At 43.3% G+C, this 144179-nt stretch overlaps 2 protein-coding genes and 4 long non-coding RNA genes across 12 annotated transcripts; 1 reads left to right on the top strand and 5 right to left on the bottom strand.

Annotated features, from left to right (window-relative positions):
- Window positions 1–25073: 25073 nt before the first annotated feature.
- On the bottom strand, window positions 25074–27916 carry LOC144293438 (uncharacterized). The gene is made up of 2 exons (XR_013360671.1): window positions 25561–27916; window positions 25074–25443 (listed from the first exon to the last, which is right to left on the bottom strand). It is a non-coding gene; the product is annotated as an uncharacterized LOC144293438 (long non-coding RNA).
- Window positions 27917–52606: 24690 nt separating this feature from the next.
- On the bottom strand, window positions 52607–58842 carry LOC144293437 (uncharacterized). Its single transcript, XR_013360669.1, has 3 exons — window positions 56963–58842; window positions 56133–56861; window positions 52607–53306 (listed from the first exon to the last, which is right to left on the bottom strand). It is a non-coding gene; the product is annotated as an uncharacterized LOC144293437 (long non-coding RNA).
- Window positions 58843–60231: 1389 nt separating this feature from the next.
- LOC144293436 (uncharacterized) lies at window positions 60232–62604 on the bottom strand. The gene is made up of 2 exons (XR_013360668.1): window positions 61398–62604; window positions 60232–61228 (listed from the first exon to the last, which is right to left on the bottom strand). It is a non-coding gene; the product is annotated as an uncharacterized LOC144293436 (long non-coding RNA).
- Window positions 62605–68500: 5896 nt separating this feature from the next.
- IFTAP (intraflagellar transport associated protein) lies at window positions 68501–132335 on the bottom strand. Of its 7 annotated transcripts, none has more exons than XM_077863644.1 (8): window positions 132176–132309; window positions 118373–118475; window positions 115358–115513; window positions 95068–95225; window positions 93581–93652; window positions 92135–92201; window positions 80486–80625; window positions 68501–70802 (listed from the first exon to the last, which is right to left on the bottom strand). In XM_077863644.1, exons 3-8 carry the CDS (start codon window positions 115488–115490, stop codon window positions 70638–70640), a joined length of 735 nt encoding a protein of 244 aa, XP_077719770.1. In that variant the 5' UTR covers window positions 115491–115513; window positions 118373–118475; window positions 132176–132309; the 3' UTR covers window positions 68501–70637. The 7 variants fall into 7 exon arrangements, with proteins under 7 accessions (XP_077719770.1, XP_077719772.1, XP_077719775.1 ...); XM_077863646.1 differs by lacking the exons at window positions 118373–118475; window positions 132176–132309 and adding exons at window positions 130812–130896; window positions 131601–131752; XM_077863649.1 differs by lacking the exon at window positions 118373–118475 and having other exon boundaries at window positions 68501–70828; window positions 132176–132335.
- LOC144292804 (uncharacterized) lies at window positions 100645–101406 on the bottom strand. The gene is made up of 2 exons (XR_013360172.1): window positions 101019–101406; window positions 100645–100759 (listed from the first exon to the last, which is right to left on the bottom strand). It is a non-coding gene; the product is annotated as an uncharacterized LOC144292804 (long non-coding RNA).
- On the top strand, window positions 132122–135662 carry RAG2 (recombination activating 2). The gene is made up of 2 exons (XM_077863642.1): window positions 132122–132345; window positions 132627–135662. Exon 2 carries the CDS (start codon window positions 132655–132657, stop codon window positions 134236–134238), a length of 1584 nt encoding a protein of 527 aa, XP_077719768.1. The 5' UTR covers window positions 132122–132345; window positions 132627–132654; the 3' UTR covers window positions 134239–135662.
- The last annotated feature ends 8517 nt before the right edge of the window (window positions 135663–144179 follow it).

Genomic DNA, 144179 nt, shown 5'->3' with positions numbered 1-144179 from the left:
CCCAGGACCCTGAGATCATGACCTGAGTCAAAGGCAGATGCTCAATCGCCTGGGCACCGATTATCCCATCTGCACCCCATTCTTAATGCAGAATGCTAAGATGAGATCATCTTTACAGGATCCAAGGATCAGGATGCCCCTGAAAACTTTCGGGGAATATTAGTGACTTACAGAATTTCCCTCATGTGGGTGAATAGAATAGATTCCTCCAAAAATTTAAGTAGTACTGTGTGATAGTGTTACATGCACGTTTGGTTGTTGTTTGGTTTTTGGTTGTTTTCTTTTTTCTTTTTCTTTTTTTTTTTTTTTCATTTTAATTGCCTCTACTTTCTAAGCTTTCCATACTATGTATTACTTTTGCAGAAACATTTTCTGAAGAGTAATTAGTGAAAAATGACCCACTCGGCAAAATAGAAATACCATGAGATAGTCCGCAAAAAAGAAGACTCTTCCAGTCCGGACATGTTCATTTGTGGTAGGTGAATAACAGCCCCCACCCCAGGATGCCCACATCCAAATCTCAGAAGGCATAAGCCTTACCTTATATTGTAAGAAGAATTTTGCAGAAGTATGGATCCTAAGAGGGGGAGATTTTCCGGGATCATCTGGAGGAGCACAAAATCATCACAAGAGTCCTTGGAAGAGTGGCACGGACAGGTCTGAGTGAGAGGAGGAGACAAAGTGATGCTAGAAGCAGACACTGCGGGGAGACGCTCTGGAGATGGAGAAAGGGGCCACAAGTCGAGGAACACAGGTGGCTCCTGAAAGCTGAAAGGGGCCTGGAAACATGTTCTCCTTCTCAGAACCTCCAGAGGGAACCCCCTCGAATTCAGCTTAGGGAGACAGATTGCAGACTTCTGACCTCCAGAACAGTAAGAGTGCAAACTGAATTTTAAAATAAATGTTTATTTTTCAAGAAATGCTACTTAAGCCACTAAATCAGCAAGCAAATTGTGATGGCAGCCATGGAAAATTAATATGTCACTCTAGACAAAAAGACTAACCAGAAAAAAAAGAAGGGGGAAGAACTATCGTTATTTTCCAAATTCAGGAAAGGAGAGAAGGCTGTGATCTTCACCTATATAAAGGATGAGAGGGAGGTGAAGGCCAATAATTTTCCTTCTCTCAGCAAAGTGATGTGGGGAGGAACTGGACCAAAATGAATCTGGAGAAATCCTGATTGGACGTAAAGAGGAACTTGCTACTAGTCACAGTTGGTAAGAACGAGAATCCATTTCCAAAGGCGAGTGTGCAAAAATTTAATAGGCTTCCTGAAGGAGAGCACTGGCAACAGTTAGGAATTGAATTAGATTTGCTGAAAGGTTAAATGGTGACCTCAAGCCCACGGTGCAGTTAGAAGAGGCTACAAGTGTGGGACTTCTGCTAGTAGGGCTGGGGCGCCGGGGATGCCGGTGGTTTGAGTAGATGTGTTTCTAGCACAGCTGTTAAACCCGGGGGCTTACGCAGAGCCAACCTGGCTGGGTTCTACGTGCGGTTAGAAGGGGAAGCATCAGCTATTAGAAAATGCACCACCTACCAGGACCAGGAGCAGCTAGGACGGTTGGCAGGGGCATCCATACCTTCTCCAGAGGCCTGAGTACACCTATGTGTCAAGACCAAGCAGTTCAGTGTGAGCCCATAAATGGTCTCCAGTAAGCCAAGCACATGGCTTCTGAGGCCAGGCGGTCCTGAATGTGAATCTCCATTCCGTCACCTACTCACTAACTGAGCGAGGTAACATCTCCGTGCTCCAGCTTCCTCCCCAGCAAATACTAAGTATTGATCCCATTAGGCTCCTGTGAGGATTAAATGAGCTACTCTAGGTAAAACAGAATGCCTAGAAGGCAGTAAGCCTTCATTAAAGAAATATATTATCTTTTTCAGCTAGGTGTCATCACATTGAGCTGTGACTTAGAGCAAGGTAATCAGACAAGAGTGTCAGGAATATGATACAAAAGGCCCAGAGCAGCAGAGGAGTCCGCAGAGCAAAGAGGGAACCTGGGGCCAGGAAAACAGGCAGGAGAGCAGCACCAAAAGGGCAGCATCAATCTTCAAAGCCTCGGAGTCCTGGGAGCACCAGCATTTGAAGCACTTTGCAGCATCACCTACAGCTGCCCTTGGCTTGGAAGAACAAGGCAGGGATTGAGAAGCAACTTGCTAAGGATAGGAAGTCAACCCCAGTGCCCAACCGAGGCTGTTCTGAGGGCCTCCTAGGCTTTCTTGTTCTGCTTTGATCTCTTTCCTGGGGATGGCAAGTGCCTGATTTTCATGCCATCATTTCCTCTCTTCCAACGCTCGTTCCTTCAACAAATATTTATGTGCTGTGTGCAGGGACCTAGCAGTCAATGCAACAGGCATAAACAAATCCCTGCCCTAATAGACTCGATAATCTAGCCTCATGGCAGACGTCACTCATCAGTGAGTGGCACGCTGTCCTTGTGAGCCCCAAAGCCCCTTCAAGTCCTTCTCGATGCAATCCAGCTCTCCAAAGAGTCACTGCCAATCAATTAGAGTTAGTACTTAAGATGAAGACTCACTGGCATTCCAGCTTTGAGCTTCTGTGATTGCTGAAGAGACACACTGATCCCTTCACGGCGGGATGTCATTGTGTCGCAGCCTGGTGCTAACAGGGAAATGAGACCCCAGTAACAACCACCACCAGCGAGGACACTGAGAATCGGATGAAATGACTAATTGGACTACTAGCACTAAAGTGGCCCTTAATATTTCACTGGTTATTACGCTGATCTAGGCTGAACTGATGAGGGCTTTATATATCATAATCCCAATTTCATTCATTATATTTACGATCTCTCATTTTACAGCTGCTCCAACCCCAGCCTTCATTCCACAGGATGTGACGGGAAATCATCCATGATACGGTGGAGTCGGTGGGGCCAGTTTCTAGGCTCAGCTCTTCCACTGATCCACTATGTGGCTGCTAGATACTTTCTATTCTGAAAAATGGGAATAATAAAATTCATACCATAATAACTTTGCACCTTTCTCACCTAGTTCTTTCAAAACTTCAATATGATAATATGCTACAAATCAAGACTTCTAAAGGCCCTGGTGACACTCGGGTGCTAGGAGGAGGCAGGGAGGTCACCTCCCACCTCCTCACTGAGCCAGAGGTACCAGGCCACTATTCAATGGTCACTGTCAAGGTGGATGCTGAGCATTCCTCTAAAGAGACCTCATCGTTCTCCTTGTCTTATGGCCTCAGAGAGAAAGGCCTGGGCCAAAGTGCATTTTAACATTCCTCTCAATCTATGAAGAGGTAGGTTCACTATTAAACCACAGAAAAGTAAAAGAGCAATGTGGTTCCTGGAAAGTGGATCACGGGAAGTAAATGTAGTAAATGTATGACCTCATGGTTCTATCTCCTTGTGAGACCAGCTCTCAAGCTGAACCCCCCTGACACCAAATAACATGCCCCAACCTCTGCATTAGGATGTAACTGTGTCTCAGAGAAGAGGGGTAAGGCGAGGAGTCTGGCCTGGGACCAGGGCGTCTTGACATTCACTCCAGGTCCAGACAAGCAGACCTGCCACTTGACTTTGCACCTCTGTCTTATCTTTTCCTTCTTAGGCTAAATAAGAAGTTGTTTCCCAGTTAAGCCAGAAGGCAAAATAGAATACTATAAAATACAGTGATCACTAGCCATGAGTGGCTATTTAAATTAAATTTTTTTTAGATTTTATTTATTTATTCATGAGAGACACACAGAGAGAGGCAGAGACACAGGCAGAGGGAGAAGCAGGCTCCATGCAGGGAGCCCAACGTGGGACTCGATCCCGGGTCTCCAGGATCACGCCCTGGGCCGAAGGCGGCACTAACTGCTGAGCCACCCAGGCTGCCCTATTTAAATTAATTTAAATTGAATAAAATTAGATATTTTCTCAGTTGTACAGCTCAGCAGCCATATGTGATTAATCACTGGCCAGCACGGTCTAGACCCCCAAGGAGTGGTGAATGTACCACGTATGTTTTTCAATTGTTTTACAATGAGCTATGTTTTTGTTAGAAAAAATTGGTGGAAAATAAGGAAGGCAATCCAGAGGCACAAAAAATATTATTTAAAGGGAAGTGAAATTTTAGGAGAAATTATCTACAAAGGAGAAAATTAGGAGAAAATTGTTAATACCCTTCATAAATTAACCTACAGTGCTGGACACGTAAGCATAACAATAGATAATTCAAGGTAAAGAAATTAAAATGACAACAAAATACTCAAACTGATCATCAGCATATCAATAATTTTTAAATGAAAATAAAAACAATGAGATAAATTACATGAAATGAGCAAGTTAAAGTAGTTTAACCAGGTGATGATATTTTTACATAGTAGTATATATTTATTTGGGATATGCACATAAAATGTGAGATAGATTTAAAAACTGACATTTTGGGGTCACCCGGGGGGCTCAGTGGTTGAGCATCTGCCTTCGGCTCAGGTTATGATCCCGAGGTCCTGGGATAGAGTCCTGCATCGGGCTCCCTGCAGGGAGCCTGCTTCTCCCTCTGCTTGTGTCTCTGCCTCCCTCTGTGCCTCTCCTGAATAGATAAATAAAATCTTAAAAAAAAAAAAAGAAAAGAAAAGAAAAGAAACTGACATTTTTTCCCAATAACAAAGGTTTAAAGTATTTTACAAATTTTCTTATCATGCTTTCAAATGATGACCATGCTTTATTTTCCGTTATCATCAATATTATTTCTGCATTAAACTTCTTCTCCGAAGCCAACAAAATCAAAAGGAACAAGTCTGCTAAGCTTCTTAAAGACCTTCTTAAAGCAGGACGCCGGGGTGGCTCAGTGGTGGAGCGCCTGCCTCCAGCCCGGGTCGTGATCCCAGGATCCTGGGATTAAGACTCTCATCGGGCTCCCCATGGGGAGCCTGCTACTGTCTCTGCCTCTCTCTCTCTGTCTCTCATGAATGAATAAATAGAATCTTAAAAAAAATAATAAGAGCTTCTTAAAGCTTCTTAAAAGGACGTGGGATAGTTAATACGTATGAGTTCTGCTGAGTTGGTTTTTTCTTTTACTCTGGACTTTTCCCAACCCATCCAAGTTGATGTACCCACTGGTCTATGAGGACACATTAATCACTACGTGACTCTGATTGTGAAAAATAGTACATTTTTTGACTCATGGAATTAATGAGCCCAAGCATGGATCCAGAGGCTCAAACTACATCACCAAGGCCTTTTCTTTCAAATCTTGCCTCTGTTTCCTGCCAGGAATGTTGGTATCATTTTCTCCAACAACAATCTTCTTATACACACTCAAGAGAATGATCGCCAAAGCCCCATTTCCCAGCATCCCTGTTCAGCAATCCCACCAGAAAGGGAGATTTTTCACTTCTACCTTCCACAGATTAATTCTAGGCATAAAGTCTGATTAGTCCTCGATCTCATGCCCGCACGCTAGGACCAGTTAGTTTCCAGGAAAAGGCTCTCCTGACACACAACACCAGGGGGCACCATTCACATTCAAGTCTAGGTCAGTGGTGGCATTTGGAGTTGCTATAGCTGTGCTACATGGTGACCCTATTCCCACCGATAGGATATTATGAACCGACAGGCCTGTTATCATATAGTACCCCTGTGTCCAGGAGGGTAGGGCATGTTTCCAGAAGAAAGCAAATGATGGGAGAATGTTCTGGAGAGCCAAAATAAACCCATAATCCACCTCAATATATCACCCAGGGTGAGAAGAAATGAAAATTCCAAACCAACCCTCCCTACCCCTTCTATGTATATGCGAGTAGGGTAGGGCAGGGGAGGTAAACACTGCACTCTTCCGCTCCTCGTAAGATATCAGTACGTGTCTGCAAGATATTGCAGTGAGGAGTCACCTCTCCTTTAAGGAAAGAACACACACACACACACACACACACACACACACACACACGAAAACCTTCTGCTGATTTGTGATACAAATGACAAAAGTCCAGCCCACCTCTTGAAATATGGCTAGTGTCTGCCTCAGAAGCCACTTTCAGTCCTGAGAACATTTTTTTAAAGAGCTGAAACTCTAGAAATAAAGCACAAAGACTGGCTCAAACGTTCACAACATTTCATCTTTTCCAATTCTCAACTCTGATGGGTTCCTGGGTTTCAGGAGACGCCCTCGAGAACCTGTGAATTGACCCATGCCAACCACTCCAGGGGCGGCTTTGGCAGGCCACGGGGGAGACAGCGGGGTGAGTACAGGTCGTGTGGGTAGGTGCACGGTGTTCCCTCTGACCCCCACAGTCAGCTCCTCCCACCACTCCCCGGGCTCCCCCACAGAGCTGCCAGGAGGAGGTCGGCATGCGGGGTGGGGACAGGCACCTGCATGCGCTTCCCACCATCTGCGGTCCAACCCTTTGCAATTAAATGGTGTCCTGTCTTTGTGCCTCTTTGCATGTTGTGTAAAGAAACACCTGAAGCACTTTTTTAAAAATACAGATTCCTGGAACTCCTCTCAGACTGTATCATGCAACTATCTAGGGCCTGAGGCCTGGGAATCTCCATTCATGCCTAATCCTCTAAGTTGATTTTGGCACCAAGGCTGAAAACCCACTGTGATCGCACCTTTGCTTGGCCCTTGTTTGAGACTCAGACATTATGAACAGAAAATAAAACCTCAGAGCTCCTCTAAACCAGGTGTTCCTCCAGGAACTCTTTGCTGACTTACATCACTATCTTCTGCTGGGGACCATTCGTGCTCGTAAAGCCTACTGCAGGCAAGAGGAACTGAGTAACTGAGTACCAGAGCTTTAGTTCATGTGGGCTGTGTCTACTGATGGGTAACATATTAGCACGAGAATGGAGATGCTTTAAAATACCTAATAAATTCTTTACATGCTAACATTAATATATGTTATTAAAAAAGCTCTAATTTGCAAAATTAGAAATAAGTGGTGAGAAGAGTGGCTCGGTTTGACATTGTTAGAAATCCCTTTAATGTGTGGTTTAATAGAAGACAACGCCTTCTTATTTTTGCTTTTACATTTAATCTGTTGCTGTATCACACCTCATGCTGCCTCTGGAACACTACGCTGGACACGCATGACAGAATGAGATCAGGAAAGCAAACAGTGATTTAGTATAATTAGGGAAATAAATCTGACGTTATGAAGACCCTTCTGAAAGGTCTCCAGGGTCCCCCGGGAGTCCCCAGATCACACTGTGAGTGCCCCTGTCCTAGTCCATCCCTCACACTACATCTCCCCTGCCTTCACACACATGCTCATTTTTCTAATTTCCGTGTTTGTGGATTTTGATGCCTTTTTCTTACAAATGTTTAACTAGTTTCCCTAAGTGTGTGTATGTGTGTGTGTGAAATCATTAGCTTTCAGAAACAGAAAGACACTCAAGCTACTCAAGCTAGGTCAAACCAAGGGAGGTTTATGGTGAAGACACAAAGCTCCATCTGGAAAGTTCAGTTAGGTCCCCACTGTGTTTCTTCCCAGACCTCACGGCTCTGCACATGGGCCCCCTCTCCGTATTGGTGTCCTCTGCAGGGCTCTTCTTCTCTCAGAGGAAGGCTTTGGGTTGCCATAGAGTTCCATGTCCAATAACTTACCTGAGAGTCTTGACTTTAAAATCCTAGATGAGAAAATCTGACTGACCCACTGTGAAGATGTTCCCAGGAGGAGGGGTGGAACATTTCTGATGTTACTTAATATCCACAGAGACAAAGCCCACATTGAGGACCACACAGGTAACCAAATATTGCAGCAATGGTTCTCGATTCTGGTTGTTCAAAGATGGTCTAATCAGAGAAGATCATAAACCAGGGTTACTGGTTTATGGCATTGGGCTGTCCTGCTCAGGTTTTGTGGTTCCACCTAGAACAGAACACGTGTGGCCGAGAGGTAATGGGCATTCCCAGCACAGACTGCCAGCACCGACCAGTAGAAACAGCATGTGAGCCAGGTATGTAATTTCGGGATTTTTAATCACCACATTTAAAAAGTAAAAATAAGCTCGTGAAATTAATTTCAACATATCTTAACCCAACGAACGTAGCCAAAACATCATTTCAACATTTCAAAAAGCAATCATGAGAAATTTTACATCCTCTTCTGCTGCAGTCTTCAAAATCAGTGTGTTTGAAAATACATCCTCAGTGGTACACGAAAATTTTCATCAGTAATACTTGGATCTGTAGTTAGAGCTCACAAAATTTATTTTTTTTTTATTTTATTTTTTTTAGAGCTCACAAAATTTATAACTGAAAACGCAACCCCGTGTACCCAAGTTGTTCCAAACGAACTTAAAACTTGCCTGGCAGCTGAATCAAATATGAGTTTTAAATGTTTAATTAACTGTAACATAATTAAATTAAATTAAATTAATAATTCAGTTTTTTCAGCTGCAATAGCCACATTTCAAGTGCTCGGTAGCCACACGCGAGCAGGGGCTACATTTCAGACACAGCAGGTGTCGGCTGAGAGCCAGAACCGGGTCTTGTCCATTGTTTTATGCCTCTCCAAGGCAGCCCATGGAGCCCATCTAGCAGGTATGCCCCACAAGCACTGGGGATGGAAACTGTCCAAGTTAGAAGCGCTCAAGTCTAATTGAGGAAGGACTCTGAAAAGCTGCATGTCAATGTTTTTCTTTAACAAATCACATCATTTTAAATTCATTAAAGAACCTTGTTAGTTAAAGGACTCCTACTGTGATTTAACTTATTTATCAAATAAATCACCTTTCAGTCATTTACGTAAAAAAAAAAAAATCTTATACCAGGTTTAAGGAAGGCACAGACATACAAAAAAACTAATTGACAGGTACTGGACAAGTGAGTCACCTGAGAGGCCCTAAATCACTTCCTCCACCCTCAGGAAGCTGAAGTGAGTTTTTACAAAGGTCCTGGACAGCCTGAAACAAAAAGCTGTGATTTCTGGTTCTGGTTGGCTGATACTGGCTCCACTGAAGTATGCTGGTCCTCTGGCTTGCTGTGAGTGGGGATGGAAATCATGAACAAAGGTTGGTAAGTGAGCTAAGAGCCTTAAGCTCTTTCCAACAGATGGCACTGTAATCAAAAGGACTGCTCCGTGAGGCCACAAACCAGGTTTCCACAAGGACTTCTGAGAGAGGATGCCTTTACATCTGCCCATTATATTCTAAAGCTGGCCTACAGGTACATAGGCCGTTTTGACCAGAGCAAACGATTTAAAGCCTCCCTTTGCTCAATCAAATAGACATATGAATGTTTGGTGAAAGCCAAACAAGCTGTTCCTTTGTTCCTTCCTTCATTCATTTACTCATCAAACCCTGGCTGAGTGCTATCAAATGTCAGGTGCAAAGCCAGGGGGCTAGGGACACAAGGAACTGGACTTCCCAGTTAGGAACGTCAGACGTACACATAAATAACCATGAAACAGTGAGATTTAGTACTTGGAGAGAGACAGTTCTGTCAGGAAGATGGAGAAGAGAACGGAAGGAGGTTTTTGCAGAGATGCCTTTGAGATAGGCAAAGACAGGCGGAGAGCCGTCCCCCGACCAAAGTGAAGAGAGGAGTAGGGAATGGACATCCCTGCAGTGGTTACAGGAGACGAAGTCTCCTAAGTGGTCTCCCTGCTTCCAGTTGGCCCCACCGCTGTCTGTCCACCAGCCACACAGCTACAGGCAGGATCCTTCTAAAGTGTCAATCAGATTCCATCATTCCCTGATCTCAAACTTCCAGTAGCTTCCTCACACATCTGGAATACAACCCAAAGTCCTTGCTATGGTCTAAGGACCTTACATGATGTGTCCTTGCTACGTTAGAGACCTCCTCTCTTCTTTCCATGTTCCCTGGGCTCACTATTTCCACCACACTGGCCTCCTTCTGGTCTTCAAAGATTCCAGGGAAGCTCCCATCACAGAGCCTTCACTAAGTGCTTTCTCTGGCAATCCTACAACAACAGAACTCCCCTATCACTCTGTCCCCTTGCCCTGCCTTATTTCTCAACCTGGCACTCAGGACTATGACATTAGATCACACATTTAGCTGACTTCACCCTGAGAACGTAAGCACCGTGATGGCAGGAACTTGATCTCTTTCGTTCACAGTTACATCCCCAGGGCCTAGAAGAGGCCCAGCACAAGGCAGGCTCCCTAAAGAATGGGTGACGGGCACTGAGGGGGGCACTTGACAGGATGAGCACTGGGTGTTATTCTGTATGTTGGCAAATTGAACACCAATAAGAAATAAATTTATTATAAAAAAATAAAATAAATAAATAAATAAATAAATAGTCGATCCCCTGAAGTGAAATGCTATATAAAATACATAGTGAACAAAAAAAAAAAAAAAAAGAATGTATAGAATGAATAGGTAATTGAGTGAGGTGAGGGAAAATATGCATATTTCAAGAGGTGTAAATATACAGCATGAATAGTAGATGGTGGGGCAAGTGGCGGGTAGGAGCAGCTAGAAAGGGACAAGTCCTCAGTGCCCGGGTCATGAAGGGCCCTGTAAGAGTTAGGGCTGTTTTCTGAAGACAACAGAGAGCCAGGAAAGCCTGGAAAGGAAGAGAACAACACAATCACATCTGCAGAGTTAAAAGATAAGTCAAGCTGCCATGTGGTGGGGAGGGACTGCAAGCAAAGAGGCATCTAGTTTGCTCATTTGTAAAACGGACATAACACCAACATCCCGGTCAGCGACCACAGTGATAACCGAGAGAGTTTATGCATGCCAAACACCAAGCACGGTACCCAACAAGCAGAAGCTATGGCTAAACGGTATCCGTTACCACCCATACCGGGGAAACTGGGAGGATGATGTCCACAGTTCCGCTCAGGTGGCTGACTGCTTGGAGCCTGGTACCTCTGGTCCTGATAGGATCTACAGAAGCAAAAACTCCTTTCTGGGAACAGAGAACACATCCTATTTTGGGCAAGTGCAGCTTGAAATAGCTGGGGGACACCCAGGTGAGATCCAGTAAGCAGTCTGATACAAAGGTCTCCAGCTCAAAAAAAAGGAAGTTGAAAACAAAGATAAAGATTCAGGGGAATCCTTTACCTTATAAGCAATCGCCCTGGTCACTTACGAGCAAACCCTCAATCCAAATACTCAAAGCAAACTCACCGGAGTTAAAAGCCCCAACAAGAAATCATCTCATTGAGTTGAAAAGCAAACTATTGTTATAGGAATTGACTTCAATTCTGAGCTTCTTAGTAACTCCTGCACATGTTCACATGGTCCTCCTCTGCACTTCCTCCAGGCACAGAGAAAAGAGTTTCACGCACCTCGGCTTTTTCACATCCCCTTCCAAGGCCTTCTCTGCTTTCCTATTTTCCAGGGTGCCCTTGTAAGACAGAGCTGAGTAAGCTCCAGGAGACGGAAATATTGCAGCGAACAGACCTCTTAGCTTTGAAGGAATTTTTTTTTCCTGAGCTGAGTGAATTTTTTAGACTCACAACGCTCCACTCCTACTCCTGCTTCAAGAGTTTGCAAACACATGCATGAAGGATGGTCTAAGGTGCTGGGGGACGTGAGTCTGTATGAGTTCCCTGGGGCTACAGTTTCAAGAAGACCAGGAAGCATTGAGATGGAGGTGGCTCAGGAGCTAGTGCAGAAAAGGAGGCCTGACTTTGTACTATCCAAAGGACAGTGGAACTAGGCTCATACATGCATCCACACATCGCTCAGTCACTCAACAAGCAGCTACTGAGTACCTACAGCATGTGCCTCCTGCAGAGGAAGCAACCGTAAACAAGACAGACCAATGGTCTCTCATGGAGCTTTGTGTCTTATTTCCTGTTTCCCAGACCCACGGGGACACCTAAAACACAGATATTTCTTGTATCTTCTTCAATTTCATTCATTTATTCATTCAACAGAGATTTGCTGAGGGGGCTGTGCTGGTCTCTAGGGTTATAATGTTGACTAGGATTGGGCAGTTATAGTTCAGCTTAAATGTCACCATGAGGTAAACACAGTGTGCAGGTACTGGTTGTAGGAAGGGCTCTGTGATAGAGTAAGTCTGTCCACAAACTTTTTGAGATTGCAAACCCCCTCAGTGAAAGAAAATGCCTATGTCCCCTCCCCTTGAATTTGGCTTGGTTTTGGGATTGTGTTGACCAAGAGAATACAACAGAAGTGATGCTTCACCTGAGCTTTAAAGAAGTGGCAGTCTCCTCTTGTAACACCTGCTCTAGGGGAAGCCAGCTGCCATGTGATGGGCCTGATTCTTCTCAGACCACCATGCTGTGAGGAAACCCAAGCTAGCCACGTGAAGATGCTGTGGGGAGAGAGAGGTCCTGGGAGCCCTGGTTCTTCAGCCATTCCAGCCAGGTGAAGACGTCACCTTGGGTATTTCATGTTGGATGCTACTTTGGTCTGAATGTTTGTCTTTCCTAAAATTCATAGCTTGAAATCCTAATGCCCAGTGTGATGGTTTTAGGAGATGGGCCTTTGAGAGGTGCTTAGGCTATAAGGGTGGAGCCCTTGTGCATGAAATTAGTGTGCTTATTAAAAAAAAAAAATTAAAAATAAATAAATAAATAAATACCTCGCAAAGTTCCCTAGCCCTTTCCACCAAGTCATGATACAGCAAGAAGGAATCAGCAACAGACCAGGAAGAAGACCTTCTCTGGATCATGCTGGCACCCTGATCTTGGACTTCCAGCCTCTGGAACTGTGAGAAATTAATTTGTTTATAAGCTGATCGGTCTGTGGTATTTTGCTACAGCATCCCAAATGGACAAGAACAGATGGAAAGGGCCTCTCTGAAGATGTGGCATTTAGTTTGAGACCCAAGGGACGAGAAAGTTTTGATATACAAGAACCAAGGGGAAGAGCATTCCTGGCAGTGAACAGAGATATTGGAGATCCAGAGTTGGGAAAGCTCTTGAGGTGTTCAAGGAGCTGAGATTCAACCTGTGAGGCAGAAGCATGGGGAGCAAGGTCAAGAGCTGAAGATTAGACCGGCAAAAGCACAGGGACAGATTGGAAAGGCGCTGTCAGCCATGGCACAGTATCTGAGTTGTGTTCTAGGGAGAAGGGGAACACCTTAAACAATGCTAACCGCAAGAGCAGCACAATCTGTATTAAATTTCTCAGAGGATCCCTGTTGCTGTTAGGCTAGCTCTGTGGGTACCAGCTCTGTGACTTTGATCACTGCTGTAGCTCAGCACTGAGAATAGTACCTGGCATATACAGGTGTTCAAAAAAACAAATGTTAAATGAATGCCTTAATAAGGACGGACTGGAGAGGATGAGAGTAAATGAAGGGAGACCAGTAGGGAAGCCATGCAATAATCCCAGTAAAAGACAGTGGGCTTGGCTAGAGGTGGAAAGAAAAGGGAAGTGTTGAGAAATAGTCAGAAGTAGGAGAGATAAAACTCAAGGTCAGGCTCTGAGATGTACGGGTTGTATGACTTTGAGCAAATCAAACACCCTGAGCAGCTAATTCTTCACCTATAAAAGCTTTTCAATAAAAAAAAAAAAATCTCTCTTTTGCACTGGTAGTGTAAGTATCTCATGAAAAAATATAAGGAAACACTTGGTGAAACTCTGTGTTGCAAACTCACATGTAGAGGCATGACTATCATTGTTCCATTCTTTCCCTAATGGCCTGAAGGATCCATCAGAAACAGTCACTGGTTTTCATCATCTCTCTCAGTGTTCTAGGGAAGTGAGTGTATGAGCCCCATCCCTCTGGTCTCTGAGGCTGGCACCAAAATTTCATGACCCATGCTCCCTCCCGAAGCTCCTCACCACGGTCATGAGAAGCCCCTTTCCATTTAGAGCAGCAGTTCTCAATTTGAACATACATCAGAAGCTCCTGGAAGGCTTGTTAAAATGCAGACTGTGGAGCCTCACCCCTAGAGCTTCTGATGCAGTCAACCTGGGAAAAGAACCAAGAACTGGCATTTCTAACAAGTGCCCAGGTGAGGCGGATGCTATTAATGTGTGGTCAACTTTGAGAACAGCCTTCGGTGAGCATACACTCGATTGCCTTTTCTGATTGGAGGGTCTCCTACACTTCTCAGGTGAGATTCCCAGGAAAATCTAAGAACCAAAAGAAAAATTTCATCCAGTTTCCTCCAGATTTCTTTTAAGATTTTATTGATCTATTTGAAAGAGAGAGAGAGAGAAAGCGAGAGAAAGCATAAGTGGGGGAAGGTAAAGAAACAGGCTCCCCACGGAGCAGGGAGCCCAACACAGGGCTCAAACCCAGGACCCTGGGATCATGACCTGAGCCGAAGGTAGATGCCCAACAGGCTAAGCCACCCGGGCACCTCTCCTCCATATTTCTTAATATGAGATCTAGTTGTTCTTGTTTTATTTTTATTTTTTGTTGTTGTTGTTCTTGTTGTTGTTCTTGTTTTAAACAACAGGTATGTTTTAAAAGCATGAAGCCAACATGCCTGGCTTCAAAACTGTGTTGCATGACCTTGGCCTAGTACCTACCTCCTAGGATCAATGTGGGGATTAAGAGTTAATGCATGCAAAGCACTGAGAGCCTCAGCTGGCCCCCAGGAAGGACTTGATAAATGCTAGCTGTTAGCATTATTATTCCAAAGTGTGACTCATGTAATTGGTTGTTTTATGGTTTTCACATAAAAACCAATAGAAAGTTCAGCTTCACCTCTGAAAAATGTATAGGACTGCACAGCAAGCATTTCAGAAACAGCCCTCACTCCCACCTTCATCTCGCTTTTTAACCTCTATGTTTCTTAGGACTCCATCCCCACGCTTCACTTTGTCTTAGTGAATTATTACATGATTCTCCATATACCACTTTTTTAAACAAGGTGAATCCTATGCATAAATAAATAGTTCTCCACTCATGTATGCAGCTTCTTCATGAATAATCGAGGTGTTTCGGGCTCCAGATCCCCACACCCCAAGCTCTCTGGGAATCTGGTCATTACTGCTTTACGTTTGCAAGCACCTTCAGCACCCAGGAATAAACCACATATGAGAAGGACACAGAGGAAGGGAGGTATGTACACTTATCCTCCCAACCCGCTTCTGTCCTTTGGATTCTCGGAACGATGGGGAGTGGGCTATCCAGCTTTCATTGTCTTGCTCTTATGAAGACGTGATTGACCTTCCATTGATGGGACACAGTCTTTCTGCTGTTCTTGTGTTGTTCTCTCATTCAGGAAGCAGCTGAGTGTCTAGTATGTGTCACACGTTGTGCAGGGCATTCGGCAGGTGAGGGTGCTTAGGACACTGTCTGTCCTCAGGAATTCAGAATGCGATGAGCAGACCCATAAACAGGAGGCTATCACCATACTGCAAGACACATGCTATGAATAAAGGTCAGTGCCCCTTAGTGAATACCGGCAACATGCCAGGCACTGTGGTGTGCGTTGAATGATCTCTTTTATCCTCGTGCTGACCCTCTGGAGCAAGCACTGCCGTTTCCCTTACTTTGGAGCCGAGGCCGTGGAAGCACAGCGAACTACAAGGTCACACCGTAAGAGGCGGAGGCAGACTTCAAAGTCAGGCGGTCTAACCTCGAGGTCTGCACCCAGAATCTCTCTATTATGCGGCCTTTCTGCAATGTAACATGAACAACAGTTTGGGGGATAAAGGTTTGAGGGATCTTTGGACTGAGTAATGCAAAGAAGTAGCTCAGGACAGAGAAATACAATTAGCTGAGAAGAGAGAGAGGGCAGGAACCCCGGCAAAGCAGGTCAGGCAGCTGAATCAGGAAGGTTCCTTGGCGTGGAGGCGTGGGTTGAGGAGAGGCTGAGTAAGCGGCCTGTGGCAATGACCCGGCGAGCCTCTGGAGGCTGGCCAGGGCAGCAGGCTGCAGCACCAGCCCCAGGAGACCAGGGGGCCCCACTCAGGCAGCCGTTTTATGCAAGGTTCAGAATCAGCGCTTCCAGGGAGTTCATCCACAGAGCAAGGGCTGTGAGACCTCAGTCCTAAAGAGGCACCCACCTCCAGGCCTGAAGACAGAGACTGGATTTTGCACACGGGCATTGTCTGAGACTTCGGTGTCTACTCTGTTCTACGCTGTAATGTTCGATCTGTGATATATATGATCTTCTGAGTCTAGATCAGGGTCCTGTTCCAGCTACCTATTACCTCGTGACATACCAGCCCAAAACGAAATAGTAAAATAGCCACCATTTTATGAAGCTCACAATTTTGCAGGTTAGGACCTTGTGCACACAGACCTGGAATCGCTTTGGGGTGGCCTGAATAACTGGAGACGGCCGGGACGACTTGCCTGGGGCCACATGTCTGAGGTCACGGTTCTGGATTCCAGTTGAATTCCTAGGTTCTTTTCCACACTGTACAAGCTGGGGTTAAAAACCCAAAGACAGCTTCTTCACTCAGCTATTGGCACTTGGCAGGATGGCTGAAGGGTCAGGGCTCACTGGGCAGCTCTCTCCCCAGGGCCTGTGTGGGCCTGGGCTTCTTCATTAAGGCCTGGGTGAGGCATCACGTCTACCGTATTGCATGGTCAACAGAGCCTCAGAACCAAGCCAGATTCAAGGGGAGGGGATAGACACTTCCTCTCAATGGGCAAGAGAGTACAAGGATTTGTGGACAAACTTACTCCATCACAGCATCTTTCTTACATTGTACTTGCCTCACCACAACATGCCAACTAAATTGAAACTGCCCAACCTTAGCATTACAACCCCAGGGGCCAGCACAACACCCTCACTGAAGTTCTCCTGAATGAATGAATGAAAATTAAGAAGGCTTGCTTTATATTGTAGATACCCCAAGGGTTCTGAGAAAAAAAAAAAAAAAAGACCAAGAAACATTATTTGAATGAAATCACTAACATTTTACCAAAGAAGGGGCCATAGAAATGTGTATTTATACTTCTACATGTATAATAGACACATTCTGTCCATATGAATACGGTGGTTTTGTAGCTGCCTGAGAAAACAAAAATAATTGTACTATAATAGAATAACTCATTGTTTATATAATGCTCACCATGTGCCCAACATTATCCTAAGCCCTTCACAAGAATTACCTCAGTACGGGAAGCAGAGCTCTGTTATGGGTTGAACTGTACTCCTTGCCCCCAAATTCACATGTTGAAGTCCTATTGAAGTCCTAATCCCAGAATGTGACCCTATCTGGAGATGGGTTCTTCAGAGAGGTAATGGAGTTAAGAGGAGGTCATCACGTGGGCCCTGATCCAATATGACCGGTGAAAAGGAAACTATGACATAGATGGATACAGAGGGAAGACCATGTGAAGACACAGGAAGAAGCCGCCCATCTACAAGCCACGGGAGAGACCTCAGAAGAAACCAACCCTGCCAACCCCTTGAGCTCAGACTTCTACCCTCCAGGTCTGTGAGAAAATAAATTTCCAGTGGTGAAACCACTCAGTCTGTGGCACTTCATTAAGGCAGCCCTACCAGACTAATCCAAGGTCCCAGAGGCAATGGGCAGTAATAGCACCCAGCAGGATGGGACCTTACTTCATTCTCTGCCAAATGCCTTGGGAATTAAGGGAGAGTTGTGGTTCTTGCCTAAAAGCAGAAGAGGAGACCATGGCCTGCATAAGGAGATATGGTAAAAAGAACCTCATCTAAGCTGTCAGAGCAGAAGGAAACAAGAAACCACCCCCAAAATGTCAGAAGGCACCAAGTCCTGTGAGGATTAGAAGACTGGAGGGCTTGATTAAATGTGGAACAGGGAGGTTTCTTCCAGTATAGTGGGGAATGCTGCCAGTAAGACTTGCTTCTATGAATGAAGTAAGTTCACGGTTCCACCTCGGCGTAGGAAGTGCCAGAAAGCCAACATTGCCTTGATACGGGCTCAGGGATTGACCTCCTCCCCCGCCACCATCTGCCCCACAACTGACCACAGTAGGCAAGTGGTTCCACTCCAAAGGGAAGACGGAGGGCAGCTGACCCTGGAAAAGGAATAGTGTATCAGTTTCCCGTGGCTGCTCTAAATTACAGCCAAACTGTGGAAGGAGCCTCAGTGTCCAACGAAAGATGAATGGATAAAGAAGATGTGGTTTATGTATACAATGGAATATTACTCAGCTATTAGAAATGACAAATACCCACCATTTGCTTCGACGTGGATGGAACTGGAGGGTATTATGCTGAGTGAAGTAAGTCAGTCGGAGAAGGACAAACATTATATGTTCTCATTATATATTATATATATATATATATATATATATATATATATATATCCCATATATTCATTTGGGGAATATAAATAATAGTGAAAGGGAATATAAGGGAAGGGAGAAGAAATGTGTGGGAAATATCAGAAAGGGAGACAGAACGTAAAGACTGCTAACTCTGGGAAACGAACTAGGGGTGGTAGAAGGGGAGGAGGGCGGGGGGTGGGAGTGAATGGGTGATGGGCACTGGGGGTTATTCTGTATGTTAGTAAATTGAACACCAATAAAAAATTAAAAAAAAACAAAAACAAAAACAAAAACAAAAAAAAAAATTACAGCAAATTTGGTGGCTGAAAAACAGAATTGTATTCTCTCACTGGACTGGAGGCCAGAAGCCCTCGGTATCCCTGGGCTGAAATCAAGGTGTAGGACCTCTAGAGCCTCTGGAGAATCCGTCCCTTGACTCCTCGGCTAATGGTGGCTGCCGGCATCCTTGGATTTATGGCTGCATCACTCCAATCTCCGCCGCTCGTTCATATCGCCTCCTCTCCTTCTGTCTCTGGGTCAAATCTCTCCCTGCCTCCCCCTTACCTGGACACTTACGATGGCGTTTAAGACCTACCCAATAATCCAGGATGACCTCCCCATCTCAAAGTCCTTAACCTTATCACATCAGCAAAGACCCTTTTTCCATTTGTAATGTATTCTACAAATATCAACAACGACATATTGCATAACACAATCCATTTGTAACCACAAGACAACATTTACAAGTTCCCGTGGGAACCTGGTATCTTTGGGGGCCGGTATGCAGCCTACCCCAGGCATCCTCCACTTTTATCTGGCAAACAGCACTCCACCAGCCCCAGAAAAGCCATCGTTGAGGCTGGCTGCGATGCCCTTCATGAGTTACCTGACATATGTTTCTCTGTCTGCATATATTCTTGGCTGAACACCAAAATGCTAATTTTCCTAAGGATAAGATTCTAAATATCTTTCACTCATGTTACCTCTACCACCTTCTAATTGTTTACCTCTGGCAGGTAGGCTCTAGGATGCAGTTCACTGTGTGTATACCAAGTACACTCAGGTTTGCAAGGAGTTGCAACTTCTAATAAAGGTTTGCAGAGTTGCAACTTCTTCTCCTGTTCGAATTCTCTCCAGGGTGCTCCTGAACTACACAGAAACCCTAAAGTGAGAGTGACCGTGAGTCTGGCACTCTGAGGCCTGAAGCCGCAGGATGGAGAGGGCACCGCAGGTGTGACTTTTAGGGCATCAAGATGTGTCAGAGTGTGCTATGTCCATCGTACCAAAGCTAGCAACTGTGTTCTCAAGTAGCTGCCTCCCCGCGGGGACCAGCATGAGAGCTGTTCAGAAGAGGAACTTGCAGGAGAGAGGAAGAAGCCATTCTCAGGACACCGTGCACAGACTTGGTGACAGATACAGGCAGAGGTAACTGGCAACCTCCTCTTTCTCACGCTGGCCTCCTCCAATGAGAGCAGCCCCCAGCCAACCTCCAGAGGCAGCAGCTCCCCCCAGATTTTTCTATAGCCCTTCTTTGCGAGTTGACTTCAGCAGCCAACACACACAGGCTGTGCGAGGTCCTGCAGGCTGTGACCTGCTCACCTGTCTCCATCATGTTCCGTGAGTGCCTCTCTGGTTCCCCGACACCCCCTCCCCACTTTCACTTCCTCACTCCTCCCACACTGCATCAGCTCCAACTGCTGCGGTCAACCCCTGGTTCCCACAACACTTTTGGTGGCCCAACTGATGCACGGGAGATGGCTTTTCCCAAGCACAACTCAGCTTCTAAGGTGACGAACCAAGCATTATTTCCCAAAGTTTAGTCCAAGACCCTCCTACATCAGGAATACTTGAAATTTTAAACATTTATTTACTTATTTTAGAGAGAAAGAGAGCATGGTGGGAATGGGGCAGAGAGAGACAGGGAGAGAGGCACTCAAGCAGACCCTGTGCTGAGCATGGAGCCAGACATGGGGCTCGATCTCACGACCCTGAGATCACGACCTGAGCCAAAACCAAGAGTTGGATGCTTAACTGACTGCGCCACCCAGGTGCCCCTACCTGAAGAGTTTTTTAAAAATACAAATTCTAGAAAGAAAGAAAGAAAGAAAGAAAGAAAGAAAGAAAGAAAGAAAGAAAGAAAGAAAGAAAGAAAGAAAGAAAGAATAAACAAACAAACAAGTTTTTGGGGTCCCTGGGTGGCTCAGTCAGCCTAACATCTGACTCTTGATTTCAGCTCAAGTCAAGATCTTAGGGTTGTGAAATTAAGCCCTGAGTCAGGCTGCAAGCTTAGGGTGAAGTCTGAGATTCTTTCTCTACCTCTAGCCTTCCCCCCTGTCTGTCTCTCTGTCTTTCTGTCTCTCTCTCTCTCCACCTCTCAAATAAATAAATCTTTATAAAAATACAAATTCCCCTTTAGACCTAAGATTCAAAATCTCAATAATGGGGCCCAGGATTCTGCATATGGACAAGTATACCAGGTGGCTCTTGGGCACCTACAAGTTAAAACAATTACATTATTGCTCAGATTAAAAACATTCGAGATCACTGAAAACAGTAGTTCAGTGTACATATACTAGCAGTATATGCAAAGAAACATTAATTTGTACTAAAATTTTAGATTGTCTTTTCACAACTTACAATATATTTCGCAAGGCATGTTATCGTCATTAATGAGAGGTCCCTGAATCTCCATCTTTTCATAGGGAGCTAAGGGATGGGTGTGGCCTGATGTGGTCCAGATAAGTGCAATAGTCTATCTCCTTATTCACTGAATTATCATTGGCCACTTGTCATGTGCTACAGCCTATACGAAGACCTGGAGATAATTAAGGGCATCTCTTGTCCTCGTACAGTGTATGCTCCAGTCTGGGAAATATAAATATGATAACATCTCACATGTATTGGGTGTGGACATTTACAGGCATGGTTTCACTAAGAACTCTTTATTTTTATTTTTTTAAGAACGCTTTAATAAGACAAATTCTTAGTAAAGTCATTCCCTAAGCAAAAAAAGTTGATGCTTACAAGCTGAAGCCCCAGTGTCAATAACCCAAGACTCCGCATCTCTGTGCCATCCTGCATCCTGCAGAATAATGTAAGCTGGTCACGATTTACAGGCACCTTGGGTGTGAGGGCTGAAGAGTAAATCAGAATGGCAGAAACCATAAAGTGAGTAAGAACAATTTAAACCATAAAGTGATTTTGGAACAATCTTGAAATCATCCATATCTCTTCCGCTGCTTGGGATTTGGTAGTCAGAAGACAGAATTATTTCAATGCCTTACAAATCTGCAGATAAACGCCTGGCTCCTTTTATTTTTGGCAGAGATAGCTCTGTTAAGACATCCTGACAACCCTCCATGATCCCCTATGGTATGTAAAAGTTAGACAATTTGGATATTTGGAAATCTGATGCAGGCCTTGACTGCAGAAGGCCTCAGGCAGTAGGAATCTGGAGGAACTGTTTGCCTGTTATCTAAGTTTTGATATCAAAAGTCTTCCCTCCTATTAGAGAAGAAAGATTTCTCCTGGGGACAACATCCTTCTGTGATTGCTGTAAGCCTGGATCCAAAGCTCGAGACATTACACGGCTCTTTCCCCTGGAGGCTCCTGACATTCTGATAATGAAGATTGCCAGTTATTATGAAATGACTTTTTCTTTGTATTTCTGAGGTGACTCTGGAAACTCCAGTTGGCCATGACTATGAGGAGACTCTTGAGATTATAGGAATAATCATGAGGCGTTAACTAAGGTTTCCAATTCTGGGATCCAGGATCCAGTCACAGCTGCTACACTCCCTTGGAGCCACCTAAAACTCTCATACTGCCAAATTCCCAGGAGTGTCCTCAGAACCATGACACACCCCCTGGGCCCTCCCTATAGGGCTGAGCTTCTCTTCTCCCCCATTACCAAACCAAGTACCTTTGGGACAAATTATTTGGTACAAAAGACCCAGATTCTGTTTCCCTGCTAAACACCTTCATGTAAGGTTGGCTACACCATCCTGATCTCCACCTGGTTCCATCCTCTGAGACTTGGATCTTATCCTTCCTTGTAGATCTCCAGTGCTGGTCTTGTTCATTCTTTTTTTTTTTTTTTTTTTAATTGATGGCATCCTGGAATATTTTTTATCTAGACTGGTCTTCCCAGTATCAAACACTGTCTGAAACATGCCAAAGATGTCTACAGCCTTCCACCCTGAGCATTATCCTCACTCAGTGTGACCATGGTGGAGAGTCTGTAAGACTCCAGCATGGCAGCAGGCACATAGTCCCAGAATCAGTCCTTTTTCTCTGGTGGGTTCCTAATAATTCAGCTTCTTCTTTCTTTCCCATTTCATTCTCATATGCCTTTGCTGGAAATATATTAGTCCCTATTTGGTGGATGTGTGACATTTTAACTAACAGAATTCAAAGTAGGGCCATTGCTGTGAATGGAATTGTGCCCATCCCCCAATAAAGTCCATATGCTAAACTCCAATGTGACTCTATTCAGAGATAAGGCTTTTAGGAGGTTAAAGTTTAAACTTCCTAAGGTTTAAGGTTAAAATTCCTAAGATTTAAGGTTAAAATTCCTAAGGTTAAATAAGGCCATACGGTGGGATCCTAGTCCAATAAGATTGGTGGCCTTATAACAAGAAGACGTGTCTCTCTCTGTCTCTCCACGCACAGGAAAGGCCATGCGAGTGCACAGAGAGAGGGCAGCCAACTGCAAGCCAGGAAGACAGCTCTCACCAGAACTCAACCATCCTGGCACCCTGATCTCAGACTTCCAGCCTGCAGAAGTATGCAAAGTAAATTTCTGTGGTTTAAGCCACCCAATCATGATATTTTGTTACGGTAGCCCAAGCCGACCAAAACAGTCTTATTCTAAATCATAATAAATTAGGCTAGCAAAATACACCATGATGGGTGCTATGATGTAAGTCTAATGCAAATTATGCAATGTTGGACTAACTGGGCCCTCAGGGTAGATAATCTTTCCAGAAGAAATGAGGTCTAAAGCTGAATCCTCAAGGATGAGAGGGGTAGGAAGTGTCCTCAAAGGAGAAACGGCCACGTGCAAAACTCAGAAGATGACAAAGGCCGTGGCTTCACTGGGCCCTGCAAATACTTCAATATGGCAGAGGAGTAGACTAGAAAGAATTGAGTGGCCCAAAGTGGGACTGACAATGTCATCAGGGAGAGGTTGAGAAGGCCTTCCGGGCCATGTAAAGAAATCTGAAATTTATTTTGAAAGCAAAGAGAAACTACCTGAGGATTTTTAAACAAAGGACTAACAAAAGGAAGCATATTTTAGAAAGATCATGGAAATAAGCAACATGTCCATGTCAGGGATCCCTTCAACAACAGCAACCATACTAATTCAACTAATATTTATTAAGGACTTATTAGAAGCCAGGAACTTTTCTAGATACCAGGGATACAGAAGTGAACAAAAGATACAAAAATAAAATAATTAAAAATAATTTAAAAAAAAAAACCCTGCTCTTATAGTACCTGTATCCTAGTGTGAAAATACAATCCACAAAAATGTGTCAGATGGCAACTGCAGTCCTGGATGAGTGTAGGTTTGCAAGTTATACGCAGAAAAACTTGCTAGTAAAATGACATTTGACCAATGACCTAAAAGAAGTGAGGAATAGACCGGTAGAATCTGAAGTCCGACCACCCCAGGAAAAAAAAGAACAGCAAGGGCAAAGGTCCTGAGGTAGGGACAGGCCTATCCCAGAAATAGGGGACAGTGCAGGGGGGGGAGGTGCAGAGCTGATGCCAGAGAGGCCTCTCCCGTGGCTTCTTGGGATATACCCAAAACCCTCAATTCTTGAGCGGCCAGAGAGCACTGCTATGGCCCAGGAAGAGGTGCACAGAATATAAACCCCGCCCCATCTCTCTGCCACACTTGGCACCACCTCAAAGAAGCTCTTCTTAGATCCAGAGTTTCTCTTGAACAGTTCTACTAGCTGCTGACCACCATCCCTCCACCAGTTTTCTCACAACAAACAGGTCAGTCTTCATCCCCGCTCCACTGACCAGAGGAATTCAAACCCAACCCAACGGGTCCAAAGGAGACTGGCACTAAACCATCGCTCCATTTCCCACGCTCCCCTTCCTGCCCCAGCCACAATTCCTCCCTCCTTCCCCACAGCCTGGAGCCCATCCATGTCTGGGAATACCAACAGGTACTCAGGACTAAGGGTGGAATCCTCTACACCAGTGGGTGTTCACACATCTCCCACCAGCTGGGCCAGGAGGTGAATTTTCTCTAAATCCTTAGTGACATAAGAAGGGGAAGAAGAAGAAGAAGAAGAAGAAGAAGAAGAAGAAGAAGAAGAAGAAGAAGAAGAAGGAGGAGGAGGAGGAGGAGGAGGAGAAGGAGGAGGAGGAGGAGGAGGAGGAGGAGGAGGAGGAGGAGAAGGAGAAGATGAAGGAGGAGGAGGAGGAGGAGGAGGAAGAGAGAAATAGAATGAGTTTTCGTGAAATTAAACGTATTGCATTGAAATGGAGTGTGGGGACCCATTTGGATCGGCTATTGCCACACACGCCAAGAATCTCAGCTGTGAAGGACTCTGCTAAGGAGGCCACTGTCTTTCTTCTCAAAACTCCAGCTCTCCACACTGGGCCTTAGGATGCTGGGCTGGACACCGCCAGTCGTGGCCGTGGGGCAGCTGGAAATGTAGTCCAGCTGTGTTGCAAGCACACCGATCCCTGCAGCAGTGGCCTTCCTGCACTCCCTGCACTCGGTGTGAAAACTTCCCGTGAATTAGGGTGATAGTAGGGAGGCCCGGGTGGCTCAGTGGTCGAGTGTCTGCCTTCAGCTCAGAGTGTGACCCCGGGGTACTGGGTTCGAGTTCTGCATCGGGCTCTTTGTGTGCAGCCTGCTTCTCCCTCTGCCTGTGTGTCTGCCTCTCTCTGTGTGTCTCTCATGAATAAATAAATAAAATCTTAAAAAAAAAAAAAAAAGAATTAGGGCCGTAGTAGATGATAGGTTTTCACATCGACAGAATAAAATGTTACTGGTCGCCCAAGCCCCAGTGCTCAGCAGGTCCGTGAAATCCTAAGGCTTGAGAACCACCGTGCGGTGATAACACCTGCTCTCAGATGCCTTCTCTGTGCTCACACAGAGGATCTGTTCTCCTAAGTTTCCAAGTTTTACTTTCCTTCCTCCCGAACACAGTGATGCATGAAACTTCTCTCCCACTACGGGATGGAACATCTTGCATCATATGTCTTCCCTGATTTCTAATATCAGGGTTATGACTGTTCCTTAGTGAACTAGTACTCAGAAGCTCACGATGAGTGTGGAAACTGAGACCGCGCAGGCCCAATTCGTTGAGCTCCCCAGAAGAAATTTTCTGTTTAAAAACAGATGAAGAAGAATACAGAGTTTAGAACAGGCTCCAAGTTGGTTTTGTACTCATTTCTACCTTTTGTTAAACTTGCTTTCCAACTGGTTAAGTTAGTGTACTTACACTTGGCTCGTTCATTAATCTTTGCAGACCATGGAATGTTTTGCATGAGTCTACCCATAATTCCTGTTGAATCCGTATCAGGTAAGACCACGGTAAAGATATGGGTCATCTGACCTTTACTAGGGGACACTGATTATGAGGCCCTCAGGATATCATCCTCTTGCCTGCAAAATGAAAACAAATTTCGTCTCCAACGCTATTTCAATTTTTTTTTTAAATAATTGAACCAGAAGTTTTCAGGGTAAACAGACAGAACCCTTAATTAATGCAGGAAGAATGTTTTAAACCCAAGCCAGGACTGTGGGAGGTAAAGAGGCAATTAATAGTCTGTCTCTCTTTCTTTCTGTCTCTCTCTCTCTCCCCTCGCCCTCTTTATATTCATAACAAAAACATTTAAAAGGAAAATCATTATGCCAGCAGGGTTTTTTAAAGACAACTACTGTTTTTTTTTTTCTTTTTCTGTAACTCTTGCACATCCAGGATGAGCTAGACTGTGACTGACTATTGCTGGAAAATCTGAAGTTCCAACCGCCTTGTGAACATCGAAACCAATGCATGCAAGACCTCCAGAACCCTACTCTTCTTCCATTTTCCCTCTCTTATTCAAGAACACATCAGCTGTGTTCTCCAAGTCACTGGAGCTAAAAATAAAAATAAAAATAAATTAGAATTGTTGGCAGCCTCTCGTGCACAATTTCAGTGCACATACCATTGCACACATGGCTTTGCACTGTGTGTATTTATTATGACCCTTGCCACTCCTCCCAGCTACTTAAGCACAGGTGCCCCCCCCCTACTTGTTTTTGGATCTCTAGTGCTTAGTGTGGTGCTCACACAGAGTAAGCACCAAGTAAGCGAATTGTAGTTCTTCCTCTTCCCTAGCCTCATCAAGCTCCCAGAGACGCGGACACGGCCTCCTCACTTGGTCACCAAGTCCTCCTCACTTTATCTCTGAAATGTCCCTTGCATCCATCTATCCTCCAGCTTCGGCACCCTGTCACCCTCCCCTGGACTATCCAAATTCTTCCATTGACTATTTTCTCTGACTCCAGGTTCACCCCCTTCTCCATCCACCTCCCATGAAAGTGCCAAGTTACCATTCTCAAACACAAGTCTAACCTAGTAATCCTTTTATCTAATGCCTTCAATTAGCACTTGGTATAGGGTCCAAACTTCTTAGCATAATTCTCAACACAGCGTCTCTGCCCAAGTTCATTTCCAGAGACTTGCCCCTGTGTGTCCTAAGCTCAAGCCGTTCCAAACAACTAACCATTTAATCAAGAAATACTCCTCCAGGGCTCTGTGTTTTGTTCTTTTTCCTTTTCCATTGAAATGCCTCATCTACCCTCCTCAGAAAGCTCTTACTCATCCATCAGCGCTTAGAGAGCCTTTTCTTCCACTAACCATTGTGCCTCTCTAAGGTAGGGACCATGTCTCATTTATTAGCATTCTCCTGGTGCCTAATAGTTTCTGACACCATTGCCATCAACAAATCTTTGTGATCCAACCAGTATCTAGGATTCTTTAGTATTCTGAAATCCTAATTGGTATCTTCACTTCTATAAAGACTGTATTCCCGCTCTTAAGGACAACTCCCCAAACGTGTTATTTTGGTACGAATTGGAAACCCTCCAGAACCTCTGCTAAAAGTCACAGGCATGATAGCATCCCTTTTTAAGTAGCTGAAGAAAGTGAATTTACTTACTCAAAAAAAAAAAATAGTTGGTGTGATAAATCTGAGACAAAGTTAGCACATAGTCCTTTTTTGCTGAAGACGATTATGATAATCTCATCTTGACTAAATTTTCAAATCACTTCTGTATACATTATCTTACATGATAACATATTGACATAGCTGGATAATAGTCAAACTCATTAGCAAGGAGTCATTTGGACTTTGGCATCCAAATGATAAAATCCAGACCCAGCACCTCCTCCTACTAAAAATATCTGGCCTTGGGAACATTATTTAATCTCCTTAAGCCTCCTTAAAGCCATGTCTCTTCACCAGCAAAAATAGAGATAATGACAGTAAGAATAATTATTGTTTCTTCAAGGAAGTTTTTTTTGTTGTTGTTTTTTGACAAAATTGCATTTATATAAAGTGTACAACTTGATGTTTTATTTTTTTTTGATGTTTTAATATACATATACACTGTGAAATAATCACCACAATCAAGCTAATTACCATGTCCATTACTTCACATGGTTACCGTGTGTGTGTGTGCGCGCGCGAGCGCTGAGAACACTTAAGGTCTAACTACTCAGCAAATTTCAAGTACACAACACAGTATTGTTGACTCTAGTCACCGTGCTACACATCACTTCTCCAGAATTTACTCATCTTGTATAACTGAAACTTACCCTTTGGCTGACATGTCCCCGTTTCTCCCTACCCCCAACCCCAGATAATCATCATTCTCTCTGCTCCTAGGAATTTGACCTTTTTTGGTCAAAGGATTGTTTTTTAATTTGTAACTTTTTAAAATTGAGGTATAGTTGACACACAATGTCATATTAGTTTCAGATTTTAGGGGCTTTTAGATTATACAGGTAAGTGCGCTCAGCCAGTGTTTGTCTTTCTGTGTCTGGCCTATCTCACTTTGCATAATGTCCCCCAGGTTCATCCCTGGTGTCACAAAAGGTGGCTTTCCTTCTCTTTTAAGGCTGAATAATATCCCATTGTATATGTACCACATTTTCTTTATCCATTCATCCATCAGTGGACGCTTAGATTGTTCCCATGCCTTTGCCACCATGAACAATGCTGCAGTGAATGTGAGATTGCAAGTATCTCTTCAAGATCCTGATTTTATTGCCTTTGGGTGTATACCTGGAAGTGGGATTGGATTGCTGGATCAGATGGCCGTTCTGTTTTAAATATTTTGAGGAACTTCCATTCTGTTTCCATCCTGGCTGTACCAATCTACGTTCCCACCAACAGTGTTTAAGGGGTTCCTTTGCTCCACAACTTCACCAACACTTACCTTTTGTCTTTTTGAGACATGTGAAGTGGTATCTCATGTTTCTTACATGCAAACTCTATTTTAAGTGATTTCCACATAATTCATTTCACCCAATAAGAAGTGAAGTAAATACCACGAACGGCCTCTAATTAGGAAACTGAGGCACAGCTAGTAAACGGTAAGGCCAGGATGGAGACCTCCACTCTTACCCACCATGGAAACTACCCAGACTTTGTGTGTGAAGTACTGAAAGAGGTCAAGCATATGCAGGCCTCCGTCCAAATCCTGGCACACAGTAAATCCTTAATAACCAATGGCTGTTTCTACTCCTATAACCATTAGCTAGGAGGACAACAGCAATCATTCAGTTGAACTATAATGTAATCTAATCACCTGCCTACACCAAGCACCAAAATAGAATTATCCACTTCTCCACAGCTTCAGTAGGAAAACAAAGTGGGGAGGGGAAGTAGCAACAAACTAAGAATATAGATATGAAGACCACTTACAAGTAAAAGGTACTCCAGAAATGAATGAATGGAGGTGCCGTGACAGAGGTAGGAATTTTTGGAAGGGTGTCACATCACTGGCACTTACTTGTCCTGTTCCAGGTATGGAGACTGCTTACTCTCCTCCTTAACTATCAGCTCAATCCTATGGAAAAGTGAAAAAGGCCCTAGATTGTGTTTTCCTGTGGACACAAATCATGTGATAATCTTGTCTGTGTCCTGAGGGAGCCAGCATGATACAGCCTTCCTCCCTCCAAGCTCCTGGGACCCCTCAACTGGGCTCCCTCTGCAAATTTCAACCACCTTCCGTGTGTTACTCTGACCTACTTTCTTCCCTCCAGGTCACATGAATTCACTTCCTTTCCTCATGGTTTCACTAAAAGCCAATTAACAACTGTCACTTAAAATAACAGATTAATTACTTTTAATTGAAAGAAAACATGTTGCTATAAGCATATTATATATGTCAATAGAAGATCCCCTTTCAGAAGGGAGAAGAAATGGGTAGGAAATATCAGAAAGGGAGACAGAACATGGAAGACTCCTAACTCTGGGAAACGAACTAGGGGTGGTGGAAGGGGAGGAGGGCGGGGGGTGGGGGTGAATGGGTGATGGGCACTGAGGGGGGCACTTGATGGGATGAGCACTGGGTGTTATTCTGTATGTTGGTAAATTGAACACCAATAAAAAATAAATTTATTCAAAAAAATAAATAAATAAAAATTTAAAAATTAAAAAAAAAAAAAGAAGATCCCCTTTCTGGAAAGCTCTATGGCATGCTGTCCAACAGAACTTTCCACAAGGATATTATCTTCACTGCCCAATATGACAGCCACTAGCCACATGTGCATGTTGGGCTTTTGAAACATGCCTACTGTAGCTAAAGAAAGAGTTTTTATTTCATTTACTTTTAGTAAATTTAAATAGTCAGGGGGCAGCCCGGGTGGCTCAGTGGTTTAGCGCCGCCTTCAGCCCAGGGCGTGATCCTGGAAACCCAGGATCGAGTCCCACTTCGGGCTTCCTGCATGGAGCCTGCTTCTCCCTCTGCCTGTGTCTCTGCCTCTCACTCTCTCTGTGTCTCTCATGAATAAATAAATAAAATAGTTTTAAAAATAAAAATGAATACATTTAAATAGTCATATTTAGGAAGTGACTACCATGCTGAACAGAGCAACTGCATAGACAATTATCCACTTCTACTAATCAGTGTGGCGTGGGCACCACTCAAAATTCAGCATCTGACCTCCTAAGACCAAAAAGTCACCTCGGCAGAGGCTGGTCCTCTGAAAGCATAATTGACATATAGAGCCATAGCCCAAAACCAAATATTTCTAGAATTTGCTTTCAGAAGAACTAGGAAGTCCCCACTCTCAAATTGGCCCTGTGCCACTTTATCACTCTTCAGTTCAAGCATGTAAAACAATTACTCTTCTTTCAGTTTTACAGAAAGATGAACATTTCAGTGTCAGGAAAAGTCCAGACTTGACTGCTGCAATCACAGCAAGTCCCGAAAGAAGAAATTAAAAATCAAGTATTGCTCAAGGAAAAGCAAAATAATTTGACTCTATTCTTTCTCCCTCACAGAAACATATCCCCAGCCATGCGTTGGCCCGGGAACTGGAGTGATTTGCTTGCCTATGAAGGTCAATTTGCTAAGGAAGAGAGGAGGGTGACAAGCGACACAAGGCATGTAAAAAGCAAATGCCAAGGCTCTGCGAAAAGGCAAGTGTGTGCAAAGGAATGTGGGCCTGGTATCTTGAGAACAATAGGAAGCCATGGGACTATCTGGAGCCGGGAGGAGACGGGATCCGTTCTGGGCTGTGGGTGGCTGATGCGAGACAGAGAGATCCAAGTGGGCCAAGGGGCTATGAGAGACCAGGGAGGAGGCCTTTGCCATTGTTATGGCCAGAAGGTGACAGAAATTGAAAAAAATAAACACATAGATAAGTAATAGAACTGAGGACTCTGGGCAGCAAAGCCAAAGAGAAGGGGACACAGTCAACAGCTCTTTGGGAGTAAAATCAGCAGGCCTTCGTAACGATTGGCAAGGGGTGAAAAGGAAGCAGGTAGTGAGCAAGAGGTTCCCGGTTTTCGGTTTTCACAGCTGGAAGGAGGGAGAGGCTATTCCCCGCAGGAGACAGCAGAAAGGACAGGATTTGAGGGAGCACAGACATTTCATTTGGGGCAGGATCTTTGACATAATTGGGATGGCGAGGGGACAGTTGGACGGGGGACTTGAGAGCTCAAAGGAGTGGTTTGGTCAATATCACGGATTCCACTTTTTTAAGAAGTAAGCTGGTCGTTTGCTGAAATGTCTCATTTTTCAGCCTATAAAAAACGATGCCCGGAAATCTCATGAGTAGACCAAGGAGGACTCTCAGCGCCACCTCCATAGAACTTCCGGCTGCCTACCCTTCCAGAAAAATCTATTCTGGACTCAAAATCTGCACTCAAAATCTATTCTGGAAATGCTGTGAACCCGGTCAAGTCCTCACACACTCTGCCAAATGACCGTTGGCATTTGTCCTGGGCGATGTACTGCAAAGTCCACAGGACTCAGGCACGAGCTGAATGCTCCACTGCCCAGCTCCACCTCGTTCTTAAGCGGGAATGATTAGTATTACTGGAATTTACAACTTTTTAAGAGATGCTGAAAATGTGAGGGTTTTGTTCTTTTAATTAAATCTCAACTTTTAAAAGTTTCACTCGTCTATATATAGTTTTTTTTAGAAGATCATCTGGGCAAAACAAAACCTGCCACAGTCTGCACTTGTCCCTTGGGCCACCAATCTGTGACTATCTCAGGGGTGGCACAGTTATAACATTCACATATTAATGCATTAATCGTTCCTAACTGATGGCCTTTTCTACGGAGTCTGAACGTACCCTCAGAATCCATCTCAACACAATCCTCCAAGGGAGATGATGTTCCAAAATATTCAGAGCTGCATGAGGTAAAACTTATCCGCCAGGTGCATTCGAGCCGTAACCAATGCTGCTGCACAGAAACGTGGAGACATCACAAAACGCCCCCCCCCCAAAGACCCTCTCCTCTCTTCCAGGGAAATTGCCCTGGGGCACGCACACACAAATGCCAGAATTCGTTTGGCGCCTGTTTCTATTAGCGCTTATCATGTTCCCTGGGCCTACAAACTCTGTGTTCCCATTTCTTTTGCAGCCTGTCTCTACTCATGACCTTTTCAACGCCACTGTAGCTCAGCTAAGTCAACATCTTTTTCTTTTTCTATTCACTCTTGGCCTTCGTCTCTCCTGGAAACTTTTTTTTTTTTTTTTTTTTTGAAATCTCTACAGCATTTCCCTAAATACCTCGCCCTAATTAAAAGCAAGACCTGGACACTTTTCTCCGCATAATTCTCTAATGTGATGATCATTGATGGAAGAGCCTTTTCATACACTGACCTGGGAACTCAAGTGCAGTGAGAAGAATCTGCAAGACCTTGTACTTCCTGCAAAGCAACTCGCTTTGTTTTCACCTGCATTCCAATAAATGGAAGCAAGGGGTCCCATTCATTCCAATTAGTTAAAAAAATAATCATTTTCTCATGTAAAATTAAAGCTTAGCAGGTACTTCTCTTTGGGAAGACATGAGGCCGAATACTTTTAATTTAAGCCAAACAGGAGCATTAAGGAGATGTATTTCTCTTGAGCTGTACTCCTTCAGGGTCCTCGAATGCCAGTTATTGGCTTACGTTTTAGCCTCCGTAAAAGATCTTTTTGCGGCTGTCTTTAAGGATCGCCATTAAGAAAAGCAGCAGCAGTTAGTGCATTATTGAGTTTTCTCTGTCAGGGGAAGAGGGAGCAGGAGTTATAGTCTCACACCTTGGATTGCGGTTGTTATTGGCGCACTGGGGCCTCCATGACAAACTACCAACAGGCTGAGTGGCTTAAACAACAGAAGTTTGTCTTCTCACGATTCTGGAGTCTAGAGGTTCAAGATCAAAATATCAGGAGATCTGGATTCTCCTCTGGGTCTTTCCCTTCGGCTTGTAGATGGTTGCCTTCCCCCTGTGTCTTCACATGGGCTCCCTCTGACTACGTCTGTGTCCCGATCCCATCCACTTACAAGGACACCAGACATAGGGGAGCACGGCCTACCCAAATGATGTCATTTTAACCTAATTATCTCTTTAAGGACCCTGTCTCCAAATACTGTCACAGTGTGCTACACTGGGAATCGTAACCTCAACATACGAATTTGGAGGGGGCCGGGGGACCCAATTCAACCCATAACCGTGATCCTGAGGATAATGTATATTCGAGCAGAGGGTGTTTAGCAGCCAAGTGATGGAAACTAATTCTTGTCTATAAATGCAAAGCAGCAGTAGCAGCAGCAAAAGAAAGAAAGGAAAAGCTCTAAGGCAGGAATGTACTCGTGACTCAACAAGGAACAGGAACCTAGAACTGAAAAACTCTCAGCTTCTCCCCTGTTACCCCCCCAGCTAATAGCTTCTTCTCTGTCCACAGACCTCCTTTTTCTTCTCATTTCCACAGGATAGAACATGGTCCGTAGGCTGCCGAGCCTACACAGGACAGGTCTTACCATGTATCCAGGTGGATTGGCCAGAAAAATACTCCAGCCCCGATTTCCAGGGGAGAGACTCTGAGTGTCCCCAGCTTGGGTCAGTGGTCTCCACGGTCCAATTACGACCCAGGGATGTGGTCACCTGTTTCAAACGTGGCTGTTCTGGGCTTGCCCCCTGTGAACTGGGGGGGATTTCTATAGCAAAGGGGGTGGGTGAGGATGAGGATGCACAATCATGGACCTGTGACTAGGGGAGATGCTCTAAGCCTTGCCACTGTGAGGGTAAGGCTGGTTTTCTGCATGTCCCACTCTTTTTTGTCAGATCCCACTGCCTATTGCTCCCCTGCTCACTAGCCCGAGCTAGATAGTTCTCCTCTTGGAGTGTAGACAATAGGTAACTATAGCAACTGGTTGTACAGGTAATTGCTATAAAATATTGCCCAGGGGTTAGAGAGCCACGGAGAAACTGATCCCTACATTCGACCAGGGCATTAGTTCACAGCCAAGGAGAGTTTCTTGTCTCCAGCACAATCAATGTTTTTTACCTTTCAAAAATAAAGAAAAGTGTGTGTGCCACACTTCTGCCTGAAAGCTCGGGCATTGAAGTAGACCCAGGAGATGCAACTTCAAACAAGACTCACCTTTTCATCTTCCAGGTCTGTGACTTGGTTAGGTCTCAGTTGCCTCTAATCTTCTTTGTTATCTTGGCTTCAGCTGCCCACCATTTCCAGGAACAGGCTGACGAGGAACGACCCAGGTTTAATAACACCTCCTGTAGATCTAAAAAGACAACATTCCTTCAAATGTGGTCGGTTCATCCCCAGAAGGACCAGCTAGCCTGTCAGGTGTCCCAGAACCTGGATGATCTCCCTCTCCGTGAACTGGCTCTCACCTGGAATTCACAGACACCTGGACAAAACCCTTCCCTCTCGTTCTCTCTTCTAAACTAGATGGAGAATTGAAACGACTCGCTTTGGAATTGTCGAGATAAAGAAACAGATGCAACCTAGGGTTGTAAGAGCTCAGCGCCTCTCTTACCAACAGTTTGGGAGACAGCTCATTGAGGAGCCCACGGAGCCTGGGGCAAGGCTGCTGAGGCTCAAAGCCCTGATCTACCACTTTCTAGCTCTATCTTAGACAAGTGATTAACCCCTCTGAGCTTCACTTTCTTCACGGTTGTTGTGATCCTTAAGTGAGCTACTGTACCTAAGGGGTCTAGAGTTGTGCAATTTATTGCTATTACTATTACTACTTTGTAATATAAAATCTGGCCTGAAGGACTAACTAAGGTTGGTCTCTGACAAAACATAAGGACATTCCTCTCCATTCCCCATTCAGGGCACTCTGCTCTCCTGCTTCCTTTTTTTTTAAAATTATTATTGTTATTATTATTATTATTATTATTATTATTATTATTATTGCATCTTCCCCAGCACCCAAGCATCTGGGAGCCTCCTGCAATACCTGCCCAGAACCTACTCCCAAGGTAGCAGCACTCTCTGAGAGTACTGTCTGAGAGGCAGTTGCATTTTCTCTGAGAAATTTACTTTCACTATCTTCTATTTCCTTGTTTTGGAGGAGTTTTTCCTACTTTTTCTCCCATAGCATGCATGCATCGATAGCCAATGGAGTTATGCCAGTTGTACTAAGGAGGAGTGAGATGCCAAATCTCTTCAAGCTGTCTCTGCCCTCCATACTCCCTGCAGCTGAGTTTGGACCCCCTCATCCCTCACTGGACCATGACATCAGCCTTCCTAATTGGTCACACTACCAATACTTTAGCCAAACCACTGCCCATAGTGTTAGAGATGAGTTGGACAGGTAGGTAGTCAGGGCCAGGGTCCCTAACAAGAAAATATGGAGTCAGGATGGCTAAAATAAAACAGCACTGACATCCTATTTGCAGCTTAGACAGGACCACACTAGCATTCTGCTTTGCAGCCTTTGCAGAAATGACTTCTGCAAAATGTCCTAAAATAAAACCATTAACCACAAAACGTTTGCCAAACCATCATGGGCAAGGGTCAGGCCAGATGTCAGCAAAAAAAGGCCATCAGCACACAGACATTAATCTAACAGGTAGACAGATACATGACCAAAGCCCTGATTGGCAGGACTTGGCACACCATGGTTGCTTAAAAAAGCTCCACAGAAGAGCTCATAAAAACCCCTAAACCTACAAACTCCAAGGGCAACAACCCTCTGGGGCCCTCTCCCTCTCAGGGAGCTTTCTCAATAAATTTTGCTTTGCTGCCTCTTACTCCTCAGCTGGCCTCCCTCTTCATTCTTTGAAGCCATATGACCAAGAAATCCTGCAACAATAGTGCTGACATAGACTCTATTAATCACAAAATAACTATTTTTCCAGATAAAAAAAAAAAAAAAACATTTAAAGATCCCTATTACCTAAGAAGTATATTCCAAAATTCTTGGCACGGCCCAGAAGCCCGCTTCTAGTCCCAACCTACATTTTCAGTCTAGACTCCTACCATTCCACTTCGCCATCACCCTACACTCTAGTCACAGAAAATCAAGAGTCATTGTCATTCTGTGTATTATCTTTCTTCCAGCAGGAATATCTCAGCCTTCTACTCCTCCACCTAGCTAGCTCTTACCCACTTTTCCAGCTGCTATTCAGCAGACATCTCCTTTCAAAATCTTTGGGTCTCTCCGAAAATAATCAATTACGCCCTCCTCTATTCACTTAATACAATATATGTGACAAAGTGCCCTAAATATTAGTTTTCTAGACTCTCTCCTACCTTTTTAAAAAAACATTCTTTTAGTTAAAGATATATCTGCCCTACGACCCAGCAATTGCAGTGCTGGGGATTTACCCCAAAGATTCAGATGCAGTGAAACGCCGGGACACCTGCACCCCGATGTTCATAGGAGCAATGACCACAATAGCCAAAATGTGGAAGGAGCCTCGGTGTCCATCAAAAGATGAATGGATAAAGCAGCTGTGGTCTATGTATACAATGGAATATTCCTCAGCCATTAGAAATGACAAATACCCACCATTTGTTTCGACGTGGATGGAACTGGGGGGTATTATGCTGAGTGAAGTAAGTCAATCGGAGAAAGACAAACATTATATGGTCTCATTCATTTGGGGAATATAAAAAATAGTAAAAGGGAATAAAGGGGAAAGGAGAAAAAATGAGTGAGAAATATCAGAAAGGGAGACAGAACATGAGAGACTCCTAACTCTGGGAAGCGAACAAGGGGTGGTAGAAAGGGAGGTGGGCGGGGGTCAGGGGGACTGGGTGATGGGCACTGAGGGGGGCACTTGATGGGATGAGCACTGAGTGTTATTCTATATGTTGGCAAATTGAACACCAATAAAAAATAAATTTACAAAAACACTCTTTTGAAATATGACTGACATACAAAAAGTATAAAGAATTCCTACAAGTCAATAGCAAAAAACAAAGAGCCCACCTAAAAAAATGGGCAAAGGACCTGAATGGACATGTCTTCAAAGAAGACATGAGAGTGGCCAACAGGTCTATGAAAAGATACTCAACATCACTAACCATCAGGAAAATGCAAGATCAAAACCACAGTGAGCTATCACCTCACACCATCAGGGGCTGCCTGTCCCCAAAAATGGACATATGGATAACAAGAGATAACAAGTGTTGGTGAGGATGTAGAGAAAAAGGAACCCAGGTGCTGTGCTGGTGGAAATGTAAATTGGTACAGCCATTACTGAAACATTATGGGGCTCCCTCCCTTTTACTGTAAGCTCTTTGAGATCAGGATTCATGTGTTATCAATCTTAGTACTTTCCTCAGCATCGAGCTCAGAGGAGGATGTGAGCTGTTAGAAAGAGGTGATGAATGAATGAATGAATGAATGAGGGAGGAGGAAGGTGCTATTCTTTACATCACTACAACCCTACCAACAGACTTCACTTTTGTATATGTTTCCCACCATTGGGATGGGTTATATGGATACGTCCATATTCCCTCATCCTTGGTACTCTAGGCCCAGTGATTACAGGATGGCTGAGTGAGAGCCTTCAAGTCTCTGACTAGGGACCAAGCCAACTGGCTCTACCCTTGAAGAGAATTCTAACCTTGGCCTCCTCATCAGCATCCCTCACTCCCCAGCAGAACCCAGGCCCTGGCGTGGAGTTAGCCTACAGCATAGTCTGGCAGTGGGGTTGAGAAATGTAAGGACAAATCTTCTCCAACTGGCAATAAAACTGAAAAAGCACGTGTGCTGCCTGTCAATGGTTGGAAGCCTCCCTTCCTCCACGCCTGCCTACCTTCCTGCCTTCCTTCCTTTCGTAGACAATAGCAAGTGTGCTGGTATAAGCTTGAACATAACAAGTCTGGTGGTTGATTAAACTCTTCATCTTTACTCCCTTGCTAATCAACTACAAAAGCCTTCCATACACACACACCAACCTCAGAAAGGTTTTATCACTTAATTACTATAAAACAACCCCACAGGTTAATGCACGCTTGATCTCAAAGGAGTGGCAGCAACCATTATGTTATTAATATCAATTGCACAGCTAGAAACACGTAGAGAGAATTCAGGCCCAGAAATACGGCACAAAGTCTGATTTAATGGGATGTGCTGCTTGACCCACGTCAGCACTCCCCAAGATTCAACCTACCATTTTGCTATAATCTGAAATTCTGGAACCAGAAATGTATTCCTTTGAGGTTTTTTTTTTTCCTGTTAAAATGTAAATACCATTTTCATTAGGTAGATTGCATTTCAAACCATGGTCAATCATTTACGCCTTAGATGAATCTAAATAAATTTAGCCAATTTTCTGCGGCACTGGTGTTCACGGAGGACTGAGAAAGAATCCCTGGAAGCAGTGACCTACATAGCTGGGTCATCTCAGGAGCCGTGCCGTCGTGTCAACACATCACATGTTGAAAACAAGGCTGAAGAGGAATGAGGGTCTGAGAGAGCAAGCCCTACTCGTTTCATGCACGTTCCTCCAAGATTGTATGTAGACAACTGTATGGAAATAGAGGTTGAGGGGTCTGACGATTATGTTATCCTACTCTGCAGGATTGAGTTCCTGAGATTTTTCTGCCTCTAATTTTGCATCACTAGCAACCAAAGAATGAGGCAGCATGAATTTCAGCTCAGTGTTTCACTGTATACGGTGTATACGTTTCTGACAAGCTCTGAGTCAATAATTTTTTGAAAGTCAAATCACAATATAAGTACTCCAGGAGAGAATTTGTAAGATCATCTGGAACAGTGAAAATGTCTTGACTGTTTTTGTATAAATGCCTGCTTTTTTTTTTTTTTTTTTTACATCAGGTTTGCTGGCTAAGAGGTACACTCGCGGTGGGCTCTGCATCTCCCTCTGGAAGGCAGACTATTTAGAGCCCTATGACAATTACTGATTTAATTTACAAAATTTGCCTGCTCAGGTGGCCAGCATCCTGCAGGAGAGTCTTGATGATCTCAACATGCCAGTGGTGGAATGCACAGGATAAATCCGGTCATCCCCAAACTGGTAAGAGATCTGCTCACCTGACCCACTGGTAGAGGAATGAGTAGTCAGACTCTTGGGAAACACAGAGGATGCCAGGAACTAGATAAGAGACTTCTTACAGCTACAGGCTCTTATCATAAGAACAACTGATAAAAAGGTATTGGAACAAAAGCCTCCATTTCATTGAAATAGTTAATGGAGATTCAAGAATCACGGTGTTTACCGTGGTGTTGCATCAGGTTAGACACTCAAGTTTCTTCCAGGGTCAACAGCATTCTGTCGTGAAGAGAAAAGCACGCCTTGTATCTCATCAACATGACTAGCTTTGCACAAGACGATCCTTAAGAACATTTTCAATAATAAAAATAATTGGCTGAAGGCAGTTCCTGGGGGCAAAGTAAAGGATGGCCCCAGAGAACTTGGAAACAAGAGTGCCTGCTGACAGACAAACCAAAGTGATCGCTGAATAGGAGGAAGCAAAAAGTCAACCAGGCTTCCTCAGAAACGTAATCAATGATGTTGGCACATTGGGACCTCCCCTCGACCCCAAATAAGTATCCCTCAAAAGGAATCTGAATCCTTTTGCTTTGCATCTTCACAAAGCTCGACACCCTGAACAGGAGCCACCCGGGCACACAACAGGAGTTTCCTCTTGTCAACACTCACATTGCCATTCGAGTTTATCCATTAATCTTATGTGAATGGACTCGTGAGTATTCGCTGCTTTAAATCTGATCAATTCTAAGTACACTGATAAAGCCCAGGTTCTGCAGTCTGTGGACATGTCCTATGACTCGATCCTTCCCTCTCCCACTGATCTTTATCCATTGTTTCGCTGTTGTTTAAAAGGAAATTAGCCTTTCCTTTGGTGGTAAGACTCAGATACGGTATCTGTGCAATACCAAAAGAGCTAGTTGATCCCTTTTAATTGTGCGATTAAAAACCCATTCGAAATGGTTATTTAGTGGCACAGGCAGAGATACAAGACTAGACTTTGTGATTTTCAATAACACAAAAGCTCAAACTTTTTTAGTGACACAGACTTTTTTTTTTTTTTTTTCCTTTAAGAATCTGAGAAAAGCTACACGGGCCCTCTCTCCACTGAAATGTCCAATCACAAGAGTTAGAATTTGGGCTGGTCCACCAATCCCATCTACAGACTGCTACTTATGAAGCTCAGTCTTGGGGCACCTGGGTGGCTCAGTGGTTGAGCGTCTGCCTTTTGCTCAGGGCGTGATCCCCGGGGTCCTGGGATCAAGTCCCATATCAGGCTCCCTAAGGGGAGCCTTCTTCTTCCTCTGCCTGTGTCTCTGCTTCTCTGTCTCTCATGAATAAATAAATAAATCTTTAAAAAAGAAGAAGAAGAAGCAGCAGCAGCAGCAGCTTGGTCATATGCAAATCCTTCATTTTGTAGATGGGGAAGCTGAGGCTCAGTAAAGGGAAATGACTAACTCAAGTATTACACGACTAGTTACAGGCAGAAAGAGAATGAGGTCTTTAACATCTTCAAATCAACATTCATAGGACCAATTATTTTTTTCACTTTCTAACAAGGCATGTTGACATCTAGTAGACACAGTCACGTGCAGAAAGTAATCAGCACATCCTGCTTGGGCACCAGCCCATCCTGGGGCCTGGAAAGGGACCTGGAAAGATCTCCTTACCCAGCCACCCCCCATTTTCTAAGCCATGGCATCTGTACTCATCCAATTCTTGAGCCTTCATTCATATATTTTTTTAAGATTTTATTTATTCTCTCCAACATTTGTGGTTTCCTGCCTTGTTAGTTTTCCCCATTCTCACTGGTGTGAGGTGGTATCTCATTGTGGTTTTGATTTGTATTTCCCTGATAGCAAGTGATGCAGAGCATTTTCTCATGTGCGTGTTGGCCATGTCTATGTCTTCCTCTGTGAGATTTCTGTCCATGTCTTTTGCCCATTTCATGATTGGATTGCTTGTTTCTTTGGTTTTGAGTGCTGGGGATTTACCCCAAAGATACAGATGCAATGAGACGCCGGGACACCTGCACCCCGATGTTTCTAGCAGCAATGTCCACAATAGCCAAACTATGGAAGGAGCCTCGGTGTCCATCGAAAGGTGAATGGATAAAGAAGATGTGGTCTATGTATACAATGGAATATTCCTCAGCCATTAGAAACGACAAATACCCACCATTTGCTTCGACGTAGATGGAACTGGAGGGTATTATGCTGAGTGAAATACGTCAATCGGAGAAGGACAAACATTATATGGTCTCATTCATTTGGGGAATATAAATAATAGTGAAAGGGAATAAAGGGGAACGGAGAAAAAATGAGTGGGAAATGTCAGGGAGGCAGACAGAATATGAGAGACTCCTGACTCTGGGAAATGAACTAGGGGTGGTGGAAGGGGAGGAGGGCGGGGTTTGGGGGTGACTGGGTGACAGGCACTGAGGGGGCACTTGATGGGATGAGCACCAGGTGTTATTCTGTATGTTGGCAAATTGAACACCAATAAAAAATAAATTTATTATTAAAAAAAGATTTTATTTATTCATGAGAGAGAGAGAGTGTGTGTGTGAATGAGAGAGAGAGAAGCAGGCTCCAAGCAGGGAGCCCGACGTGGGACTCAATCCCAGGTCTCCAGGATCAGGCCCTGGGTTGAAGGCAGTGCTAAACCGCCACTTGAGCCACCCAGGCTGCCCCATTCATATTTTTAAAAAAGGAAGCTGAAAGAGGGAAGCAGAGCTGCCCAAACCAATCTGGAGAAGAACCCGGGAATTATCAGGGCTTCCTCCAGCAACTTGAGCGATATTATGCAAACCTTTGGTTTGCCCAGTGACTTCAGTCAAACAAATGTGAGATCATGTAAAGAAAATAGCCCATTTTTCTGAACGAACTAGGCTGGTCAATGAAAACTGACCATGTAAAGGACCCAGGAAGGCTTCCCCTACAGCCATTCCTCTGTAAGGCATTAACTAATGTGTCTTTGAGGTTTTATATCTCATAAAGTGCTTTTCGGGTACAGGAAAAATAAAAGGGAAGGAAGGATCCGCAAATCCTTAACATTAAGGGCTTTGCTTCCAAAACAACTCTGAAATAGAGACCTCTTTTTTAACCCATGAAGAATCAGATTCTGAGCAGTTAGGTAATGCACGAGGCCACGGGGTCACTAGCAGATCCAAGATTCAAATCCCGATATCTGAGTAAAACCCCATTTTATAGATGACAGATTTAGGTACTGGAAGGTTAAGTCACTGCCCTCATTCATGCAGCTCCTGACTTTTGGAGTCTGTGTTTGAAAACTGACATCTTTATGTCTCACAGCACGCCGTTAAATCCAGGGAGTCAATGTTTCTCAACATGGTACGCGGAGCACCTAAATGAGAATCGCCCAGTTGCCCATTCTTTGAGAAACACAGGTCCTGAGTAGAGATTCTCAAAGCACTGGACAGCATCCGCCACACCTGGGAATTTGTCAGAACGGTACCCCCAGCTAGGGGCCCACCTCAGACCTACCGAATCAGAAGCTCTGGGGAGGGGGCACCCAGCACCGCTTTAAGGAGCCTTCCAGGGGATTTGAGAAGCCATGATCTAGTGGTATACTTTCCCTTCAGGACCTCCATTTAAAGAAACTCATTTACATTTAAGTCTTTTCTAGAACAATTCTAACACCTGTACCCTACCCTTAGGAGCCATCACAAGGTATTCAGTATTTATCCAAAGTCCCTCAAACTTTGCAGGATTCCAAACCCCATGGCATTTGATCGCACCACATAATTTCGCTTAGACCCTTTCCCCCAGACACACTCAGAAATCCGAGAACTCTGTATGTTGGCAAATTGAACACCAATAAAAAATAAATTTATTATTAAAAAAAAATTTTTTTAAAAAAACAAGAAATCCGAGAACTCAAGAACGGTTCGCAGAACTCAACTCCGACCATGTCCTCAGAGACTGCTTCCTACTAAAGAGGAAAAAGATTCCCAATAATATCATTTGCGTAAAAACATTTCACAACTCCAATTTTTTTTCTTTTTTTTTTCTTTTTCTTTCTTTTTTTTTTTTTTATGGAGGAGCTTATATTAGAAAATAGAGTTTCCTCCAAGAAAGCCAGCAGGGTAGGTTGTAAGGCTCTGTTACGGAGCTGAGCTTGGCAACATGATGTTGGTATGTGGGCCTTTCACAGTTTCCTTATTTCTTGGTGGGTGGTTTGTTTTATGACACTAAATGTTCTTCTCAAACAGGTGTTGGCTGGATAGAATAAAACTAATTAGTTTGATCTTGGGGAAAACCGAGCCTATATGCCTGGAATTCAGACTGTGTCTGCATTTGTTATTTGCTCGAATTACAAGAGTGTTCTAACAAGGGGTGAAAATGTATTACTTTTCCCGGAGTATGCTGTATTTTATCATGGAAAACACAATCAGTGGTACCAAATACAAGTATAATGTTCGCTGGTTAAACCAACACCGTCCTGCATCTCCCAATTTATTGCTTAGCAATTGGATTTACCTGGAGCCCGGCTGCGGGTGAAGGTCTCCCAAGGAACGATGCAACATTGCCACCGTGTGGTCCCCGCTAAGAATGGCTGGGACAGCGGGACCGTCCAGCCCCAGGGCAGCAGATGCCCAGCGGATGCGCGGCTGCTGCCCTCCCTACACACTTAACCTCTGCGTTTGCAGCTCAGAAATCAGCCGGAGGAGCAGATGAGACTTCTTTCCAGATGGACACAAGGCATTGGTCAGAGGGTGCGGTGGTGCCGGGTTCTCGGCCTGACCCCAGGAACCCCCACTGTGCCCTCCTGTTCCATACACTCTGTTCTCTCCCTCCCCTGCTCCTCTCTGGTTAGTAGCCCCTACAGCACTCACTCCAGCTTGATCCACCTCCGTGCCATTCCTGAATCTCAGCTGCTGCTTATTTAATTCCCTCCCTACCCCCAGCCCCACCCCAGCCGCTCACACACACACACACACACACACACACACAGCTCAAACCACAGGCCCCACAACTATTCTGATCCTCCAGGCTTCACCAAGTCCCCACCCAGTCGTTAGGAACCAAACCTCTCCCTGGTCTGTAAGAGGGAAAAGGGGGGGGGAGGGGGGGGAATCAGGAAACATTAGCAGTCACCCCAAAGGTTCTTTGACATTTCTTACCTCTTCCTGAACCATGCGGGAGTTTCGACTTAGTATAAACCCCAAAGAATCTCACAAGCCTCCTCTAACTGGAGGAGGAAAAGAATGATTTTTTTTTCCCCAAATAAATCCAAGGGCCGTATTGGTAAGTGTATTTATCTGCACGAACAATTCCCAAGCCCTGCATCGGTGACACTTCAGGATTGTCACACCCTCAGCATCACTCCTAATCGGCGGGTGGGAGGCCGGAGCGCGACCCCGGCCCGTACAGATCCTGTTGCGGGCACTGCGCACACCGACCGGCCCGGCTCTCAGGCTTCACTTAGGGAATTGTGGACGACGACATGTGTCCTACAAAGGACAAGCACCAAAGGCTACGGTTAGATCCCGCTGGGAGACTTCCTATCTCTCCCAGAGGAGGCAGCATAGGAGAGCAGAAGGGGCACGGCTTTCAATCCACTGGAGACCTGAACCCCAGCCTTCCCACCCTCGGGGCCTGGGCAAGTCACCAAACCCCAGAGGCCTGCATTTTCCTCTCCATAGAATCAGTACACGAATCTACCGTGCAGGGGATAGTAAGACGACTGAACGGGGTATTGCATGAAGGCATGCACAAGGTCTAGCTCGGGATCATGAACGGAGGCCTCCCCCCCCTCAACCAGCATATTGATGACATATGATGACATGAACTCTGATGACATATGATGACATAGACTCTGATGACATATGATGATATAGACTCTAATGACAAGAGTCTCTCTTTTTTTTTTTTTAAGATTTATTTTATTTATTTGACACCGAGAGAGAGAGAGAGAGAGAGCACAGCAAGGGGAGCAGCAGGCAGGGGCAGAGGGAGAAGCAGGCTCCTGGAGAAGCAGGGAGCCCGACGACGTGGGGCTCGACTCCAGGACCCTGGGATCATGACCTGAGCTGAAGGCAGAGGCTTGACCGTGGTGCCCGGGCCCCCCGAGTCTCTTGACAACATTCTCTCACACAGAGAGTGGGTGTGTAAAGAACAAAGGCTGACTATCCACCCAAGAAAAATCTGGTCGTCCCGTATTTTCACAGCTTATCCCCATTTTATTAATCACCCTGTTGCATGCCACAGTCTGCCTAGGTCCTCATTGTGCTATTTCTAATTCTCAAAATACTTGGCTTTTTAAAATATTTTATTTATTTATTCATGAGAAGCACAGAGAGAGGTAGAGACCAGGCAGAGGGAGAAGCAGGCTCCATGCAGGGAGCCCGACGTGAGATTCGAACCTCCTGTCTGGAGATGAGTTGGCAGTGAACGGAGAGAGGTTTGGGCTGGGCCCCGGGAGAAGGCCGAGTAGGGACTGTTCTAGAATAAGCATGTTTGCTTGCTTGCTGGGATCTGCTTGCCAGCAGCTGTGGGCCAAGCTCACGGTTGTCCTGGGCTCCCAGGCCCTGCGAAGCAGAGGGGAAGCCTTTCTCGCACGTTCCCTCCTGGGAGACACCGCCTCCCGCCGACACCTTTATAAACAGAGGTCTGACTTGGGAGCTTACAGAGAAAGCTGGGAAATATTCATTCCCACAGTATTTTAAGAAACATAAAGCACACACTGTAGGAGGATCAATATTCACTTACACTATACTCGGATGTACAAAAACAAATAGCCTTTCTATTCCTCCGTAATTGATCCGGCTTCCCTCACAGGCCTGCGCCCAGCTGATGGCAGGAGGGGGGAAAAATGAAAAAAATGAAAAAAAATGAAATGTTTGTCCAGTTGTGCAATTTAGCTTTTTGGGTATCACATCCCTGCTTGGGTGACTTGGGCGATGTTCAGTGCTTCCGAGTCTGATGTCCTTTTCCTCCTAGGATGGGAGGATGGGAAGACCCACGTGGCTCATGTGACATCACGGGGACAGAGGGGCACAGCTGGGGGCCTCACGATGTGGACGGGCCTCTGGGGCAGAGGCCTCGGGCTGGGCTCACCCCTGGACTGAGGCATGACCCTGTGCCCTGGGCTTCCCGCGGGCGCCTCTGAAGTGCACGGTGGCCTAACGACCTACAGGCCAGCCTGACCTCAGTTCTGGCTGGCACGGTGGGCACACCCCTGACAGCTGGCCGGGGTGCCCTGACCCGGGGGCCTCAGCAGCCCTGGCTCCCCTGCCCACCGAAGAAGCAACCCCGTGGCCAAGCTCCCTAATCGGGCTCAGGGAGCCTTATCCTCTCTTGACAGAGGCCTCATCTTACTGCAGAATCAAAAATACTACTTTAAACACCAAACCCAGAACATTCACTTCTTCCCTTCACATCCCTCTGGGAACCAGTCCACCAGGTTCGAAAGGGTGCCCCGGCAATCTAGGGAGAAGATTATGCATCGAGACATGACAAATTAAGTTAAAACAAATTTCAAAAATATCATCCTGTATTACTACCCCCCTCCCCCCAGCTCTTCAGTTAAATTCTCCAGATCTTTCGTGAGCCCCAGCTACCTGTCTCGAGATTAGAACAACTGCAGGAAGTACTGGAGAAGCAGAAGGCTCGGTCCCAACCTCAAGGAAGCTTCAACCTCATAGCAAGAAAGCTTCTTGAATAGTAGTAAGAAGGGAAGATGGACTTGTCAGAAGGAGGGGTGAAGTCCATAGAAGCTCTAGCTGGCGGTTCAAAAGGAGACCCCTGCTTGCCCTTCCATTCCTGCTATTGTGAAGTTCTTTATGTTTTTGTTGTTGTTGTTGTTGTTCTTTATGTTTTTAATCTCTTTGCTGCTTGAAAGCAAAGCACTGAAGCAAAGAGAAAGCCAGCACCTGCTCTCAGCCTGTCTGCAGGCAACCCCCTGGGCGGGAGGCCGCAATTCCATTCCCTAGGGTAGAAGCGGGGTGGCCAGGGACACCTACCCCCTATCGGTTCTGCATATGCGATTTGTGCCCATAATTACTTTGCTTCCTTCACGGGTCAGGTAAGGCTTCACCAAGCCAACAGCCACTAATTAAATATTATGCAAAACGTCTCCTTCCCATACAGTCTCCTATAGGTGAAGCAGGTAAGTCTTCCTTCAAGTGGTTCTTACCCGTCTACTCGAATTTCAGCAAGATCTCTTAAGAAAATGGTAGAGGTCGATTCTTTTTGTCATCTTTCATAAATAAAAGACTTAAAAGGACAGAAGGAAATGTTGCCAGTAGTTACTGTGGCTCGTGTGTGTGTGTGTGTGTGTGTGTGTGTGTGTGTGTGTTTTCCTTTGTGCCTTTTTTTACGATTAGCATCAACACGTAATTGGCCAAGTAGAGCATGAAAAGTCACATTCGAAAGTCAAAATATCTTCTACTGAATTTTCCATAGTTTTTTTTTTTTTTTGAGGATCATTTGGATTTCCACCCAAAGGTAAAAAAAAAAAAAAAAAAAAAAATCAAGAACAGGGGACCTGCCGACAGTGTCCCACAGACGGATGGATGGATGGATGGATGGATGGATGGATGGATGGAGAGGAGGAAGAGAAGGCCACTGGTCAGTGACTTCCCCAGAAGGTTTTCTATCCCCCGACCCCAGTCACCACAGACTCCCCTGGTTTTCTTTATCCTCCTGCTCAATGACCTTCTCCAGCAAACAGACCCTATAATGGTCCCAGTGTCTGCGTCCCCACCCCACAAGGTCATGGTGTTAGGACGTGGGACATTGGGGAGGTGATTAGGATTCGATGTCGTCATGACGGTGGGGGCCTCATGAATGGATCAGTGCCCTTGTGGGAGTGATAAGACAGCCTGCTTCCTCTCCCCTGACCATGCGGACCCCACCCCGCGAGGGCACCCCGGGAGGCTGCAGGCTGCTCCCGAGAAGAGAGGCCTCTCCAGAAGCCGACCTTGCAGCAGCCTGACGTCTCCCAGTCTCCAGGACCCTGGGAAATAAGTCTGTGAGGTAGCTTCGCAGCAGCCCAACCTGAGAGGGGGCCACCTGCCCCTTTCTCAGGCTCCCCCGGGAAGCCACCCCCTTGGCGACAGCCTCCTCCAGTCCCAGCCCCTGCCTCGCAGGCTGCACGGAGCAGTTTGGAAACGTCCTCATCCCAGGGGGCTGCCCCCGGGCCTGGTGTCTCTGGCCTGCCTTCCAGGTTCTTCCCGCGTGAACCTCAACACACTGCTTTAGGGAGCCTCCATTCCTGGGGGAGCCTTTGATCACCAACTTCTGTTTCTCAAATTTCTTTGAAAGATCAGAGACATGGGTCCCCTGGGGGGCTCAGGGGTTGAGCATCTGCCTGGGGCTCAGGGTGTGACCCCGGGGTCCTGGGATCGAGTCCCACATCGGGTTCCCCGCGTGGACCTGCTTAAAGAAAAGATCAGAGAGAGCTCTCTCCCTGGAGTTCACATCTGTAGTAAGTGGACTTTTTTCTTTCAGGAAAAGAATTCTGACTTTGTCAAGCTCCTCCTGCTTCTGCGCCTCCTCCCTCTGGTGGGTTAGGATCTCCCTTCAGGGCCCCCCACGATTTTCCCATCACCGGGCGTTTCTTGCAGAGCTGCTCCCACTCGCTTTTCCATTCCACGCTCTGGGTTCGCGGGACCCCACGGGGAGCCGGGCTGCAGGCCGGGGCTGCAGGGCATCAGCGGGTCCCGTGCCTCCAGCGGTCTCGCCCCCGGGATCCCGCCCGCCAGCTGCAGGTGGCTGACTCCCCGGGAGGCTGCTCTGCACCCTGAATGCACCTCAGGGGCCACAGCCAGCTCCTCAGGGCTGTCCTTCAGGAAAGGCTCAAATTTGAGGTAGAAGAACCATTGCTCTTCTTAAAGGGGCAGACTCTTGAAAAGCCAATGTTCTAAACTCCTCTGGGTCCTGTGCCTAGAAGAGCAACGAAGCCTCTGAGGCTCCTCTCCTGGCGCCCAGGGGCCTGGCCGAGAAGGGGGCCGGGGAGCCCCAGCTCCTGGCCAGGCCGCTCTGGGGACTCAGGGAGCCCAAGGACTCCACACCCACACCCACACCCACACCCACCCCCTTGCTGCTCTTCCAGCCTCTGCTACTCTTGGCTTTTCCGGAACATCCTCAGGTGATTGCAGTTTGCAGCCAACCTTGCAAAGACTGAGCAGAATGGCTGTGGCCCCCGGAGGGACCCCGGTGAATTTGGGACAGGGCGTGTGTCAAAAGGACCCACACGCTTGTCTCATTTCTCCTGAGGCTGGCATTTATGGCTTTAGTTACTGTAAGTATTTTGCGACTGGCCAGAGAACCAGGCACCTCTGCGCCCAGTAGAGAATGGGCTCTGCAGAGAAAAGCTCGGGAACGTTGGTCGTTGGTGTTCTTTAATGATGGTTTTGCTTTCGTTGTTAGATTCAAGCATCTTGGTCAAAGTTCACCTACCAACTTGGTGTCACATGTCTTCATTTCTTGCCAGTTGCGGAACATGCGCTAGCACAACAGGTGACTGTCTAATGCAACGTGCGGCCAACTAGAATTCAAGTAAAAGAAAATCCTAAAAAAAAAAAAAGAAAAGAAAAGAAAAAAGAAAGAAAGAAAGAAAAAAAAAGAAAAATAAAATCCTTTGCCATCCCCACATCCTTTTCACATGACCTGCTGTCAACAGTTCTCTGCGAAGACGCTCAGGCTTCAGGGACACCAGGAGCTCATGAAAACAGATGGCTCAGTCTATCCCAGAGTTGCTGGGTTAGTAGGTCTGGGCTGGTACCCGAGGATGTGCATCTCCAAAGTTCCTAGGTAATGCTGACACTCTTGTTCTAAGAGCTAATATGAATTAGAAATTTAAAAAAAAAAAAAATCTCCTGGAGGTAAAGAAATTGGAAAAAGGCCTTCCCCCACCCCTTGTGTTCCTGGAGATTTTACCTTTAAAAACTAGTCACTGTAGGCTCTTCCTCTGCTTCTTTGAAATATATGTAAATCTTTTTAAAAGCTAAGCAAGGTTCTTGCCAATTTTGCCATCCAGAAATGTTTCCTCAAGGACCAAGGAGTCATTTCTTTGAAATGTAATCACTGGGTGGCTCGGCAGTTGGGCTTCTGTCTGCCTTCGGCTCAGGGGGTGACCAGGTCCAGGGATCCAGTCCCAGGTGGGGCTCCCTGCAGGGAGCCTGCTTCTCCCCCTGCCTGTGTCTCTGCCTCTCTCTGTGTGTCTCATGAATGGATAGAATCTTTAAAAATAATAATAATAAATGAATTGTAATCATCAAGAACAATAGGTTTCCTGGAAGGGTAAGAGCTTAACTTCCTAGATCCATATTACAAACCTACCTCCCATTCATAAAGATATTAGAAATCTGCTTTTCCTTTGAATGAAGACGCCTAGCAAGCACGGATGGCCACGCCACTTATCAGGTGACCTTGGGATGAAGTGCATGTGGCCCATAGTACTGTCCTGTCCTCCTACTTGAGGACCAGATATCATTTATCATGAGAACATGTATGTCAGGGCTGCATCTGCGCGGCTATATTGGAGAGTGAGTTTTCTTTCCATCTTCGTAATATCTTAGCAGATTGCCTGTGACTCACACCCCATTCTAGTTTAATACTTAATTAAAAAAGAAAACTCTATTTCTTTCTCTTTTATCTTTGTGGAGAGATTTCAGGGCTGCCAGGAAGGTTTGTTTCTCTGTGTGTGTGTGTGTGTGTGTGTGTGTGTGTGTGTGTTTTAAACACTCCAAACCCTCTCTATTGAATACTTACCATGTTTGTGATTTTTAAAATATTTTAACATTATATCACAGAATTAATATAAAAATTAAATACATCCCAATGCTGTTTAGTTGTCTTAGACTAACAAACAAATAAGAATCAAAGATCAAGAAGGACGGATAGGACGCCTGGGTTGGCTCAGCGGTTGAGTGTCCGTTGGCCTTTGGCTCAGGGCATGATCCCGGGATCCGGGATCCAGGATCAAGTCCTGCATCGGGCTCCCTGCATGGAGCCTGCTTCTCCCTCTGCCTGTGTCTCTGCCTCTCTCTCTTTGTCTCTCATGAATAAATAAATAAAATCTTAAAAAATAAAAAAGAATGATGGATAATTCTGGGATACTCTGGATAATCTTCAACACAGACTGATTATTACAGACCTTGGTGTCTCCATCAGAAAAATGAGGATTCTGTAACTTGTATTAATCAACTACAGGTTTTAGAAGATGTCTAAACGTCTTCTCGAGATGTCCTAAAGTACAGTAAATATGTGCCTTAATCACACACAAACTATAGATGGGCCCTCCTGTCTATAAAGCTTTTCTTCTTTTGAAACTATGGCTATTCTGTTAAAGGAAGAACAAAACAAAACAAAAAAACCACTGCAGGAATTATCCAGTGATCTACAAGTAGTCAAGATACAAAAAGTAAAGAAATGGGTCACTTTGACATTAGTATAAGCCACCACCCTCCCTCATCCCATTATCTATGTATTTTTATCAGCGAAATATTCAGAGATTTGCTCATTAGGAGTATTCAGGTTTTTAAAAATTACATAACGTATTTTAAATCCTAGAAATACTTTATTTAACATTCAAGGCATGTCACAGCGATGAATAATGGCCTCATAACAAAGATCAATAATACTTTCCATCACATTAAACCTTTTATCAACCCTAAATTCAAACATGGCCATGCTAAGATAACTATGAGCGAAAGGAACAATGGGCTATCCGGTACCTAAATCCCTACATTAAAAGTCATGGAGGGGCACCCGGGTGGCTCAGTCAGTTAAGTGTCCAACTCTTGATTTGGGCCCAGGTCATGACCTCAGGATCGTGAGATTGAGCCCGGTATGGGGCTCCATGCTGAGCATGGTGTCTGTTTAAGATTTTCTCTCTCCCTCTCCCCGCCCTCCGACCCTCCCAACTGCCCACCTGCTCAAGCAGGCTCTCTCTCAAAAAAAGAAAAAGTCATGGATATGCTATTTGACTTAAACATCATACAGACTTTACAAGGTATATTCTGTTATTTACTGAAATCGAGATTAACTTTAGCAATGTAGGATCTGCCCTAATCACACAAAAAAACCCAAATTTCTAAAATCCTAAGGCCTGAACAATAAGGGCCATAGATTTGAACATAGGGAAGAAAAAAAGAGAGGCAAGCCAAGAAACAGACTCTTAACTATAGAGAACAAACTGAGGGTGACCTGGGGGTGGGGGTGGGGGGTGGGGGCGGGGGCGGCACGTGCTTAAACAGGTGCTGGGGATTAAGGAGGGCGCTTGTCCTGATGAGCACTGAAGGTTGTACGGCAGTGATGAATCACGGGGCCCCTGGAGGGCTCAGCGGTTGAGCGTCTGCCTTCGGCCCAGGTCCTGATCCCAGGATCCTGGGATCGAGTCCCACATGGGCTCCCTATGGGGAGCCTGCTTCTCCCTCTGCCTGTGTCTCTGCCTCTCTCTCTGTGTGTCTCGCATGAATAAATACATAAAATCTTAAAAAAAAAAAAAAAAAGGAAGTGATGAATCACCAAATTCTATACCTGAAACTGATATTATACTGTATGTTAACTAACTGGAATTTAAATAAAAACTTGAAAATACAAGTAAAATAAAAAGACCACAGATTTGGAATCAAACATCTGATTTTTTTAAAAAGAGTTTATTTATTCGGGGGATTCCTGAGTGGCTCAGCAGTTTAGCACTGCCTTTGGCCCAGGGCGTGATCCTGGAGACCCAGGATCGAGTCCCACGTCGGGCTCCCTGCAGGGAGCCTGCTTCTCCCCCTGCCTGTGTCTCTGCCTCTCTCTCATGAATAAATAAATAAAATATTTTTAAAAATTAAAATTTAAATTAAAAAAAAGAGTTTATTTATTCATTCATGAGAGACACAGAAAGAGGCAGAGACACAGGCAGGGGGAGAAGCAGGCCCCCTGCAGGGAGCCCCACATGGGACTCGATCCCGGGACCCCAGGACCACACCCCGGGCTGAAGGCAGATGCCAAATGGCTAAGCCACCCAGGGATCCCCCAGATCTGATTTTAAAGGCAGGATTAACCATTAACCTACAGTGGGAAAACAGTGGGAACTTGGTCAGGACCCCCGTCCCCCCACTGCAGAGTCTCCTCAGGCGAAAGTGAGTTAAAATCAGAGGCGATGCCCCCCTCAGCAAAGAGCAGCCACTAGCGCTGCTGGACAATTGCTCCATCGGGCTGTGTCCTCCAAGGGCACCGGGGGTCTTGGCTTCACGGTCACCTGCGGTCTCCGTTTACAACCTTGGTCATTTGCTGTTGGACAGAAAGAAAACAGAAGTCGCCAAAACACTCTCACAGATGCTCGTGGAATCCAAAGCCAGTAAAACTCAGCCCAGCTCCCAGATAAGGAACGAGTGCTTTGGTTTGGCCCTTTGGGAAATCCGAATTCTGGATCCACCACGCAGCCGAAAACAAAAGAAAAACTCAACTGCAGCTCACGCCTAGCAGAGAGACTTAGTGCTTTCTACCCAATGTATCGTTCTCCGGTCCAAACCAGCATCACGATAGCAGGTTTCAAATTAATGAAAAGACATTCCTTTCCATCCAAGGTACAATCAAGGCAATTTACTTCCAAACATAATCAAGAAATTACGTAAAGGAAGATTAACCATATGAGGAACTTTTCCATGTGTGAAGTTAATTGATTTTCATACATATATATATATATATGTATGTATATATATATATATATATTTTTTAATGTTTCCAATAACAATTCTGAGAGACTGGGTTTTCTAAAATATCTCAACTCAACTCTATCTCAAAGGGCACTTCTTCAACGGAGATCACACTTGGCCCCCAAAAGAGCTCACAGGCTCCGGGGGACACTGGGATGCTCAGTGAGTTTGTCACAGGCTGGAGCGGCTGCAGTCGGGGGCCCCGGGGCTCGTGGTCAGGATCCCCTCCCAATCCGTCAAGAGGGGCAGGAGGATCGATGACCACACACGCTCCCGGGCAGCTCGGAGCCGTGGAGCTGAACAGCCCAGTGGGGCGACACCCTTGGCAGCTCTTAGAACAAAGAGCAGCGACGGGGAGACTGCTGGCCGTGTCGGTTCCCCTCTGAGTCTCCGGGGCAGAAAACAACCAGACACCTGTTCACCTGCTATAAGCCGGAGGATGGGTGCCCTCCCCCGAGAGCCACTAAGAGCCTTTTGTAGACGACAGACACACTGCCATTGCAGTAGGGACTCACAAAGGGTTCCCTGGCCCCAAATCTCTAGCTAGCGTGTCCATGGCTCCAGAGTCACCCCAGCGAACCCCCGTCTTGCACAATGTGGCAGGATGGCAACACTATGGTGCCGTGGGCGGGCATCGTGCGCGCTTGCTTGCCCAGTATCTTCCCAGTTAGGATCCTTTCTATCGGAGCCTTCCCCGCACCTCCATGGAGTCTGTGTATTGGATGATCTTGCCAATCAAACTAAGAGCATTTATTAACAATCCTTTGTTCCCTATTGGGTTTTATTATTATTAATAAAGGACAGAGGAAACCAACATCACTGCAGGGAGTTGATCTAACCCCCAACCAAAGTCTCGAAAGAGTGGGTCAGGGCCCAACCTCCAGAGCCAGAGCCCCTGGGTTAGGATCCCAGCTGTGCCACTTGCCAGCTGTGTGACTTTGGGCAAGCTGCACAACCTCTCTGTGCCTCGATTTTCTCATCTGTAAGCTGCTAGTAATAATAGCACCAGCCTATTAAAGTTATTCGACTAAGTGTGTTAACATAAAGGACTCGTAACACTAAAATATAGTGAATGCTAATGTGTGCTGGCTCTAATTTTTTTTTTTAACAACTTTATTTCTAGAACTATCTCCAGGAAATATTCCTAGAAACTCGTGTTCCTGGGTGTTTGGTCCTAAGTGAAGGGCTTTCCATAACGGCCTTTTAAAAATTCAGCTTGGGGCGCGAGGGTGGCACAGTGGGTTAGGTGTCAGACCCTCGATTTTGGCTCAGGGTCGTGAGATCAGGGTTGTGAGATCAAGCCCAGTCTCAAATACATCCTAAAAAAAAATATTTTTTTAAATAGAAATTCACCTTGTTCTCATGTGCCTCTCACCACTGTAACTAATTATAGCTTTAGGAACTCTAGGTCTTTTAAAATAACCATTTCTTCATTCATGAGGATGAAGAAATGGGTACATCCTTCATTACTAGGATGTACCCAATGTACCCATTGTTTCTATTTCCCGTTTCATTTGAGATGATCTCTTGTGGGATAGAAGACAAGCCGTTGGAAGGGGGGGCAGTCATCAAACGGCAGGAGAAGTCCGTTGGTTCTCTCAGTTTTCTGGGGGAAATGGGCCAAAATGCCCTAACTGGTAACCTATGTTACTAGGCCCAGAGGCAATGAAGTTTCCAGCGATCTTGGCATCAAGCAAGACCTCGGCCAATGGCAGGGGCGCGGTGTTCTGAGTGCTGAAATGGGTAACGACCCAGTGGGGGAGACCCGGGGCCACACAGGCCCCATACCAGCCGCCCCCGGGCCACCAGCGCTCGGGGACAGACTCGGTGCAGACACCCCCTGCCCCCATCAGCTTGCAATACGGGCTCTCTAATCTTTCTTATTTTTTTTTTTTTTTCCTGGCTCTGTATTCTTAAGAAGCCACCCCGTGGCTTGATCTCCTCATTGGTAAAATAGAACACCCGTACCTACTTTATAGGGTTTTGTAAGGATTAAAGAAGTAAATGTACAGAAAACTCCTAAAACAGTGCCCAGATTGTTACAGAATCTAACGATTACGTTTCTTTAAAAAAAAAAAAAATACAGGTTCCTAGGCTTCTCCCCAATTCTAGTGAATCTGAATCTGCAAATCTCCGCCTGGGTGATTCTGACATGGAGCAACCTTGGGAACTGCGCATTGGCAACTTGATTATTATTTTATTTTATTTATTTTATTTTATTTTATTTTATTTTATTTTATTTTATTTTATTTTATTTTTTGATTATTATTTTAAATGAAAACATCATCGGGTCCTCCCATTTCAAGCACCTCCAAGTGGGTCAAAAGTCACCCATTTCCAGCTGTAAGAGACAACAAGCCATGGGAATGGGGTGGGCAGCACAGAGACGGCAGTAACACACCGTGCTGCGTGTTTGAAAGTCGCCAAGAAGTTCTCATCAGGAGCAAACACTTGCACCTCTGGGTGGTGATGGATGTTTACCAGGCTCACCGCGGCGCTCACCTCACAATATCTACAAATATCAAATCATTATGTCATACACCCGAAACTAACGATATATGTCAATTATACCGCAATTAAAAAAAAAAAGAAATGAGGCCTTTACAGGAAGAAGGGGAAAAAATATCTCCAAATGACCCAGAAACAGAAATATGAGACCATTTGGGGGATCCAGACCAGAAGTTCTAAATGGGGGCCAACTTTGCCCATTCCTCCCCCCCCCCCGAAGACCAGGGTCCTCCTGCCAGTTTCCGGAGGAGTTTCTGCCCCTCGTAAATGGGAGGGCAGCTCCACGGGCTCCCAGTGGGCAGAAGCCAGAGGTGCTGCTAAACATCCCGCAATGCGCAACACGGCCCCAAAACGTCGGCAGAGCGAAGATTTGAGAAACCCTGATCTGAAGCAATGCTTCTCAAACCTTCCTGTATATACAAATTACCTGGAGATCTCATTCATTCAGGTACGTATTTTGACTCTGGAGATTTAGGGTGAGGCTTTAAGGGAGTCTGCTTTTCTAACAAGCATCGCCAGACACCTGGTTGGAATCATCTCAAACTCCACCCCGGACCTGTTGGCCTGCATCTCTACCGTGACAGTGTCTCTGGGGGGACAAGAGAGTTTGAGAGAGGCATTGCTCTAAAAAAAAAAAAAAAAAAAAAAATCCAAACAGATTCATAGTAATCCGTAAAAGAGAAAGCGATTTTTTGGACATAGTGACAAAGAGTGAGACCGGACCTTAGTGTCTAGGCAGTTTCTCTGTCATTTAAATACGATGGAAAACGGTAGGCATTTCTGAGTCCCTGTGTTGGCTTATTCAGGCATTCAGAGGAGTCCAAGCCCCCCAGATTGTTGGGGTGTCCTGGAAAAACCAAAAGGGGAGGGAAGGAGAGAGAGAGAGATGCAGGGAAGGGAAAAAAGGGGAAAAAAGAAAGAAGGGAGGAAGGAGAAAATAAAGGAGAGAAAGAGGGAGGAAAAGAAAGAGAAGGAGGAAAGGTAGGGATAGAGGGAGGAAGAAAGAAAGGAGGAAGGAAAAAAAAACGAAACCTCAGGGTTTGGGAGATGCCCCACTCAAGGTTAAACAAGAAAGTTTCCTTTACTGCAGGACTTCTCAGAGCCTTTAACATCCTACGTGCCATTTGAAATTCAAAGGAGCACAGTTTTTTGTTTTTTCCTCTAGACTATCTCAAGGCCTTGAGGAGCCCCCCTTTGGAAATGCTGCTCCAAGGAAACCATTCCATCCACCTGAGCATGGAAAGGACCACGCTGCCATCTTCCTGGGCCCCCAACTCCCAGGGCCTTTATACCCCTCCGGAGGCAGAGAGGCCCCGTAATAAAGACAGCAGCCACCGTTTCGACCAAACGCGGACGGGACACTGCGCTCGACGCCGACGCGCGTCTTCTCAGGTCACACAGGCACCCTGCCGGGCAGGATCACACTCGGTTGGTGCCCCCAGAAGAATAAGCCCCGGGACACGGAGAAGAGCGCTCGATGTGGCAAGCCTGGTGCACCTGGTGCTCGGCCAGCTGCCGTCCATGGGCTGTCCCGAGGTGCAAGGTGCAAAGCCCACAGCCCCCAGCACCCCCCCCCCCCCCCGACTCCGATCCTGGCTGCAGACACCCGGCCTCCGTGGAGGCCCGGCCTCCTCTTCGCCAGCCGACGGCCTGGCCTCTGTCCCCCGTCAGCACCCAGTAACCCGTAGAGCCGGTGTGTGCTGTCGCCCTAGAGTAATGGGGGCCCCTCACCCCCTCTCCCCGCCAGGTGCAGCACCTGGTGCCCGCCAGCAACCCTCCCTCAACTCCTGGGCACTGAGGAGTAACAGCCCCACCGAGACGAGGAAGGCCCGGCCCGGGGGCACACTGTCCCCACCAGCCGAGCCCCAATTCTGCTCTTCCTGACCCCGAACCTGCCCAGCTCTCAGCCCCGAAGACCCTGGAGCGAACCGTCAAGCACTCAGAGAACCCCCTGGAAGTGGGTGAAGGGGGGCCCAGATAGGGGGTGCAGGCCGCTTGCTTCCCCGGAGAGGCACCGGGGGGCTTCCTAGGCGAGTGTTTCCAGCGACGGGGGTGCCAACCGAGGAGGGCCGCTGTGACACGCAGGGGCGCCGCTCAGCCCGGACACCCGGTCGGGACTCCGGTTCACGTCCAAACGGGGGGCGACAAATGGGCGCACAGGCTCCAGGCTCGGGGGTGCGGCCGGTGAGGCGAGCGCCCCGAATCCCACCCTGGGAGCCACCCGGCTGGGTGGAGGCGGGCGAGGGCCCTGTCCTGCGCTTCGGGCCCGGCCTGCTTGTCCTCCGGACAGGGCCTGGGGGCGACAGGGGCCTCTCTGTGAGATGGACCACGCGGGCTCCCAGGGCCTTCCGGCTCCAAACTCCAGGTGTCTCTGCAACGGCAAAACCAACATCAAGCGGCCCCTTGGGCGGCCTGTCGCACGTGGAAGGCGACACCCACGAAGCTCGAGGCTTTCCCGCCCGTCGGATCCCAGCTCCCGCTCCCCCGGATCGTGGGCTTCCCGGGTTCCCGGGCGTCTCTGGGGTCTGCGTGTCGGGTACCCACGGGGGTCACATGCGCGACCAGAGCCCCGACTCCCCGTGGGCCACTCGCGACCGCGACGAGCCAGAGGAGGAAGGAGCAGAAGCAGCCCGACCTGCCCCAGACGCCTCCACCCGCCTGTCACGCGGCCACCGGTACTGGCCACTTGGAAACACGGGGACGCTGTCACGTGGCCTCAGCCAGTGCTTCTTCAACGTATGGGGGGGGCGGGGGGGCATTAGTTTGCCTGTTTAATTTCCCATCCAGCTCAGACGGGCGCTTTATAAAATAGAATAAAAGCAAATCACTGAAGAAAAACAAAAATGAGGTGCAGCCCGGGCGTCACAGCCGCTCCAGATCGTGGGAAAGCTGCTCCACGTGGACTGTCCGTCCCCACGTATGGCTTGGCGTGCAGCGGGCGGCTCGCAGCCCCGCGGGGGGCACGGCCCGAACCCCCCAGCTCAACCCCAGACTCCGGTAGGCAAGGTGCGGGTGCTGTGCGCACCGGTGGGAGTTAGGGGACTCGCTTCAACCCCCCACCCCGGGAGCCGAGATGCACCAGGTTGGGGCCGGGCCTCGAAGTGAGGCTGGTGCTAGTAACCCACAGGCCTCAACTTGAGAAGAGGGGAGATCGCGGGTGGCTTGAGCCACATCACCTCCACGTCCAAGGCGATGATGCTTCATGGGGACCGCGACCCGCTGCCGCCGTGCCTGGAAGTTCTAGACAAACCCCCACGGCCACCATCGCATTTCTCTCCATCCTGGCTCTGACCCCGCGACGGGATAAGAGAAACCCAAAAGGCAGAAACGGGACACTGGGCCTTGGGGCCTCCCATCCACTCCCCCCAACCCCCCGGCTAACCACCCCTGTGCCCATCAGCTCTGCCTCCGGGGCACGGCCTGGTCCTTGCCCCGCCACCAAGGCCTCCCCGCCGGGTCACTGCAACGCCAGCCACTGAGCCGCTGTCCCCGCTTCCCCTGCTGACCCCACCGCCACCATCGGGGAGGATTGGTCCCCCAAACCCTGAAGCACATCCGAGGCTGGCCAAGCAACCCCGTGGCTTCCCATGGCGAGACCAAGACCCGGCTCCCCACCATGACCTCTGCGTCCCCGCCACCGGCCCCCCCGGCCGCCCCCTCCCCAACAACCTCTGCGTCCCCTCTTCCCACTCCGGCCATCAAGGCTGCCCCCGTTTCGGGGCCTTCGCCTGACCTTTGGCTCAGCCAGGAAGGTGCGCGCCCGGGGCCCGGTGAGCGGGGCTCCGACTGCACCCCACACGCAGCCCGCCCAGCACCCACCAGGACGCGCGCCCTTTGCACCCAAATGCACCTGCCGCTGCACCCGAACCGGGGCTCCCTGTCGCCCCTGTCGGTGACGGGCACCCCGCCCTACTCGCCCACTCTCCTCCGAACGTGGGTGCCTCCAGGTGATAAGCACTCAATAAATATTTATGGACTGAGTTGCTACTCAGTGTGAAAAATAGCTAATTCAGTTTATTTAAAAAAAAAAAAAAAGTGCAGTAAAAGGAGCCGAGGGGTCTGTTTGCTGGCTTCCTCGATGATCCTGATGGGAAGAGGGACAGAAACTGTAGTTCGTCGTGGGGCGGCTATGTGGGAGTTCTCGCTGCTTACGGGCTCCGTCCTGGGGTTTCATCCATGAGCCCCAGCCTCGCAGGCGACAACGGACCACAGTGAGCTCCGTGGGTCAAGACCAAACAGCAGAGCGGAATCTACGCGAATCGCGTGGGCCTGCGGGCCGGCCGCCTCGCGGGACCCTGGCTCCCTTCCTCGTGCGCCTGAGCCGGGGCCCGAGCTGAGCCGGCCAGCCCCCCGTGCTCCGGGACACGGCCACCCAACCTGCCCCCCGAAGAACGCAGGGATCGAGGAGGCCCCTCAACGGCCACTCGTCAAGGACTCGAAGGCCCGAGTCCCCACGGCCTGGGACCACGATGGGCCTGCTGGCGGCCACCTGCACTTCTCTGAGAAGTCGGCCACCTATTTGCCACCTGCCGACTTCCCAGGAGCAGCTCCGTGTGCCCAAGCGGGGCACTGGTCCCTGAGGGGTGGCACTGCCTTCAACAGACAACCTTCAGAAGATGGGCAGCCCCGTCCGCCCACCTGCGCCAACCGTCAGCGGCCCACGAGAGGGGGTGCAGCGGTGGGAATGCCCCCGTTATCTCGGGCTTCCATCGCTGTGGCAGGGAGGAGCTGCTCTTGTGGGCTCAGAGGGAGGGACTTCAAGGGCTTCCTTGCCTTTCATGTCAGCCCCACGGTGAGCATGTGCCACCTGTCTCGCCGGGAAGCAGGCCAGGCCAAGGATGTGCCATCAGAACAGGCGTAGGGTGCGTAATGCAAATGGCATTTGCCATTGATGCTACGTGATCTAGAGGAGCCGTCCCTTCCCCCACAAGGACGTGGAACTCGGCTTCTGGAAACTCAGAAGGAAAGTCCTTTTACTTCTGCTCTTAGCTGCAAAAAAAAAAGTCAGGATTTGAAGCCCCGGGCCCAGCCGGGGCGGCACGAGTTGGCCGCTGGATCTCCCGGGAGGCTGCGTCGACCTGCCTTTCCGGGGCCACAGCTAGGCCCCGTGACGTTCTCGAGTGCGTATCCATTCTTTGCTCCTTCCCTCACGTCTCACCTAAGATGATGCTGGGACGGGCAGCAGACGCTCCAGTGATTCTTAGTGCTTTCCCAATATTTTCTATTTTGATCAAATTATTGTTCAAACTGGGATGACTGTCCAACTTGGGGGAGAATGAACACATGAGTACACGTTTTGCAAAAGGTATTTTGTTTCTTCTTCTGAACCACTGTGGCAGCGTCAGGCTGGTTATGAACGTGACACGTAGCGCACGTGAGTTGCACTTCAGCGTGAAGAGAAGAGATCACAGGTGGGGGTGCCATCGGTGCAAGACTCTGTGAACCCCGCAAATCGAAGACAGTGACCAGATAGGCTAGAAGAGACAGGTGCAGGCTGACAAGCACGGAAGCCGGGATGTCAGTGGAGGCGGGTTCCAGAAATACTATGACCTGCACCTCCCGCGGTCCCAGACATAGGAGACGCACACGTGTCCTTAGTGTTTCTGCACCCAGAAGAAGCATCTCGAGTCCAACACCCCAGAGCTCACCTGCACCTCGCATCCATTCTTCTGTGTGTCTTCAGTTGCAACCCCTTCTCCAGAGCTCTGTGCACCTGCACACGAGCAGCCAGGTGTTCAGCTGTTTAAACACAAGCCAACGAGCAACATGCGCCTCTCTGTCGCGCTTCTACTCGGTGGCCTGGGGTAAGCAGAGACTGACACCACAGGCCACACCACAGGCCACGCCACAGGCCACGCCACAGGCCAGAACCATGAAAAGGAAGAGGGTTGAATAAAGACAAATGCTGCGTGCTTCCTTTTTTCCCGAGAAAGGTTAACAAACTCAATTCCAGCAAAACGAAAAGGCAACACAGACTAATCTGTGGGATTTGTTGACCTGCAAAAGTAAGTCGGATTCACTGCAAAATGACATATATACGGGTGCATAGAAAATACACACAAAGATGCAGCAGTTGCAGGATGCGGACACTGCAGCCCAAGAATTTAAAGAGAGGCCAAAACTATTTTTTAGGGACTGAAGCTGATTTGGGAATCAACTGACCTTGATTTTCCCAAGCTAAGCCCTCCGTAAGTCCAAGACACCAACCCTCCTAAGACCCCAGGACTTGGGGATGCCCAGGTGGCTCAGTGGTTGAGCATCTGGGCATGATTCTGGAGTCCCCGGATCGAGTCCCACATCCGGCTCCCTGCATAGAACCTGATTCTCCCTCTGCCTGTGTCTCTGCCTCTGTCTGTCTCCCATGAATAAATAAATGAAATCTTAAAAAAAAAATAAAAAATAAGACCCCAGGACTTAGGAAATCACTTCTGCAAAGGCACCTGTTACCATGGTTTAAAATAAAAGGGCTCCAATTGAACACCAATAAAAATAAATTTATAAAAATAATAAAAACAATAAAATAAATAAATAAAATAAATAAATAAAATAATAAAATGGCCCCAATTGAATACCAATAAAAAATAAATTCACAAAAAATAAAAATAATAAAATAATAAAATAAAATAAAATAAATAAAATAAAATAAAATAAAAGGGCCCCAATTGAACACCAATAAAAAATAAATTCATAAAAAAATAAAATAATAAAATAAAATGGCCCCAATTGAATACCAATAAAAAATAAATTCACAAAAAATAAAAATAATAAAATAATAAAATAAAATAAAATAAATAAAATAAAATAAAATAAAATAAAAGGGCCCCAATTGAACACCGACAAAAAATAAATTCATAAAAAAATAAAAATAATAAAATAATAAAATAAATAAAATAAAATAAAATAATAAAATAAAATAAATACAATAAAATAAATAAAATAAAATAAAATAGCCCCAACCTGTGTGAGAGATGCAAATCCTTCCCAGGTTTCCCCATCCTCGTGGGGGCAGGGACGGAGGGGGAAGGGGAGGAGAATAATTAATGGGGTTTTGTTAAACAAATTACCTCGAGCGTCCTCTCCGCCCCTGGCACAGAAGCCGCCCTCTGAAAACGCTTCTCAATCCAAACTAAAATCGATGCTAATTTCTTCTGAGAATATGGGCCATATTAACACGATTCGGAGAGTCATTGGACTTACTGTTTTAATCCTAACGGGGATGTCAACAGTCTCCGTGCACGAAACGGAGATGCTCCGGGGGCGGGAGGCGAACCGGGACCTGCAGGTCTGGAAGGAGGCGCGTCCTGCCAGGCGGGAAAGGCCTTAGCACCGGCGCCTGGGCCGCAGCCGTGGTCCCCGCCCCCCCAGGCCCGTCCCTGCGTCTCTCCGAGGTGGGTTCTCGTCGTCGTCGTCGTCGTCGCCGCCAACCTGCGCTGGGGCCTGGGGGGCAGTGCACGGGGCGGTGCAGCGGGAGGCGACCCCAGGGACGGGATGAGCCAGGTGGGGGGAGACGTGGGAGCGGCCTGGGGGGGGGGCCTGGGGGAGGCCTGGAGGGGGGCGGCCGGGTGGGGGTTCTGGGAGGGCAGCCTGGAGGGGGGCGCCTAGGGGGCCTGGGGGGGCAGTGCACGGGGCGGCGCAGCGGGAAGGCGGCCCCCAGGGATGGGACGCACCAGGTGGGGGGAGACGTGGGGGCGGCCTGGGGGGTCCTGGGGGAGGCCTGGAGGGGGGCGGCCTGGGGGGCAGTGCACAGGGCGGTGCAGCGGGAGGCGACTCCAGGGACGGGATGAGCCATTGAGGGAAGACGTGGGGGTGGCCTGGGGGGGGGCCTGAGAGGGCGGCCTGGAGGGGTGGGCCTGGGAGGGCGGCCTGGAGGGGGGGCCTGGGGGGCCTGGGGGGGCAGTGCACGGGGCGGTATAGCGGGAGGTGACCCCAGGGACGGGATGAGCCAGGTGGGGGGAGACGTGGGGGCGGCCTGGGGGGGGGCAGGTACAGGTGCTGCAGCACAGGTGCTGCAGACGCATGGACCACGGACTCCACGGGAACAGGATGACCAGGGGCCCCTCCCCGGGAGGGTGGCCGACGCCCAGGTATATGCCTTCCGGGAGAGTCGCGGGATCTGCCCCCAGGCACCTCCCCCTCCCCTCCTCCCCTCTCTCCTTCCCCCTCCTTCCCTTCCCTCTCCCTTTCTCCCTCCCTCCTCCCCTCCCTCCTCCCCTCCCTCCTCCCCTCCCTCCTCCCCTCCCTCCTCCCCTCCCTCTGCAGCGAAGCGGCCCAAACAGGGATGCAGGCCGCACATGCTCAGGCCTGGGGCTTCCTACCGGCCGCAGGTATCCAGGCAGGTATCCAGGCCCCCAGACACCCCTGCCACGCAGCAAGCAACCGTGTGCACCCCATCTTCACCTTCTCGCTTCCCGAGCTCCTGTCCTGATGCAACTGGCACGGAGCAGGAGGTGTTTCCTTGGGGTTCCTCTTGGTTCTGTGGTTCACGGAAATGGTTTCACCGTTTTATGGATTTTAACATAAAGTTCAGGGCCGCCTGGGTGGCTCAGTCTGTTGAGCATCTGCCTTCCGCTCTGGTCATGACCTCGGGGTCCTGGGATCGAGTCCCGCATGGGCCTCCCTGCTCAGCCGGAGTCAGCTTCTCCCTCTGCCTCTGCCCTTCCCCCCTGCTCGTGCTCATGCTCTTCTGCATGTGCTCCGTCTCTCCTTCAAATTAACAAATAAAAATCTTTTTCTTTTTTAAAGAGTTTTTTTAAAAGATTTCATTTATTTATTCCTGAGAGACACACAGAGAGAGGCAGAGACACAGGCAGAGGGAGAAGCAGGCTCCTCGTGGGGAGCCCCATGCAGACCCGATCCCAGGACCCTGGAATCACCACCTGAGCCAAAGGCAGATGCTCAACCACTGAGCCACCCAGGTGCCCCCATGAAATAAAAATCTTTAAAATATAAATAATATAAATAATAAAAATAATAAAAAATTCAAAAGAGAACAGAACATACCCATTGTGATTTTAAAATGTCGATGATAAAGTTGAAAAGAATCTCAGAAAAGAGAGCAAAAAGGAAAACAGGAGAGAAGAGAATACAAAATAGGACAGGAGGGACTGCATTAGAGTAGCAATCTAAGAAGTTCACCACCTGAAATGTGGACATTCTAGGAGGAAAGAAAAGAGGAAGAGAATTGAAGGAAGAGAATAATCAAAAAATCAAGATAATTTCTCAGAACCATGGACATAGTTTTCTAAATTCAAAGGCTACTGAGTGCCCAGGATCAAAGGAGGGAGATAGGCCTACGTCACTGAGCATCATCATACATTTTCAGAAATGGTCACGATGGCACCCAGTTCCAGAGAGAAAGCCATGAAGAGGCCCTTCCCAGCCCAGCCCTGCATCCCCCTCCCTCCGGGGCCGCCTCTGCCCAGGACAACATGGCCCAGGCCCCTCGCCACCCATCTCCCCTCCAACGTCAGACCGTGTCCCTCCTGTTTAAAACCTTCTGTGGCTTCCACTGCTCTCAGAATAAATACAAATATAAAGACAGAGGAATTGGACTCGAAGACACCTCGCAAGTTTGATGACTCTCATGAGCATCAACATTTCTAAATGAGGGGACAAGGACTGTGCTTTACAGACAGCTACCGAAATGGAGCTTTTCCTCTTCTTGCCTCTCTCTTCGAGGCCTGTCTGCCTTTCCCTTCCCAATTTGGCTTCTGTCATCAGTCCACACTTCCCCATGCAGGTCGTTGGCAATATCAGAATCATGTGACTTGCTCCTTTATGGGATCTTTCATGAAAGAAGTCCTAACAAAATTTCAAAAGAGCACCTGAGAAGTGGGTGAAGTTCCCACGTGAACCAGGTTCTCAACTCTCCAGGGAAGTTACGGTGAGGAAAAGAGGTTGTGCGTGGAACGCGGAATGGCTCAGTTCAAGTCATATTAGGCATCCCAAATTTGCACTGGCCGTTGGATTACCTGAGTCTGAGAAGTAAGAACTTGTATGTTCCCATATATGAGCTCATAAGGTGCACATAAACAGTGCTCAACATATGTCTAACCAAACTGATCTGATGAAATGGGCCTCCAGGGTCTTCCAACTGATAAGCTTACACTTTCAGGTTTGATTCATTTAGCAAATGTTTACTGAGCACCTACCTTACTTACTCCAGGCCCTTCTCATCAATAAAAAGATGGAGTAAGTCCCTGCCCTCTTACAGCTTATGTCCTGCTGGGAGCATCTGATATAAACAAGCAAGGGGATGCACAGTGACGGTGACAGGGTGGGAGGGTGGTCTGTGAGATAGGAATTCCTTTAGATAGGCTGGTCAGAGAGACACTGGAGAGCTACATTTCACCTGAGACCTGAGGAATGAGAGGATCCAGCCACACAAAGGCCAGGGGAGACCAGGCAGGAAGAAAAACAAGGGTAAACGCCTGGAGGTGGAAACAAGGTAGTCTCTTTAAAAATATTTTAAAACCAGCCACTGGTCATAACGTAACAAAAAATGAGGAAGACAGTGCAAGATGGGATCAGAGAGGTAAACAGGGACCATGGTATGGATTTCCTTTCACATATGGAGAAATATTTTTCTAGAAAATTCTTAATAAAACAATAAGACAATAAAATGCTATTGTAGTCACTCACCACCAACTGCCAAGAAACAAACGAAATGAAAATTTTTTCAACTATCTTTTTCCATGTTAATTCAACTGTACAGTCACTGAACACCTAAGGGAAATTTCTTTTTCTAAACGAGGACACAGCTCTATCACATTCGTGGCAAAAGGAGAGAGTTCAGGATGAAGGAATCAAGGAAACTCAATAGCAGATCTGACTTTTTTCTCCTTGTGCTACTCCACACCGGGTGGATCGTGGAAGAGGACGATGGCTCGGCCTGCCACCACACTGCAGGCCTGACGGGAAATCGTCTCTCTCCGAGCTAGTTTGCGTTGCTGCTGCTGCTGCTGCATTATTTCAAGACACCTTTAAAATGTCCATGTTCTTCCTTCCCACTCCGGTACAGACATGCGGGTGTTTCTCCTTATCTTCTGCTCTCGATTACTCTTACACTACACCTTACGTGTATGCAGCTACCTAATTCAGGCGAGCGCCACCTATCAATATGTGGGCACTTGGTTAGGGCTTGCCAGCCAATGTGACACAAACTAGTGACATCGATTCAAGGGATCCATGAAGCTCAAAGTCATGGAGGAGCATTTGCTACTTAAGGGCAAGAGTAACGGAGACACAACTACTTCACACAAAGGCTTTAAGGAACCCATTTTCCAGTGTCACTTTTGCTGTAATGCGCAATCGCCCCAAATGATGCAGGAATCAAAGTGACAAAAGGAATAAAGCCAAAACCTAGTGCAGAAACTATACACAGAGAATGCTCTGCAGTAATATCCACCTGCCATTTAGACTGGCTGGTTAATAAAGTACTCCACTGAAATGTCATTCTTTTTAAACACTTAGAAAGATAGTTGCGGGTTTTTTTTTTCTATTATAAAATGATTTAAGTCCATACAATTGTCTTTTTTTAAGATTTTTTAAATTTATTTATTCATAGACACACACAGAGAAAGAGAGGCAGAGACACAGGCAGAGGGAGAAGCAGGCTCCATGCAGGGAACCCAACGTGGGACTCGATCCCCGGTCTCCAGGATCACACCCCAGGCTGCAGGCAACTCTAAACTGCTGCACCACCGGGGCTGCCCCATACAACTGTCTTATAAATGAAGTCTTTTCTTTATTCAAATGCCAAAATGCTGCATATATGCTAAGTCAAGAGAGTCCCTGGTCTTATGTCACAACGTGTTGTCCTCAAGTCAGTGTGCAGAGAGACCATATGCTAAAATCTTGTCTTAACCTCACAAGTGCTCTCTCATTCCCACATCGTATTGATCAATAATCCTTGCTTGTTCTACTTCCAAATCTCTAATCAGATCCATGCCCTCCACCTCCACCTCCACTGCTTTAATTAAAGCTCTTATCATTTCCTGCACAAACTATTCCAACAGTCTCCAACCAAAACCTCCCACTGAGCTCCTGAGCGAGCTCAGATGTCACCCCCTCTATGAAGATTCCCCAGCTCTCCGTTCGTGATTAAATAACTCCACTTACTTTGCCCCAGTAGCTTTCAGTGCTTACCACTCTTACAACACACACTGCGCCCCACTGCAGTGCTGGCAATACAAATATGCAAGCCATGTGAGTAATTTTCAAGGTTCTGGTAGCCTCGTTAAAAAGGTAAAAAGAAATCGGTGAATTTTAATAATAGATTTTATTTGACCAGATATGTCTATAATATTATCATATCAACATGAAATCAACACAAAAAAAATAATACAATTTTTTAGATTAATTCTTCAAAATCCAATTTGTTTCACATTTATAGCATATTTACATTAGGTGCTACGCTGTCATAAAAAATAATTGGTCTGCATTTACGTCTGTCATAAAAGTTACAGATGAAAAAAATAGATCCCCGTACCCACATCATTACAAATATACTTGTAAGTTTTAAAATAAATGCATCAAATATCAACTTATTAAAAAAAGACTTGGGCCCTTTCTTGCTTGCTTGGTCATTGGCACACAGTGGACTAGTTTCGGGTGTACACAGTAGGGATTTGACATTCATGCACGCTGCAAAATGGTTATGTCACCACAATGAGTCCAATTACCTACCACTTGTCACCTTACAAAGTTAACAGAATGTTTTCGACTATATGCCCCGTGCTGTGTATTATAGCAACTTTTTATTTCACATCAAAGTAAAATTAACATTTAAAAATCAGTCCCTCGGTCATACTAGCTACCTTTCAAGTGCTCAGAGCTGCACGCAGCTAGTGGCTATTCTAGTGGACAGAGCAGCTCTGCTGTCATTAGCGTAGGTATCTGCCTCCCGGACTAAACCAGACCATGTCCAATTTACTCTCTCTTCCCCGTCACCTAGTTTAAGGTCTGGCATGAAAACGGTGCTTTATGAGGGTTTGATGACTGGATAAAGAAAAATAGATGTGGAAATCTCTTGACTCTATGACAACATCAACTCAAGAATGTCCTTTGTAAGGAATATAAGTGGCACACCCCAGCCCAGGGCCGCATGACAACTCAGTAAGCCCACACACATTTGTTACCGAGTCCTTTAATAATGAAAATGGCTTCAGACACACTCTTCCCCATTCTTTTGCACCTTCCCCGTTCTTTTCTCCTTCCCTTAACACATTCACGGGTACTCTTCACAATTAGCACTTCGTGATATGCCTCCACATTCTCCAGTTACCTTCTCCACCTATGTCTTGCCGTCTTAAATTACATTTTGAGCTTCTGGAGGTAGACACCATTCCTTGTACTTTCTAACTATCATCACGCATGGCTTAGGGGCAATAATAAAGTACAAGAATTTAGCATATGACATATAATCAATTCTCAGATGCCCTCTTTTTCAGTGAAGCCTTTCCGGATCGATCCTAGAAGCCCAACCTCTCAGCACTCACATTCACACCGCTGTTTCTGGAGAGCTGGGACCAGGGAGCTCCCCACACCATCGGTTCCTCTCTACGTGCTACAGCGTGTTATACATGTGCAATGTCCTTCACCCCCAGGGAGGTGGGATGATGTTTCCGATCTTTGTAGCAACTACCTAGTCGCTGTGCTCACATCAAAACGGGCCCTTCTGTTCTGTGCACTGTGGGTACTCCAGGAGGGGAGCTGAGGCTGAAGCGGCACAAGCCAGGGTGTCCTGGGTACACTGAGCAGGGGGTGCCCTGGCGGGGTGGTGGGAGAGAGCCAGTGTGCGGGCCAGGAGGTCCCTGAGCTCTCTGAACAGAGAGCGCCCTGGTGGGATAGCCGAAACTAAAGTGGGGTGCCAGAGGGGAGGGGGGCTGAGGAGATGGACAAAACAGGTGCAGGAGAGTGGGAGATACAGGCTTCCAGTCACGGCAATGAAAGGCGCTACCTAGGGAATACAGTCAGTGACAGTGTAATAGCGTACCATGGGGACAGGTGGTAGCTACACTTGGGGTGAGTGTAGCGTAATGCATAGACTTGTCAAATAATTATGTTGTACACCTGAAACTAATGTAACATTGTGTGTCAACTATGCTTAAAGAAAAAAAATTTAATGAAAAAAAAAGGACCCTCTGGAGGTGTGGCTCCTGTCCTCATGTGCCACCTCCATCCCCCACCCCTACCTGCTACAGGATTCAGCAACACCATGACAGAGGAGAGCCCCATAAATGTACAGATCTCTTTGCTCTCGTTAGTTAATAGCTCCGTCTCTCTCAGGAACGCACAAGTCAATTTCTACAAAGGGAATTATGGTAGGATTACCTTTTATTCCAATGTTGCTTGAATAACAACGAAATACACATTAACACAAAGATGTCTCCGTGAGTCAGTCGTGTGGTTCCTCTAAGCCTGTGCTGGCGATGTCCCTCTTTTGCTTGGAGAGCTCTGTGATCGCATCCATCTCTGCAGGAGTGAACTTGGGGGTTAGCATCACAGCATCATAATCAAATTCTTCATCAAGTGAGAAGGGCTGAACTTCATCTCCGAGTGTCTGTAAAAGGTAGCAGGAGAAAAATCCTACACTCATCATAAATGAAGAAAAAGTTGAAAACATAAACTCCCTATTAATATTTAATTCAACTTTTTTTAGACTTCAGCACTCTCTGCTGATGAAGCTGTTTTTAAGTAAAGTAATAAATTCAATTATTCAATTTGACCTAATTTAAGTCTCTTAATATGCCCCATTTGTACCATCCTGCATCTGAATGAATATCATTAATTAATTCCGCCCCCAGCAAGAATTGGAGTTTCTCTTGCACACATTCATTACATTTTTACCACTTGTAGTGTTAGGGTTGGAGGCATATGGAAAAACTAAGAGTTACCTTAAGATGTGAGAAAATATACCTTGAAGTTTTGATCAACCTTCAATACACCTTCACCCTTTACTAAAAAGGACCTGTACCAACAAAACAATTTTCAAAAATAAAAATACACTACACTTAATGTACTTACCACTTCAGATAGTACCTATAACTCCCCAGCCAATAATAATGGGAATTAAAACACTTACTATAGGGGCACCTGGTGGCTCAGTGGTTGAAGGTCTACCTTTGGCTCAGGTCATGATCCCAGGGTCCTGAGATCGAGTCCCACATCAGGCTCGCTGCAGGGGGCCCAAATCTCCCTCAGCCTATGTCTCTGCTTCTTATTCTGTGTCTCTCATGAACAAATAAATAAAATCTTAAAAAAAAAAAACCCTAGAAATAAAAAAAATAAAAAATAAACACTTAGTATCACCTCAAAAGTCCAGGATCCCTCTCTCATTCCAAGAATTTAAAAAATATTACGGAATTTATCTACAAGTCAGAGTAGCTGCAAAGCAACGAAATAATTCTGTATCTATTTATTATTCATCTGTGAGTTTTAAAGACTTCCTAAAGGCAAGTAGATATTTTCCAACAAACAAAAAGAGAATACCTTAAATCACATTGTATCACCCCTTAAAGAGCCTCTCCAAAAGCAAATGGTGTGTGATACAATGAAATTATCCAACACCTCTTATGTATGGAGATGCTAAAATTGAAAACTATGGTTTATAGAAGAATGAAAAAAAATGCCCTGAAGCTATAATCAGTTTTAAATATTCTTGCATTCAAGATTATCTCATTGAGTGGATTTCGCAATGTTCTTAAAAATAGACGGTGTGGCTGAGAAACTACGTGCTGTTACTAAAGGTGCACACACACAGCCATGCACCATCCTTTCTAAGTAAAACTAGCAAGAGAACAGACTTCAGACTTGTCCATTGCCTCTTTATTTGAAAGTGCCCGGGTGCCTCCCTGAGAAAGGTAACGATGGGAGCTGCCACTGAGTGAGCTCCCACCTCGTGTCAGCCCCGTACAAGGAATGGCCCGGGCATCAGCAGTAATCTTCAAACAGCCCATCTTCCGAAGCTCTGAAAAAGTTAAGTGACTTGCCCAAGGCTGTACAATTAGTAGGGGCGAGAAGCAAGATTGGAATCCAGGGCAATCGGCTTTAGGTAAAGCTACACCTTCTCAACAAAAACACCAGCAAAAGTCAGCCTTGGGCTTTGCACTAAGCCAAGGCAAAGCTCTTCTAAATAGGCTAAGCAGTTGCCCCAACTTCTCATAAGAATCGCATCCAAGGCTCCACCTAACACCGTGACCGTCTTTACGAGAGCGGCTGTACACAGGGAGCCAATCGGGCTGCGGAGTAACTGATGTGTCCATTGTGGTCACTTTCTGAGACTGAATTTATCACCATAGGGAAAGTGAGTGATGATGTTGTTAAGAAGAGCTCGAATGAGGAAACCCAAACAATGACGCAATGTGTTCATTTCCTGAACAGAAGCATCTTTGCCATCTCCAACTCCACTTGGTAGTAAGCACTGAGGCTGGCAGGCTTGGCCACACCTCATCCTGAGCTGATTCCAACAGATCCTGGGAGAGGACCAGAAGGAGCCCCACATCCAGTCTGACGGGATTCTTGCTGCCCTTTTATGCCTGGTTCCAGGCCTGGCAACCACTTGTCGACCGAGTCTGAGGCTGCAAGTACCTATGTGGGCCCATTGCACTAGGAATCTGAACCCCCTTCCCACCCTCAGGCCTCGAAAACCTTACCTACACCTTACCAGCCACTCTTACAATATGCAGTCCCTTTGCTTTCATCCACCTCCCTTGTGCTAAAACCCCAGTGATGCCAGACCATCCTCCTCACATTCCCTCTGCCTTCACATCCCCACCTCCCTCCCCTTTACTTGTCCACTCCCTAACCATGTGTTGAGGTGTTCAGCACGTATTAGATACGGGGAACACGAGGATGAAAACAGCAAAATCTGTGTCTACAAGGTTTTCTCACTTTAGGGAGAAGACAGAGTAAATGCACAATTTCCAGGTCATGTGCCATGCTCTCTAACAGAGAAATGCAAAAAGGGTTGCAGGAGCACAGAGGGGAAGGGCCGAAGCTTACCTTCCCCTCAGCTGAGCATTGCCACTCTCCAGAAAATCCTGCTTGCCTCCGCACGCATCACCCCACTCATGACCCACCTTGTATTAGCAACCCAGACAGAGAACAGCTCGTGTGTTGGCCTTCTAGACTCTCTGAGAAGGGCTCACTCCCATGGCCAACTTAGCTCTACCTACGGCACAACCCATCACCTCCTTATTCTTCTCCCTTCCCTGAGGTCCCAACATAGCTTGCAGCCGTAACATCCAACATTATGGTACTAGAAGTTTATGGTTAAGTGGAAAAATCTTATTTTCCTTTAAGTTTTTTTTTTTTTGAGACACTTAAATTTTTCTCGTTAAGGAGTATGATTCCCTTCATCAGTCATTCGGTATTAACCGAAACAATAAACAACGAATAAAGTTTTTAGCTGGTCAATAAATTTGATGCCGACACAAGAGTTATTCATTTATAATACACTTAAAGTTATAAAAATATATCTGAAAATATAAATTTCTTCACTTGGAAAATGAGTTATTAAGGCAGCTATTGTTAGATTAACTCCCTGGACAATCATTTAAATGCTGAACCATAAAAGCAAGAAACCAAGAGTAGCAGTAATTTTATATTTGCAATGCCAACATGTGATGATACTCAAGACACTTTAAACCTTTTGGGGGCCAGTAATGTGGCCAGTAGGTCCCTGATTCAAAATGTCATAGGAGCAGCTTCCAGGCATCATTCACTTACTTTCCATTCTTTCCACGAAAACTATGTTCCTTTTTTTTAAATTTTTTATTTTTTTTAAAGATTTTATTTATTTATTCATGAGATACACGGGGGTGGGGGCAGAGACACAGGCAGAGGGAGAAGCAGGCTCCATGCAGGGAGCCCGATGGGGGACTCGATTCCGGAACTCCAGGATCACGTCCCGGGCCAAAGGCAGGCGCTAAACCACTGATCCACCCAGGGATCCCCGAAAACTATATTCCTGCAAAATTCTAGGCATTGTGCTAGGTGCAGTGGATGCAAAGATGAAGCCTTGTACCACATCACAGAGAAAGGAGACAGACATATAAACAAGTTCGTATAGTAAAATATAGTAAGTACGAACCATATAGTTAGGGAGGGATGGGAACAGAGAAGAGATGCCTAACCCGGCACAGACTAAGGGGCTGGGGAAGGAATCAGAGAGGGCTTCGTGGGAGAGGTGATATCTAAGCAGAACCTTAAAGGATAGTAGTTAACAAGGTTGAGGGAAGGACAACTTTGAAGGTAAGGGGAGTTCTAGTGAGCAGGCCAAGGAAAGAGACACCAAGTTTCACACGTGAGGATCTGCAAGCCAGTAAGTGTTAAGGTAGAGAGAAGCAAGAGACGTAAGATGGTGCCAGACCACGACGGTTTCACACGCTGTTTATCCTAGACATGATGAAATCACTAAAGGATTCTTTTTTTTTTTTTTTTTTTTGAAAGCAAGGTAGATACTTGGTCATCTATGCATTTCAGGTAAATTCCTTCCTTCATTCAAATTTTAGCTGAGCACCTACAATGAGACAGGTGCTGCTGGACAGATGGCTTTGTACAAAACAGAAGATGCCCTGCCCTCTTGGAGATTACATCTAGATCGGTTACTTTGAAGAGTAAAAAGAGGGTAGACTAGTTGGGAGCCAGCTGGAGCAGCCCAGCAAGAGGTAATGAGAACAGGGAGCCGAGAGCAGAAATGTAAAAATTATCAGAAGGAGGGACGCCTGGGGGGCTCAGTGATTGAACGTCTGCCTTTGGCTCAGGGCGTGATCTCAAGGTCAAGGGATCGAGTCCCGCATGGGGTTCCCTGCAGGGAACCTGCTTTTCCCTCTGCCTGTGTCTCTGCCTCTCTCTCTGCCTCTCTCATGAATAAATAAATAAAATCTATTAAAAATAAATAAATAAAAATATCAGAAGGTAAAACTGGCAGCACTGGATGACCGATTTGGATACTGAAAGGCAAGAATGCATGAAGGGAAGCAGGTAAAGAAACAAGCTCAGTTTCGAACATGTTGATTTGAAGGTACCCAAAGGAATTCAGATAGAGATGACAACAGACACCTGAAAACAGGAAACTGAAGCACCCAACAAAGTCTGACGCTAGAGATACAGCTTTGGAGATACAAACAGAGAAGGCAGTAACCTAGAGATGAAAATGGATCCAAGTATGTACGTGGGAAGAGGTTTAGCACGCAACCCTGAGCAACACCCACTCATAAGGGATGGATAGAGGGAAACCCCCAAAGGAAGCAGGGAAAGCACAAACGGAAATGCACCAGGACTCTGAGGAGAGCAGTGAGGCGAGAAGCGGTGACCACGACGGTCAGGCATGGAAGAGTGACCCACTGAAATAAAGGCTGGAGGGGGCACCTGGGTGGCTCAGTCAGTTATGTGTCCCACTCTTGATCTTAGCTCGGGCAGGATCGAGCCCCACGTCAGCTTCCATGCTCAGCGTGGAACCTGCTTAAGATTCTCTCTCCTTGACTCCTAACTCTGGGAAACGAACAGGGGGTAGTGGAAGGGGAGGCGGGCAGGGAGGATGGGGTGACTGGGTGATGGGCACTGAGGGGGGCCCCTGTCGGGATGAGCACTGGGTGTTATACTATGTGTTGACAAATCAAACTCCTATAAAAAATATACAAAAAAAAAAAAAAAGATTCTCTCTCCTTCTCCCTCTGCCCCTCCCTTCACTCCCCCACCTTATGCCCCCCAGTCCAACCCCGAGCCTCCAAAAGAAGACTGGAAAGAGTCCACTGGGATCGGGCAGTTACAGAGTAACTGGTACCTTTATTCTGAATACATCCAGGTAAGTGACTGGAGCCAAGGACATTCTGCAGTATAATGAATGAGGAATGAAGGGAAAGGAAGCAGAGTCAACCAGTAGAGTCAAGTCTAATATTTTCTGAAGTCTAGATAAGAAGAGAGGGAGGGGCAGCCCGGGTGGCTCAGCGGTTTAGCGCCGCCTTCGGCCCAGGGCCTGACCCTGGGGACCCGGGATCTAGTCCCATGTCGGGCTCCCTGCATGGAGCCTGCTTCTCCCTCTGCCTGTGTCTCTGACTCTCTCTCTCTCTCTCTCTCTCTCTGTGTGTGTGTGTGTGTGTGTGTCTCATGAATAAATAAATAAAATCTTAAAAAAAAAAAAAAAGGAAGATCGGGAGAAGAAAAGACAGTAGCCCAAGAGGGCCCGAGAAAGAGAAAGCTGCTTTTCCTTTCCTTTTGTTTTACTTCATTTCATTAAGGGTGGAAGAGACTTGAACCTGTTCACATGTTGAGGAGAATGAACCAATAGAGAAGAAAAGAGAGGATGACCCTGACCACGTTATTATACCAGAAAAACACTCTCGGTGGGTAATGAGGTTTTCCACTTATTTATTTGTTCATTCGACATTCATTGCATGTCTACCATATGCATAGCACTGAGCTTGGCACTAGTTCCCACTTTTTGGCTTTGTTTTTTAAACTTATTTTTATTTATTTATGATAGACATAGAGAGAGAGAAAGGCAGAGACACAGGCAGAGGAGAGGGAGAAGCAGGCTCCATGCCAGGAGCCTGACGCGGGACTCGATCCCGGGACTCCAGGATCACGCCCTGGGCCAAAGGCAGGCGCGAAACCACTGAGCCACCCAGGGATCGCTGGCTTTTTAATTAAGTCAGCTGATGAGGACACACATTAGTGAATGCAGAGTCCTCCAAGACAAGGGGCGCATATGCAATCCAAATAGATGGACACTGCAATTCAGAAGACATCACTGTGATCTTCACAATGGCAGCTTTTAAAATACAGGAAAGTTGCAATCCTATGTATTTTGGCTCTTGGCTACAGCTGCACACACTGGAAATTCTTTTCCTTCAGGTTAGGTTCATTTCAAGGTTCTAAGCTATATGACTCCAAGGTTTTGGGATTACAAACTGAAATTCTGATTTATTTCAAAGAGAAGAATCTGTGCAATGGAAAACCAAATCCCCTGATACTAAAAAGAAAACAACTGTGAATTAAGTTATTAACTTGTTATTTTTGCCTAAGGAGCAGAGAGAAATATGTGGATTTGAGGGGTCTCATTTCAAATCTAATTGAAATCTTTTCATAGCCTCTCAGGGAATAGAATTTGCACACTGTTAGAAAACGGCTAGTTTCCTTAAAATTGCTTATGTGACTTATTCAAAGAGAGACCTTGTTACCAGAGAAATCATTTTCATTCATAGTACCACACAGCCAAATTAAAGAAAACAGAACTAATGCTCAAATCAATAAGAGCAGCATTTAGCTGTAGGCTATCTTACAAAGTAATATAGTAAATAAACTGTCTTCACAGGTGAAAAAAAATTTAGAGTCCCGTTACTAATTGGAAAAACAGGAGATCTCCCACTGAAATACCACTAAAGTTCCTTCTATGATTTGGGGCTAGACGGGAGGACGGGAGGAGGCACACACACTTTTTCATCCTCCTCATGTGGATTCTCTTTGGTCTATAAAGCTGTCCGAAATCCATCAAGACAGAATAACTAAGGCAAGAAGTTATTCACAGATGGAAAATGGAAGATTCCTGGCAAATGTGTGACTCTAAGGGGGAGATGAAAATGTATAAAACCCAGTGATAAAATTAGAAAAAAAATTAAATTGGTCTAATCTGGATCAGGAAGTCACGGCCTCTTCTTGGGCAATTAAGAGGACGTCAACCAGGCCCACCGAGCTGCGTCGCGCTTCGCGCCCTCCGCGCCGACACAGTGCTCCAGTTCCTGCTTGGATTTACTTTTGGCAACGTGGTTGGAATGTATCTGGCTCAGAAGTATGACATACCAAACATGGCTAAAAAACTCGAAGAAATGAAAAAGGACTTGGATGCCAAGAAGAAACCCCCTAGTTCATGAGGCGAATTCCAGCACTGCCTTCTGGGTTCACGGATTCTGCTGTTCTTGAGGGCCTCCTTACCATCTGAACCAAAAGCTTTTGTTTCAAATTCCAGCCTCAACCATTTTCATCTCTGCTAGATCCTGCCTTGCCTGAGAGCACAGATGGGGCCAGAAGTTAAGAACCACCCTTTCCACCTTCCTCACCTCGTCCCTTCTTCTTCCCAGCCACTGGAGATGGCCTGACTGGGATTATGGTGTTAAATTAGTAAACATGACCTTTAAAAAAAAAAAAAAGAGGACGTCAAGACATCCAGGATACATTTTCGTCTTTGAGACTGGAGTCACAGAAAGCAACTACCATATCTAGCCCAAATTTGCCCCCTGGTAGGTCCTTACTATCAATCTGCTAGAAATTGATTATTATGATCTTTTACTGGCAGTGAGTGCTTTAAAATAAGATGGATGCTGTTAAAGCAAGGCACAGTTTGTACAGTATTAGGATTCTAGACAGTTCTGAAAAGTTTCTCTAACAGGTACTGGTCAGAAATAAAAATCCCAACCAAGACATTCTAAATATTCGAAAAACAGCAAAAGTTCTTCATCTATATTTCGTGAGCCTGCCAACACAAAGTTTGTTCTTATCGTTTTGATTCCAACATTTAAAAAAGGTTCACGTCCGCTGGGATGTTCCTTTTAAAGATACAATCGTATACAAGGTTTTAACCTGCATTTTTACTGGCTATTTGATGGATTCTAGGAATCACTCAGCTTTTTTAACCCATCAACTGAAACAATTTTATAACAATTCTTATAATGGCGCTAGGTGCCATGACCACTGGCTGGTCCAGCAATTTGTATGGCTACAACTGAAGTCAAGAGTGTGAGCAAGTCTTTAAAAGAAACTGATTCCTCCTAGAAATAACATTGTAATTTTAGTTTCTCAGTACTTGGAGAAAGCGATCTGAGATTCAAAAAGCACAACTGAAGAGTGGCTTTCGCTACCAGTTTATATGGTAACCAATTCAGCAGTGTGATATAAGCCTGCAAGCATCCTAGACATAGGTTTGTGATGTCACTAAACAAAAGTTCCATGAGAAAAAGACAATTTAAAATTGAAACGTATGGATTACCTCTGATGGAACGACTGCTTCCATAACAGAATAAGTGACCAGACCGGTAGTACCTGAATGATCAAATAATCAATCCCTAGCGATTATATTAGGAAGCAACTTCTTGTCCCCAATACGCTTTTATGTTGGGAGTAACCTGGGTGATAAAGGTCATTACCCAACACCACCAGCAGCCTTGGTCAGTGCAAGTTTGTGAAGGATATGTAGGGAGTTGCAAATGATGACAAGAGATGATGTCCTGGATGTGCACGTGGGACAGCACACACGTGGCCGAGATTTCATTCCCCCTGATTGTGAAGTGCTTGGCTAGATGACACTTCCCAGCGCCCCTGGTGGCTGGACGGGAACATGTGACTAAGTGGCTGCCAGTGGCTCTGAACAGAAATGAAGAGTCCTGAGTCCTAAGTGTTGGGAAAATACGCTGTTCCCATGCTCTTCTCTGCTGCCCCTCCAGGTAGGACGGTGACCTGATCTGGAACAGACCAAGGACAGTGTCCTAAGGCATAGTGGAGATCCAGAGAAAAGGAACCTGGACCCAATGACCCCAGAGAACAGAGCTACATGCTCATTTTAGAGGCTTTCCTTAGGGGCGCCTGGGTGGCTAAGCCAGTTAAGAATCCAACTTTGCCTCCGGTCCTGATCTCAGGGTCCTGGGATTGGGCCCCACGTGTGGCTCCCACTCAGTAGGAAGTCTGCTTCTCCCTCTCCTTCTGCCCCTCCTCCACCCCCTGCTCTTGTGTGCAAACTCTCTCACTCTCTCAAGTAAATAAATAAAATCTAAAAAAAAAAAAAAAAAAAAAAGGCTTTCCATAGACTGTTATATGAGAGAAATAAAGTTCTATCTCCTTTCAGCTACTGACTTACTGTTGGGATTCTCTACAACAACAGCCTGGCCTTACCTTAACCCACACAAGATGTTTATAGGACCTTGGAAACAATAGTAAAAAGAAAATAGCCAGTCCAGACAAAAAGAGAGAATCTATTGCATAGTCCCCAGATAACACTGTCCTGTAGCATGGCACACATCATGACACAAAAATAGTTTCCCCATAAAAACATAATTGCCCTCCGTGCTTAAAAAGAAATCTACACAGGAGAGATAGAGGGCAGTCAGGGGGACTCAATTAAGCAACATGAATTCTGAATTTTCCCAAATCTAAGAAAAATAAAAAAGCACACGCATATAGCAGCATTTCCCTGAAAGGACAAGTTACAAAGTCAAAACAATTTCAAGACCAATTGAACTTCCTATGGAGTACCTCTTCTATTTGTTTGTCCAGTCCTCCCACAGCGGGTCCTGCCTTTACGCCAGGGGCGAGGGGCTGGGCCACAGAAGGAATGTAAGAAGGGACACGCGTGCACACATCCTCCTCCACTTCTCCTGGAAGCAGCAGCAAATCTGTCGGATACAAAATATCACATTGGATCCTTTCACCAAGTTCACAATTGACCAAAATCACCTAAAAGCCTACAATAGTCAAAAGAATGAAGTAAAAATGCTCAAGTAAAATAGGTTCATTTTCACAATGCCTGCCCTCATTTGGAGATTTACCCAAGAGATTCCCTTTTCCATAAAACAGAAGTCATTGGTACATTTATTTTTATCTTATTGCCTCAAGGTCACACTCCGTCCAAGAGGTCTGGGGGAAGGATCCTTAGGGACCCACTTGATCGTACCTCTCACCCCCCACCCAATTTCTACCCCTGTAGGAAAATAAGGCAAGAAGATGCTACCTTTGCCTCATTTTCCCATATTTTCCTGAGGGATGGAGAGAAAGGAAACGCAGTGTTGACTTCATCCTGTAACACTATGGCACTATTTCAAAAAATTTATATATTAAAAACAAAAAACAAACAAACAAACAAAAACAGTGATGCCAGAAGGAAAGGGCTTTCACTGAAACACTTTGTCACATGCAGAAATCATGCTCTGATTTTCGACGCTGCAAACAACAACTTGTTTCCAGCTTGTTTAGCACCATGACAAGAGTTCAATAACCTGTCTGGGTTTTCTGATCTAGCCATTGTAAGGGGATCTGTTGCCTTATTTCTGCATGTGTGACAGAACATGGAGGCATCACGGTCAGCCCTTCCACAGCTTTCTTTAAGGGAGACAAAATAAAAATAAAAACAAATCGAAGCACGACAGGCTTCCTCGTCAATCCCAGCTTTTCAGGACCAGAAGGGCTGCAGGAGCTAGCCAGTAGCTTGCAGCTGGCTCAGGACGACACTGCCTGCTTCTCGATGATGATCCTAATGAAGACACTAATTAAGTTCTCAGTGGAAGTGATTAATTAACACCAGGCGTGCCTTGGCTGTTGCCAATGGCAGCATGTATGGGAGGTAATTAAGCAGGTATTGATATTCAAAAGCTGAAACTTATTTGAAATACGTCTCTCACCGCTGCAGATAACACCTTCACAAAACACATTAATTACAAAATTCGTAGGACTCCGGCAATAGAACCTAGTCAGCCTAGAAACTGAACCTGCGTGTGGATAGGGGTATTGGTGAAGAAGATATTTCTACTGTGATTAATTATTGGGACCTTAAAACATGACCTAATCAGCAAAAATAAAAACAACAGTCAAGCCTTATATGAGCTGACATTTTGTATGCATAGTTCAGCTAATCCTTCTGAGGGCACTAGCCCTTCGGTTTTGCAGGCCAGGAGCTCTAAGCAAGGAGAGCAACCTCATTCGAGGGGCCTGCAGCTAGGAAGGGTCAGAGCCAGGCAGCAGAGTCCATACTCTGCCCACGATGTCACATCATGAACTTCTTTTAAACAAGCAATTTCATTACATTTCATTCATGATTATGAATTATTTAAGATTATCAGATTATCACAACCGATCTCAGAGCCAAGGAGTGTCACTACATGACACTGGTTAGTCAGTATTAGGTACACTTAAACATTTGATACCCAGAAAAGTCCTATTTTTAAACTCAGGTTGATGGAAAGACTGTCTTTCTAATACGTCTATTAATGAGCTCAAAGCCAACTCCCTTCACTGAGCTCCCTGGTATAAACACCTAGGACTGAGATAAGCCAGGTCAGGGGCCGGCCAACAAAAAAGGAAGGAAGAGAAAGGTTCAGGCCTTTTCACCTGAAAACCAGGACCTACAAGTCCCACTGTCTGCCAGGGCAAACATCAGTTCAAATGTGGATCAAAATCAATTCTGCTTTCAGAGCTGTTTAAAATCTGATTGCCAATATTATGCATAGAAGAGGACAACTCCCTAATTCCTATGCTGGAAACTGCCTCCCAGATGTGTTTGCAGAGAAGGTAGGATTTTTAACAAAAGTGGTTTCTTTTATAAAGATTCTAGTGCCATGGAAACAATTCCCACAAAACAGTAAGATTTGGTTTCCTCCACACTTCAAATTCTTGTCATTTGTTTCTTCAGTGAAATAACAAAATGCACAAATGCATATTCACTGATGCCTAACATGGCACCTGACACACAGCAAATCCTCAACAAATACTTGAGACAGGGAATGAATTCCCCACATCTCAACTTTTAAACTAAACCCTGAGAATCGAGGAAGTGCCTACCTACCAATAGGACATTGTAGATGTTGTAAACTATACGTAATTTTTACCCTCAAATACCACCTTTTGTTTCCAGGAGTGAGATTTTTACACACAAAAATCAACCCAAGAATAATCAAGAACAAAACTGAATGGGACAAAAATCTGTCCTGAAAAGGACAGATTTATAAAAGAGTGAAAATAATCCGTACCGGAATAGTCTGGTAAGGCGTATTTCATGAAGAAGGTTACCTTATCTTTCAGCCATTTTAAAATCATGGGTGGGTTATTTATACACTCGCATTCTCTCAGAGAGAAAAATGGTTGTATTCACTGATTTGGGAGGGATGGAATTTCTGAAGTTCTCTACAAAACTCCAAAACTGAAATGCTTTATGAAACTTAATCTGATCTTATTAATTGTTGTTTCTGAAAGAACCAAAGGCCTTGTTTTCACCTCAACTAAATACCACCATTTTGGCTGGTGTGCACTGCAGAGTGAAGGCATCTCTCAAAAGTGAATCTTCATGTTGGATGGCAAGCCTGGTTGAAAACATTCCAATCTTTTCTTTCCCAACTACATGACAAGAATTTCAACGTTTACAAACTATGTGTTTATGCCATTTGTCTTTCTGTAGTAAGTCAATAATCACAAGTCAAAAGCTATCATCTAATACAACATTAAAAAGTAAGCAATCTACCTGAGGTCTCATAATTTAGATAACAGTATTTAACCTGCGTGGCATATTTATAAAAATTAACCAATCTGTTCCTTTGTTGCCATGTAGAAATGGCCAAAATTTTCTGAAATTTTGGGCACTCAAAACCAAAAAGAATACAGATAAGAACTGCTCTAGTAATGCCTCTTCAGCACACAGTTTTCTGCTATGATAGTCTATCTCACTGGTTCTTGTTTTTTAGAAAATTTTGAAGACCCCAAAAGAGCTTTTGTTTATGTGGGTTATATCAATCAATATTCACCATATTAGAAATTAAAACTGACAATTCTGCAAATATTTGTTTATTGAACCACTAACAATAATACCATTATATATTAAAATAAATGTTTTTATGAAAAATCTCTTTTCTAAAAACAAAGAAAATAGTGGAGAAGAACGCACTGTTTTACATTTTTGAAATGTTGTAAATGTTTGCCTTAAGGAAAAAAAAAAAGCTAGGTTTTATATTTGCCTCTGCCTTCAATTTTGCAATATGCTGTTTCAAATGAAGCAAATGAAGAAAATCTAGTCTCACACAGAAATGTAGCTGGAAAAGAGAGGAGTACTTTAATAGCCTTTTTATATAATTGTGGATATTCTTCTTTGATGCTATACCAGACCTTGACAAATGATAAAGTTTTTAAAAATAGTTTCAGTGTGCAATCTGAAACCATTTCAGTGAATTTTTCATACTGTTACATTAAAATTCATTGATCTATCTTACACATTGAATGGACGTTTCTCCTATGTGTAATTTTGTAACATCATAAATTGGTCATTTGGAAAATACTGGTTCACTGTTTTATGTAGATCTCTCAAATTTTGACACATTTCATTATATGGCATAAAGATCACATTAGTTAACATCACCAATTTTATCAGAAAAGCCATTAAATATTGGGAAGCTGTCAAGCTCACAGTACTGGATACAAGTTTTCCAAAAATGAAGATTCACTTGATCCATTGCCAATTTTGTCATTGGCAATGAACACTGCCAGTATATTTCTCTTGAAGACAGGCTTCCTTCACTCATTTTTGAGAACTATAGTTTGTCTGTCATTCTTTCAAGTAAAAATGTTGTTCCACGAAAATAATGGAGGGGAGGGGGACTAGTTCAGTCTAGCACTCAATCACACAAGTGCTTTTCTGTGAGATAACCATTATATTTCAGAATGCAGCAGAAGTGCTTTATGCATACTTATGATTTCAGCAAACAAACATTTTTTTAAAAGTGTATTCAAGGATCAAGATTTAATAAAAATAGGGGACATCTGGGTGGCTCAGCAGTTTAGCACCTGCCTTCAGCCCAGGGCCTGATCATGGAGTCCCATGTCGGGTTCCCTGCAGGGAGCCTGCTTCTCCCTCTGCCTGTGTCTCTGCCTCTCTATCTCTGTGTCTCTCATGAATGAATAAATAAAATTAAAGAAAAAAGATTTAATAAAAATAATTTTTACCACTCCATCAAGAACATTTTCAATGGAAAATAGTATTCACTTTATTTTTAAAAGCACTTCATTTGAGAGTGAGAGAGAGTGTACACAAGTTGGACAGGGGGGAAGAGGGAGAGGGAGAAGCAGACTCCTTGCTGAGCAGAGCCTGACACAGGACCCTAAGAGCCTGACCTGAGGTAAAGTCAAGATGTTTAACTGACTGAGCCAACCAGCATCCCCCTAGCATTCATTTTAATTACAAATTCATGACAATGAAGATTACGATGACTACTAAGTACGGTTTTGTGACACTACCTTGATTTGCACTAAGCTACCAGCATCTTCACCTACATTGCTTTTGCTACATCAGTGCAAATATCAACACTTTTGACCTTCAGACCTTAGGGTTTCCCTAGGATTTCCTAGACCACATCCCCAGGGATCTGCTGGTCTAGGTAATATCAGTCCAATCCCCCCACCAATAGCACTAGAAAAGCTGGATAGATTACCAAAAAAATCAACTATTTAAAGGCATTGGCGAACCACCAGGGCAGCCCAGGACTTGTGGAGACAAAATCCCAGAGACACGGAAAGTACTGAGACCTGAGTCCAACAGTCTAAGATCCTTTACAACTGATGGCATTTACTGATTTGCAAGGAGAAGCTGAGAAGCTGAAATGCAAAGATGAGAGAAGCTAAAAGGCTGAGAAGCTTAGCAGAATTACCAACAGAATCACAGCGCTATGAAGACAAATATTAGAGTTCAGGGCCTCCAAAGAAGGTAGTGCTATGATCTACCCTGAAGGGCTACACCACAGGGGTAAGTAAGAACTAGAAGTAGATCAGCCCCCACAAGGCCTTAAACTAGACTGGATGACGGTGATCATATAAGCTATTACTATATAAGTTATTACTAAGAATAACTGCTAGCAAATGTTAAAGAAAAGCTAATGATAGAAAAAGATAATGTCACTTAGACCCTACATAATATTTTATATACAATGTTCAGCATTCAAACAAAAATTATCAGGTATACAAAGACATGAAATCAAAAGGAAAATGAATAATATATAAATGGACCCACAAGAGATCCCACCAGGTATTAGCATTATAAGGCATAGACTTTAATTTTTTTTTTAAGATTTTATTTATTTACTCATGAGAGACACAGAGAGAGAGAGGCAGAGACACAGGCAGAGGGAGAAGCAGGCTCCCTGCAGGGAGCTCGATGTGGGACTTGATCCCAGGACCCCAGGGTCACACCCTGAGCTGAAGGCAGATGCTCAACTGCTGAGCCACCCAGGCGTCCCAGATGTGAACTTTAAAATAACTACTTATGTGTTCCCCCAAAATACATTAAAAAGTGGAGAATTTCAGCACAGAACTGAAACCTATCAAAACAGATATTCCGGATCTCTTAAAAGCTAAAGTAACTGAGGGGTACCTGGGTGACTCAGTTAGGCATCTGACTCTTGATTTTGGCTCAGGTCATGATCTCAGCATCATGAGATTAAGCCTCACCTCAGGCTCTGTGCTTAGCAGGGCGTCTGCTTAGGATTCTCTCTCTCTCGTTCTCTCTCTCTCTCTTTCTCTCTCTCTCTTTCTCTTTCCCTCTGTCTCTTTCAGCCCCTCATTCTGTCTCTCAAAAAAAAAAAAAAAAAGCTAAAATATTTGAAAGATTGATGATTGTAGAAGATAGACACAATTCAACAAAGGATTAGTAAATTAGAATATACGTGATAGAAAATATTTTTTTTAATATTTTATTTATTTAAGAGAAAGAACATGTAAAGGTAGGGGGAGGAGCGAGCTGGGGCTCAATACCAGGACCCCAGGGTCATGACCTGAGCCAAAGGCAGATGGTTAACAGACTGAGCACCCAGGAGCCCCAATGGTAGAAAATATTCTAACTGAAGCAAGAAAGGAAATTTTTAAAAGGATAGAAAAGAACATAAAAGATAGATATATGGGACATAGTGAAAAAGTCAAGGCATGAGTAATATTTGAAGAGACAAGAGCTAAGAATTTCCCAATATTTACAAGAATCCCTACAAACCCCAAACAAAATAAATTCAAATAAAACAATACCAAGGCATAGTGAAATTAATGGAAAAACAAAAGAGAGAATTATAAAAGCAGCCAAATGAGGGGAAAACATATTATCTTCGAAGGAACAACAACCGGTTTAACATCCGGTTTCCAACAGTTTTCTACAATTAACACCAGAAAAGAATAAAATATCATCTGTAAAATACTGAAAGAAAATAATTACAAATCTAGAATTCTCAACCCAGCAGAAATAGTGGGAGATGAAATAATACAGTAATGCTGATTAATCCAAAGTAGGCAAAAAATAGGTGAGGGGAGGCATAAAACTGGCAAGACAAGTAGAAAACAAAATTATAAGATACTAGGTTTAAAGCCAAATGTATCAGCAACTACAATAAGTGTAAATGAACTAAATACCCCCAATAAAAGACAAAATCTAGAATGTAGGTGTATAGATGCATATATACAAACCATATGCTGCTTTCAAGAGACACATTAACAAACACCTACTTTGAGAAAAAAGTCGCAGAATAAATAAAAATGGAAACATGAAAAGAGGAAAAACTGAGGGGCATGAAGGACTTACTTCTTTGGGTGGGGATGGCATTTGACAGTGATAATAAATCGTATCCCTCCATCTTTAAATACAGAAACGAAAGAGAAATATATACAGAAGTCAGAAAGATGGGGATAAAACATGAGCTTTCCAACTAATAGAGCTGAATTTGAAAATAGAGCTTGTCCTGCAGCCACGATTGGGCTTTTTACGTATCAACCTTTCCTACAAGTCTAGACCTTGGGGTCCCACCTGACAGAAAGTGCACACAGCTGACATGGATCCATCTGGTGTAAGTAGAACTGCTTCACATCACGAGGGCCCTTATAGTCAGGCCTCAGAGAGTCATGCCTCTGGATGTCTGTCTAGAGATGGTTCCTAGCCTCAACTGCACAGGAGAATCACCTGAGAAGCTTTAAAACGGACACACACCAGACCACGGAAAAAGAATCTGGGAAGGCAGGATTCAATTATCTAATTTCTTTTTTAGGCGATTTCATTGTATCTCTAAAGTTAAGGTAGGTATGGCCCCATCTCAAGTGTGTCTACTATGAGAAAGATGGTACAGATATAGATGAGAAGACATACATTTCCAAACAGCATGAAGCCAAAAGAACAAAGAGGTTGATCCATATATATACATAGTTTGTTTTCCCAATCTCTCTAAGTAGATAAAGCCTTACATTTCCCTTGGGGAGAAACAAAGGATTTGGAAGGGCAGAAGTATATTCCCAATTCTGTTCCCTTCTCAGGAATGGAGTAGAAGTGTCCTTGTATAATCACGAGGATCGGGCAACAAGTTTGTCCTTGTGGCTGACATGGCTTTCGAGCTGGGCTTTCATAGATAGCACACATAAAAATTGGAGGAAGAGGGATAAAGGAACATTCTGAAGCAAGGATTTTTCTTTCTCAATGTTTTTAGTGATCTTCTGGGCCATGAAAGAATGATTGATTGATTGATTGATTGATTGATTGATTGATTTGTAGATTCCACACCCAGCATGGAGCCCAACGCGGGGCCTGAGCTCACAACCCTGAGATCAAGACCTGAGCTGAAATCAAGAGTTGGATTCTTAGCCAACTGAGCCACCTAGGTATCCCCGAAAGAATGAATTTCGACAGTACTAAGTATAAAATAAACAAAATGCCTAAACTAGAAGTTGGCTGAAATAGATCTTTCTGAGCTCAGGACCTTCACATGTGTCATTCTCTATGCTGTTCCTATGTTCTTCTACCCTCCCCTCACCTCGACCCCACCCCTCTCATTTAGTTACCGCCACTCATCCTTTAGATCTCAGGTTCTCAAAGAAATTTCTCTGATCCCACAAATTTAAGTTCCCTTGCTATATGTTCTCATGAGATCTAGAACAATTTCTAATCCTGTATTTGTGATTCTCTGGTTAATGTCTGGGTAATGAATTCAATGAGGACAGAAGCTGGATCTGTTTATCCTTCATTGGATTCCAGGCTCCAGTCATAGCTGTTCCATGTCTGTTGAATAAGAGTCCCAGGACAAAAGCTGCTTAAAATTGCAGATAAGGAAATTTTTTTTTTTTTTTAAGGTGACTGATGCCTTCGTTAGAATTGGGAGCACTGGACAGCTTGAAAATGAAAATCCAATAGGGTTGCCAATCTCTGAGCAGGGGTCAGTTGCCTGTTCTCACCCAACACAATCGGCCATAGCATAACCACACTGGCCACCAGTCGAGAGCCCTGCATAAGGCAGTATGATTCTGAGAATAAGACCTTGGGAGACTCTTCGGTCAACTGTACTCAGCCAGAGCACAGGCTCAGCCAGCTGAGGGGGTAAAAAATGAATAAAGATGACCAGGAGATCCTTCCTGCTCTAAGGCCTCAGCATAATAACTAATACCTATTCCAAATAATCATTTTTTCTGGAAAGGAGTCTGGGGCAGGACAGTAATCACCAGGTTAACTACCTTACCTCCAATTCAAAGGAGGAAAAAGTGGTTAACTTGATGTCCAATAACCACAGGGTACCAAGGTTTGTGGCAAATGTTGCCCTCAGACAACTGCTCGATTCAGCTGCCCTGGATTGGCTGCTCTGAAAAACTGTCTCTGCCGGGGCTGCCAAAATGATAAGGCGAATCTTGGGAAAGAATCATGCTTCTGAATCTTGAAGAATATTTATGAAAGCAAATAAGGTGAACAAATAAAATCAGTGATAGAAAACAAATACGCGACTCTCTTCCCTGTTGCCCTGGGCAAATCTGTTGCTTAAACAGTAACAACGGGATCTAATCAGTAAACCTCTCAGCTGCCAAAATTATACAAGCAACTTGCCTATTTAAAATGTCACATTCCCCATCTGATATAAATATCTGCCGTCTGCTCACATTCCTGAAGTGTAATACAAATTAGGCCCAAACTAAAATTCACCTTGGCACAACTGTTTAATTTTTTTTTTCCTTACAAATGACCCAGATCTTGCATTATAAAAATTGTGAAGCCCTGGTGGTACTCTTCAGTAATTGGAATAGATCATTGAAGCCTGGGTTGCTGTTCAGCCCAGCATGTCCACATTATTTTACACATGCGATGGGCTTGACTAGCTCATTCAAGTCTACCAAGACCTGGTTCAGCCTTAGCAACCTCTTATACACAAATGCAACACTATTTGTTGCCCAATTTCTGGAAAAATCATAGTAGTGAGATGTTTTTATGCTATTTTTTTTAACTAAAGAAACAGATTTGGTAAGAACACACACACACAACTTGAAAAAATGTTTAAAAAGACAATGTGAGGGGATCCCTGAGTGGCTCAGCGGTTTAGCGCCTGCCTTCAGCCCAGGGCGTGATCCTGGAGTTCAGAGATCGAGTCCCACGTCGGGCTCCCTGCATGAAGCCTGCTTCTCCCTCTACCTGTGTCTCTGCCTCTCTCTCTCTCTCTCTCTCTCTGTCTCTCATGAATAAATAAATACAATCTTAAAAAAAATAAAATACAAATAAAAAAACAATGTGAAAATAATGGAAAAAGTAAAAAGGCTAATTTGAAAGACTGAATATAATCATAATTAAATCTGTTGCCTAGTAAGTTTATGCCAGTATACAGACTTTCTTGCTAATGGCAGGAAGCAAGAAATGTAAGCCATGAAAAAAATGCCCAACCCATACACTTTTGTGCCTTCCTATAAAATTAAATTTATATTGCAAATGTACTACATACAGACCAGAATCACTTGTCTCCAAGTGTCTTCCAAAGACAACTCTATCAGAATCCCCTGGGGTAGTGGTAAAAAAACGCAGATCACTAGCTGTCACCAAAGACTTTCTGAATTAGACTCTCTCTTGTAAAAAAAACAGGACCCAGGAATCTGCATTTTTGACATCTCTTCCCCTAAAATACTGTGCTTGCTCTACAAACCTGGCTTCCTGATAAGTCCTTAGCTATCCCTTCTGATCCAATTGGACCCTCTAAGCTGCTCACATAGAGAAATTCAGAGCTGCCTGGGGTTTTAAAGTTAAGAGAACCTCTCCCTGGAGCATGTGATTCCTTTAGATCTCTGATATCATTTGAACCAAGTAAGTAAGGAAAAAATCTGCAAAGTCTACTGGTTAATAGAGTGCATGAGACACAATCCCTTCAATGGAGTAGTAGTGTGATGTTTGGAAGACGAATAAAAATGTTAACTGCTTCTAATTAACAAAGCCTCTCAAATTTGGGCAACCAGAGAAGCCACAGCAGGGTCTTTCATACAACCAGTTTATAGTGTTGCCACTCCCAAACTGACAACACCCAGCACTGTAACTTGTGTGTGATTATAATAAATAAAATAACTTTCCCCAACAATAATCACCATCATCCATGTTTATGACTACCTAAAAGATTGTAAACAACAATTCAATACCAGCAACCCCTTTCCAAACATTCAACATTAACTTTGAGATATTCTTGCATATTAAATTAGGAATGAGAATCTTCAAAACAAACAATTCTAATTTTGGATATATTTCAAAGGTCTTTTGAGCGACAAAAGATACCTATGTTTACACAGTAACGTTAAGCAGGAAAGGAAAAAAGGCCTCATCTGCATAAACATCAGATGAGACTAGCATTAAACCTCTCCCAGTCCAGCCCAACTGTGAACATGCTCTGAAGAAACATTTACAATATGTATTTAGTCTTTAGTGTTTGGCTTATATATTTAATAAATATTTATAGAAGTAAAGATTTTTATTTTATGATGAATTCTGCTATTTTTATGATCAACTGATATATCACTCAAAAATAATTCAATTTACATGGTGCTTCTAAAAAAAAAAAAAACAAGAGTTTGACTCAAATGACTCTACTTGAGAAAATTATCCAAAATTCAAACACGGGGTGGGGGCGGGGGGGGCAATGGTAAGGAGGGGGCACCTTTATTTCATTTTAGACCAAAGACTTCACAACCTTCAACAGGCTTTGACCTTTCAGCTGAAATCTTTGTTACTGAAAAAGAAATTGCAGGACTGTAAGCCTTCCCTAAGTCAAGGAAGGTCCAAGTAGGGCTTACCAAAAAGAAAAAAAGAAAAAAAAAGAAGAAGAAGAAGAAGCTGTCTTAAGTCTTATTTGTAGTTTCTAGAAAGAGGTCAAGCAGTATAAAGAGGAAACAGCATACCCTTGCTCATTTGGGGTTGAATCTCTTCATCCACATCCAAATCTTCTAAATCTAGGAAATTGTCTACCTAGGAGAAAGGATTAACATCATTTTATACATATTAGACCTAATGAAAAAATACAATTAAGAATCAATGAATCCACTTCCACAGCATTCAAAGCAAGCAACTGAATCCACTTTTCTTAGTAACTTTTGAGTCCCAGCTAAAGGTCTTTGCATTCACTGTGCTTTCCCAGAGACATCTGAAAGAAGCAGTAAATTGGAAGTTGGCCTAGATTTCATGGGCACCATAGTAAGATCTCTATACTGAAAGGGCAAGAACCGTCTCAGGGGTTTTTGAAAAGGGACTTTGTTCCCAGATTCTCTCCCAAGACATAAACCACCACCAAGACAGGCCAAAACAATCTGTTTTTTGTTTTTGTTTTATGGCTTTTGCTTCTCAAGCAAATGGTGGTGGTGGGTCTGGCTGTTACCATAATGGGCTTTTCACTCTAAAGAGTCAGAGAGAAGGAACTAAAGAAAGCAGAAGAGAAAGGTTCATTCGAAACAAAATCATCTGGCCCCAGGTAAATCACAAGAGAGGTGAGCAGGGCCAAAAATCAAGTGTTCTCTCTTTCCGAGCAAATAAAACCGAAAATTACTTCAAAGGTAAAAAGCAGAGCAAATGACCTTTACAGACACAATAGCAGCATTTCAATGAAAGACTATTCTGCGTGGAATACCGCTCTCCACAGGAAGCTGACAATGAGGCATTTCAGATTAACAAAATGGTAACATTTCAGACACGAACTAATTCATCTCAGGTGAATATCAAGGAGTGTAAATAAGAAAATGATTTCACCACTGGTGCAAAGGAGACTTTGTGGAGCCTCTTACGCTCATGGCCTAAAACATGTTCATAACAAAATACCGTAAAATTACAAATTTACATCTCATAAGTGGAATTCAAAACATAGCCTGGGTCTTCCGTCCCCTAGCTCTACATCCCAGACCACGGCTCTTACATAGGAATTAAAAATGGTAGCTTCCATGGTTTGTAAGTACATAGCTGCAGTTCTTTCCTGGCATCCAAGTGACAGCAAAAATTTATCTTCTCCACGATGGTTTCAGTACTAAAACTGTTATGCTGTCATTTCTCTTAATGGTGTATGTTCAGGGTGACTAGAGTCATGTTTCTCTGTTGAAGCACCCATTCCATTTGCTAAGCTTTGAGGAATAAGGATCTGGAACCCAGCCAGCCAAGCATAGTTTAAGATATTTAAACATCAATTTAAAAAAAAAAAAAACATATATATATGTATATGTATATATGTATATATATAGGGACAAAATCTACTGAATTCTCCAATTTTGTATGAGACACAGCAAATGAGTCCTTTGGGATTTTTGTGCTGTTTTTACTTTTTTGTATTTTTTGCCATGGAAGAAAATTGAATCATGCCTTACCTTCACCTTTCCCGCCCGATTCAGATCACCTTGAAAGGAACTGCCAACTTTTTGGCCTTCATCTATCACTATCTGAAAAAAACAGTGAGGACATCTTGATGAGAAAATGAAACAACCAAAAATAAAGGAGCTGATCTTGTAGCCCTTCAGGCAATAAAACTCCCCTTCCGGTTTTTGTTAATTAGCTATGCATGATGGACCAGATCCACTAAGCCATAGTAGTGGTCAGGGAATAGTTTTCAGGAGGTCTGACTTTTACTTGTGCCTCTAGACTCATCCACAGTGTAACCTAGAGTAAATTACTTAACCTCAGTTTTCTCATGTGTAAAATAGGAACACTCCCCACCTCATTACCCCACCTCCCATCCCATCCCAATGAACCTCTCAAGGACAAACCAGAGAATGCTAATACAACATTTTCAGGTTATTAGGAAACAATATCATTGAACAATTCTTTGCCTCTCCACATGTTGGTTAAACACTCAATAGAAAATATAATTCCAATTGCCAGTGATTACCAGTAGAAAGTGAATCTTCTAGGGGGGGAAAAGAAAAAAGTTCTGGTCCCATAATCATCTCATTGGAAGCAAGTTCTAGAATTAAAGAATCTGTAGGCCTCTGCTGTATATAAACACTCTTCTAACACAGAGACTTTTGTTCCCTCATTTGAAACCACAATCTCATATACAATTTTGTTCACGATAGCACAAAGAAAACATGATGAGCTAGAAAGTAGAAACACAAATGTAAAAAAGGAGAACAGCTTCTACTAGGAGTCCTTAAGAGTTAAAAACCATAGCTAAGGAGAATAAGAATATCGTCTATTAAGTCTTAAAGATTAGGAAGAAAGCATCCAATATTTATGGACTAAATCTTGGAAAAAATAAGAAAATAGTTTTTACTTTAAGAGATGAATCTAGAGCAGATAAAAGAAACTCCCATTTTACACAGAAAACTATAAAAAGGAACTCTTTTGTCCCAAATAGAGAACAAGCTAAAATATGTAAATAATTGCAAGAACTTTTAGATGGTAGTTCCTTAAGCAAACTTAAAAACTTGGGGACAACCAAGTTACCATCATAAACATTAGCTGCTGAAATCATAAAGTGTAATGATGATTTTTAGGGCACCTGAGTGGCCTGAAAGTGCTCAACTGTTGGTTTCAGCTCAGGTCATGATCTCATGGGTTGTAGGACAGGGCTCCATGTCGTCAGGATCCGTGCTCAGTGGGAGATCCTCTACCTTTGCCCCTCCCCCAACTCTCACATTCACACACACTTTCTCTCAATAAATAAGTGAATCTTTAAAAAATGAAAAAGAAATGTAATGATGATTTTTAATAGAGTATCCCAATGGCACTTCTTCTAGAATCAGGAGTCTGAGTTACTGATCCAATAACTGTCCAATGTTTCCTATGGTCTACAGTTTCTTTTTTTAATTCATAAAGAATGCTTTTTCCTGTTTCTCTAAGTGTCCTATGGTATTACCTGTTCCTCTTCTGAACATTGTGATGAAACCCGAAGAAACATGGCTTTATTTCTAGGATGATGAACATTTGGTTCATTTTCACAAGCCAATTTTACTGAAGGACATATATTTTCTGAAGACTCGGTTCCACATGCTCCTCTTTTGGTCACATTTTTCTCTGAAATGATAAGCTACATATTAGAAAATATATACCACACCCAGTCTAGTTTATTTTGTGTTTCCTGAGAGTCTTTCTTCCAAACAACAACAAAATGCTTTTCAGAATCTACAAGCTGAATGCTTGAGATACTAAGCACTCTAAACTCTACAAAATTATTACTAAAAATGCACAGAAAGATAACACTATTTCACTTACTTTTCAATAATACTTATTAAGTGCTTACTACATACACAGCACTCACCCATTATTAAAAAGTCAATAAAGTACAGTATTTATTTCAAAACTTAAACATTATCTATCTCATTTTTTTCTAAATTTGAGGGGAGGTTTTCCTTATATGGAAGCAAAGTATGAGTGATTTTGGAAAATTTCTAAGAGAAAAAAATTAAAATTAGAAGATCACTCATAATCCTAAAAACAGAAAAGTTGTAACAATTTTTTCAATGACTTTCTCATATCTTATCTGTGCATTCATATACTACTAAAAAGCAATGTTTAACTACTCTTGACTATTTAAAACTATAAACAACTAATACCTTTGTACTAAATCTATACACATGCATTATTATTTTCTTAGGCTAAGGGAAGTCTAAGATTAATCTTAAATTAAGAGATTGAGAAAATTATAATATGATGCCATTAACAGAAATACGGGAGATAAATTCGGATGAGAGATAATGAATGAAGGTCTGATCATTTTCATTTGGGTTGCTGGTAGAAATTGTGAGGGAAATGTCCCAGAAGGAGCTGCAAATGTAGGTTAAAACGTGGGAGAGAGATCACAGCTATAGGTAAATATCTGGTAAAAATTATATTGGGATAATGGTTTAAGCCATAAAATCGTTTTGTATATTAGAATTAATAATTAGGGTTAACATTTATTGAGTGTCAGATACTCTTTTATGAGCATCTCATAAATCTCATTTAAGGCCCCCACAACCCTAAAGGTAGGGACCATTGGTATCCCCATTTTACAGATGAGGAAACCAAGGCCTACAGCGAGAGAGAGTAATTTGTTCAAAGTTATACAGCTGGTAAATAGCACAGTGGGGATTTGAACCCAGGCCTTTGACTCAGAATCCACACTCCCAACCACAGTGCTATGTCACCTAGAGTAATACAGCAAATGAAGGCAAAGAGTCCTTGGAGAACAGAAGAATGAAGCAGAAAAAAAAAAAAAAAAAAATCCCAGAAAAGAGACAAAGAAGAAAAGTTTACAATAGCACAGGAAAAACCAAGGGTGCACAGTACATTCCAAAACCAGAACTGGCTTGCTGCGAATGACAATAGGAAATACAGGAATCTAAACAGTAATTGATAGAAAAGCGATAAAGAGACTCAAAAGAGGCTAAGTGGCAGAAATCAAGCTATAAGCAGACTGGGGAACCCTGTCCATCCCCTGATGGTTCTCTACCATCAAAGGGCTCCAGAGCCACAAGGACTATCTGATGTGTGAACTTTGTAGGCAGGTTACGAAACAGCCTAATCAGCCTAGTGGCCATGCTTGTTTCTCTTGAGCTATTAATTTCCCGGCATCAGAATCAGTAAGACTCTTGTTCACAGCCTGGTGCAAGTCCAGAGTCCTTTGTCTGCTTCCTTCTAGCCCGTCATTGGCAGAATTAAGACCTGTAGGGTTATCAATAGGACATTACCACAGGAACATTGCTGGAGCACAGAGATACACTAACCTAGTCTATAACAGGGTATTAATACTCAAGAAGCTGGGGGCACCCAGGTGGCTCAGTCGGTTAAGCATCTGCTTCAGCTCAGGTCCTGATCCAGGAGTCTGGGGATCAAGCCCCACATGGGGCTCCCTGCTCAGAGAGGGAGTCTACTTCTCCCTCCCCCTCTGCAGCATCCCCTGCTTGTGCTGGTTTGCATGCTCTCATTCTCTCTCTCTGTCAAATAAATAAGTAAAATCTTCAAAAAGAAAAAAAAAAAAAAACTCCACAAGGCAGAGAGGGAAAATGTAAATGCAGACTGCATCAATTTCTCTTTAAAAGGGTTGTATTCATAAATAACACAAGCTCAGGCCTGCTGTCCCTACTGACCTCTCCACCAGCATCCATGACTCCTAGCTAGCTTCCACTGGGAGCGTAGAAACTCTGATGTGAAGCACCAGCCTTGGCAGCTGGCAGGGAGGGGTAGGGAGGGGCAGGAGGAGGTAGTGGGGAGGGTTGCCAAGAACACTGCCCGAGTAACCAACCAGCACTACAGAAGATCAGATAAGTGAGATAGAGATGGTCCTAGGACTTATCCTCCTAGACTTCTTCCCCTTTTACAGCTGCTGAGAGGTCCTAAATCAGTCCTAAGGCAAAGCTATGCAATGGTAGCAGGGTGGAGCAAGATACGGTGGAAATGCTTGGAAACAGGAGGAATTACCTGGGGAATGAAATGGTTCCTCAAACTCCATCAGAGTTACAGGCAAGACTTCCTGTGGCTACCTGCATTCCTCAGTGCACTGTTCTAACAGGAGGGGGTACAGTTTCCCTTCTCCCTGCTTATCCTTTAAGGCTAGCACAACCTAAATCTAGTCTTGACTAAGAAAATACTACGTCCCAGCAACTATTGTAATAGTCTATTGACTTCACTACCTGAAAAGCACACTGAAGTCTGGGAAGAACAGATGCTCTGTAAGGACAGAGTTCTATTTATTCTCATACTCACTCAGTGTACGCCTCTGCCATTTTCAACAAAACACCCAGGTTATTTGACAGAGAACCAGACGAAACTCCTTTAAACCAAAAAGCAATAGGTGACAAAGTCCCAGCTTCTGATGCTGACGTTGAGCTACTGTTGGGGTCTCAGATCTAACGAAATATCTTGCTCGTCCTTTTAAAACTTCCTTCCGTAAACACAAACACAAAGCTTTCATTTAAAAAAAAAAAAAAAAATACCAGAAGACTCAGAAAAGAACTTGTTCTCTCTCTGATGGGCCTACGGTTTAAGCCTCTTTCCTGAACCTTGAAAGTAGTTTCCGGAGAATATATACTCTATCACTCCAAAGACCCAGAAGTGCTTCTCATAAAGGCTTTTATCATTTTTTGAAAAAACAGCAAATAATAAATCTCTTGGCAGAATAAGATAGGGGAAAAAAAAGTTCTTTTTTCAATATGATAATGTCAAAATGGCAGATGCTGGCGCAGCCCAGAATCCAAAGTGGCCTGAAGCCTGATCAGAGGGCCAGCTGCTGCCTCCCAGAGTTATCCTGGTGGCAATCCAAACGTGCCACCCAAGTGTCCGTCTCATCTCCTTCTGTTGCTGTGTTCCATCAGAGAGTCCTTTTCCCCCTTTCATCTTATCTTCAATGTTTCTTTCTTTGAAATAAGTGTCAGACATAATACACTTTAGAAATCTAGCAGCAATATTTCAGAGCACAAGTAGGTTATCGAGACCTGAAAGAGAGTTTCTTTGGGCATTTCTGAGTCAAAACTTCAATACGGATGAAACAAAGGCTCTTTTTTTTTTTTCTTAAAGGTTTCATTATTCTGAAGCAATGGAATTTCAATTTTCTTTTGATACCAAACAGACAAGCTTCCAACAGATCTCCCTTACAAGGCCACCAACTATATGTACTGTGTCTAATTTCAGGCCAAGGAAAAAGATTGCACTCCTTGAAGAGGTGGAAACCACAGATGCCTTGATAAATTAAACACTAATCACATATTGATTGCATATCTTCCAGATGAAAGTGATCGCTTTTAGAGAATCTAATTTTGAAAAAAAGAAAAAAGAAGAAAAAAAAAAACCTTAAAAAAATTTCAAATGTATTCATACAAAAGCCAGACTAGACTAAACCCCATATGATGATGCTGAGAAGCATCACCACACTTGCAGGAGAGTTTTCACAGATCAACACGACCAACATCAGAATTCATGACCAAATCCTGACGGCAACCTCGAGTGTCAGTACTTCTGCGCCATGGTCAACGGCAATATAAATCAAGAGCATGTTCCCAGTCACGAAGAGATATTGACTATGTTGCTAGAAGGAAAGAAAAATTCATGAGGGGAAATTCTGTGCAACAGTGGGTAGTTGCAAAAAGCCCTCTGCAAAGAGAATAGGGGATAAGCAATCATGCTTATAACAAGGTTGGGTATTTTGAAAGTTAGGGGGTGATTTTCACATTATATTCCTAGCCTAGAGCAATGTTTCTCTGGACAATAATATTTGCTCTTGATTTGTCCAGCCAAACTACTTCACTCCACTGCTTCCTGATCACATGCTCCTTGGTATCTGGCCTCCCCTGGAGCGATAGTCGTTAGGATTAAATAAGCAATTTAAAAACCAATCAATCATAAATCAGAATAAATCCAAAGAAGCTAAATTCGGCAGACAAATGTTTTGTCTAAATTCCCTTTGCAGTGCTCTGAATTCCAACTGTTTTATGTTCTTCATTTGAAAGGGCATAGGGAGGAGAGGATTACCTCAGCCTGGCCAGTCAGGAATAATTGTGCTTTCCCCGAGGCTGGATGATAATTGACTCATTATTCACAGTCATAGCTCTCAAGCTGCCAAGACACAAATGCACAACCCTGGCCTGGAAAAACGTGTGTCAAAGCCCAAGATGAGGGACACAACAGCAGTAAGTTGAAATTTTTGAAACATCCAGTTTGAGGTACTTACAGGGAGAAAAATGTGAAGAGAGCGCAAAGGAGCTGAAAGTTGATTTACAGGAAGAAAATCTGAGTGGCAGTTGAGTTACGCAATCCATTCCATCTGAAAAGTTATATTCTGGGCATCAACTATATGCAAGCTGACAAAGTCGGGCAAGACCCAGTCTCTGCCCTTACTGAGTTTGCAAATGAAGAAGTTACGCCAGGTATGCCGACCACCGAAAGAGAACACAAGTATGGCAGGCAACGTGAGGGAGTACAAAGTAAGAGAATGCTAGAAATCGCAATACATTTGAGAGAATCACATAGGCGTGGAGCATCCGAGCCGGGCTTTGAAAGACAGCGATGATTTCAACAGACAGGCGAGCCCTGCTGAGGTTATCCCACAGAGGAAAAATTGCATGAGCAAAGCCCCCATGGTGGGAGAGCACGGGGCCTATGGAAGAGTCCCAAAGTATTCCAGGAAGATGGGAGCACACACCCAGGGACACCTGGAAGGGCTGATATTTGGAAGGCCTGACAAAACCTCGGTAGTTTACCTAGGCCCTTGGGAGTCACAATCAGAGCTGTGCTCTAATACATGAAATGGGTAGAATGGGGCGGACTAGATCAGACACTGGAGCTAGCAGTACAGGTAGTAATCCGGGCAAGAACAAAAGGGAACCTCAGCAAAGGATTTAAGAAAGGAAAAAAGAGCTCACAAAGGGAGTTCTTTTTTTTTTTTGTCTCTAAAACAGAAAGGAAGATATTATCTCCAAGTGGTTATATTTCTTCCCTCTAGATAACTCAGAATATTCACCTTATCTTCCCACTGCGATCTGTACTGTTCTTTTAATTTGGCACACCTTAAGTGACTTTTTTTTTTTCAACAATCTCTGTGATGATGGTAGTAGATAATACAGCACGCTTGCAACCTGTGAAATGGATTACATGTTGGTGCAAAGAGGCAACACACGTCACCCCGTAAGATAAGCTCACCTTCCCGATGGATTTAGCCAAGGCTACAGAAGGGAGGGGGCCCACAGTAGCAGCAGATACAGCGCATTTGAGCACAACTTCCCTTAGCTCCCAGAGTCCTTAACCGGGTGACTGCTGCTGTTGACAGTCTACACAAGGTAGGATCTTGTTGCATCCAAGAAGTTCCTTTCTCTTCGTATCGCAATCCTTACCTACCTAAAACTTTCTAGTCTATGTACACAGTTTATTTTCTTAGTAAGAAATATTTCAAACAGGCTTTCCTCGTTCTTGAGACAAATTCAGAGTCACAAGGCCATATGCTCATCCAGTGAAGAACGTACGGTAAAAAAAATCTAAATATCGGTGATTAGTAGCTCTACCTCTTGGTTACTGAGGCACCATTTACAAAATTCACTTATTTTACATGTACAATTCAATGATTTTTAGTAAACACAGAGTTGTGTGACCATCGCCACAATTAAGTCTTTAGGTCATTTCCATCGCTCCAAAAAGATCTCTGGTGCTCGTCTGCAGTCACTCCCTATTCCTATGTCCAACTACAGGTGACCACTCATCTACTTTTTATAGCTACAGATTTGCTTTCTCTAGACATTCCATATGAATGTGATCTCACAATATGTGGTCTTTGTGCCTGACTTCTTCACTCCACATAACATCTTTGAGGCTCATCTGTGTTGTAGCATGTGGCAGTACTTCACTCCTTTTTATCCACTGTCTGGATGCAGCCCATTTTGTTTTTTCCATTCACCAGTGAATGGACATGTGGATGGCTTCCACATTTTGTACCCCCTTGATTCTGATGTTGAGTTTGATCCAAGGACCACCACTGCTAACACAACTCAGTGCCACAACAGGATGAAACCAAAACAAAAGACAAGGACAGAGTGCCAGCTTCCCTCCACACCCAGACAATGGGAAGAATGCACATACTCGCTGAAGCTAAAATTCTCTGATCGTCTTCTCTCCTTACATGGTCACAGCCTTAGCAGGAGGCCACTCTACTATGTGGTCCTGTTTTCTTCAAATTTGTCTGAAATTACCTGAAACTACCTTTCTTATTGTTCATTGTCTAGCTCTTCCCACTCAAGTGTAAGCTTAAGGAAAGGAGGGACCTCTCTGTCAGGAAATTACTTACTCCCAGTTCCTGAAAGGGAAAATATCCCTTCTCCACACCAAAGGGCATGTTAACATTTAAGACTGAAGGTACAGTGATGCTCGACCCTTCAACCAGTGAGTTCACCTTTGCTGAGCTGGAAGACTCAAGGAGGAGTTAAGAAAGTCATAAGACACGGCCTCTGCCTGTGAGAAACATAGAATTTATTCGCTTAAAACTCTTACTCAAAGGCACAACATTTTGCGTATCTTTCAGCCAGCATTTCCACATCTAAGAATTTATGCAAAAGAAATAATTATGTGGGTAAAGATTTCACTACAAAGCTAAAAATGTCTAATCTATTCCCTTGAAAAATTTTTACTTAATCAAGGCCTTAGATTTTGCATCTCTTTGAATTTCACGTGTAAAAATTTACCCAAAGGCCATAAATAAGAAGAGTACAAAGATGTAGCTATTGGAAAAATAAATATATAAATAAGGCCAAAGGCATTGCTAGGACATACAAGGCTACCCATAGGCATGACTTGTCTGCCCCACACCTGCACACCCTCTGACCTCAGCTCCCCCCTCACCCTTGCCCGTGCCACTCTGGTCACAATGACCTCCTCCCTGCTCCTCGACCATGCTGGGCGCTGCTGTCACCAGGCCTCCACATGGGTTGTTCCTTGGCCTCAAATCCTTTTCTTTCGAGAATCCACAGGCTTTACTCCACCAGCTCCTACTAATCTTCATTCAAAGGAGGCCTAATCAGATCACTCTACATAATAATGCAACCATATAACCCCCCGCCAGCACTCATGATCCCCCAAATCCTGCTCTGTATATTTTTTTTCTTCTTTCCCAGAGCAGTTACTATCTTCTAACACAAACATTTTTATTTCTTATGTTTACCGTCTGTGGCTTTCTCTCCCTTCTAGGATGCAAAGTGCCTGAAGGTAATGACCTTTGTCTCTTTTGGCCACTTATGTGAGCAGTACTTGGCACACAGTAGGTGTTCAATAGACATTTACTGAATGAATGAGGATGTGCAATATAGCATCACTTGTAATAGCCAAAAATTGGAAATAACTGAATGTCCAACAAAAAAGAGAATGGTTAAATAAATTATGGCATATCCACATAATTGAATACTATGCAGTCTTTAATAATTCTGTTAAATAATCATATTTATTAATTGGGAAGTTCATCATATATTATGTGAAAAAGCAAGTTACAAAAAGTATGTATAGTATGATATCACTTTTATAAAATGTTTATAATAAATTTGCAGAATATATAAGTGGATGAAAATATCCAGTTGACCCTGTACTATAATTTAGGTACTATTAATATAAATAAATAAATAAAAATATGTATGTGTGGTTTTTGCATATATAATTATTTAAACCTCATAATACATCTGTGAGTTAGAGGTTATTATATCCATTTTACGGATGATAACACTTAAACTCAGAGATTTTTTTTTTTTTTAAGATTTCATTTATTTATTCATGAGAGACACAGAGAGAGAGAGGCAAAGACACAGGCAGAGGGAGAAGCAGGCTCTGTGCAGGGATCCCAATGTGGGATTTGATCCCGGGTCTCCAGGATCACACCCTGGGCTGAAGGCAGGAGCTAAACCCCTGAGCCACCCAAGGATCCCCTGAAACTCAGAGATTTTAAAAACTTTCCTAAGACCACCTCGTTAGGAAGCAGCAGAGCTCAGATTCAAATCCTCGTTGTCTCTAAGTCCCATGTTCTTAACTAATATTTGTATCTATACACAAACTAAAACAGAACAATTCAGCAAGGAGGTGTACACCCATGGTTTATCTCTAACACACAGGATTACAGTTTTATTAATTAGTTAATTGGATATAGCCTTACCTGTATGAAACAGACACCTCACATAACCATGGCTTAAATGGGATGGAAGTTTATTTCTCTCTCATGCGCTAATACAGATGCAGATAAGCCATGATAATACGGTTATTCTGTTTTACAGAATCATGCCAGAACCCAGACTCCCTCTTTTCTGCTCTCTTATCCCTAGGGCACCACCCCTTCTCTAACATGGTCCAGGATGGTACATGACCACACCCTTGCTCCAGGCAAGATGATTTAAAAGAGAGAGAGAGAGAGAGGAAAGCATGTACCTCTGTTCCCTTCTGTTATTAGGAAGGCATGGTTTAAGATACTGTATCAGGGAGGCACCAAAATAAAGCAGCTCAAACAAGAATTTCATTTCTCTCTCAAGTAACAGTTTAGGGCAAGTGGGCAAGCTCTGTTCCATGAGATGGTCCAGGGATCCAGGCTGGCAGGCTGCTCTGCCATCTTTGGCACATGGCTTTCATCTCTGTATCTACTAAGGATTGCTCCCACAACTGCCTATTTCCAGCCAGGGGAAAAGGATTCAAAGAGTCTAGGGCATGTTTCTTAAAGATAGCACCCGGAAGTTACATGTATCCATTCCCTCACTTCTTATTGGCACAAACTTAGGCAAACAGCTCTACCCAGCTGCAAGGACGCTGGGAAATGTCATCTTTATTCTGAGGGACCAAGGAGCAGCTAAAAATGTTACTGCTGTAGAAAGAGTAAATTTTGGGGGATCTTTGGGTGGTGCAGCGGTTTGGCGCCTGCCTTTGGCCCAGGGCGCGATCCTGGAGACTCGGGATCGAATCCCACGTCGGGCTTCTGGTGCATGGAGCCTGCTTCTCTCTCTGCCTGTGTCTCTGCCCCCCCCCCTCCGTGACTATCATGAATAAATAAATAAAATCTTTAAAAAAACAAAAAAAAGAAAGAGTAAATTTTCTGGTTTTCCTGTCTGTGTGTGAGTGTGTGTTCATGCCTCTGTTATTTTGTAACTTTCCCACCACGAACAAAAAATAAACTTATCTGTAGAGGTGAAAAGCATTTGATCTAACCAAGTGTCTTCTAATCTCCAATCTAGGGAGATAAGCTATATGTATCTCCTTTCTTCTTAAAAAGTCTTTCCTAGAGATACTAAGAAAAAAAAAAAAAAACCACATCTACATACACATTTCATTTACATTTTTTATATTATAGACCCCAGATTCTTTTAATATTCAACTTTGATGTCCCTCTTTTACATCAAGGTTACCTAGTCATAAAATTTTACACTTGAATAAGTCTTTAAAAGTACCCTCATGTATGAAATACACAGCAAAAAAAGGTACCAAACACACTAAAATTATTAGAGGCACATTTCCTAGAAGTATAGGCAACAAGAGGCCTCTATGTCCATGTTGTCTCCCAAGGCTCTTGCCCATGCACTTGCTAATGGCAAAATGCTCATAAAGAACACACCTCTTCTGGTAATGACACAAGTAGCCAGATTTCCCTGTGATAGAGTAACTCTAGCCTGTACACACATGCTCTATCATCCTTTGCACTTGGGACAGAATGTATGCTGAACCAAAGGGTCACCCTAAAATTCTGTAAGCGAGTATAACCTAGCATCTGTATCAGCAAGATTACAGTAAAATTATTCCTGTAACCCATCATTCTTTTTTACTGTCAAAGTTCCCTTTAAATAATATAAAATGGTGACATTAAACAAGACTATGACTAAAGTAAAACTATGGTTCTTGCCCTATGGATGGGGGGTGTAGACAATTTCATGAAAGCTGTGGACCTTATCCTTAGGAAAAATGCAACATATACAAAAGCATTTTGTGGAATACATACATCTCCCCGTATCTCTCCTTGATCTCATCGAGGGCATATTTCCAAAAGTTGGTCCAGGAGTCAAGGCTCTTGGTCTGTACACTAGCATTGCTGAGCCACAATCTGGGGACTGATTCCCCAAGAATCCACGTTTTAATAAGCATCTCCCAGGTGATACTTAAGGTAAGATGCCCAAGTAGAGATTCCTTGGAGTAGAACGTAATAATAGAGAATTAAAAAGAGAGGGAGGTCCAGGTTCCTTGTTATGGAATGGAGTACGTCACAGGGATGAAAGGTAACAGCACAAGACTATAGTCAATGGAATTTTAATAGGGTTGTATGGTGACAGATGGTAGCTACACACATGGTGAGCACACTACAAAGTACACAGTTGTTGAATCACAGTGTTGTATACCTGAAACTAATGTAACACTGTGTGTCAATTACACTTCAATTAAAAAAAAATGTAGTATCTGATATCTTTGTCAAAGTATCTAAATACCTTTGCATAAGGTTCTGTGCAAACATACTACGTAGTCTATCCACCAGAGGCCAGTGTAGGATTGTTCCCTCAACTGTGTGGTCTTACACGATACAGTAGACCCCACATTCCACAATATATACCATACAGACTTGGTTTTCTGACTCCATCAAGGAACAGGACGTGGACAGCTAACACTATAAACAAATATTTTACCTATTTTATATTGTAGATTCAAGATTTAATATTTAACCTCGATGTTTCTCTTTTAAATCATAAATCATCCCTATAAATGAAACGACACTGGAGTACATCTTTAAAACCTACCGGTACCTTCACGTATATGTCACCTGATTCACATCCCAACCATATGAGACACACGGAACAGGAAAAATTATCCCTGATTTACAGATTCAGGGAGATCAAGTGGCAGGCCTGCAGTGACAAAGAATTAATACATGCCTAGACCAGGTCTTCTGAATCCTACGCTCCAACAGAACCCTTTCCATTACACTGGCCCTGCCCGCAACAAAATGAGAAATATAAGGGCAGTCCACTAAACTCTTCATAAAACTAAATCCCAGCAACCTAAGAAATTTTCCTTCACCCTGAGATCAGGCTCTTCCTCTGCTGCCTGCACAGCGGTGCATCGACCTAGACACCTCTTTTATTCACACTGGTTGGAGAAAAGCAGGGCAAGTAATTTTTTCTCTCTCCTTTACAAATAAATGCTTTTTAGGGGTTTTCAAGCTTTATGAGGCAGAACAGCAACTTCTGCACAAATCTGTCACAATCTAGGGCTCATTCATTGGCATACAGCATTAGGGCAATGCAAGAACACATTTAAATTGTTACAGGTCTTTCACACTCCCTCATTTTTTGAGGGTACTGCAGCATGTCCCTCATAATTTTTTTTTTAAAGCTTGAAGTCAGAAAAGGAGAAAAAGCAGTCTGAAAACAATCATTCTGATTGTTCTTTTTTAAACTCATAGCGAGTGTTTATTCTAATCTACAACTGAGTCCCCCAGACCAAAGGCAATATTCTGGATATTATTTTATCAGCACTATGCAAAGAGTGGTTAGTATTACTTTACCAATTGACCTCTAAGCATTCAGTCTGTTTGACTGCTAGTGTGCCTTCACACATCTAGAGCATTTGAAACACGGAGCACACAGAAATAAGTAAGAATGACATCTCAGACTAGAGGACTCTGTCTCATTCATTTTCTATTCCCAGATTTTAGCTCGATGCCTAAAATATAGCACAGGAACACAGTCGAAACTGAAACGACCTCAACATTTGTAAGAACTGCATGGATACTTGAACTGAGGGCTAAGCTTAACACCCAGAAATTAGATGACTGGCTACAAGTCACAAAAAGCATAACTGATGGAGAAGAAAGGGGAAATGCGGCACTCGATCCAAAATCCCTTTTTTCTAATCAGCAATCCATACACACAAAACCAAATGCAAAGGTAGACTTATGGTAGGCTTAGCCCAGAAACACATGAAGATAGTATGATTCTTCTCCGTGCTTTGAGGACAATGAGCTACCTGGCACCACTTTAATCTATCTGATTTGGAGGAATTCAAGTGAGGGGGTGGGGAGATAGTAACAACCTCAGACTAGACAGACTGTGGTTTGATTTTCATACAAAGATGAGTTGGATTGCAATAAAGTTTCCTGTTTGAATCCTTTTGGGTTTAGCTGACCATTTCAAAGAAAATATTATTGTTCCACAGCTGAAAGATTCCAGATTTGAAAGCCACTCACATTTGAATACAGACCCGCTCAACTGAATCAAAGAACACAGTCTTACAACCACCTTGGTTTCAAGTTAAGGAATTTATTCTTTCTCTTCAAGTATAACAATACGTTGAACAGTGATTAGTAAAAAATATAATGTCTCAAGTGAAAGACAAACACATCCAAAACAACTGCACATTCATTTAGTATTGTTTCCATCAGCTACTTACAGGCTGACTGTGACCATCTTAAAAGTTTATTTGGCCACTAGCAGTTTTCTGCTCCTATTTTGTAAAAGTTCAAGATTCCATTTGCCTAAGAAAATTCACCTCTCTCATTCATATGCACACACAATGTATATATATATAATATATACATGTTGAAAACATACAAAGAAAATTATTCTTTATTTGTACACCAACCAAACTAAAAAGCTATGATATTTTATTTCACTGAGAAAACACACTGGAAATTTATTGCAACAAAATACTATGCATTAAAAACACTGCCAAAAATAAAGTTAATGGTTATAATTCAAAATGTTGTAAATACTTAAACACATTTTCTCTCCTTTATCCAATTACACCTGAACTACAGGAGACACAAAACAAATGATCATCTATGGACCAAACATTCATGTGTAGAATATGAATTGTAACAAACGCAGCTGAAGATTTACGCTAATACATCTAAAACAAAATAGCTTAATAAGCTCAAAATGTATCATGATTCTCAGGGGGCGGAAATCTCCTTCCAGCACTGAACTGGTGGTTTTCTGTGTTTCCTAATTTGTCAATCTGTTCCCTAAATGTAGTGATTTAGTGATGACAAAAGAAATAGAGAAACAATGAAAATTGCTTAATTATAGTTTACAGATGTTCCCCCAGAAAAAGAATAGGTTAATGCTGCTGGTGCTGTTTCTTCCACAGGGCTCTGCTATAAACTCACTTTGTGCAACACTTTTTCCTCCTTCGGCCTTCTTGGTATATTTGGTACTGTGTTTTGACAAAGAAGTCACATCCATATGGCTACTGATATAAAAACCAATATAAATCAATATAAAACCATGAACTTTTTTCTTCTTTTATTCTTTTCAGCCAATACCAAAAAGTAAAAAATTAATGAAAAGCTTTGACAGGGCTTCCTTATTCTCTCCCTTGGGATGCCAGGCTAATTAGTGGGGTTTTCCTCATATGATGCCTCCTACAACTTTCTCTTGAGGTTAACATGGCAATGACCTATGTCTTAAGTCAAAGTAAGTTTACTGCTATTTGCCGTTTTCCACTGTGCACTTCACTGTTAAACTCACATTTGCAAAAGTGCCTCCCAAGCTGCTTTTTTTTTTTTTCCTCAGTGTGACTAACGGAAAAAAGAAAAAAAAGAGAGAGAAACAGAAAGACACTGCAAATGGCCTGTGAAGTAAAAACACCACTCACTATTCAGTAGGGAATTAAAGTGAGTGATAACAACTGCACAGAAAACGTGGCGTGAGTGCCACCTGGAAGCAGAAAGCCGGGCAGTTCGTTTCCAGCTTCCTCTGGCAGGCAATCTGCCAGTTGCAAGGGTATCAAAACAATGTTAAGCCCGCTGGTCTCTGTCTAATTCTCGACTGAAAACAACTGCAAAAGGCTACACAGCAAGGATTATTTGTTGTTGTTGTGTTTTCTTTTTATGAGAGAAAGCTGTTTTTATGCTCCACTGAAATTCCTTGCCTGCTCTGAGATTGGTAAGAGGGCCAGCTGCTTTCTATATTTTTCTCTGCGGTATTTTTCTACAGCAGATTTTAAATGCATCCTTCAGACTGGGAAGAGGCTCTTTGCACCCCTATGGAAGTTTAAAGATGCGTTTTTCTAACGTTCCAATTCAATAGAGCTTTGGGGACCAAAATGATATGTCAGCTTTGGAGGTGTGTTGTTTTATGCACTGTCACCACTTTCATTTTTAATTACATTTTTTAGAAGTTGTCACGTATGAGAAGTGATATTCCTTTGGCTGAACTGACAACTCATAACTTATCAGGCCGGAAGTATAAAAGCAAATCCCAGCCCAGGATTGTAAGCTCTTGACAGAACAGACGCTCAATAAGGAAAGAAACAAAAGCCTCCTGAAATGAGAACTGCACACCTTTGAACAAGTCACTCGGCCTCTGTGGGCCTTGGCCTCTCCCAGGAAAGACACTTGTGACTCATCTTTGACTCCTTCTTCTCCCTCATCTGGTGTCATTCACCTGCTGCCAAGTGCTGTGAGAATCTCATCAGCCTTCCCTGCTCTACGTGTCCCCCTCCACTGCCCTGCTCCACATCTCCACAGACGTGCTTCGGCTCAGGGTCCTTGCTGGTCTCCCTGACTCCAATTGTTTCTCTCCTTTTCTTCCTCTGCCTTTCAAAATCACTTGCCATGTCTGCTTCTCTGTGTGGGGAACTGCATTATCAGAACTGTCGTCTAAACCAGTGGTTCTCAAGACTAGTGGTACATCCAGCCATATTATCAGTTAAGAGCCCTGTGAACCTAAAAATTCCTAGACCCCTCACTATAGAGCCTCTTGTTTATTAAGCCCAGGATAGTGTCTGGATATCTTTAGTCTCATACGAGTTTGGTATTATAAAAGGTTTTTGGGGGGCACCTGGGTGGCTCAAGGGTTGAGCGTCTGCCTTCGGGTTAGGTCATGATCCTGGCGTCCCAGGATCAAATCCTGCATCGGGCTCCCTGCAGGGAGCCTGCTTCTCCCTCTGCCTCTGTCTCTGCCTCTGTCTCTGTGTCTCTCATGAATAAATAAAATCTTTTAAAAATAATAAAAATAAAAATAAATAAAACTTAAACTAAGTGAAATTTAAAACTCAGTAGGCAGCACTAGCCACATTTCAAGTACCCAACTGCCTGCCACATGTGATTACAGCCTCTGTTGTATTGGACAATGCAGACCTAATGATCACATCATATGGTAACTGTACATTCCTGAAATTTGCAATGGTGATAGAGCATTGGCATAGCTTCTTAAAGAACTAAACGTGAATAAAATTAAAAGGATGGATTAAGCTCTCTTATGGTTACATAAGATTACTAAAAACTAAGAAAAATTGAAACCCCTTTAGATGCTTTGTAACTCTTAAGAGTTTGGAACAATGAAAGGCCAGACCAACACCAGTCTGTAAAGCCACAGGCACTGGCCATTTGTCCTGAATATTCTACCTTAGAGGGAATTTAACTAAAATATTAACAGGTATCAATGGAGAAGGGAGGCTGAATTGATGGGATATTTTTCAAAGATATGTTGAAAGAATAATAAAATGCTTAAAAGCACAAAGTATTGCAAGCAAAATGAGAATGGCATAAAGAAAACTAGAAACGAAATCACACATCAAAATCAGAAACAAGATCTTTGATCTAGACATAAGGAACCAGGTTAAAGTAGATAAATACAGCAGTGCCTAGGAAGCTGTTATGTGGTAATACAGAAACTGGTAGGATCACTGGGGAATGGAGCCTGTGCATTTTAAGATTGAGAGAATGAAAAACAAAGACTTATTTAACAATCATAAAAATCACAGTAGATTCATTTCAATTTCCAAACTATTTTAAGTTAAACAGTTGGTAAAGTGCGTAACTTGAGAGAAAATTGATCATGTCGCCTGAAGAACAAAATCAGAACAATAAATGTGTGTGTGTGTGTGTGAGAGAGAGAGAGAGAGAGAGAGAGATTGAGAACTGGATGTAACTACTGTAACCCCATCCCACCCCAAGGTTTCTACTATATGTAACAAAATGGACTTGAAAAGATTGAATGTCCATTTCTAAGTCATTGGCTTCTTAAATATAGAATTTCGGTGTGACTGCAATATGAGAAGTCACTAACACTAAAAAATGGGAGTAGATGTCTCCCAAATCAGATCATGGGGTAATCCTGGTGTGGAAAGAAATTAGAAATGACTCTCACCCTTACTAAAACAAGGCTACGTCTCCACCTCCGCCATACCTTAAAAAATATACACATTAATACTAAGACAAATGGAAATGTGATCCAAAGGACAATCAACAATGGAGGCATTTTTTAACATCTTTAATTTGGCTCTCAGCTGTCAAAATTTCCTGCACTCTATTTTATTTATGTCTTAGGACCCAAGGCAAGTTTTGGTTCAGTGGTTACCGCAGACTCACCGTGGGCATCCTCTTCAATGGGTAGATTTTACTGCCCTCCCCACCCAAGGGCTGGACAGCCCTCCTCTGAGCTGTCAGAAAACTCCATGCCTTTCTCCATGATGATACTCATTATCATTCACTAGCGTAATGTTTTATTTACTTATCTATCTTTCTTCCTGGACTATGAGTGCTTGAAAACACAAACTATATCTTATTTCTGGATCCTCAGCACCTAAAACAATATCTAGATTGTTAAGATACACTGAATGAATGAATGAACGCATTAGCAGAAAATTAAATATACATTTTCACATCTGTGTTTTTATAACATAAGCAAATGATAGAAATATGTCAGACGAGGAAAAAGCACATTTTTCCCTAAGATGGGAAGTTGAGAAAGACCTGTAAATTAATCACATTCACAAAGAAACGGAGATGCCAAAGATTGAAACTTGGCCTCTTATCTTTACCCACAGTAATATCAACAATATAATAACATCTTCAGCAATAATGAGTAAAACTAAAATCTGCACACTGATTTTCCTAATACAAATTTTACAACTCGGTCTTACTCTCTTGAACTGATGACACTACTGAGAATTCAATTATAACTACCTGTTTAAAACAAATAATTAATGTGTCTCTTTAGACATTTTGATAGAACATTGTATCTATTACCAAGTATGTACCACTATTTAAAACACCAGAGTTGCTTTTAAAAAAAAAAAAAAAAAAAAAGCAAAAACAAATCCTCAAAACATGGTCAACATCAGCGTACTGGAGAAAGGATTTTGCTACAATATTTACAGTTTCCAACAATTTTTAACAGTCTGTAGCAGCTATGCGAACTTCTTTCAATCAGGCTATAGTTTAATTTTTTCATGGAAATATTTTTAATAGGATTACTGACCCTTTTAACACTCTTGGAAAGAAAATGAATCCTATAAGCATTCTGGCATATAACTATTATAAAAATAAATAGAACAGTCAATCAAGGGAAATTGTAATAGATTCTAGAAACCAAACTTAGTCAAGAAATGTACACGACTATGCGAGGTGATAACCACTTACGGAGGGAAGATTCTACACATCAGCAAAACAACGGAGCACAGCAAGACAAATGAAGGGCTGGAAAGAAGGGGGAAAGTTTGAAGAAACAGCTTTCATGTTTTCCTTAAAACAGAACTAACCACATTCACTTCGCTCAATCCCGCGGGCTATCACTCGACTCCTAGGCTGTCCCTAATTGCTGTTTGGCTTTTCGGAAGGTACTTAAATGTTTCAGGGGAGACAAGGATGCTTACTGATTTAAGACACATTTTTGCACTCACAATTCTTTATGCTTTAGGAGGAATTTTTTCAGGTCATTAGTTTATAATGTGAACTGGCGCCTAGAGATATTTTGAAAGGAGAAAAAAAAAAAAAAGGAGTGTGCTTGGAAATGCAGTTTATGTGACTTGCGTCATCATTTATTTCAGCTCAGTTTGAGACCCAAAACTGAGCTTGAAATGAAGTCACCACATCCGCAACAGTTTCTTTCTCAGCACGCAATGACCTTACAGAAATCTGAAAACAGTATATATCCCTTACCCTCAAAACAAAAACATTACAACCTCTTCAAAGTATCCAAATGTCGGCAAGAAGTTCTTACCTTTTCAGAGCATGAAAATAAAGTCAGCTTTACAAGTAATTTCCAAAATAATTTGGATTATCAAATACCATTGGCATTCAAAACGTATTAATCCTGCTAGCTTTAGCCTTGTTTCCACAACCCCAACCCACCATTCACACTGCCCTGTTTGGGAGAAAGAAAAACCATCTTCCCAAAACGAGTTCATACACCAGAAGTTGATTTGGCCATTAATCTAGATTCATTTGATCCACATCTCATGTCAAAATAGATCATTCACAGCCCCAAAGTAAACTAGACATTTCCTAATTTTTCCATTAAGTGTAAATAAAAACATAGTCCACAGTTTAAATGTGTAAACAAGACAAATATCGATATTCCAACTATCTTACTGAAGAAACAGGGTAGAATCACTTTTCCTTTTCTTCACTGTAAATATCCTTCTTGCACATTTGTTAAGGACACAGGAATCATGACTTAAAATCACGAAGTCAAATATCTTGAAAGGGTCATCACCCCCACCCCCACCCCCGAGATTATGAAACTCCCTGTTCTCAATCGGGTACACATTAGAATCACCACAGGAATTTTTAAAAAATACAGATTCCTGGGCCCCAGCTAAGATTCAGAGGGGCTCTAGGATCACCATGCTCTAAAAGCCCCCCCAGGTGAGCCCAAAGTGCAGGAAGGTGGAGAACCAAGCATGGATCCATGCAGATCAATAACCCACAAAGGACCAAGTGGAGAGCAAGCCAGCAGCAGGCCCGGCAGGCCGTCTGAAGCAGAACCCAGAACAAACATTACAAGCTCAAACGCCTACAGGAACCACTTGGATGAATGAAGCAGGCAAGGTATATACAGACGTTTTTAGAATGTATGAGTGCCAGGGGGTGTGACAGTGCCAGAGGGGTGGAGGTGGGGGCATGGTGCAAGGGTTCCCAAGCTCTAGCTGCTATTGTCATTGAGGAAATAAAAGGTAACAGGTCTTCCCTCTTCATCAGAAAAAACAAACAAACAAAAACCTACAAGTCAAGATTTTCATGTAAAATGTCCCAACTTTTAAAAGTTGGCTCAATTGAAAAAAAAACATAAGACACATAATGAAACACAACATAGGCCTGGCCTTTAGGTTTCAGTTCATCACTTCTCCTCTAAAGAGTTGTTTCCATTCTATAGAAACCCTAGGCGCCATCACCATCACAATGACAACACAGTACCCAGCATTCATTCAGTATTTAGGTGTTAGCCACTATGCTCAGTTTTACTTGGATTACCTTACTTAACCTTTATCAACTTTTAAGGTACTATTATTACCTCCTTTAGTCAAACACTTCCCCCAAGCTCACATACCCATTTGGATGCCAGGATCCAAATGAATAGTGTGACTCCATAGCCTATCCTATACTATATTTCTTAAAAGCTTTAAATACACCTTAAAAAACCCCTACTCCTTGCAGGTACAAAAATAATTGTAATAATTGTAAATAACTGCTTCTTCAAAAATAAAGCAATTCTACAAAATGATTTCTCAGGTCCTTTTTAATTCTCAAATGTGATGGCCCTGATACAACTCTTGGTTGTATAAAAATGTTGGTATTGACATGCATCGGACTCGCACGCCTGATATGAATCACCTGATCAAAGGAAAGGAATGAACGACGCTTATTAAATAGTCTTTTTGAAAAGGCAGGAAAGACTTTAAATTATAATAAAATTATTTCTCCCTACTGCTGTAGAAAGTTTACTTCTCCATTTTACCTTTTGAAAGATGAGTAAAAGTGCTCAGAAATTCTTCATATGTTTGCTCGTGGCAATTAACAAACTTATCCAAGACTTCTTCAATTAATCGATCTTCATCCATGACCTCCAATTCTGATATTTGGGCAGGCATTCCTAGTCATGAGGCCACTTTATCTAGGAGACAAAGAAAAACATCGGCTAGAGAGAGCCTCCCTGAAAATACAGAAATTCAAAGTCTTTCAAGGTGAGACGGACTTCAAAGGGTATGTGAACCACCCACCCAATGACAACAATAACAGCTAATATTTATTAGCTACTTATTTAGCACGTTATTATGTATCAAGGGCTGTTCTGGGCATGTTAATGTTAACTCCATAACAATCCGAGCTCAGGCTGCCAGAGCCAGTAGGTAGAAGTAACTGGTTCTAAAGCCGGATTCTAGAATCCATGACCTTACACAATTTACCATATTTCACTCTATCCACTGTGCGACACTCTGCCCCTACCATGTACTATCCTACGATTGCTGCCAAACGATTGACTTGTCTGCGCTCTAACACACCCCGGGACTAAGAGCTCTGAGCATTCCAAAGAAACCTCTGGAAAGCTCTATTCAAGGCTTCTTTTAAATCTCTCTCCCTGTACATTTCCCCAACTGGTCCCTGAGCCCCTGAGATCATATTGAATCATTTCAATCCTTCTTATACATGACATCTTTCCAAATATTTGAACAGGCCTATTCTGCTCCTTCTCAATTTTATTTCATTCACCTTAGTTTCTTTTTTCAAAACGCAGCTCAGAATTCGGTTTCTCTCTAAAGGCTGGAGCCTTCCATCTCCTATCACCACAGAGAGCTCATCATAATTTCTCCGTGCTGCCTCTGCACTGGGTCCACGTTACACACCGATCATATTGTAGCTGTGTACATTCCTGTGTCCTATGAGACAGGAAGCCCATGAAAGGCGGGGCCCATGTCCTTTCATCTTTGGATCCCAAAATGTTTAACAGCCCAGGATGTGGCATACGGCTGGCAGCCAATCGATACGAAGCTAAAATTACTCATCTGAGCGAGTACGGTAGTAAAATACTGCTAGATGCTGGCAAAACTCTCAACTAAACTTGCCCAATTATTTCACCTGCGCCTTACATGACATGGCTTTAAGTGCTTCCACCCTCCTGCTCAATCTACCTGGAGAAGATTTCACACTGCTGGCATCCCTTTAAAATATGCCATCCAGAAATGAAGCCAAGGCTCCAGATATGGTCTGGATCCAGTGAGTTCCAAATACTGCACTCCTGCTATGTAGCTGAAGTGCAGGCACATTGCTGGTAGCCTCTTCACATTGTCACTTCATTTAGCCTACTGCTAAATGCCTGTCAGCTAAGACACAATGCCTCAATCCTTGAAGTCTGAACTTTGTTTTTCCCTTGTGATCTTTCATCTTGTTAAATTCCATTCATTCTGTACGAAATATCATTCCTGCATAGCTTTGAGAAATTCACTATCTACAGAAAGCAGAAGAGTAATCACTGCCTAAGTAGTCAGAATAATTCGTGGGGGATAATAAAAAGAAGCAGGTTCTCCAGTAGCCTACAGCAGGAAGAGAAAGCACCAAGCTTCTTTCCATTTTTCCAAAACAAGAGTAAAATTTTGTTATCTGTTATTAACTTTGTTTGGTATTTACCAAAGGTTCGGAAAGACACAAAAATGTTTTCATAAGATGATGCCCAACCTCATTTGGGGGCAAGACCTGATCTGAATTGACAGGGAAGTACTTATAGCTTTTATTTATTCTACTCAGTGTGAATACTCATACGTTCCCCTGAAGAAATATTAACGGGCTTGCTCTTGAGGTACTTTCCCAGACCCCACTGGAGATTTTGTGTCATACATGGCATTATCCCTGGTTACCTTTCTAAACTCCAAAAAAATCTGAATTCTGAAACACATCTGACCCTAAGGGTTTGTAATAAGGAACTGTTAATCTACACACACCTCACAGGATCGCTACGAGGATCAAATGGGCACATGCGGCCCCACAGAAGTGTTAGCTGCGATGATCATGACGGTAACAGATCAGCCTTAGTTATTCCGTCCTTTGCCTACACAAAGACCTGCTTTGACTGTGACCCCTCGGACTCTGAAGGCACTGATGTCACCTAAAGATAAACAAGATAACCCCTCATGCTTTACACCCCCAGATAAAACACAGTGTTGGAGAAGACCAAGAACCACAGGAAATAAAATAGAACTAAAATGAGTATTTTAAATGTAGCTGTATATGAACTCAAAATGAGGGAAACTGTTTCAAATTATTTGTACCTGAAAATTAAATATAGGAAGAAGCATCAGTTAGGGTTTATGCAAATTTACCTGTAACACTGCCAGGCTTCAGCAAGCCAAAGTTTAATAAATTATGCTGCAGTTGCTAGATAAAAAAAAATAATAAATTTGAAGGTGTCTATTATTTCACTGTCAGTAGGGCATGTACTTAATTACTAGAATGTTAATGTCAATCTGCTTTTCCCGAATTGGACCCCAGCAAAATTCCAACTCTGGATGACATCAACCTCTTCCTTAAACCATCTTGGGTAATCTACTTCGGCGAGCAAATACCAAACAGAAGCAGCCAGGTTGTGTTACATTGCTGTAAATGTCTCCTTGTGGATGCTTTAAAAGTGATAATAGAAATTCTTTCAAACTTCCTTTCCAATTCTCAAAGTGGTATATTTTGAGGTTTTAGCCTTCACACGTCGTAGTTTTACCAAAGGGAAATAATTAACAGTCTTTGACAGCAAGGATTCAACCTCCTTCGAGGTTTAATTTTATTCATGTGGTGATCACAATACAGAAGAGGTAGTGTTTCTATTGACTTTTTATGAAGACTTCTGGAAAATCCAGTTTCATAAACTGTCATTATTTAAAGAGTTTAACAAATACCCACCTTCAAATTCAGAACTTTCCTTATCTACAAAAATACATAACCTAATGCTAAAAGTCCCCAGGGACTGACGGAGCAGATAATCATTTACCAGTCAAGCGGTTTATGCAAATCCTAGTGGTTTTCTAGAAGGAAGCGATGCTTTTTCAGTTGCCATTCACATATGTTTGTGTTTTTTATCATGAAGTATTTTTCTAAATAAAAAAAAAAGAAGAGAGAGAGAGACACTTGCCCATAACAAGGTTCTTTGTTTTGGTTTGGTTTTTAAGTTTTAAGGCTTACAGCAGCACCCGGCTAGCTCCATCAGTAGAGCATGAGACTCTTAAGGCTTAGAGCCCCACATAAAATACCCAGAACATGTTATGATGATAAGTGTATGTATAGAAAATATTGGCCAGTAAATCCCACACAACACTTTGAATATCACAGTTTCTAGGAGGGGACACAGGGAGGGAGTGTCTTCCTCTGCCTGGACTACTAAATTTCACAGAAAGACCACAGGCTTGGTTCTCTTCCTCTCCAGTCACTGAGAGGTGGAGAGAAAAATCACATAATCTTCCTGGGGTCCTGTTTTCTACTACCAAATAATGAAACTAACAATCACTCAAGCCAGTTGGTGTTCTGTGCTCTCTGAAAGGACGTTTTTATGAAATATTGCATGTGGAACTATCACCACTGGTTTAGCACATCTTGGCTGTTTATCTTCAGATCTCTGCCTAACACAACCTACCTAAACACAATACAGTTTCAGAGGCAAAGAGTGGTTAAGTCTTTGGAAACAAGGCGCCATGAGGTAGTCTCCTCCTAATGTGTTTAACCTGCTTTTTAACAGCACAGAGAGTTGTGTGTTGGCAAAAAAAGGGGTTGTCTTTTTTAAGCTGTGAGGTTTACTGCTGATATTCTAAAATAATAAATAATAACACATTTTTAAAGAGTTGTGCAGAGGCTGTCAAAATCCACTTTCTCAAACTTTCATAGTTCTGCTCAACAAGAATCTCCTGCTATGCTGGCTGGTACGATGGAATATTATCAAAAGAATTCACCTTGCCTACGGAAATGAAGCCATTGATCTTGGTATCTCACAGGTTGGGTCTTCGTTTATATTTTGGAAAATGGGCAAATTTCTAAAATACCAAATTATACGTCAAGTACACAGATTTATATATGTGATAGAAGACACCTGGTTTCCTCTCCCTTGACTGAACTACACCTATTTGCATCCTCTAATATTTTTCGTGTCTTTTAGATCATATTAAAGAGAGAGAAAGAAATCCAATGACTGGAAGTGTCACAGATTCTCAGGGTTGACAGAAACCTGAAGGTCATTGGTCATCTAGTCCAGTGATAAAGAATAAATGAATAAATCTGGGAAGGAAACTTTAGGTAGGGTTTTTACCAAGTAATGACTATTGATGAGGAGCAGTACTGTGGTTCTCATATCGAAAGTAGTAAATGACATGCTTCTCATTATGAATTTTAAGGCATCCATGAAGTCAGCAGGAAATTAAGGGGAAGGCAGCAATCCCACCCAGATGGGTATACCTAGACCTCCAACTACACTTTGTACCCCAATAACATACAAAACACCTTGAGGTGAAGCAAGGCAAAGCATGTGTGTTATGCACGTGTATGTGTGCACAGTAACTCCTCTACTGTGTTTTATCAGGGTAAGATAAAAAACAATTCTAGCATCAAAGAGTATGCTGCACTTCAAGTTCTGTTTCTCCTAACAAACCTTTCCTAACACTTGAAGTTACAGAATTCTTCATTATCACCAAAATGTTGAGAGCATATAGACCTCTATATAAAGACTTCCCCAGGATGCCTGAGTGGCTCAGTTGGTTAAGTGTCCAACTCTTGACTTTGGCTCAGGTCATGATCTCAGGGTTGTGAGACTGAGCCCTGCATCGGGCTCCGTGATGGGCATGAAGCCTGCTTAGGATTCTCTCTCTCCTATTCCCTCCACCCCTCCACACCCCCTTTCTTCCCCAGCTCTCTCTCCCTCCCTCTCTAGGAAAAAAAAAAACACTTCCTTTAGGTATACTTCTGCAGTGAATTTTAAAGGACGTATTTGGGAGTTGGGAAAAGCTTGGGGATTACTACTGACTTCAAAGCTTCAGAAAGAAGAAGCAGTCATCCATGCAAAGGTCTTAGTATAGAAGCCATCCATGTCTCTGCTATATTTTTTTTGGTTGACAAAAATCTCACCATGAGGAAAAGAGAAAAAGAAGACACCCATATTAAAAACTGCATCTAATAAAAAATGTGGGCTAAGTACCTGCTTACCATAAACACAGATACCACAAAAGCTGCCTGAACAGAAACAGATCTAGTTCCTCTCCTAAAGATGATTATAATCTACACATTCTATACAAGACTCCATTTTTGGAACAAGAATGGCTCTGATGACTCATATGGTTATTATTTTTAAATTAGAGCAATATGGAATGGAGTGGAAGTATTTTTAAATGAAGGCTGTAATAGGAGTAAGAACAATAAAAACATATCAACTCAAAATAGTGAATTTTATAAAAGAAGTACAAAAAAATATAAACAATCTTTAGGACATAGGACTAGGCCAAGAGTTCTTAGACTTGACACCAAAAGCATGATCTAGAAGAAAAAGTGATAAACCACATCAAAATTCAAAACTTTGTTCTGTGAAAGATCTTACTAAGATGAAAAGACAAATCACAGGCTGGGAGAAAATGTTTATAAATTACACATACAACACAGAACCAGCACATAAAACATATAAAAAAAAAACTCTTAAAACCCAATATTAAAGAAAAATCCAATTAAAAAAAAAAAAAAAACTAAAGGCATGCACAGACATTTCACCAAAGACGATATATAAATGACATATAATCTCATAAAAAGATATTTACTATCATTAGCCATTAAAGAAATATAACTTAGGGATGCCTGGGTGGCTCAGTGGTTGAGTGTCTGCCTTCTGCTCAGAGTGTGATCCTGGAGTCCTGGGATCAAGCCCCACATCAGGCTCCCTGCATGGAGCCTACTTCTCCCTCTGCCTGTGTCTCTGCCTCTCTCTGTGTGTCTCTCATGAATAAATAAAACCTTAAAAAAAAAAAAAAAGAAAGAAATCTAAATTAAAACCACAATGAGCTATCACTACATACTCCTCGGAATGGGTGAGAAGAATCATCAGAAAAATTGTGAGAACACAAAATGCTGGCAAGGAGGCAGAACTGGCTAACTCATTCACTGCTATGATTCAGTCACTCTGGACAATGGTTGGCATTTCTTTCCAAAACTGAAAACGGACTTACCATACAAACTAACAATTGCACTCTTGGGTGCAATCCCAGAGAAATAAAGTCTTATTCCCATGCAAGCACTTGTATGTGAATGTTCATAGCAGCTTTATTATTAACAGCCAAAAAGGGGACAACTACTCAAAAGTCCTTTAATAGGTGAATAGTAAAGCAAACCATGGTACATTCATACCATGGAATACTATTCAGCAATAAAAAGGAACAAACTATCAATTTATGCAACAGTTTGGATGAATCTCAAAGAAATTGTGCTTAGTGAAGAAAGCCAATCACAAAAGGCTACACTGCATGATTCCACTTATGTAACATTCATGAAACAACATAATTATGGAGCTGGAGAACAGACTACTTGGGAATTGGGCTGGAGAAGGGGATGGATACGAATATAAATAGGGTAGCATGAGTCCTGTAGCCGTGGTGCAGCTGAGTATCTTGACTATGGCGGTGGTTATACAAGGCTACACATGTGATACAGTTGAACTACACACACACACACACACACATAAAATTAGTGTATATATAACTGGTAAAATCTGAATATATTCTATGGATTGCACCAATATCAGTTTCCAGATTTTTATATTATACTACAGATATACAAGATGCTAACACTGCAAAAAGCTGAAACAAGGCGTGCATAAAATCTCTGTACATTTTTTTTTGCAACATTATGTGAATTTATACTGTGATCTGTAATTATTTCAGAGTTAAAAGTTTGGAAGGAGGGGAAGAAGGGCAGGGGAAAAAAAAAGGCTAAGCCAATTAAGGCAAAAAAAAAAAAGATTAAGGAAAAGAAAATCATCACTAAAAGTTTACCAAGAATGTTGGAACTCATGTATGTTGATTGTTTTCCCCCTGTAGAAAGCTCTGGGGGGATGGGAATAACACTAATCTATAAAATTACATGTTTAAGCAGAAACTTTCCTCTTGAAAAATTTGCTTCCCTTTCCTGCTCATCCATCCAAGCTACTGTAATGAGGTTTCTTGAGGCTATCATTCATTAAGCCTTGCTGTTCATCAGCAGATTGTATAAAATCAATTTTATTTACCCAAAATATACTCTTCCTTCAAGCTGTTTAAGTCAATCCAGAAATGTCTGCATTGACTCACTGAGGCAGGTCAACTGAGTATTGGACTATTTTCAATTACACAGTTATCAATTCCATTAAACAAGGAAAAATGCAGTTATCTATTCAAACTTCCTCTAAAAACAAAAACAAAAAAACTTCCTCTCCTCACTCACTCTCTATTGTTTTGTTAAAAAGCAGATTATCAGTGGACATGGAATGTGAAGGATATACCATAAGACAAATTTCAGAAAATCTACTGTTTTGGATATCAGAAAGACTTCTTTTTCACTACCACTTTTGTTTATTCCCTTTCTTAAAAAAAGATCAAGTTATGGGTAATCACCAAGTAAATACCCTACCTTCATCCCCTAATAAAGCTCCTACATGTACATGAGCTCTAGACTAGCACATTTATCAAGAAAAATGTCCACTACACGTATTTCAACCACATTCAAAACTGATCTCCTATCTTCAGAAATGTAATCAATGACATCGGTGAGTTATGAATGATAACAGTAAATCTTTCACTGAACACTTTTTTCAAGGACCCTGGTAAAGCTGCAAATCCAGCAGAGGCAGTACAGGGTCTGAGTCAAGTTTATAGCTCTATAATCATGCAATAATATTCAATCATTTCAACTGAGCTAAAACTGTAATCCCACTTTCACGTGGGATGCAATGTCCCATTAATGCTTATGCTTTCTCTACTGCATAACAATTGTAACACAAAAGGCATCCACTCTTAATTAAAGTTATCCCTTCTCTCCAGCTTCCTGAGCCTGTCACAGCACTTTTACAATACCAGAAAGCTTGCTTTAAAGCAAAAGCCACACAGCTAGTTAGGAGCAGGTGTAGACAAACCCAACTAAATCAACTCTGCTTGCAGAAATTCATTTCTAAGTGTTCCAAATGCCAGACCTTGCTAATAAAATCGACCTTTTCATTTGACATTCTCTTAAAAGAAGATTTTAGAGATGCATTTCCCAACTATTTTTTATTCTAAATTCCCATGACTGTAGAATAAGTGTGCCTCAGTACTTTCCCAGCTCCCAACTAATCTCAGCATTTTACTCGCAATTTTGCCTCAGTGAACACAACATAACACACATCAACAAGGCTTCTACATCCAAAGATAGTAACTAAGAAACACAAAATCACTCCTTCTCTAAAAATAAAATTTTTTGAAGTGAATTTTTTCTAGTACAACACCTCTGAAATTTTTCTCCGCTTTATTTTACAGCGAAGAGTCCACCTTAAATCACAGAACAATGAAACACAGGAAAAATACCAGTCATTCCAGTCAGGAGGCCATATTTAATTAATAGCCCTAAATAAAAAGTGACAAGTCACTTGTCATGTTCTTGACAATCCATCATGCTAACTGTAGATTGCTTCCTCCTGTATATTTCCTTTTCCTTCCTCTTTTCTCTTCTTTGCCAGTTTCAGTTGTGGCTCCTAGTATGGGATTTACTCAACAACAAGTCAAGTATCTCCTTTTCCTATGCTATTTATATTAATTTCCTTAAAAATCAGCCACTTATTTCAAAAGTAAAAATTGTCTATTCTGATCAGGGTGCTACAAAAAGTTGTTCCTGACCTTATCCCTAACACTTATTAATTCATTGCGCAACAGCGTAATTTGTTTCTCCATTTATAAAACGGGGATGGAAATGCTTGAGGGGCTCTCTGCACTTCTCGAAAAACAGTTATGGATTCACACAAGAGTGCTTCTCCCCTGCCTTTCAACCCACCCTGTATACACCCCTGCAGCTGTGTTACTCTTGTCACGTGGGTTAACTTTTCTGACCTTAAGTTGTTTGAATGTAAAGCTAAAGGGACTGGATTTGAAGGTGTCTTCCATCGCTGGCATTCTGTTTTTCTCCAATTATGCTTCCTAATTGTTCAATTACTATGTCAGAACAGCCTGTTACTTTTATCTCCCTGCTGTGAAATAAAAATTATTTTCTTCTGTAATTGCACTGACTTGCATTCTTTAATTAGCCACTGTTTTTTGGATGTAAGGTGAGAGAAATCAATATATTTCAGAAGTTTGAATTTGATTCTGCCTCAAAGTTTAAGAATGGGCTCAGTAAGCCTTCAGAAACGATAAATACCCACCATTTGCTTCGATGTGGATGGAACTGGAGGGTATTATGCTGAGTGAAGTAAGTCAATCGAAGAAGGACAATCATTATAGGGTCTCACTCACACGGGGAATATAAAAAATAGCGAAAGGGAGGAAATAGAGGAATAGAGGAAAGGAGAGAAAATGAGTGGGAAAAATCAGAGAGGGTGACAAAGCATGAGAGTCTCCTAACTCTGGGAAACAGGGGGTAGAGGAAGGGGAGGTGGGCAGGCCCTGAGGGGGGCACTTGACGGATGAGCCCTGGGGGTCATGTTGGCAAATCGAACGCCAATAAAAAAATATACAAAAAAGAAAAAAAAAAGAATGGGCGGAATAACCTATAATTATGATTTGATAATTATGATAATGATAATTATGATTTCTTGGTGAACTTGTAAGACTTTTTAAGGGTGAGGGTAAGCGGATGCCTGGGTGGCTCAGCAGTCGCACGTCTACCTTTGGGTCAGGGCGTGATCCCAGGGTCCCAGGATAGAGTCCCACATCGGGCTTCCTGCAGGGAGCCTACTTCTCCCTCTGCCTGTGTCTCTGCCTCTCTCTGTCTTTCATGAATAAATAAATAAAATCTTAAAAAAAAAAAAATAAGGGTGACAGTAAGAAGAATGTAAAGTTGCTTTGTCCAATACCATGTATGTTCCTTAAAGGCAAACTTGTGTCTGTGATGATTTTTCTAATTCTCCACATGCCTCTATATATAGTAGATGCTCAGTAAATACTGTTTATTATTTCACATTTAGTTTCTAGGCTGAGCACTTTAGTAGACTGGGATCTTGCTGCAAGCTCAATGCCCTCCTAATGGTGTGGCAAAAGCTGAGAGTTTTAAAACCCATATCCAAATGTGTGGTTAATTTCCAGCTGCTTCAAGAAACAACGAACCCATTCAGCAACTACTTGTTTGTTTTTTGATGTTAGTAAAATACAAAGGTGAAAATACTTGCCTAAACCTACCCATGGTTTCTCTGCTATATTTCTTATGTGTATTTAATGTGGAGATAACCAATGTGTCAACTTCATGAGAGCTGTCATTTCATGATGCTGGAATTTCAAGTACTATAATCATTATATGACACCATAAACAGGTCAGGGAAATAATCCAATACTCTTTTGCAGACAAAGAAAAAAAAAATCATCATGGAAGTTACCAGAAGAGATGATGATGCTTTTTTGAAGGATGGACCAACACTTCAAATGATGAAAACCAAACAACTGAGCTACTCATCGGTTTTTAAAAAGTCAGCTCTAAAAATATATCCTAAAATTTTGCTAGGAATTAAAAGTCACTTGTAGATACATATTTACAGCATCATCATCATCAGACAAGATTTACTGAGTATACTCTTCTTTTTTTTTTAATTTTTTTTAAGATTTTTATTTTATTTATTTATTCATAGAGTCAGAGAGAGAGATGCAGAGACACAGGCAGAGACACAGGCAGAGGGAGAAGCAGGCATCATACAGAGAGCCTGATGTGGGATTCGATCCAGGGTCTCCAGGATCACGCCCTGGGCTGCAGGCGGCGCTAAACCGCTGCGCCACCGGGGCTGCCCCTGAGTATACTCTTCTATACCATGCACTTTATATTCATTAATTCTTACAATAGGGCAGGTATCATCTCTGTTTTAGAGATAAGGAAACCGAAGCACAGAAGGATCATTTAGCAAGCAAGTGGCAGACCTGAGACTCAAATTCAGACCTGTCTACCTTTGATCATGTATTCTATCACCTAAGCCACATGGAAACTGATTAAATGACCAACAATGGTAGATGGCCAGATAAATTAATTATATATACTTAATGGAATTTTAGGAAGTTATCAAAAATGATAAAGGTGGAAGTAAAATATACATTTCATAGCATATATGAAATGTTATATTAAAAAGATAAAAAAAATTTAATTCATTCTCATTATAACCAGGTAAAATATGTATATATTTGGATAAAACTGTAATAGAGCACAAATCAATAAAAAAATTCTATGATTAGGTGATGGGCTAATGAGTGGTATATATTTTTCCTGATGTAACTGTTTTGTTTTGTTTTGTTTTTTAAGATTTTATTTATTTATTCATGAGAGACACAGAAAGAGGCAGAGACACAAGCAAAGGGAGAAGCAGGCTCCATGGAGGTTGCCCGATGCAGGACTCGATCCTGGGACCCCAGGATCACACCCTGAGCCAAAAGCAGGTGCTAAACCACTGAGCAACCCTGGGATTCCTGATGTAACTGTCTTTAATGAATTGTTTTAAAATTAAATCAGCTACAGTAATCAAAACAGTATGCTATTAATGAAAGAATAGACAAACATATCAACAGAACACAACGGAGAGCACTGAAATAGATCCATATAAATACAATCAACTGATCTTTAACAAAGGAGCAAAGGCAATACAGTATAGCATAGTCTTTTCCACAAAGATTCTGGAACAACCGGATTTCTTCAGGTAAGAAATGAATCTAGCCACAGATTTTATACCCCTCATGAGAATTAACTCAAATGGACCACAGACCTAAACAAAAAAATGCAAAACTAAAAAGTTCATAGTTCATGGGTATGGCAACATGGATACAATACCAAAGGCACAATCCACAAAAGAAATAATTGGTAAGATGGGCCTATTAAAATTAAAAACTTCTGCTCTGCAAAGACACTGACAAGGGAATAAAAAGAAAAGCCACAGACTGGGAGAGAATATTTGCCAGAGACACATCTGATAAAGGACTGTTATCCAAAATATGCAAAGAACTTCTAAAATTCAACAATAAGAAAACAAACAACCTGATTAAAAAATGAGCTAAAGACTAAACAGACACTTGATCAAAGATGATAGACAGATGACCAAAAAAGAAAAGCACATGAAGAGATGCTCCACATCATATGTCATCAGGGAAATAGAAATAGAAAATAAGACAAGGAGACAGCATGCTACCCAGCTGTTAGAATGACCAGAATCCAGAACATGGACACCACCAAATGCTGGCGAGGATACGCAGCAACAGGAACTCTCATTCGTTGCTACGGGCACCGAGCACTTTACAGACATTATCTGACTTAATCATTTTGCAACAATCTTTTGAGGTGACTACTTCTAGCATCCCCACTTCAGAGACAGAGAAACAGAGGCTTAGAGTTTAGGATGACTCCACTGGCAAACGGCAGAGCTGGCGAAGAAAACCAGGTCAGTTTGACTCCAAAGCCCGTTTTCTTAATCATTCTGCTGAACAATATTACACAGCAGCTCCCGATACAAAGTTGGTAGGAGGCCTCCAATAATTACAATGACTTCTGAGCTCTACATTAAAGAAAATGAGACTGTTGAAGAACAATTCAAGATCAAAATGACTGGCACTTGTGTTAGTGGTGTCTGCCTTAGGAAAAGTAATGTTTCATTTGATTTGAACAGTATTATTTAAGTCACAGGAATTATATTCATTTTTTTCTACATTTTTTCTAAAATGTTTTTAATAAAGATAAGAATCCGGTGTTTCAGCCAGATGGTTCTTGTGGGGCTTGGTGTTTTGTTTTGTTTGTTTTTTTGTTTTTTTTTTTTTTTTTTTTGGTCTTTACAAATAGTGGATTGTATTTCTATTGTTCACCAGTTAGGAAATAGTTAAATCTTGAGAGTATACCCAGGTGGATATCTCCCTCAACCATCTAAAGAAAAGAAAAAAAAAAAAAAAACGGTCACAGTCGGTTACTCCCGTTAGATCAGTGTTCACTGCAACATCTGTAGGCACATACACACGCTCTCTTTACTGTGCGCCTTCTGCCTGCCACGGTCAGAGTGGGCAGTCAGTGAATCTTACCCAAGTGCTGACATTTACTACCTGGTTTAGCGGCAAAGATTCAGAGAGGGGTGAGCATCCCCTCTGGCCTTCAGGTAGGTCCAATACCTTCGTTTCTACCAAAGCTAAAAGATGGGCACCCACGTTTGTCAACGTTAAGGGAAGGATGATGCCCCACTTCAGGAGCGTGTTAGTTACAGATGGATTGGGTGTCCAGATGGGGAAGGGATGCCGTAAAATTTGGAAACTATGGAGCTTTCTGGTATCAGGCTGCTGCAAGGATTTAATTCCTGTGGCATCAGAGCCCATGTGTTAATCTCAGTACGTAAATACTTCTCTGGCATTAAGTGTCAGGAAAAAGACCTAATCCTAGCTTCGGTGCCAGCAAAAAAATCAAATAATGTATGCCTCGAACCTGATTAGCTGTGCAAGATAGTGTTAATTCATGCACGAAACGACTGCAGCTACATGAGGCTACCTGCTATTTTGGAGCAATCAGGAAAACATGGGCAACACTGATCAGTAAGATTTAATGCCTCAGAGTACAGTACCTTTCTTTGGAAGGAAGAAAGAGTTAGTTCAGACACAAGAAACTACAAACCCAGACCCCACACCATTAGTCCCTCTTTTGATTCTCAACTATGCCCTAGCTTCACAGTGAATAAATGAAAACCTCCCTGCTGAGGAATGTTAGCATGGGGTTGGGAAAATTGTATAAATTTATTGGTCCTCTATTTCTGTCTGTTAAAAAGAATCTTTAATGTGTTGACTTTGAAACTTCCTTCAGCTGGAGAACAGTGTCTTCTTTTTCAAAAGCTGCCCTTTCTTATCCAGCCTATTTAAAGAAAGTAGATTATTTTAGTTCTAGTATAACCTTCTAAAAACTCTTAAAAACCAAGATGCAACTAATATAGTCATATTAAAACCATGGAAAATATATAATTATGTACGGCCAGTGAAAACATTTCATAAAGCAAATTTCAAAAACTAAAAATACATATGGCAAAATAATGTAAAGATGCTTTCAATGTTCCTGTTTATTCTTTAAATTCTAAGTCACCTGGTCATGGTTTAAAATGGGTATTCTAAAAATTAAACGCACAAATCCTTGAACTGTGTTACAAGAGGAGAGAAAATTCATCCTAACAGTAATAAAACTCACGACTGTTTTTAGGGCCCTGAAATCATGAGGTGTACTGAGAGCGGGGCATCCAAGGGAGAACAGGTCAGGAATCTTCAGGGACCCAAAAACTAAACTACAAAAAGTGGGTAGTATTCCTTATGTCTTGCCTAAGAAAATGTGTCTGTTAATCTACAGTAATCATGTTTTTCACTCATGAGAAGCGGAATTCCCTAAAATGAACCCAGTGGGCTATAATGAAAACTTTATTAAAAAAAAAAAAAAAAACCTCACTGTTTAAAAGCAAGTGTTCCTGGTGTATGCTCGCTCATCCCTTGAGATCTGGAATCCATTACCCCGGCATGGCTTGCTTTATATCCCAATAACAGTCTTCAGAGGTGTTTAACACGAACAGGTTTGGCTTCAGGGCTCCCTCCACCCAAAAGTGGACAACTCTCTGACAATCATCAACATACCATGCTGAGTGCAACCACTTATGGTTTTTGTTTACTCAATCGAGAGTCAGCAACATTTCCTTTTAATTCTAATGCAGAGCATTTTCTTAGTCCACAAAAGCTTTGTCTTACACATACTTGGATAGGCCACGCATAAAGAAAATGCCCGTGTTATTTCATTAGTAGGGCAAGTTGCTGAACCTACAAATACCGGGGCCTGAAGAAGAGGCAGGCTTTCTTTCGTGACTTCAGTAATAATCCTTCTCATTCACCATGTCCTCGTTTGGCTTAATGACTCTCAAGAGGATCATTAAACTAGCACACCTTGAGGACTTTCCCAGCTACACTAAGCAGAGAACATTGAGTTCTCCATCAACTACGTCTGATCTACAAAAGTGCTTCAAAGCCAAAAAGCCCCACCAACATCTCATCAGACTGACCACAGATTCTAAATGGTCCAAGGAAGTTCTGCGGGGAGAATAAAAACATAGGATCAGATGACATTTATTAAATGCTTGTAATGCGCCGAGCAGCACTGTGCTTCGTGACTTAACATGTGTTAACCCACTTATCCTTCAAAACAACCCAACAAGCAGGTCCTACTGCTCCTCCCATTTTACAGGAAAGAAAGAACAGAGAGGGAAAAAAAAAATGACTTGCCCAAGATTGTTACACCATCTTGGCAGCTAAGTATCAGAGCCCAGGTTTGGACTCAGACGTCAAAGTCTGCATACTTAATGAAGGGCTAGAGAAAGGGGAACAGAAGAATAAATGAATTATTTCCTGTTATTTAACTCAGGCTCACTACCAGCATCTCCCTTGTATGTGCTTATCCAATTCTCGTCGGTCTAAAAAGTTAATGGTTTTACACCCACTGACCGGATCCCTTCTCACCATCTCCAACGTTACAAACACCACCTGCCGTGACTGGCAGGTACCTGGGCACTAACAATCTTTACTGTTGAGAAGTCCAGGCATGATCATAAAGACGACCAGCATGCCAGGCCCCATTCTATGAGCCTTACTCACTGATTTAATAAATGCTGTATTGATTTTTACCAATCATGACTTACGTCCACCAAGGAGGTGGGTAATCATCTCATCTGCAGATGGGGAAATCCGAGACAGAGAGGGGTGTTAAATGCCGAGTTCACAGAGTTAGCAGGTGGGTCTGAATCCAGACTCTGAAGGCCTGAGAGCCACCTGCAGAGACTCCGCTTCGAGCTGTTTTTGGAGCAGGGTAACAATTTCAACAGTCAGGAATCTGTTCTCTTGCGGTGCCTTTGACCTCACTCTGCAAACTGCACGTGCGTTATCAAGGCTCCTGGCCCCTCTCTCTGTCTAAGGTGACCTCACTCTGCAAACTGCACGTGCGTTATCAAGGCTCCTGGCCTCTCTCTCTCTCTAAGGTGAGTGCTAATAATGTAAATAAAAGCCTATCAAGCTTACTCCGTCAATGCCTTTTTGAAAATACTGTGACACTAGCAGGAAGCCTCCTGAATGGTCCTGGGGGCCTGCCTTGCGACGGGTGTTAAAGAATCATTTCCAATGTCCCGGGCTGCAAAGAGCTGTGGAGTAGGTCAAGCCACGAACCAGCTTTCCTAGAGAGAGAAGGGGAGGGAGGAAGGGAGGGGGAGGCAAGGGGAAGACGAGAGACCAGAGGAGAAGGGGCGGGGGGAGTCCTCGCGGCTCGCCCTAAGGTCAGGCGAGCAGGGGATCCTTGGCTTCTGTGAAGCGGTCACGGCTTTGGGGACCTCGGGGCCCCCGGTGCACGCCCCCCCAACTCCCCCCCGCCCGGTCCCGGCATCCTAGGGACGCCCGGGGGTGCAGCTGCGTCCAGTCTGCAACGCCGCCCCAGTCACGGCGTCCCTCCAGGCTGCCGTTGCCAGGCAACCGCCCCGGGGCCCCCGGCAGCGGGGCTCCCCACCGGCCACCCGTCCGCGAGGCCCCGGAAGCCGCCGGCTCCCCCCGCTGCCGCGGCCCGCCCGAGTCCCGCGTGCGGGGTGCGCGTCAGCCACTCTCACCTCCCGTCCCCTAGTTTCCCGCCTGGGCTCGCATCTCTAATCACTTCGCACTCGGAGCGTCTCTATTCGGGGACGCATCCTAGGAGTCTCCTCTCCTGGGGCAGCGCAAACCCTCGCCGGGAGAACGGATTCCTGGGAAATGTAGTTCTTCCTGCCGGCAAGCGGGCAAGGTGAGGGGGGGAAGGGACTACAATTCCCAGAAACCCAAGGGAGGATGGTCCAGGTCTAAAACAGGTCCCAGTTGCTTGGATGCCTACTGAGAAGGAAGGTTCTGGGGCTCTTTGCTTACCTGACTGTCTGGGGTTTGCTAATTCAGCTAATTACAAGCTTGTAGAAGAACTTTTTTTTTTTTTACTTTTTAAACATGCGATGATCTAAGCATAGTGATTTTTATATGACTAGATACAATAAGTCTTTTTTTTTTTTTTTTTTTTTTTTACAATTCTTCCAGATAAAAGATCTACCCAGGATTGGAAAATATGTCATTACAGATGGTAACAGTCAGTAATAACGTGGCCTTAATTCAACCAGGCTTCTCACTGATGAATTTTGATGGACAAGTTTTCTTCTTTGGCCAGAAAGGGTGGCCAAAGAGGTCTTGCCCCACTGGAGTTTTCCACTTTGATGTAAAGCATAACCATCTCAAACTGAAGCCTGCAGTTTTCTCCAAAGATTCCTGCTACCTTCCTCCTCTTCGTTACCCGGCCACTTGCATATTCAGAGGCAGCTTAGAATCTGGAAAGCATGAGTACATCATCCATGGAGGGAAAACACCAAACAATGAGCTTTCAGATAAGATTTATGTCATGTCTGTTGTTGGCAAGAACAACAAAAAGGTGACCTTTCGCTGCACGGAGAAAGACCTGGAAGGAGATGTTCCTGAAGCCAGATATGGTCATTCCATTGACATGGTGTATAGTCAAGGGAGAAGCATGGGAGTTCTCTTTGGAGGACGGTCTTACATTCCTGCTGCCCAAAGAACCACGGAAAAATGGAATAGCGTAGCTGACTGTCTGCCCCATGTCTTCTTGGTGGATTTTGAATTTGGGTGCTCTACATCATACCTACTTCCAGAACTTCAGGATGGGCTATCTTTTCATGTCTCCATTGCCAGAAATGATACCATTTATATCTTAGGAGGACATTCACTTGCCAATAACATCCGCCCTGCCAACCTATACAGAATAAAAGTTGATCTCCCCCTGGGTAGCCCCGCTGTGAGTTGCACAGTTTTGCCAGGAGGGATCTCCGTCTCCAGCGCAATCCTGACTCAAACAAAGAGTGATGAATTTGTTATCGTTGGTGGCTATCAGCTTGAAAATCAAAAGAGGTTGGTCTGCAACACGGTGTCTTTCGAGGGCGATAAGATAGAAATTCATGAGATGGAGACTCCAGATTGGACCCCAGATATTAAGCACAGCAAGATCTGGTTTGGGAGCAGCATGGGAAATGGAACTGTCTTCCTTGGAATACCAGGAGACAATAAACAGGCTACTTCAGAAGCTTTCTATTTCTATATGTTGAAATGTGCTGAAGATGATGCGAATGAAGATCAGAAAACACTCGCAAATAGTCAGACATCAACAGAAGATCCAGGGGACTCCACTCCCTTTGAAGACTCAGAAGAGTTTTGTTTCAGCGCAGAAGCAAATAGTTTTGATGGTGATGATGCATTTGACACCTATAATGAAGACGATGAGGAAGATGAGTCGGAGACAGGCTACTGGATTACATGCTGCCCTACTTGCGATGTGGATGTCAACACTTGGGTACCATTTTATTCAACGGAGCTCAACAAACCTGCCATGATCTACTGCTCTCATGGAGATGGGCACTGGGTCCATGCCCAGTGCATGGATCTAGCAGAACACACGCTCATCCATCTGTCGGAAGGAAGCAACAAGTATTACTGCAATGAGCATGTGAAGATAGCAAGAGCACTGCAAACCCCCAAAAGAGCCCCACCCTTAAAAAAGCCTCCACTGAAATCCCTCCACAAAAAAGGTCCTGGGAAAATTTTGACCCCCGCCAAGAAATCCTTTCTTAGAAGGCTATTTGATTAGTTTCACAAAAGCCTTTCAAATTCAAGTGCATCAATGTTTTAGACCTATTTTAAAGAGTCATGACAATGATGAAAAGTATGTTTCTATTTTGGCTTATTGAAAACATCTATGTGTTCTTTTAGTCTTATCAATTAAGTGCCTGGGGAAAGCGTTCGTAATACAATGCTAAAAAATACTTGAAAATCTCTTGCTCGAAGATATCTTAAATGAGAATTTCTGACCTGAATTTTTTTTTTCGTTCAAGGAATCTTAAATACAGAAGCAGTAATAATAAGATAAGCTTATATCCCCTCTTATGATTTTTGGTAACAAGCTATAACGTAGTAAAGACAAAATCAAACCAATAAAGAAACTAACTCCCAAAGGAATTGAATGAATTATTTTGTACAATACAACAACCTGGTGGTTGGCCAAAAATTGAAACCAAGAACACTTGTATCCCACGCTAGAGCTCTTTAATACCTCTAACTCTAAACTGGCCTCTTGATTATGCCTGTGAACAGAAAAAGTTCCATATCGATTACTGAAACTGTAATTCTCCATTGAGGTGAAAGAAGAGAAAATGAATCTACATCAAGTTTGTTATACTTACCAAGTTACCTGCATAAACTTTCTTCAGAGGATCCCCTCACCATCTGGTGCACAAATGACCAACCAAGGAAAGTCACTTGAACCAATTCTTTGAGAGATTTAATGAAAACTGAAGTCCACTGCTACTTAACATTCTGGGGAAAGAGTATAAGAGAGCACACTAAGAGAGGACCACCAGTGAAATCGTAAAAGAATAATAATATTATTTCCCCCAAGTAAAAAAAGTTTAAAGAATTTTCTAAAGTTAATTTTAAAATATTTTAAATGGGGAAAAATAAATTTGTGTGTGTATGAGTCTAGCTGATATGTGGAATTTGCTGCCAATGAAATATATAAAATCAGTGAGTCTGCTGAAGTCCAATTAAATACTTCCTAGAAAGAAGGTTAAAAAGACTGCTTTGAGCCATTAAGACATCAACTGATAATAGAAATTATCAATATAGAAATAGAAATTATCAATATAGAGATAGATAATTAGAAATTATCTTAGAAAGAAATGTTTTTCCTTTGGGGTATTTTTCTAGCAAAGCATCTCACCTTATCCTAAAAGGCTTAAGCCATAGCTTATTATTCATCAGTTTTCCCTGAGAGTCCACAGTGTGTGAAGTAATATTACCACATTTAGGGAAAACATGACCATATGGGAGATAAACCCCTGGAACACAAGTTCATCTGCACTAGTTCCATGGCTTGGGCGCTAAAAGTAACTTGGATAAATTAAATCATGTTCAGTTTATTTCAGTAATGTTGCGTAATGGATATTCCTTTTGGGTTTTTTTTTTTTATATTCCTTTTGAACTATTTACCATTGTTTTGATTTTTTGTTGTTTTTGTCACCGATGTAAAATTAATAAAACATTAAAATGTTTTCCGTTGATAGTGATTTCTTCCAATTATTGTCCCAATTAGGGACAAAATTTTATTATTTAATTTTCTCAGGATCCCTCTACTTTGATTTCTTTCTCTTTTTTTCCTGTTATTAGGAAGTGACATAAGTTAAAACTGAAATATCCTTCATAGAATTCAAAAGGGTTATTTCTTCAAGAAGTAGCTACATTTCCTTATCTTGACTGGCCTATAGTGACTGAGTGGCTAAAGAATTATTACTGTATTTATTTTGTAGTCAATAGGTTCAGATATGATAATCTAAATGATTTAATTCTGAACTCACTGGGTTCTATAGTTAAACTCAGATCCCACCAGCATAGCTACTTTGGGGGGTATATATGTGTGTTATATGAGTGTGTGTTACAAAAGCAAGTACTTTGGTTTTGCTTACCATATATTTGAGTAAAAATAGGTCTTTTGAAGTCACCTCACCAGGGAGTCCATCGGATGTGAGATTAAAGATAATGAGACTTGTGTTCTAATAAGCATATGCAAATGTTCAAATGAACCACATTAGGAGAGTACTCACTCCAATGATATACCGCTTCTGCTTAAAACATTTCCTTTTTTTTTCTAAGATTTTATTTCTTTGAGAGATAGAGAGAGCAAGGGTGAGCAGAAGGGGCTGAGGAGGAGGGAGAAAGAATCTGGAGCAGATTCCACACTGAGTTCGGAGCCCAGTGCAGGGCTTGATCCCAGGACCTCCATGAGATCATGACCAGAGCCAAAACCAAGAGTTCAGCCAATTTGAACTTAACCAACTGAGCTGCCCAGGCGCCCCATGCTTAAAGCATTTCTAGGACTCACATTTCAGTCACCTTCAAGGCCTATGGTTCAGTCCTTTGGCAAAACTTAACAACTCCCCCTCTCCCACCATTAGAGATGGGGTTGGTTTCTGGAAACAGACAAACATCATCCAAAGCTTAGTACGATATGATTCTCAGTGTTACATTACCACTTCAGGTTAAAAAAAAAAAAAAAAGGAAGTCTGAGTACAAGCTACAATATGGACTTTCTAAGATGGTTCATAAATGGGTTCTAAAGAGAAGTCTGGAAACTGTTTATCAGAATAATATCAATAAATAAGTATATGGCTTTCCTAGGTGATCATTTAAAGGACTGCACCCATTTCCAAGTACAAGTAAACTTAATGTGTCAGGAGGAAGGGAAGTGTAAAGAAAAGGAATAGTCTAAAGATCCTGGGGTGAGATGAAGTTTATCACTTCTGGAAAACTGAAAGGTCAATCTGGGTAAAACAGAGCAAACAAGAGGAATGGGGAGTGGCATGAGCCTGAAAAGGTAAGCAGGAGCTGGCACCCTGAGATTTTCACCTGTAAAACAAAGTCACATACAACTTCATTCATACCATTCCCCTCCACCTCCTGTTACATCACTCCTTTCACACTTTGTGCTCAATCTCCAGAAATGCTAAACTGATAACATTCTCAGTACTCAGGGCTTTTGAGCAAACCCACCCCTTCTGCTGGGCATACTTTTCCTCTGTGCTTCCTAACTCCTGCTAATATCCTAGTCCATCTGGCCCATTCCTATCCACTCTAAATCTCAGCTCAGATACCTGATCCCCCAGGAAGACTGCTCTGAACCCCATCACCTCCTCGATGGCTATAGCACTTACAAATCTTCACTTACACACTCACAAGTACAAGAAATGAAACTATCTGTATGTTTGTATAACTCACATTGTATCATGCATCCTCTTTTACTGTGTGTTGGAAATTTAATTTCAATAAATTCAGGGTCCTCCCTCTTCTCACCCAACTTTTTATCCAAGTTCCAGGGGGAAACATAATGCTGAATTGCCAGAAGTAGGAGTGAGTGGGGGTGAAGCATCTGGTTCTTAAGGTCATCATCCCTTCTCACTAGCTCCTGCTACAACACCCACACTCCCAAGGGGCCTGAGGTTATCAGCTTAATGATAACCTCTGAGTTGTATCTCAGCCTTAAACACAAGTTATCATTAGATCTAGCTCTCTCTCAGATGCTTTTGGGTCCCTAGTGGGATCACATGATGAGGAGGAGGTCATTCTGTCCCTTCCTCTCCCAGCATGGCCACAGTTCCCTCTGTAAGACCACCTGGGACTTAGTCTGTTTCTGTATCACTCTGGGGCATTTCATAGTAAATTTAGATCGAATAGGCAGCCATTCTAATCCACAGTGACAAGAATTCCAAATTATGTATACGCCACGAAATTTCATGCTAGCATAGAATATTGTTTTTTGATTTGGAAGTTACCATAAATTATATCACATTTTCCCAAACCTAGTTCTGTCAGAAAACATCTAACAAATCACATTTATTTCTAACAGAACTAATACATTATTCCATCTCTAGATATCAATCCAATAAATGTACATTCATTTAAATTATAATTTTTAGAATAAGAAGGAAAAGTAGTCAATAACATTCTTTTTAAAAGGCTGATGAGTATGTATAGGTTAAGGATAAAGATCCCTTGGCTTACTTCCTCTATTAGTGGGCCTCTTCAAGGTACCCATCAGTAAATATTTATTGGAAATCCAAGATCTGGGGCACCTGGGTGGCTCAGTGGTTGAGCATCTGTCTGCCTTTGGCTCAGGTTGTGATCCCAGGGTCCTGGGGTCGAGTCCTGCATCAGGCTCCCACATGGAGCCTGCTTCTCCCTCCACCTATGTCTCTGCCTCTCTGTGTCTCCCATGAATAAATAAGTAAAATCTTAAATAAAAAAAAGAAAAGAAAATCCAAGATCCACAATAAAAATTATATGATCTGAAAAAGAACTAAAGAATTGCCCCATCTTTAAGGAACTTACTGCCCTGCTGTAGAATGGGGTAAGGGTCAGGACAGGAGAGTTACAGAAAGTGAAATAATACACTTGAAGTAGTGCGTGATAAATTTTAAATTGTGTAGTGCAAACTATCCCTGCAATAACAGTTTACTTTTCTTATTTTAACCTGGAATAAATTGGATAAATTAAGAAATTGAACTAAAATATCCTGTAACAGCCCAGGTCTCCTTCATTATACTGACATTTGCTTAAAAGATGTGTCTAAGACAACCATAAAATGTAGAAAAGATAGCTTGAAGTGCTGAACAAAATGTATAGTGATAACTCAAAAGAGGAAGGGTTTGGGTGTGTATGTAAAAGATGACCAAATCACCAGTCTTGTACCATTAAAAAATATGAACGTGGCGTCATAGAAAGATATTTGGTCTTTGTCCCTTGTTCTGGCATAGAGCTCCTAAAACTCTTGGAATTTCTTGAGTGATAAGGGTGATAGGAGAGTCTTTTGTTTTTTGTTTTTGTTTTTTTAAGAGTTTATTTGAGAGAGAGAGCGTGGAACGAGGGGAGGAGCAGAGGGACAGGGGGAAGGAGACTCCCTGCTGAGCTGGGAGCCCACCTCCAGGCTCCATCCCATGACCCTGAGATCACAGCTGAGCCACCCAGATGCCCTGAGAGTCTTTTGTGCTGATGAGGCCACCCTTGACAGCCCTAGATGGCTTCAGGAAGGGGGCTGTTCACCGCAGACACCAAGCCTTTATGAGAAGCTTCAAAGTTTCAGCCTCACCCCCAACCACACTCCCCAACTTCTGCCATTGATTCAATAAATCGTGCCTACATGATGAAACCTCCACGAAAGCCCCTAAACAACATGGTTTGGAGAGCTTCTGGAGTGGGAAGATAGAACACCCCAGTTCCATGGGGACAGCAGCTCAGGACTCAAGGCATCTCCAGACCTTTTCACCTAGTTGTTCATTTGCATCCCCTATAACAAACCAGTAAAAGGTAAGGAAAGTGGCTTCCTAATTTCTGCGAGCCATTCCTATGAACTACCAAACCTGGGAAAGAGGGTTGGGGGGGACCTTCAGATTTGTAGCTGACTAGGCAGACGTGTGGGCAGCCCAAGCACCTTCTCATTTGTGTCTCGTGTTAGGGTGGGGAGCAGTCTTAGGGGACTTAGCTGTTCATTAACTTGATAGTTAATGTCAGAATTGAATTGACTTTTAGGACATCCAGAGGGTATTAGAGGATTGGAGAATTGATCTCCGTGGGGGAAAACTTACCAAGGAACTTCTTAAAGACAAAAATGGAAAGATGCCTAATTGAATGCTATGTATTTATTTCAACTTTGATCAGACCTGAGGAGCTCAAGCTCAACCTCTTGGCCTGCAAGGAGCTCAGTATGGATTTTGTAAAGGCAGAGATACATTGTCACTATTGGGGGGGCGGGGTGGAGATTATATAGTAGCTAAGGAGCAAAGGAACTTCCCAAGAGAAAGAGGAAAACTGTCATAGGAAGAAATGCTAAATCCATGAGAAGACGATGCTACGGCCAAACCTCCCTTGGTGTCCTCCTGCCTAGGGTTGGCCACAGTTGTCTGAGGGAGTGAGACGTGTGCATTAGCAGGCATGTATACTGGACATCAAAAAGGTTTGAAATTGCTACTCTGTCATTTAAATATATATGAGTGACCCTTCTCAGTCTTGAACAAATCCCCTCACATTTGTACCTTCTGAAAGCATTTCACTCGTGTCCCACCCCTGGCTTGGCATGGATGACATCCATCGCCTGCTTAAAACTCTTCGAAGATCTCCATTTGCACTGTGGTAGGGCTCAAAGTCTTTACCCAGCCCACCGTGCCCTGCAAAATGAGGCCTCTGCTTGATTCTCCAGACACACACGACCCCTTCCCCGCCTTCGCTCAGTCTGATCCTGCCAGAGGGACCTTCTTTCTGTTCCTAGACTCTACCAACTGCTCTCCACCTCAGGGTCTTCCCACCGGCTAAGTATGCTCCAGGTCTATACCCCTCACTCCTTCTACCCATCTCTCCTCAAGGGTTACTTCTTCCTAGATGCTTTCTCTGATCTCCCAGCTTAAATTCCATTATCCTACTGTCCTCAGATTATACTCAGTACTTCTTCATAACACCGACTAGGGTGTGTCATGATGCATCTATCAGGCTTACCTTGGTTTTAATGTTCGCTTCCACCCAGCTCTTCGGTGAGCAGAGACTGTGTTGTTCACCACTGTATGTCTAGTGCCAAGCACACATGTAGAAGGCATCTTGTACATATGTACTTAAAATATCAGTGAAGCGGCACCCAGGTGGCTCAGTGAGTTAAGCATCCGACTCTTGATTTAGGCTGAGATTGAGCCCCGAATCCAGCTCCACACACTGGGCATGGAGCCTGCTTGAGATTCTCTCTCTCCCTCTCTCTGCCCCTTTTCCCCTACCCCCTCCCCCTCCACTCACATACTCTCTATTGCTCTTACCCTCTCAAAAAATAAAAATAAAATAAAGGCTGAAATAGTTAGAAAGGGTATCAGGAGTGACATAGAATTTAGCCAGGCTTTCAAGGGTGAAGAGATGCTTCCTTCTCAAATGCAGGGGTAATATTCAAATACGTGGTCAAAGGGTGGAAACTTTCAGTGATGAGTAAGTTCTGAGGATCTAAAGAACAGCACAGTGACTACCGTTAATAATACTGTCTTTGTACACTTAAAATTGAGACTAGATCTTAAACACCCTCACCCCATCAAAATAAAAGGTCATGATGGGAGATGATGGATATGTTCATGAGATTATGGCAAACACCCTACAATATATATCGAATCAGCATGTCATGCACGTGATACACAATTCTGTTTGTCAATTATGGCTCAATGAAGCTGGAAAAAGACAAAACAAGGCAAGGATAGCAGGGTTTAAAAAAGCAAGCAATCCAAGAAAATGGGGCGGGAGCAGTCCCTGAAGGCTCCCTGAGGTGCTGGTATGAACCTGTGACTTGCTGGACGGTGAGTTCCTGGAGGATGGAGCTGGCTGCCAGAGGAGAAAGGGTACTGGGGCCTTCGGGACACAGGCTGTTTGCCTACAAGTACAGACATATTTTAGTATTTTACAAACTGGTACGGTTGCACAGAAGCGCCAGACTGAATCTCCGTCCTGAGCAGAAGAGAGCTGGGAGGTCTCCAGCGAAGGGGGTGCTGAGCTGCTTCACACTTCATGGCTACAAGGAGACCACCCAGTCATGTGAGGGTAGGATGGGCAGAGCTCTGCCCTTTACAGGCTGAGCTAAGCTTCAGCGACCACGTGCACAACGCGGAGGTAATCGCAGTACCCCCCTGAAAGGATCCAGTGAGAAAACCACGTGTCCTTCCTTCCACCCTGTTTGCTAAGAGGCAGATGTTGTTTTAGTAGTAGTAATAGTATCATCACCATCATCATCGCCATCAGGAGTGCACTGGCCAGTGCTGCCACAGTCCATGTGATCGTGGACAAGTCAACCACTCTGACCAAACTTTTGAGTATATGAAAACATGAATTTTCTGGGGAACAGGCCCACATTCTTAACAGGTTCTCAAAGAGTCCAAAACCATCGATTTTTCCAATTCTACATCTTCGAAAGGCTTACTCTTCACTTCAAATATCCAGAAATGAATGGTCTCGGCCGAGATTAGGGTAAATTATACCTATTAATCACTATCCTGTTGCCCTTTATTCTAAAAGCCGCCAAATTTATTTTGTATTTCCTCTAAAAAATATGCGTTACCTCATTCTTTCAAATGTTGCACTCAGTAGTCTTATTTGACTATAAACCACAATACACGCTCTTTCCAAATTTTAAACGTTTATTTCAAATGCTTAAAACAAAGTTAACAATAATCACAATACTTATAAGGAGTAAAAACATTAAAATATAAAAGTAAGTATTGAAACACATACTTTGTCTAATTTGAAGACATTTGCCACGGAAACACAGGCGACCTGCATCAAATAACTTCCACTGCTTTCTGGCGCCTGAACTTTCCCTAACACACAAAAAAGAAGGCTCTTGGGAGCCGCTAAACAAACTTTATGATTATTTGTTAAGAAAATAAAGCAAAGTGCAGTTCTGCACAAAAATCTTACCAAAAATGATGGCTGAGGTATATTTATGTAGATTACTATAGTTAAAGAGGAAAAAAAATCAAACAAAATATCCACTCTTACTTAAAACCTCCTTACATTAAAAGAATGGCCTGTCTCTCATACAAAAACCGGAGACATATACACAGCTGCAATCAAAAATCACTTGCATCCACATGATGCTTTGTCCCTCCCAAACACCGCTGGTGCTGACAAATCCTGCCTCCTGGCTGTGCGGAATTTGAATTCTGTTTGATGTAATGCGAGACCTACATACTCAACCCACAAAATCTTTATCTTCATTTATATTTCGTGAAAACACATTGAGGCAAACCTCAATTCCAGCTCACCTGGAAAGAAAAGACATCTTTTCTCCTGCTCTTGCTTCACAGGGCATGTTTATTAATCCCAAAGCACTTTCTTGACCTCACCCCGACCATTCAACAAGTATTCATCAGTTGTTATCTCTGGTCCCGGTACTACCCCCCACCCCCGCCCCCATGGGTTGACAGGAAAACTTGTAGAATCTGGTTTCATGGGAGGAAAATGCATTGCCCTTCTGAAGCCCCAGTCTATACCCCCCCTCAAAAATGCTCCATTCAGTGTGGTGAATTTTTCTTGAGTAAGTGACTTACAATGGGCATTGTCAAAACTAAAATGCAATAATAAAACCAGGTCTTGGGTATTGCAATCTCAACCATGAGGGCTAAATCCACAATAGGCAGCATTTCTATATATTGAAATTCCTGCAGCCAGATGTTCCTGGGGTTCATCAAAATGTGATCTGATTAAGAGATTATTGGGAAGGTTGTGCTATAAATCATGCTGTTAGTCACATGCATTCCTACAATGCTAGAAAAGGAGAATTTAATATTGGAATGCATTTACAGTGCCACCAATCAAGGAACAGGGTGGAAATGAGGGGAAAAAATCTACAAATAACCAGCACCAGCATGCTTCAGGAAATGAATGATTACATGAATTTAGCTGTTTATTAGTGCAGAGGCATGCTGTAAGAATTAAATGAGAGGAAGAGAAGGGGTGGCTCAGAAGGCCGTTAATTTGCAAAATACAAAACTCGACATTTTCAAGAAAAAAATACAATTAAAATGTGTATATATTTTTGACAACTAAATTACAAATGTCTTTGTAATTTATATATATGCTGTATATGAAAAGCAAGGAACACTGCTGTATTTTTTAATGGAAATTGTGGGGCTCAATCCCTGTATAAGCACCAAATGCATATCATTTAGGATAATGTCACTGACACATGTTTGACAACTAAATTACACAGCTCTTTGATATACTGTGTATGAACAGTGGCAATTATGGCCAATAAAATCAAAGAAAGAAAAAAAAACTAATTAACACTAACATATCATTATGACTCACTAGCATATAAAATCCCATGCCTGCTCTAAATTGCCAGCAATTGGCAATTCCCAAATTCCTAAGGATGAAGACAATAGTCTCCAAATAACTGGAGCCACCAGAGATTATAGGGGGCTCCTGGGAGCTTTACCATAACTTTCTTCTATCAAAGCACAATAA

Source organism: Canis aureus, chromosome 21, assembly GCF_053574225.1.
Source record: "Canis aureus isolate CA01 chromosome 21, VMU_Caureus_v.1.0, whole genome shotgun sequence".
Lineage (NCBI taxonomy): Eukaryota > Metazoa > Chordata > Mammalia > Carnivora > Canidae > Canis > Canis aureus.
The sequence above is the reverse complement of the archived record's forward strand: the minus strand, read 5'-3'. Positions and strand labels throughout refer to the sequence as shown.

Bases quoted from the DNA above. Each gene is read 5' to 3' on its own strand.
- IFTAP (XM_077863643.1), bottom strand. From the start codon at position 115,490: ATGCCTGCCCAAATATCAGAATTGGAGGTCATGGATGAAGATCGATTA. The intron at 93,653-95,067 runs GTAATACCATAG...TGTTTTTTTCAG, and splicing joins AATGTTCAGAAGAGGAACAG to ATAGTGATAGATGAAGGCCA. The intron at 70,803-80,485 runs GTACTCCATAGG...TACCTTTTACAG, and splicing joins TGGACAAACAAATAGAAGAG to ACACTCGGAGATGAAGTTCA.
- RAG2 (XM_077863642.1), top strand. From the start codon at position 132,655: ATGTCATTACAGATGGTAACAGTCAGTAATAACGTGGCCTTAATTCAA.